We start from the raw sequence: 144,179 nt of genomic DNA, 5'->3' as shown, positions 1-144,179 counted from the left end.
GTGGTTCACTGGACCCTCGCATCTGTGAATCCTGTCTGTAAAAAAGAAAATAAAATAAGGACATTCATTTGCGCCAAGTTCACTGAAAGAATGTTCTGATTGCCTCTGTCCACCCCAGCAGCAGCAAATCTCGCCCATTTCACAACTCTACACTTGAACAGATTTCCAGTAAATTTACATTCAGCATAAAATCTCTCACTGTCTCTCTCTCCCTCTCTGTCTCTCTCTCTCTCTCACACACACACACACACACACACACACACACACACAAATGAATAAGTAAATAAGGAGAATTCTCTGAAAGACAAAGTTTCATCTACACAGAACAATATAATAAGATACTCAGTGGTCCAAACAAATCTATAGTACTTGTAAGTGGAGCTCACATTTAAGCTGGGAAATGACTGAAACAGAGTAAAGCTTTACTAATGGACAGTCAATGTTACCAAAGCTCAGGACTATTGATACACAAATCAATTTTTATGTATTGTGCACGGAAGCAGCATTTTATCAAGATGGTCACATTTATGTACAAAGGGAAATGTTCTGTGATATAGACAAACAAATTATTATCTTCAAATGGACCCTTACTTTTCTGGTGTTCCTCTTCATCTTTTCCTCTTCACTGCTTTGGAAATCACTGCAATAGTTGTGGCTCTTATTTTTTCAAGGCTCTCCGACATCGACTGAATGAACACTGCAGTGTCTGTAAGGTGATGGGTCGGTCTTTAGTGATTTCCATTGGTTATTTTGACACAAAATGTAGACAGACACACAAATGCACCAGTTACACACGGTGAGAGGTTGTCGAACTCTCTTCTCAGCTTCCTATTGGTTGCTATGAGTCACGTAAGATCACCCAAGGATCAGGACAGGGAAGTGGAGAGTGTACAGATTCTGTCAACATTTGAAGCACATTTCTGCACTTTATTACGCCAAAGATATTAATAGAAACATCAAGTAAACACGCTGCAGCGTCCGTCGACTCCAGAGAGTCTGGGGTCTGAAACAGAAACAGAAACACTTTCAACTAGCGCAGGTGTGTTTGCCTCAATTTACTACACCTAGTGCAAATTTGCATATGCTTGCACCAACTCATCTTTTTCAAGTGACTTTGTAATCATGCCACAGCTAAAATGTTTCCTTTGGTGCCTCTAGGGAGAAGGTCAGGGTGCGTGTTTTGACAGGCAGTGAGAAGTTTCTCTTCTTTAGGTATGATGACTTAGACGGATACCAAAGTTTTGGTCTTACAGTATTCATCTTAGACCATTAGACCACGAGCACACCGCAGCATGTCATTGCCCAGTGTGGAAATATGTTCGTTTGTCTCCTCATTGTTTGTGCCCCCCAGCAAGAGCTTTCGCAGTCTGATTGCTTTTACATGAAGAAAATGAAATATGATGCATTATGAGGCAACCCAATAAATACATTCATTAACCTTTACTAATCAAAATATGTCATCTCCTTATTGCTGCTGCTTGCCAAAAATGGTTGGTTTAAACAAAAACACAATTATCCTTTTTCATTGTTAGTGGGCTGTCCAATGTTTATTGAGTCAGTGGACCTGTTGCTTCTCTCTGTTGACTGGAAACAATAGACATGCTCATGTAAAATCTTCTGTTTATCTCCCAATATAAGAAATGAAGGTTGTTGTTTCATTTAAAATGCCACTGACTCTTACATGCAGCACAAAAACTCAAAAAACGCATTCAAGACAAGCCGTATTTTCCTTAAATTTTGCATGTACATGACCTTCTTTGCGCTCATTATTTTATTCAACCTGGAGTCATGTCTGCGGGGCAGATCAAGACAGATCTGACAGGAAAGCAGGAGCTGGGGCTAGTATGTAAAAGGCTGTAAGAAGAGAAAATGGGAAGTAAGAGCAAGGTGAATGATGGCAAGATGATCACGGGAAACGAGGTGAAGACAGCAGCAAAAGATGGGGAAGCATGGGGGGAGGGGAGAGGGGTCTGATTGACAATTTGCATCCTCTTCAGAGGGTATCAGGGGACATGATTGAATCCAGTCAGGCTGAACCCATTAGGGGAGCACTGCTGTCGGAGGCCGAGCAGAAAGCCATTCACTGGCACCCGGTCCCTGCTCTTCACTGGTCTCCATTTATATTCATGCCGTGGCTGAGTTATTGAGGAAGAAGAGTGAGACAGGGAGAGAGAGAGAGAGAGAGAGAGAGAGAGAGAGAGAGAGACTCAAGTGGGCCTCGTCCAGCCATCCATTTGCTATTTGTGAGCCTGCAAAGTTCTTACCTGCTGCCAAGTTCGCTCACTTAACCTGGGCACGACTGATCCCATTTGCATGTGATTTTCATGGGTCAATATGTCCATAAATTGGATTCCCATTGTAGACATGTAACATCTCAAACCACTTAAAACCACCGAGAGAAACCCATTTGAAAGCACTGGTTCAGATGTAGAGGACATTTGCATTTTAAGCAGTTTTAAATGTCTCTTCTCATTAGCCTGCTTTGACAATGTTGCCATAACTGAAACCTATCCGTTGCGTTTTCTTTGGAGACAGCCATGTGACACATCTTGGTTGAACTGAGGTAATCATTTTGCTCAAGGTTTTTCTTTGTACTTCTGAGTAGATCCCTGGGCATGATGAGAGCAGCGGAGATAGAACACACTTGAGGGTGTGATAAGACGCAGTGGCCGAGGGCTGCTGGGAACAGTTCCTGACAGGCATCCCACCCCTCATGTCTCCATTCACCTCAGCCAGACAGCTGATCCAGAGCAGCCTGAGAGTTTGACTAGGTGACAAAGGAGGTGGAGTGTTGTGAAGAGTCTTCCACATGTCGCCATTTATCTCACAAACACAGCACATACGCCCAAAGGTACAATATTGCAGCAGCTTTGGTTTGTACCAGCCTGCTGTCAAAGCGGAGAAGGTGGAACCATGCCGGCAGACTTCTCTTTCTTCTCAGGAGTGAAAATCAGGAGTTTCATCCTTTGTTGTTGAATGCATAGATTGGACCTTTTGTTATATTCTGTTGTGCATGACTCAGATGTAAGTTGCAGAAAAGGAACATGTGGCGTTTGAAAACAGGTGCATTCATTTTTTAGTTTGTACCTTAGGAGTGCACTCAGCAGGACGCCAGATTGCCTATTACCGGTTTCATAGTAGCTGCCATGGCGCCACTAATCCAGTTTTTATACTTTTGCTCATTGCTTTGATGTGATTATCAAAACACAAATTTGATAAGGCCATTTGGAGCATTTTAAGAATCCAGCTGCAGCTCAAGTTATATTTAAAATCATAAACATCAAGGTCATTTGAAGGAGAGTTAATTTGATGGATACTCGTACTCTTGGGACTACTGTGAAGTGGACTGGCTATAGAAGCATCGTCCCTTTTCCTTTTACTGTACACGTAGCAATACATCTGTTCTTAATGTGACTCTCTGTTCTTACCTCTCTTCATCTCTCTCTCTCTCTCAGTCTGTCTCTTGTTCCCTCTCTCGAGCCTCTTCTTCTGTTTCCCTTAGGTTTAAAGCAGTCACAGAGGGATCATGTTCAAGTTATGAATGTCCCAATTAGCAGGAGGTGGAGGGAGAAGGTCTTGAAAGCGGTAAGTGACCGTTGCAAAAACATTGCCAGGCCACAGTTTTTATTTAGGCCGGCTTAATGCAGGCTATTGACTTCTCAATGAGCACCAGGATTAGGTCAAATATACTTCACTCACTAATGCATGCCTAATGGTTCTACTATAGATTAGCCATAAAAGTGGATGATCATAAATATTGCTGGATTTTAAAACATTTATGAGTGAAATCCAATGCCCTGCTTCTAAAATTGTGAGTCACTAAGCAGCAGCGCTGGTTCCAGATATATGTTTCATGTGAAAAAGTGGTGGAAAATATTTGGACTCAGCACAACTACATCCATTCCAGCGCCGCTCAGTATCGCTGTACAAGATGTCTTATTGTTTTGGTTGTGTTGCAGTCTACTGTATGGCCCTTTCTCCAGCTGGCATATCCATACCACAGCAATGACAGAGGAGGAGCAATGTGTGTTCAGGCTTCCAGGGCTGACATGTTCATGCTTTATTGCCATTCTTACTTCTGTTTCTGCGGCACAGCTGCTGACAAGTGCCTGCTTCACCTGTCACAAGCTCATCCGTCACCTTTGACCCCCGACAGAAATTTAAGCAAGGGGCTGCTTTGCTCAATCTTTGAAATCCCACACACTCAAACAACACTGTCAATGCTGTGTGATATGCTTTCAGATTGAAAGCGAGAGTGAAAACCACAGTGTATGGCAGAGTTTCAGTCAGCAGGAATTTCCTACCAGTTGTGGCTTGACAACTGCTCCATGTTTGCTGCTTCAATCCCGCCAGCAGCAACGCTTCAAATCAGTGAGAGTTGGGGTTAGTGAGAGAAAGTCAGTCTGTATAATGAAGTCATGCTAAATGCTGCACAGCTTTCATGGTTTTTGCATTCATTTGAAGAGCCAGGATAATTAATATCTAATAGTTACTGACAACATTTTAGACTAATTACATAGCATTTTACACTACAACAGACAGCAAACTTCAACACCAACATACTGTATGTCAAAGCGGCCACAGCAACTACACAGGCAAGACCACTAACTAATGCATGAGAAGTGCATGGAGAGTGAGGCAGTGTATGGATTTGGGCGAGAGATGTGACTCATACAGATGCTATCATAGTTTATATTAATGCAGGACAGTGAGTATACAGACATTTTATACAGGAGGCAAGAATATACATGGATCTACAGATTCACATTCACCTCACAGGGTTTTTGACTGTTGCTAAGTTATAACAGAGACTCCAGTCATTGATAAACCTGAGCGTTATACAGAGTGACATCAGCATTCATGATCGAATGACGCACTTTTGCTTCAAGTCTGCACTTCTGTCCATAGGCATGCTCTCAACATGATTAAATTAATACTTTTACCCCTAAGTTAAGATACCATATATATATTTTACAATCAAAGGCCATAATCAAATCGCACGTTCTATTGTACAAATGGCCCCTAAGTGTTGCTGTAGAGCGGCAGCAAGTGCAGTCACTTTATGTACTCTAGCTGTGATTGAACTCTGCGTCTGTCTGGCAGGGTGATCATTGCCCTGATGTCTTTGGTTAGTCTGATTCAGCGGGACACTTGAAAAAACACTCCAAACTCTCTTAAACACTTTGATGTGTTTGTGTGTGAGAGAAAAGCTCTGACCTGCCGCAGATGTGCATCACTTTGCAAGAAATATTATCGACTAATGCACGCTGATGAAAAACAAGGTGAAACCTCTTTGCTGCCTCAAATGCTCATACACATGTAAATAACATGACTTTCTTCTTGATATTATGAACTGAGTTGTTATCATGCTACATTTTAGGGAGTGCTGCTGTCTCCTCAGCAGTCCATCAGTTGAAGGAAAAGTTCTGTAAGCACTCTAATGAAGGCTTTCACACCTAACCTGTTTGGTTTGCCCATTTAGAACAGTTCATTTAGGTTGTAGGGGTGTTCGGTATATATGTATGTATAAATCTTTAACAACAAGTCTTTGACCTAAACTGACTCCCCTGAATCACCATTGTCAGTGAACAAATCAGTAGCTTTGGGCAGTGGAGCTCCCCTCACTGGTGACTGAGCAGCAAGTACATACTTTCTCATTAAAAGCTTATTAAAAGACCATGAAAGCCACAGAAGCAATTATAATCTGTTAACTCTGTTGTTGCTCTCTTTCCGTGCCCCATTTTATGCTATCTCTGCTGAGGCACTGAGCTCATGTGCAGTGCTTGTTAAGGCAGGAGTGCACATAACTTTTTTAGTGATGTATTTGCTGTCCTTGGTGTCTTCCTCACTGCTCTCTGATTCAGCCTCCTGTACTGTACTGTAGATGAAGAGGATGTACCTCTCAGTTGAGCCTCAGACTAGCTGTCACCATCCACAGGTCAGCAGCTGACTTTGGGTCAAATACCTCTGTGGTCAACTCTGACACTCTGACAGGTGAATGTGCATCAGGGCTAAGAGATGAGTATGTGACAGACGAGACCTGCACTGCTCAAAGACAGTGTAAGAGACAATTTAACCAGCTTGTTGAATTCAGCAGACTCCAACTTTTCTCCCCTCTGATGGTTTGTGCTTGCTCTTCATTCAACTTGATTCAGCACTTAGCAAGTGGACAACTGGATCTTTCAGCTTGACTAGCATGTTTATTAGCAATACCTTGTGGCGCAATTGTGTGCTCCTTACTGTTTTCGTGCTCATCAAATGAATGATTGAAATTCTTTGAGCCTCTGTGAAAAACACCAGTTTTGTCTGCTACATGGGCATTCAAACGACATATCTTGCACCACACTTCGGTGCACTCATTGTTAGCTTTACAGTCTTGTCTTCTGCTTGGTTCAGTTTGACGTATCCTTGTAGGTTGTGCAACGCTAAATTAGTTGTTTTGTGAGCATCTTCTTCACTAGCTATGCATTTTTGAATTTTGTCTTGCATGCATGTCAGCGTACCAGTTATGTACACTCCTGTGTGTAGGCTAATTTTGTAGTGAACTGAACATTAAAGCTTGAACTAGATGAGCGCACTCGGTGGAGTGCAGATCGTCACCAGGCAGTGAGGTGCAGATCACAGAAATATTCGAGGGCACTGCGGATAATCTGCGGAAATTAACATTTTAATAAATGGCGGATGGGTTGCCGGTGGGTGAATAATCATCATTAATGAGGAAAATACTAATTACGTTAGCTTAAACAATGACAAACATTAAAGAGCAACGCATTTTTGCATAAGGCACAGCAGCATAGCTTTATTGATCTTTTATATCTCCCAGCATAATAACAGGATCTGATAGTGTTCTGTGTTCTTCTGTATGTCTAAAAGGTCAGTTTCATACATGCGTACATTGTTTGAAGTAAAGCAGCTCCATCAGAGCTGTCTACAAAAAATTGGTTTCTTCTGTCCTGTCACGTTTTTATCTACAGTTTTTAGTGTTGCTGCTCACATGTCCTACAGTATCCTCTCTAATCATTAAGGTGAATAATTAAAGAAAAAACTCACATCAATACACAATACACACAATAAAAAAATCAGCTGGATTCCTGGTGCTGCTCACCATAAATTAAAAGGCAACATAATCTACAGGGACCAGCAGAGGTGCAGTGAAATGTCGGTGTTGATCCGGGAGTGACAGGTGAAAATTTTTTTGCATATTTATGTGGATTTGGATAATGTCGGTCAATCACCACCGTGTGTCTTCGGACACACTGAAGCAGATGTTGATCACTAGTGGCCTCTACCAGCCAGTGAAGAGGAGTGAGGCGTCAGCAGTCAATGGCGGCGTTAAACAGAGCAGTCTATAAAACAGTTTTTTCAAAAATTGTCCTTGTGTACACACGTCATAAATGTGTACAAAAAATATCAGGCTGATGGCTCTAGTTGTATGTAAGATTAGCAGTGGACAGATATGCATACAGACACACACGCACACACACACACACACATACCACCAAACTTGAAGACTGAATGTACCACAGTTAGAATCAGCGCTGCACATCAGGCTGTATGAATGGTGGTGTGTTCACTTACTGATGTACATACTGAAGTGCATTTTAGTGGTGATGCGTCCGCTTAGCTTCGGAAAATATTGAACAAACTATACAGTACAGGGTGTGACTGCAAGTGTAGTACAAATATGACTTCAAACTCAAATTTGAATCAGCAACTGATTTGTGATTTCCACCTCTATTAGGCTGGTGTGAGATGCACACTGAACACCTGGCTGAAGACTGCCTGAAAAGGGGGGTCTTGGTCTGCTCACAAGCAGACTCTGGTCTCATCTGTAGTGTGACAGTAAAGGATTTTTATTATAGTTGATATTTAAACCTATATTTAAACAGAATAATTTTGTCACCATGCAAGAATTTTCCCCGTGGTCCGCCCCCAGTTTCAGTCCAGTTTCACTTTTTATTACATGCAAAGTCTAGTTGCAGTCTTGCCCAATTATGCCTTTGCACATAGTTGTTTTTCGCAAGCTCTGTGACCACTGGAGAAGATAATTACACTCTTGAATGCAGTAATGTGCTGCATGACTTGCTGTTTGGAATTTGATTTCCCCATGTGGGTCCATGTGGTGCTGATAATGCAGGATGACAGTCGCTAAAACTGTCCAATGAATGAGTTACCTGACAGCCCAAATTACTTCACGTTTGGTTCATTTATAAAATGCGAGTGTGAACACTAACTGGACCAGAAATAAAAGTCAACAAGGCATCCTCTTTTTGAGGTTTCGTGTTTTATCTGCATGTCCATTGCATTTTGTGCAGCAACTCGTAAGATGAGAAGCTGCTGCTGTATATGTATCATCAGAGAATAAGACGTGTTCATTGCATACTTTCTTTTTTTTATAGAGCTATGAATCAATTGCTGACTTATATTAAGCACATTCTGCTATCTACGCCAATCTTACCTCTCCCTTTTCTGCTGCTGCTCCTCATCTTCCTGGTACTCGTCCTGCACATTATCCCTGCAACAGACAATACATCTCTCTGTCTCTGCTTCTCTTCCCTTTTCCCTATCGCTGTTTTACACACACAAACGAGTACCTGCGCACATGCCCCGGACAAAACAAACCCTCTGTTTAAACAAGCGTTGCTCTTTTGTTCCCTGCCGTAAGCGGGGTCAGGAAGAGGCTGGCAGCAGATAGTGTGTATCCAATGGATCGCTGCTCAGGAGTCAATTAACTGGGGTCTGTGCAAATGAACAGAACAAGGGTGCAATCAGCTCCAATCTCCCGCTAAGTCCTGCCTCCTGCCTCATTTATTAAAGCATGCTGGTAAATTGACTGCTCTGGACTTTAATGGGATGAATCTTAAGTGGTGGAGGTTGGAGACTGTCAAGAATCGTGGTCCGGCATTTTCAGAAGAGGCAGATAATAACAGTAAGAGAGATGTGGAGGAAAGATACACTGGCCTAATGAAGTGATTTCTTGGCATGGTCTGCTCAGATAACCTCCTCCTTCACTACATCGCATCAGCATTGGCATTATGAGACAGAGCAGGATGCGTTACAAGCGTTTTTAATTAATTACCTTCCCGTCGCCACAAACACAGCTTCAGTCACTCCGCACCACTGCCCCCAAACACTAATCCAGGAAATCCATGCTGACAATCCTCTCAAGGCTGTCCTCTTCTCTTAACATTCATTTCCCTGGCCCATTTTACGCATGGAAATCCACTGGTGACATCTTAGGTCGAAGATGATTTCCCAAGTGTGATTTAGCTGCCCCTCCTCTACATACGAGATCAATGAGTTTCGCTACTGCGCCACCATGAGTCGATGAAACTTGTTTACTGCTGGCGACCTGCAGTTTACCAACCAACTCACATCTCTGTCTCCCTATACATTTATGCAATGCTAACCCACTGTACTGTATATATAATGCTGTGCCCCTTGGCAAGGCTGGATGTCGTATGGTGCTTTCAGAATATTTCTTTATATTTACACAACGTGAGGTCTGCATAATCATCTTAATATAAAAAATGTAGCATGTCAGTGAGGATATGCATCATAACTGTGCACTGAATGAGCCCACATGAGGCATTGCTCTATCTCCTGCTGCTAATACAAAGCGTTTTTGTTTTGGGTCCAGTTAATCTGGAGAGGACCTGGGTGAGAGGAAGAGAGAACAAAGCGAAGTGAAAACTTCTTTTCACAACCATCTACAATATATCATTGTCCTTTTAAAATCAGACCGCCCATTTGTAAAAATAGTTAAATATATTTTAACAATCTTAGAAAAAATTAACTTTAAACAGCTAAAACAGCCGATGTCTGACCCCGCACTGTAGCAGCCGTGACATTAGAAGTGAGTAAAACTTTCAAATAAAATATGTCTGCCTTGTACCTCCAATATTTCATTTCAGTGGTGTTCTGTTCAGTGAGCAGTGCAATAAAAGTTTGAATCATTTTTAAAGGCCTGTAAATCGAATCTGTGGATTGGACACAATGGGGAAAAAGGGAAGAAAGGGCAGTCATCAGCAGGCTGCCAGATATTAGAAGCTCCTCTTATAGGAAGGCTCGGGGCTTCCGTCAATGTCAGCTGGCACAAAGGAGCTGGATCCGGGCAGGAGAACTCCACCGTTATTCAATTGTTATTTGGTTCGGGCCATGTTCTTGTTCTTCTGCGGCTAACATCCCCAAAGAAATGGAAGGTGCTGCTGTTTGCGGTGGGCACGTTAGTCATGTGGTGAGCTGCATAAAAATGCAGCATGTGCATGTGCAGTACACGTTTGCAGGTTTGCTTGCAATGCGTGACCATTACATTTCACATTTTTAACTAAGATTTTGCATCGGCGTATTTTTAGTTCAGTCCTTTATTGGTCTTATCTGAAAAAAGAAAAGGTTATATCTTCAAAGCAGCAGTCAGTGTTAAGAATGTACACAGGAGGACCAATCAGGTTCCGCCTCTTTAATCACTGCTCGGTAACTGAGGTTGAAGAAGCTAAAAAACTCATGAAATTGTGCAAAATCTGATGTTTTGAGACCTCTGAACTGATGTGTTTATTAAAACATTAAAAGTTATGGATGCCATGTTGCCTAAAAGTAGATTTTTAACATCAGCTATCAAGTCTGAAAGTGAATTACACTGCCCATGCTAATGTTGAAGAAAATAATAATGTGAATACACTTGATGACACAGGTTATGAGTTTTAATATATAGAAATCTGATATTAAATGTGTTTTACATCAGACAAAGGCAAAATAAAGAGAGAAGACAGAAGCAGATAGAAAAACTTGTTTTACTTTATGAACCTTATTGTCACTTTAAATCTGTCTGCGATAAGTATTTTATTGAATTAAATGTATAAGTATTTAAATTGTGTTGCTGAGTTGCTGTGTGTTCCAATAGCCTCTATCATAACTTGATCTGTGTATCACAACGAGGTAAGACTAAACTGTCTTCTTTTTCCTCCACCAGCAGACAGAACCACAGAACTCCAAGTTCACAGCTTCTTCACATGTAACACGATGTCTCATTTGAGCACTCCAAAAGATCTGACAGGAGGGGAAAAATAAGTTCAGTGTGTGTTCATCACCGTTTTCACGCTGCAAATGGTTGTTAACCAATAAGTAAAGCAACACTGCAGAAACATCCAAACCTATTGAGCTTGTCTGTGTTGGAGTCGTGTTCATGAACCCCATAGGGTCCATCTGTCTGTTAGCCCAGCTCCCCATTGAGCTGTGCATCTCCGACCCAATAAAAAACTCACGGACTTCCGCTGACAGCTCTGTGCTGCAGAGGGCTCTGATCAAAAAGAGCTACAGCCATTCTAATAGCCACATCTCATTGCATTATATTTCACACAGTAAATATGGCATCAACCTGTCAAAGCCCAGTGAAATTTAGGACGCTGAGCCGGCAGCCCATTTTTTAACCTAGCCGGAGCTTTTCCATGTAAAAACAGGACGGGGTGATAGATTTATGCTCACCTTGCAGAGGAAATCTGAAGCACTAAGAAGCAGGTTTATGAGGTCGGCATACTTCGTATGTAAACACACCATAGACACACTTAGAGATATGAAAGATATAAATACAAAAAAATGTGTTGCAAAGTGAAGTCGTAGTTCTAAAATGCTTTTGTCTACACGTGGAATAAATCAAAGCTTTTGTTACTGTGTGATGACAAGGACGTGGCCCTGAAGTGTGCACAGAATATTGTGCTGGTGTTGCGTGTGTGCAATTAACACCAGCTGTTATGAATTATTTCCAGTAGAAGATTTGAAGAATTTCATCTTTATAGACCCCAAAGCAGCCCAGACATCTTTCATCAGATATCAAGGGCAAAAGCAGATAACCAGATAATCCCAATTCAAGCTACATTCCGGTGAGGTAGCGCACAAAGTGTTGAATTGTCTTCGAGAGATTCGGCTCAGAAAGAATCCAGCTGCTCCTCTGACAGCTTGGCTGACACAGCCCCCTCCGCTGAGGTTGGTGTTGTTAGGGTTCATTTATTGGTCGGGACTTAAGACACAAAGACAACGCTGCTTTCAGAAATCTTATGCAGGTCTATGTGGGATCACATTTGATACTACAACGCATCTGACTTTTCCTCCCGAAGAGCACTAACCAGGCATTTCAGAGCTGTTCTTGTGAAGGATTCTCCACTGGAAATATTAGAAACCTGGCAGCGAGGATCTAATGATTTCTAAATTGAGCTGAAATCAGGCGATGTTATCCTTTAATGGAAGCCGTGAGGAAAGCATTTCTCTAATGAGGCAGTTGGGCTGGAAAAGGGGATGATGGAGAACTCAGTCAGGTGTGCTGCACTTTGTGGGAGTTTGGTTAGAAGTAGTGCTTTGAATATCGTCTTTTATGGAAATAAACAAGACTGTAAGCTATGAGACAGATTTCTTTGGTGGAAACACCTCATTGATTAAGCGACTGCTGTATCTCTCATCTGATCATAGCATCGATGATTGCAGTGAAAGGTGTTTGATTCAAAAACAGCAACTTAAATCAAAATTTTAGCTTTTTTTTGTCGTCATCACTATCCCTGCTGCAGTTTTTTTTTTTCTCTAAAACTCAACAATATATGAGACAGTGCTGAGCTAGGAGTGAAGCAGAGAAACTGATTTCATTACTCGCAGAGAGGATATGACAGGCCGAGGAAATGCCACTTTAGGAATCCCGCGGGTGCCCGTGTTCTGCTGCCACGCACCCTGCACACTTAATGGAATCTGTGCGCTCCTGGTTTCCATACCAGTGGAGCTGAAATGTCAGAGGAGTAATATGGACATCCCCTCCTGACACTGCAGACTTAATTAAAGATCCTGGACACATCTCGGAGATTCCAAGAGAAAAAAAGAATGATAATGGGGATGTTAAGTTTCTGTGATGGTGGCATGTTCCTCTGTCGCGTGGCAGTTGTAAAGGTAGCACTGCACGTGAATAATAAGCCGGTGTTCATTGTGTCACCGATGATGTCTGAGGGGCACAAAAGTCTCACCTTGTGCAGCTGTTTGTCATCTCAGGTTGAAAAGAAAAGTTTGACATTTTGGGAGATAATGTTATTTACTTTCCTGCCAAGAGTTAGGTAAGAAGATACTGCTCTCTATATCTGCACCGTAAATATGAAGCTCCAGCAAGCTGCAGCTCGCTAACGTAGTTTGGCTGGAAACACGGTGAAACAGCTCGTCTGGCTTTGTCCAGCGGTAACAGAATCCACCTGCCAGCATCTCTAAAGTTGACTAATTAACACATCCTATCTTGTTTGTTTAATCTGTACAAATCACCATTTTACCAAGGGTTGTGTCCTACTATGTATTGGTCAGGTTTCCACTGGTTGCCAGGCAACTAGTCATTGGCAGATTTTGTTACCTCTGGACACCTCCGTCCAGGCTGTCTCTCCCCATTTCCAGTCATTGTGCTAGGCTAAATAATCAACTACCGGAGGCTCATTCATATTTATCATTATCCTATTTAGAGTGTTACCTTCTCATGTAAATCTCAGGGCAAAAGAGAATAAGCATTTTTCCTCTATTAACAAACTCTTCCTTTCTAATAAATCCAGCGTGCCGTACATTATATTCTGTGTATGCTTTGCAGAACCCACAAATAACAAATAATGGAAAACTGCAGTGTATTCATGAGATGTACCTATAGTTGTAAGATGATGTCCAGAGGTGCTGACTGGTATTGAAAAAATAAAAATGCATGAGCTGCCTCTTCATGCCTTCACTCTGTAGCCCTATACGCTCCAGAATATCATTAATAGACTCATCCGATCTCATCCAATCCAGTCCTTTTTTGTGTGTGCGTGTGTGTTTCAAGGCAGAAGGCTCAGAGAGACGGAGCGGCAGCAGCGCTTTTAGGTTAATGTCAGGTTTAAGCATGAATCGAGTCCAGAGATAAAGTTTAAATCATTTTTCAGATTTCAGAGATTTTAGCAGATATTTCGGATACTTTTCCCCTGATGGATTGATTTGGAATAAGCTCTGGCTCAGCTAGTGCCTTGTTAAATATCAGCTTCAAAGAACAGATAAATCAGCCTGCCTCTGGTACATGCAAGCTGACTATCTTGCTCTCTCTTCTTCGTGACACTGGGTTTTAGCCAGGCCCAGTATTAGGGATCTGGATGGATGGCCAGCTGCTGGACACTGGCTGCACTGCGGTAAACACCCCGAGGTTTGTATACCCATAGCGCCAGCTGATGAATTTGCAGCTACATTGATATTCTTCCACTCACACTCGCCAGTATACTGGAGCACCTTTTAGCATATGGTGGGAGCCCAGGAATAGTTCTGACCTAGTTGGAGCTTCTGTACTTCACCATCAAACTTCTATCTCCCTCTAGATTCTGGGATGCCATGCACTGAGTACTAGAGCCAAGTATCTTCACTAACTTTATCATGAAAGTTTGCATGCACTACTCAGTTTTAAGCTTCTGTAAATGTGTCCAAACAAAGCAGAACATTTTAAGCAATTGCCAAATCAAAACAATGCATTATAGCATAAGAGGCATTGCAAAAAGCCAATGCACCTAATGTTGTATTTATCACTTTCAGAAGTGGACTGCAAGATACCCATGCAGTTCTGACTATTGATTGACAAGCCAGGGGTTCTAAGAGCTTTGACAAACAGATATAAGTGGAAATAATCCATGCTGGCCACACCAAGGCTAGTGTCCATTTATATACATGAAGGTCAGTCAATCAATAGTTGGTATTAAAACAAGAAACTCAAGGTGATGCTTTGTCAGATCAATGAGTGGGCAATCTATCGCTGTAGCTCCACAAAGTTCTGACCTTTTCAGTTAAATTGCAAATCTCCTTGGATCACACACTGTTTTTAGCTTTGAACAAGATCCCTGTAAGCATTCATTTAAAAATTAAACTGAATGCATAAAATATTTGCTAGAAGCATATTTAAAATGCTTAGACATTCACACAGATAACAATCCAGATGAACTTAGGTTACAACAAAGGAGATCAATTATTCATGACTCTTCCATGTAGCTGTTAGAGAGCTGTTTAATGAATATGCTATAAACTAAAGTTCATGCCACAGATAAGGGTTATGGTTTTATTTCTTTATATTTTTGTTGCCAAGGAGAGGATTTCTGTGCATGATCGTATCGTCTCTTGGAGAGCTCTCCACCGCCTGCCACTTCCAACATATGCTTATTCCTTAACTGAACAGGCCGATTACCAATGACTCCCAGAATGACATACATCACTGCTGGAGAGTACCTGCGACAGGTAGATCGTTGTCGTAACAGATCTTCATCGCCGTCTTCACACGGTTAAAGCTGTAAAATCGGCGCAGTTTGGTTAGGTTTAGGTGACACGACCACTTGGTTAGCTTTAAGAAAAGATAATGGGTTAAAATAAGTATGTAACTGTTAAGTACATGACATAAGTACAGCATCAATACGCCTTCTTCTCTTCATTCATAATAACTATGGCCACCACCTCGGAATAAACGTAGCTATGGGCTGTAATAACCTACCCACTCTCTCTCTGGTGACGGCTGGCTGTTTCATGCTGCAGTTTGAGTTCAGCACCACAGACAGCTCCTGTCCAGTTTTGAAACTGCACTTTCTCTTGTCTATGGCGCTCTCATGGCCTTGTGCACAGTCTCTACAGCTGCACCTGAACCCTCTTGAGACAATCTCTGTTAATTTGACAGTTTAACAAATAAAGAACAAGTGTTGTCTTTTGATGCTCAGGTGATTAAAGTCATTTAACCAAGATCAGATCATTCTTTTGCAGATCCTCCAGACTTTGTTGCAATGCACATCATTCTGGATTCAGCATAGTTTGCCAAACTCAGTATCCTCTTTTAAATCTCCTCTAAAAACTCACATTTATCTTCTGGCTTTCTCTTGCTTGATGGTGTTTGGTGTAATTGCTCAAATGATTTCATTTTGTTTTGTAATTGAATACTTTGGGATGGCCCTTACGTTTGTTCTTTGCGTGTATTGTAAAGCACTTTGTAACTTTGTTTTGAAAGCATATTTTAGAGCCCTCAAAGTAAAAGCTTGGACATAATGTTTTCCTTGTGTGCTGTGAATTCCAGTCACCTTCACAGCACTACAGCCTTGTCTGATTCTCATTCACTGTCTTCATAGACACAATGAGTCACACAAACAAGCCCACTGCAGGTGTCTTCACTCACGGGTACCTCAGACGTTCAGTGAAATTTTTAATATTCTTTTTTTTTTGACGTAGCGATGTGCAGGTCTTTGTCTCCCTGTGCTGCATAGCAATGCATCAAATGCATACACTTTTTAAAGCAGATATTAAGCCTCGGCTTCCTTAGGGATGCAACATACTAGTCCAGATATTCAAATTTCCTCGTGGAGTTCTCAATCAAATGCTAATTAAGTTGTTCTAAGAACCCTTAGGCTTGTAGTTGATAGAAGTGCTGCGGATACCTCATGTAAATGGACAGTAAGTAACCTGGAAAGGTGAAAAGAGGTCTTGAAGTTGATGTAAACCCCAGGTGTAATGCCTGCCGGAGCGATAAAGTCCTGTTTGTTTTTCACCTCTACTGCAGTAAGCTAAAAATTGACTGGCACTATCTAAGCCTCTGGCGATTATCTGACATGCCAGAGGGTTCATGCTGCAAAGACTAATTAGTTTCATTAACTTGCACTCAAGATAAAAAACAATTGCTTTCATGTAATTGAAATGCTGATTTTCCTATCCCTCAGCTCTCCTCCCTGCTCGCGGACCCGCCCCTCTGCCTCTGCACTTTTGGTTCATGTCACCATCATCCCTCTTTTAGCTTTTTTGCTAATTAATTTTTGTTATACACTAACACTTCCTCAGTTCTGTGAGCTCTTGTGAAAACCGCTCCGGTGTGAGAGTGCTTATTTTGGGGGTGTCATATTCCATTGGGTGATATTAGCAGCTGCGTGGTGTGCTGATAAACTCAAAATGCAGGTACAAATTCATAAGAAAAAGCCAAGTATTGTAAAGAACCCCTGGTCATGGACAGGCTTGGACAAATCACTCACCAAAAAAAAAAAAAAAAAAAAATTACATTGCTGCCTGGTGGAGGCAGAAAATAAAATCTAGGATGGTCACCTGAGTTATTTTTTATATAGAAAAAGACAGAACACTTTTGATGTGATGTTTCTGCTCTCTACTGAGAAAGCTTGTCACTAGGATCTATATGCTCAGATATGATTTTGCTGATTAGTCAGTAATTAAGTAGCAAACAGACATTTCAAAATGATTGTTGATGGAGCCAACAACCGTGTGATTGTTGCATTATTAGTTCATGTATGATCAAATGCAATTATTGCCAATTTTATTGTCACCCATCACCACCACAGCGAGCAACTCCATTACTAATCAGCATCATCATCATCATGTGAATAATAAGCAACAACAGCAATACAGGTTGGAGTATCCACTGCAGAAGTAAGTGTAACAGAAACCATGTGAACAGCTGGCGTCTGATAATAAAATGTCACTTTTCATTCAAGAGGAAATCCAAACAATGCAGTCAAACAGCGATCCAATAAGACGGCATGAATAGTGTGTCTTGGAACACGTGTGAGAAAGTGCTATCGACAGAGCTGTAAATATCAATGGAGCTGTACTCAAGGCCACTGAAAGCAACACCCTCTTCTCTATTCATGCTGAAAAAGTTTGACTGACTTCACATCACTGCACATTCATTGCCACACTGCTCACTTCTCACCTCCGCTCACCTCTGCTCTTTTACTGTTTCAGTATTCTTCTGTGTTTTCTTACTCCTACAACGATTATTTTTTCATTGGTGGCCTCTCCGGAGGTCTGAAAGATGATGAAGATGACTGCTAGGTCACAATATTACAGTCATTTTGACAGCATTTGAATGACTGTATTTTAGTCCATTGACGGTTGTAGCCACCCATTGAGTCATAGGCAGAGAACTGCGGTTGAAGCAACAATACGTTTAACAGAGCTTACCACATTTATCCCAGTTTAGCCATTTTATTTTCTTCAGGTGGCAATGTCAGTCGGTCACTTGGTCCAACACTTTGGTCCAGACTCAATTTGTAAAATGGATTGCTTTGAAATTTTGTACAGTTGTTCATAGTTTATCCTACCGACTTAAATGACCCTGCAAATCTTCCTCTAATGCCACCAGTTGGTCAAACATTTCACTTATTCTGTGAAATTTCCAAGTGTAAACCCACTGTGAAATCACCCATTGGTTTGTGGACTAGTATTCAGAAAAGTCAAGTCTGACATTAGCCAGAAAGGCAGAGCTGGGGAAGATGTACAGTGTAGTGGTGGACTTGTCAGTCACAAGGTAGTCACGCCCTACAGCCTACCCTATGTCATCATTTATTTTACTCTAAATGGGAAAACAATTTATAAAACATGCATCATGCTCCATTGAAGAAGATTTGTTTACTGAGGTAATAAATCAAGTGAGAAGTGGGATCATTTTCTCATAAGCTTACATATTGTAACACTTCCTTTGCAACCAGTGGAGTCACCCATTGTAAAGAATGCAGGTTTAAGGCACATCCACATTGGCTTCACATTTCACTTTTGGCTTCACAAGCCAAAGTCACAAACCAACGTGTGATGAGACAGTGTCGCCGTCCGCTATCATTTATACAATCTATGTTGCAGACATTTATGGTTGCCAGAGGATGTATCCTTAAGACTTTAGTGATCCCCTGACTTTTTTTCTACAAATCTGAGCCTCTACACAAGTCCCTTAACAATATATCTCGCGGCATCATCAGGTCATAGTTTTTATATTTGTGGGGCACCTCAGTGGTTGAGGGGTTAAGATGCAGACCATGAAACATACAGGTTTGAGTCTAGGTGGAGACTTTTGTTGCATCTCTCCTGTCATCCCTCAACTCGCACCAGCTAATAAAACAAAAATACCAATTCAAAATTAGAATATGTCCAATACTTGTCCAAATATCTGCAATACCAACAGCATTTGTACCTGCCTCAGCTTTACTTGTGTTTAATGCTAATTAACAAATGTTAGCATGCCAATAAACATAACTAAAATGGTGAACACGGCAAACATTCTACCTGCTCAGCATCAGCATGTTAGCGTTGTCCTTGACCACATGTTAGCATCCTGACATTGCCATTTAGCTCAGGTACGGCCATATAGAGCCCATAGCCTGGCTGCTTGTTTCACCTGGATATTACCTGGTGAGAGTGCACTCAGCAGGTAGCTCCACCTCATCTCCTCACTTCACCTCCTCGTTTTGGCCACTACCTCTCCTCAAACAGGAAAACATCTTGTTAACTATGGAAACAAGGTTGCAGCGTACTGAACCCAACTAACCTTACTCCAATCACTTTGCATATAATTTACCCTTTTCCTCTCCTCTTAAGTGCTCGTGGGCCTCTGGTCTTTTATAACAAAATAGATGAGGAATGACGTGTGTGATTTTGTTTGGTATTGTTTGGAAAGTGACACACACCAGGGTTTGACAGAGAGGCACAGCAGGGACTGACTCAAGCCCGTTTGCCCTATAAAGAGATATCGGCATTTTGACCAGAGGGGTCCGTGCCCATCATTAATGACCTTTTCAAACACACAGACTGAATACATTGTATTGAGGCTGCACTGTCAAACCTCTTGCTAGCCTAGGGCTGCTTTGTTCTCTGAAGTGTTCGGGCTGCATAAATCAAAGGTTTAAAGATTTTCATATCTTGCCTTTTAACAACAACACGGGAATGACAGAAGTCGGCATGAATAGGAAAAGTGCTGTTGTGCTGTTCCTGATATTTAAAATGTGTAATTTGCCAGCAGCAATAAACAAACACAGATAGATGTTTAAACTGTTTTTTCTTGAGCAGCTTGAGAGGAGTGTCATTATTTATTAGCAGCTTCCTTCAACTTACAACATATTTACAAGTTTACAGTCTTCGATAAATTATTTAATAGTTTGTTGTAAACATTTACAGGCTTTCCATGAAGAGGGCTAGAGGAAGATTATGATTACTATTTGTATCAAGGAAATCTTTCAAGTTCTATTCTTATTAAACTATTCAAATGAAACTAATTCATTCCACTAACGTGTCACTTTTTCTAATTATGGTAATAATTTCGGCGTTCTTTCAGAGTTTGACAAAGGAAATGAGAACTTCAGCTTCTCTTGATGGGACGTTCTCAAAAATCCGTGGAAAATTCTCTGCAACCATTTACCTCAGAGCTGGCATGTGGATTTTGGAGCTGAAAATACTGAAAGTGATTATGTGCCATGAATGATTATGGGTTAATGCGAACAAAAAGTGACAGTAATAAAGCACCGCAGGATGAACAGACAGACTGACTGGCAGGGAGAGCGAGACACTTCCTCCCTCTGAAGCATTCCTTCCTGAATTTCCATTTCAATCAGCGGCGGCCTCCTGGGAGGCACCCGGCCCGGAGCCTGGGTGGGAGGAGTCAAGCCCCCTCGTTGCCAACAGTGGTTAGCATCGAGCAGCGCAGCCTGACGTCTCCGCATTGTGCTCCTTCTGCTGCTGCTCTCTTTCACACCTGTGAGGAACAATACAGACTTTGCATTGCAGCACGATCCATCTCGCTCTCTCTCCGCTGCTGCCGCCCCTCATCCTTTTGAAAACACTATCTTTAAGCACAATGTGATCACATCAAACTTTTCCCTCCATGCTAAACATGGTTGTGGGAAATTTTGCTAAACTTTGCTTCCACTTTCCCATAGTCATCACTATACTAAGTGGAAAATAACTGAATGCCTCAAACTATAAGGACTCAGTAGATTCTTGTCTGCCCTGCAGGCTCAGTTCCCCTTAGCTCAGTCATGGGTCATTTCAGTTAGTCAGCACACATTGACCTTAGAAATAGAGATTCTATTTAGGGGCGTAATCTAGCCATATAATCTGGGTTAAAAGGTGGCTGCATCTTCCTAAACAATACAGCTGTCTCCCTTATGCATGTGACACGCGTTGCATGCCTGGCTGTGCCGAGGAGTCGAAGCAGCACTTTCTGTCTGTAAGTGGGATGCACTGATGCTCACTGACATAAATAGGTCCTGCATATTTGGTAACACATCGCCTGGATATATTTGGATGCGTTGTGATAAAACCTCTATTTGCTCTCTCTCCCTCTCCTTCTCCCTGCAGTTCATATAAGACTATCACAGCTCAAATGTTTTATCTCCTTGTGCAGTGTTACAACTTCTTAAAATTCCCATTGTTTGTACGGGGCCAGTCACACATAATATAATAATAAACCTTTTGAATACAGATGTGCTTAAGAGGAGTGTGGACCGATTGATCAGGAGAAAAACAGGCGAGAGTAAGTGGTTCTCTGTCCCTCCCTTCTATCTCTCATTCTCTCTCCCTACATGCTGTCAATACTTTAAGTAAGATGAAAGGGCTGTTTAGGTGAAATACAATAAAGGCATTTCTGCCTCCGGACCCACTGACTCAGGATCGATGGCTGCCAGGCATGTTTTCCTGTAACTAACATACATGAACATCATTAGAAGATGGAGCTGTCATTAGCCACAATGATTTTCCTTCCATGATTTGAGACCAGCCATGCATGAGGAGAACATTATTTCAGTGAGCTTTGTTGGGCTCCTCACAGTTAATGCTGGAGGTTAAGGGCATTGGCTGAATGTCAGAGAGATGATTCTTCAGAATCACACCCACATTGCACTGGATTATTTTTGTTTGCTATAAGAGCCCCGGCAACGATATCCACAGCTCAACTCCATGAAAAACATATTGATTTATCTGTAATAGACTCAATATAAGATCATGCACACAATGAGCAGCCGCAGGTGTTCCAGCCAGCTAAATCAGATATTCAGCTTTTTAAACATGGTTACTTTTGCCAATTTTGGATTGTGTATGACTTAAATATATAGGCCCGTCATGTCTATTTGTAAAAACTTTCCCACTCTCTTTCAAAAGTCTTTCAATAGCATCACTTCTGACCACATTACGCTGTCAAACATTAACTTTTTTATAATAATAAAAAAAAAAAAGCAGCATGCTACAAATCAAGCTTTCACACTTCTCTCTAGTCTGTGGCTGAGGAACGTTGTGCCAAAACAATTTTGCCTCAGGAGGGAAATCAATATTAGAGGGGAGAGCAAAGACACATGACTGAAAGATACACAAAGCTTCCAACCACACTGCCTTTGAAATGGACTGCACCATCAAAGATGGGAGGGTTTACAAATCCTAATTGTTTTATAGTCTCTTAAACAAAACAAAAAAGACTAATTCAAACAAATAGATTCATCTGTAAAAATCTACACCCCTGTGCAGTTCATCTCAATTTGCTTAAATTCATAGAAGGGTTCATTAGTAAGACTTTGAATGTTTGTATCTATTAATGTGACATAAAGCACTAATTAATGAACAGAGGTGCCAGGGATAAATGTATAAATGTCCTCAAGCAAAATAAGTACTTAACAAATGTATGTGAAAAGTTGATGTGTTTAATAAGTAACTTAATAACAGATTTAATTTCCCTCCCTGGTCAATGCATTCTCACTACCAAGTCATCACACACAGACGCTTGGTCAGGAGCCCTTGGCATCACTTTTTAAGGCACCGGGTACCCCTGTAGCATCATATTTCACTGTGCGGGGGTGCAAGCTCAAGTTAGCAATAATAAATATACAGCACCGGGTTAGCAACAACCAGATATAGTTTCAAAATAAAGCCTGCTGATAACAATAAACTTGTGGTTAAAGTAACCACACAACCACTTTCACTAGCCTGCTGTTAACAATGTGAAGGGAGTACCCAGTGGCTTAAAAAGTGACACCAAGGGGCCTTGACCAAGCGTCCATATGTGACGAATCGGGAGTGAGAACAGGTTGCCCCGGCTGAAAGTCTGCCACCTCTTTCTAAGTGGAGTGATGTGAACATCAGATTGTTTCAGTTTTTCCCAGTGACGATGTCCTAACCTGCTCAGTGCGTCAGCGAACAGACTGAGCAATGTTTGAGAAATCACCTGGTTCTATTTTTGTGAAGTTTGCTTCACGTTTTCCACCTCCAACCTATTCAAATCAGGCAAAACAGGTCAAAATCAATGCTGGTGTGCTTGACATGTCCTTCCCCCCTCCACTTAGCAGTCAACATGGATGACAAAAGATTAACAAAGCGGAAAAGTGGCACATCATGTAAGATCCTCAGCAACCTTTCAATGAGGATATCCTCAAAATGAACGAGTCAGACAAAAAGTAGCTTAACTTAGAAAACAGCACTTAACTTTATTAACTTGCAGAAAGAGAAATCACAAGCAGCACCAAAAAAAAAAAAAGAAAGAAAGAAACTCATCCCCTCGTCATGCTCAGACATTGCTCATAGTGTATTTGAACAACTCTTTGCACTCCATCTGGCACAGACAAGCGATGTGGTCCTGCTGATTGGGGCTCTGATCAGAAAATGTGTTGTTCAAGAGGGTGATTACAAACAACATCGTGTACTTTGGAGGACTTGCTTAAATGTTTTAATGTAATGACCTGTTCCTCTTCTGCTCATTAAATAAAACTTGACTCTGTTAGAAGATGCATAGTAATTTTAGACATTTCTGTTCCATAATCAAATCAAGAAGGCTGGACAGGTGTGACGACAGAAGATTAACCAGCTTGTTTAGTTTAAAAGGCCCATCCAAAGAACATGTGGTTGGCGAGAACATGATGCATTTACTCATATTAGAGAGCAGAATTAAAGGCTTTCTTAAACACAGCTCTGCTGAAAAACAATGCTGTTTGATTTTGAAATTTATACAACAATAGCAAATTTACAGCAGTTTGCCATATGTGTTAGCAACTGAAGCTCCAGTCTACTGGCATCAGTCTCCAAGCCACCATCAGTTGGCAGATATGAAGCAATGAGATGGAATGACTTTGGTTCAACATTGGTGTGAATATCTGGTATCGAAGCTAAATGTTTGTTAGTCTGTTGCTGTCAAGTCTAGCTCATTGTATGTGTGTGTGCATATTTTACTGTGCATATGGCTGGGCACATTTTGCTCCTGTTTATGTCAATTCTCCATTGTGTTACTATGTTTTTGTGTGCACATTCTGTGTGCAGATATGCTTACAACACACAATTCCTCCCATTATTTCCCTTTCAGCTGGCAACAGAAGACATCTCAGGAAAGCATATGGCTTTTAAGTAAACCGAGCAAGTGTTTGATGTGTAAATGTGTATTCCAGACATGTAAATAGAATGCTATCAGCTTCTCAGCATCTGTCTGTCAGAGTTTTGACTTGTCACCAATGTTCTTCTTCTTCATCTATGCGCACTTCTCTTTTATATGCCTTTCCTTTCTGCCTTGACAAGAAAGCAAACTGGCAAGTGTAGCCTGAGGCAGAGCAAGTGAGCCTTTGTTTAAAAGGTTATACATCTGTGCTCCTGCTGATAGTGAATTCACAAGCCCAGTGGCTTAGCAACTGTTTGAAATTGTTTCATCTAGGACAAAGTGATCACATCTGCAGCTGAATGTGTCAAATAAGGGGTAAAATTATAGGCTAGACATGTTCAGTCTTGTCGGCTATGAAACAGCTCAATACCTAAGATTAATTCCTATAAATACACACACGCACATGCATCTATAGAAAATTTGAATCCTTTACATTATTAATAGTAATAATACCCTGCAGAAATACTACACTACAAGTCAAATCTGTTTTACCGTTATATATGATGTTTTAACTACTTCATATACTATTGGGTCGTTTGATATATCGCATTGCATTCTGTTCTATAAGATCATCATACTTCTGCAGTGTCGTTGTCCTGTAGGAACCACATATCTTTTAACATTTTCAAGCTAATCCAAGAGGCCTTTTAAAATAGTGACAAATTTGGGGATACATGCTTTGATTGAACAGGAAAGTTATGAAAAATTGTGATCTGAAAAGTAACTAGTAACTAAAGTAGAAGCAGAAAGTTGCACAAAATTGAAATATTCAACTAAAGCAGCTCAAATTCATACTTGGTTTGTACTTGAGTAAGTGTACTTTCATCGTTGTAAATAGGATTATTTTTTATCAAAAGAGTCTCAGAAGCATATGTGTCATAAGCACACATATTCATATATACTGTACGCACACATGCAGGAAATCCATTCATGCTATACATGCACAGCACCAACAGCATACGTACTGCACATTAATGTGCCCTGGTGCTCAAACTGACATTTGGCTTTGACATAACTTCCTTAAAGTCCTTTCACAAATGCTCTTCCTCTGCAGGTTGGAAAGGTGGCAGTAAAAAGTTTGCTTCTTCTTCTTCTTGTTCTTCGAGAAGGGAAATAGCCACAGAATACTCATCATAATGCACTTCCACTCTCCATCTGTGCCTTCAGTGTGTGCCAAACAAAAAAGCCACGGCAGAGCAGTTCCCCTGACCAATGAATGAGCATGAGGTTGCTCTAAAATGCACAAACCAACCAACACAATCCTGCTTATCAGATCAACAGAGTAGGAACATGCTGGACTGACAAGGGAGAGGTGGATTATGCTGCACAAGAGATATGAGTGTTCTGTGGATGCCTTGATACTTTTTCTGCAATGAAAACTTTAACTATTGGAATTTACTGTAACTGAGACGACCTCAAGCTGACTGCAGCATCTGTTTTCTATCAAATTGCAAACTTCAAATATTTTACATTCAAGATTCCAGATACACTAATAGATGGAATATCACTTTAAATTACAACCTATGAAATAATGACGTCTGCTGTATAGTTTCCATACACAGTAAAGCTTCAGCATTCAGATGTTCAGAGCTGTGAGAGCGACTGCAGCAGTTGCTCAGCTTTTAGTCAAAGGAAATGTATAAAGCAGAAAAAAACATCATATTAACTACGTCTTTATTGTCCCTACAGGCAGCCAGGCCTAGTTTTCAATATTTTAAATATTTCACACAACCATGTTTCACTTTTAATATTGAGGACACTGTTCCTTGGTCTTACACACACTCACACACACACACACAAACTGCTGACATTTAAAAGAACATGAGTGAAAAGAAATTGTACAGTTCAATTCTGAATTCCTTATTATTCATGGGCATCTTTCTGTACACCTTCCAGCAACGGAACTACAGCACACTGTCAAGCTTTGCACAACCTCAATATGTTTCCTCGTTTCTTTAGCTTCTCTGAATACTTGTCACTGGTTCAAATAATATTTATACTGAAAACAGAAAGAACGCCACTTTAATTCCCTCGGGACCTGCAGTGTATGCTGCGTGTGTTTGTAGTGCTTGAAGAACAAGATTAAAAACATATAAGTATGTCTTGTGTTCCTGCTTTTAAACACTTTCTGTTGTAAAACACAGCCTTTGGAAATAGCCCCACATGAGCAGAACCCCTGCTGGGTGATATGAAAACCATCTAAAGGTCACAGCCAGCCAAACTTCCCTCTCTCCCTCCAGAGGTGCCGCTGCACACTGATGTTGCCACCACCGGTATTTACCCAAAACCCAAAACATTTGTTCATTTCATTTGTGGCTTTTAGAGGAACTAAATATCCCAGAGATGTTTAGCTCTTTCCAATGTCTGATCTTACCATGAGCTCATTAAAAATGCATCATCTGCATTCCAGCTTTGGCTGATGGACAACTGCTTATCTATCTCCCTCTCTCTACCATCTGAAGGAATTAAAAAGTTGCTATTAACATGACTAATTCCGCCCTCAAGGGCATTTGTTTACAGGCCTGCAGTACGACGGCAACTTGTCAGGATACACTCATCAGTGGATACAGAATGTTTACGTACGGTGATGGATCACCAGCAGGGTGTGGTCGTGTGAACTGTACCATGAACTTAAACCAGGACAGTAAAAATGCAATTTTAAGTATTAATTAAGTATTAATGGTATGTGTAGTTACAATAGTCGTCATGAAGTCCTGTGGGGACATAGTTGTATGAAGATGGGCTTTAGATTACATTTCCGAGTGTCAATAGATGACCTGACAGCGAGGGGTAAATTGGGGTCAGCAATAAAGACTAAAAGTCTAAATCCATGCTGGCAGCTGTACTTAGGCACCGCAGTGCTTTGAGATAAATGCTAATGACAGTTTGATTGCATCCTCACTGATGTTTAGCAGGTTTATAGTGTTTATCATCTTAGTTTAGGGTGTTAACGTGCTAATTAACACTAAACACAAAGTACAGATGGGTCTTTGGTGCAGGCATTTGCTCATCCGCTACAGTACTTCACCAATGAATATTTTGACCTCATGATGGCGCTATATGAAATGTTACAGGATGACAAAATAATTCCAATTCACGGACCAAAGTTATTGACAATTCATCCAATAATTGTGGAGATATTTATTCAGAGACAAAAATGTAACCTCAGAGTGGCACTAGAGGAAAAATAAGAGGATCATCAAAATCATTCTGATCGACTGGGAAGCACAAATCTCTGAGCAAAATTCGTTCTAATCCTTCTTTTGAAAGTTTCAATATTTCACTAATTAAGTGAAAAGTTTGACCTGGTGTTGTGCTCGATGTCTGCACTAAATGTCACAACAGTTCATCCAGTAGTTGTTGAGGTAATTCAGTCTGATTCAAAGTGGTGGACCCATCCACTGGCCGACCAGCACACCCATCTATTCAGCCAGGCTTCTCAGTAACCTCTGGATTTTGACTGGGAAATGCTTCTGTTGGAGCAATTAGCTTCAAACTGGTGGTAAGCCTGATAAGTAAACAGTTCAAGTTCAATACAGATCAAGGCCCACCTACATCTGTCAGTGTGCGTGTGTGTACTTGTACGCCCTGCATAGTGAGTTTTTTAACCCACAGTGGGGATATTTTTGGAAAGTGGAGACATTTTGTTGAGTCCTCACAACTTCAAAGGGCTGTCTGAAGGTTAAGACTTGGTTTTAAGTTTTGGGTTAGAATGAGGTTTAGGTTAGGGTTAGGCATTTAGTTGTGATGGTTAAGGTTAAGGCAAGGAAAGGCATCATGTCAATGAGGGTCCTTACGAGGATATAAGTATGTGTGTTTGTGTGTATGTGTGAGTGTGTGTGTGTGTGTGTGTGTGTGTGTGTGAGAGAGAGAGAGAGAGAGAGAGAGAGAGAGAGAGAGAGAGAGAGAGAGAGAGAGAGAGAGAGAGAGAGAGAGACTCCGATTTCAGTATTGATATCACACATTTCACACACCAGGCACCAAACTGTCTGAACACTTTAAAAGAAGCCTCTTGCAGCAATAAAGTCTCTGTCTTATGCCAACAGAGACTCATACTCAACCAATCAATGACCTACTTTCTAATTGTTTGAAAAGCTTTTGTTGCACCGCGCGAGGGATGGAACTATATGCCTCTGACATCAGCTCTGCGCAAATACCTCCTCCTTTATTTGGCATATCTCTGGTTGTTTATTCACCTTCTTCAGGATCATCTCACCAAAGGATCCCAGGTCAAAGGTCTAAGATTGAATGTTGAAGGATTAATAAAACAGTGGAGGGCAGGGAACTCTTCCCACGTCCTCGTGCTGTAGCATCCATAATACATGACCCACTATCAAGAACCATCACAGCTGAGAGCGACAGACTTGGTATGGCATGCTGGTCATTCCAGGTCACAAATCCAGTAATCTATATTTCAGGAGTTCTCTTGTGTTGGCGAAGCCCCTCTGTTGTTTATGATGAGTTATAAAAGATTCCTTTTTGTTTTCTTCTAGACTTTTTTAATCTTGGTTTTAAGTGCCTTATCAATCTTTCATGCGAGCGGTTCTCCTGTCTTTTGTGTGATGGCTTTGATGTTAGCCTGCACTTTCCCTACCTGAATCCCATGTATTTTTGATATCCTCTCTGACAAGGAGTTCTGTATTCAAAATTCCACATTGTATTGTCAAAAGCATTACTTTATGATGATAAAGTCCTGTTGATGCAAAGAATGACAACATCCAAGGAATCCAACACTCACAAGAAGACACTGAATCAGATAAATCACCTAAATCAGGTAAATCGAGGTCAAAAACCCCAATTTCACAGCACTTGCCTTGCCTTTTAAAATAAAAAGCAATTTTCACAGCATGTTAAAGTTTCTAGCCTGAAAGTTTCGATAACTTATTACTACTGAAGGGATGATCATACTGAGACTGATAGGCAAATATTGCAGTCGTAAATTGTAGTTCATTTGTTCGGTTTAAGGATGGATGCACCACGACCATGCAGCGCCAAGGCTGTTCGCTGCTCCAGGCTCACGACGCTCAGGCTGTTGGAGGAACAGCACAGAGTAGCGCAGGGTCAGGTGGGGGTATCATTAATTAAAAGCATGTGCTCCATGGAAGCGCCTCTCTGCAATGCAATAAAACAAGTTTATGGGCCTCCGCTGCCCACATTCTTTTCCCCCACTTTTCATCTCTATGACAAAATGCCCTCTCCCTGGTCAGAGCATAACTCTCTGCCCACTGACAGCTCCAGGATTACGACTGTGAGGAAGAGGGTGAGGGTGAGAGGGAATGGGAGGTAACAACTAGGCTCCTCAAAGTCATCATGGCAGCTGTAGATTACAGAGTATCCTCTCGCTCACTCTTCTTGGCAGGCGGACAGCGTGCAACAGCATGCATGTTGATCAGATGTGGGAGAGATGAGGGAGAAAGGACGGCGGGACAGGATCGTATGGCCTGGGCCCTGGGAGGGAATGCCACCTGATCCCACAGCTGCCGGTGCAGCCCAGGCGCCTCTCACGCTCAGACTCAATAGGTGGAGACAGGAAGGGCTGGCGTGAGGTGAGTGATATGACTGGAGCGTTAGCTGTGTTTCCATCAGCTCTTTGTGTCTGTGGTCACACCTCAGTTGCTCATGTTGTGGTTGTTTCTGGAAAAGCTGCTCACATCAGTTCTATTACCCCTGTCGAAAGTCATCACATTTGTTGTGCTTATCCTACTTTACCAAACAGTCAGTGCACAATCTGCTGCTATATGGCTTTCATTTGCTTACAGCTGTAAATGCTAGAACACGCATTACTGCAGTCATCAAGTCAGTTAACTAACCCAATTATGTCAACTTCACAGCTAGAAAGTTTGCTAACATTAGCCATCATAAGCTACACGCCAAACCAGACTAAAAGCTTAACTACACCTTGAAAGCACCACAGCAGCACTAAATGTATGTATTGTACATGATCAGATATGTGAGTGAAAATCAGAGTGTGAAAATACTCAAATGATTTGCTTTGAAGAAAGCAGTGAGTGACATTAGTGTATCATATAATGTGGCTTTGATTTAATTTATGATTGTGCATGCAGCCACTCCTCTGTCCGCTTCTCTTCAGCTCTCTGTGTCAGTGTTTCTCACACACATACATACACACACACACACACACACACACACACACACACACACACACACACACGGACTCAGAGGCAGCAGCGAAAAGACTTGAATAATAACGTTTTACTCAAGTTGACAACAACTACGCTCTTTACTGTAAGTGCAATAAAAGCTTTGTGAGCAAGAAGTCAATAAGAGTAATTGCCTAAAACACCTATTAAACATGCATAAACGCAATGAGGTGCACTCGTTAGGCTAAGACCAAATTGTTATAGACAAACTACAATAAAAACTGACTGTATGTAGCTTGACGGTTCAGCCTGATTTGCCACCTGTCTTAAAATGTAACAAATTTTTTTTGTAGTCTTTTGTAGACCCCCACCCCCAAAATAGCACACCTCACTGATAAACTGAGTTAACTGAGTTTGCTGTTAGATGTGAATACATTTGAATCATGTTTAGAATTTGCTCCATTTTCAAAACAGTAATTGGAACATGGATTTTTTTAGTAGTAAAAAAGAGCTGGTAGGAGTGTTAATAACACAGGACCGATAATTCAATAAGAGTAGACCTAAATTCCTTGAATAATTTGATGGCAGAGCAAAATTAAAGCTGACGTCAGGTCTGCTCTTTCCTCAGATAGCGTTTCACTTCAGTTTCCCCAAAATAAGTAAGTAGGCTACAGGTATTTTCAGGTGTAAGTAAATACTTAATGAACTACTCATCATCTGCTGCTATATAAAAACACTTCTTTTGGTTGAATTAAGTTCTCACTAAGTCGTATCTCATTTTCAGGTTGTCTAAAACCCTAACCCTAATTTCAAAAGTCTAAAAAGAATATAAGTGATGCATTAATGCAGCACAATGTATTCCTGTCCTGTACATCTCATTCTTCAGGGATCTGGATCTCGGAGTTCAGTCAAGTTTGCCCTGTGTCTCATACATGCTGTGTGTTTAATGTTTTAAAAGGTGATGCATAACGTTATAAATAACTCTGGGGATAGCTCTGACCACGTAACTGCTGTCACATCAGATAACTTCTATTTTGCATATTGTCTCATTACTGAAGAGAAAAGTGCCATCCGCATTCATTCTGTGGTCGCGGTCATCAAAAGACATATCTCTCCAGCTTCTCTCAACTCCTATTGGAAAAGAGAACACACAAGCAGTCCAAGCTAACCAATCACAGTTCTTCTTCCTTCACATGGTATATCAGCAGCAGCCATAGCCCCTTTGTGTAGTTAGATTTCACGTGTGCAGGCTTCATATGCCATAACCCTGTAAACAAAACTATCAATACAGCTTAAAGGTGTAGTCACATCCAAAAGTAGCTCACCAAAATACACGTGTGTCTTTACAAGACATGTGGCCCTGTAGTAGCAAATGTCATCCGTGTATTGAATTCAGTCAGGGTGCGTCCTTCTGCTCAGGAATTCAACTTTTCATTTAAAAGTGATTAGCCTTTCACAAGTTACATAGCTTGCTCCAAAGCTACCTCAGCCAAGCGTTCACGGACAGCAGCGCCATGTCAGCTGTCTCAGGTGAATTATATAGTCGACTTATCGTCATGGCAGCGCTGTCAAGTCCCATGACATTCTCTGGTCCACAAGTTCAGGCCAGGAAAAAAAGAAAAAAAAACAGATGTCAGTCCGCTCTCCGCATCACGTTGACTAGAAAATATCAAATTTGTGTTACACATGACGTGTGACGAAAATCAGGAGAATCAGAATCAGGAGGCTTTTCAGCTGCAGTGTGAATGTGCCCTTGTCTTTCCATCTGTCTATCCTGGCTCTCTGTTCCCTCTGTTGGCTGTGTCTGTCTGCCTGTTTCTGTCTGGGCCTGTCACCTTTCCATCATTTTCTCAATGTCTCTTTCTCCCTCCACTGGTTTCCTTCACTGTCCTGTTTGAACCAATTTCCTTTGCTCGTCCGCTCTCTCTACCTTCTCCTCCCTCTCTCCTTCCCTCTTAACACCATCATTTTGTCCCTTCAGAACCTGGCTCTCCTCCTCCCAATCCCAGATGGATTAACATACATTACACATTTCACAGTGACTCTGTAATAAAAGACTGTATTCAGCTTGTTTCTCAGAGAGCAGAAACCAGTGTGCTCATCTCCCCAAGGTCAGGACAGACCTGAATAGCCCACCTTAATTCATTTTGGGGGTGTGCCAGTACTTTGGCATGCCGTCTTTGCATCGCCTAGTGGCCCAGGTGTTGCTTTTAGATTACACTGTGTGCTCACACAAGCAAAGAGAAGGTATGTAATCAGGTTAGCTGAATAAAGAGACACGGCTCCTCACCCTCTTCATAAAATTACAGCCATTGTCAACACTCGGGGCCATTTGTCCCCAAGGCTCTCTGACGAGCAATGTGAAGCCGTGTTTGACTGCATCTGGCTGTGAGTGAGTGAAGGTGGACATGACGGCGTGGCAGCGGGAGGTGCGCTGAGGTTGGAAGTGACAGGAGAGCAGAGGGACACGACAGCAAAGGTGAGAATAACTAGCCCAATCACCCTCACAACATGCAAAAGACATGCCGTCAGACACCATGTCACAACTCGCCCAGACCTTCTTCTACCCTCCAGGAAAGAGCTCTCTGGAGACATCGCGCAGACAGCAGAGCATCTGCCATTATCGCCAAATTTAGTTAGGATTCCCTCGTTGCCCCATCACTGTCCCGTCTGTCTGGGTTACGCAACGCCGCAGCAACACACGCAGATATATTACAATTCTCATCGCTGTCTGTCTGTCTATTAGGGAAATCACTCAAACAAACTGGAGCGCTGCCATTTCACACCATGACCTCGCCACCCACGATCCAAAAATAATTAATAGTGCTGTAGGAAGAGCAGGCACACATCATTAACTTTCATCACGGTGTTTCTGTGGGTGAAAACGAAACAATCAATGAGAAATGCCTCATAAAATCAGATCTGAGGACAGTAGCACATGGAAACACAGCAGTCTGTCTTTCTCTGCCTTGGGAGATCGGGGAAATGGAATTATTGATATTGGCCCTGAGCTTGTACTTGCCATTCAAAAATATATTGAGGTTGAATTACAAAGTACATTTGTGAATTAGCGCGCGGGCTAGCTTCTGTTCCACTCGCTTCTGTAACTCAATGCAATCTCTCAATCATTTTTTCATCTGTCTTTCTGAACAAATTGAAGCGTGCTCCTGAGATTTGCTTTGCATGCAGACTCTACAGCACTTGGTAGTTAAGCACCAACTTTCACTGCGGGTGTTACGTCATCATAATTTAGTTTTGTCCACATCTGAGGAATTTGCCAAAACTCTCTTCTAAATTTTCTTTCCAGCAGTTCGCTGTAATCTCTGCTGTCTGAAAGCCTTTACGGCGTTCACCGAGCCCTAACTGAGATGATGATTCAAGGCAGGAATCTGGTGTCAGCCCAGGCCAGTCTCCACTCATTCACAGCAAACAGTTCTTTTGATGAAATGTTTTCTTCTGTTTGCTGTTTATGCCAGTATCTTATCTTTTAGTTACCTCACTACACACAAAAAGCTGCTTCAGAAAACATCGAACATAGTTCAAAAGATTTTTTTCTGGTTTCATTTTGCGTTTTTAAAGAGGAACTTCACACTGGTATTTCTTTTATCCAGTTTAATTAATGATTCTATTCATTTCTTGCCCTGTACAAATAATTGGCTCGGGTTCAGTTCCAGCGTGAGCCCTTTGCTGCATGTCATCCTCTTTCTCTTATGCCTTTCCCATGTCTCTCCAGATGTCACCACGTAATAAAGCAGAAATGGAAACAAATTAGTCTGTAAAAAAAAAAAAAAATGTGGTGATGTTAGTGTCTGATATTGTTTTGTGGGTAGAGTTGCACTCATTTCATTTTTTCTCTGGATTTTGCTCAAATTGAGGCTGAAAACCAAGTAAATGCTCTCTGTGATATTTATTTAATTTCTATCCCCATCTTCCTGTTTTACCACACAGGAAAGTGCCAGGTTGTGTGAGGTGGCCATTACTCAGGTAGAGACATGCATCTGCAACATTAAGCCTCATTAAACTTGGGGATGTTCAGTTTAGGCCACAGATGTTCAACAGCGCTTCCCTTTTCCCACTGCACCATGTGATCACATGAGCAGAGACACGCGCTCACAGGGATTTGTTTTGTGTATGGAAATCAGGTGTGGAAAAATCTCCTTTGCATCTATGCATTTTTTTCAATGTTTTAGCATTAATGCTCACTCAATCAACTGTGAAAACACTATTGTTTAAATGTAAAAGAGCGTGATTTCCATTTGGTTATTGCTCTAAACATGTGCTGCATAAGGCATCCCGAATTATGCACATAAGCACAAGATCTGTATGCAAGCACCACACACCCAGAGCAGCACAGTAATTGCTTTTATGTAATAAAACTTTTGCCCCCAAAGTATTTCTTCTCCTTGTGTATACAGTGACCCAAAGTTATCAACTGACAACCAGACCGGATCAGGAATTAGAGATGAATAACACAAATCAGCTTACTCACAAAAACACAAAAGGTCTGGCGAATACAGAGAGGCGCTGTCAGCACTTTGCGAGAGGCGGCGGCAGGAAACGAGCTCCACTGACAGCGTAAATCATAGATCAGTTCATTAGCAAAATGGCACTGATGGATTTACATTGGGGTCAGAACATTATCAAGCGCCTGGAGGATCCTGACTCTCTTCTACAACCTTGTGAAATGTTTCGGCGCTCTATCCTTTTTCACTCAACATTTAAATTCGCTGTTCCACACCTCAGGCACAAGTAGAGGAGATTTACGTCTAAAAAAAAAAAAGGACCAAGAATGAGAGAGTCTCTCTCCCATTCAAAGTATAACATTCAAGCTCATAGCATAACACAAAGAAAAGGAATATTAACATACTTCCATACATAGCAGTCGTATTTGCGTTGTCACAGTGACATCGCCTCTAATGCCGTCACATAAAGGTCCGCATTAAATCTCCATAGAGAGCCTATAAGTGACCAAACAACACTGTACCAGAGCCAAAGCAAGCAACAAACTGCATGTCTGTGAACTGCCAACACTAATACGCCTGTCTGATTTCATAAAAGCAAAGGAAGTTGTGCAGAGGCTGATTGGGCAGCACTGTTCCTCCTTACAAGAATGCTCAGGGCTTGTGAAGTTTGCACGTTATTCCTGCATTTATGTATCAACAGGTGTGAATTTCAATGTGCCTTTTGCCCAAAGCGTGCTGCTAGAGGTCTCTGATGATCCGGAATAGGTGAGTCAGACAGAGGAAAACTGAATGAATGAAACACGATCACACAGTCAATCATAATGTGAGACTCATATGTAACAAGCCAGTTATGATTCAATCATGGAATACAGAATTGTTCATTAATGATTTGTGCCCCAGGAAAAAGCCTGATTTTGTTATGGCAGGCTCTAAGTCACAGAATACTTTCCTGCCTGTGCAAACGTTCCTGTCTTTTCTTCTCTGGCATCAATTACCTATGCCTGGAGACCTCCTTTCTGAAAGTCAGAAAGGGCATTCGTGTGGTGTGCAGAAACTCTTCAACAGGATTCTATTTCTTTTGTAAAGTAAAACATAATGGCCTCTGATCTTTGAGCCATTCTTTGACTGTTTTTTTTTTTTTTGGTGGTGGCAGTTTCCTATAGGTCACGCCTGGCAGTGACTGACACCTTTAATTCCCGTGCTTGAAGTTACATTTGTTCACAGCTGAGTGCTTACACGGCCACTGTATTATAATGATTTTGTTATTTATAATAGACTGTCACCTGTATCTGAACCCAACATGTAATATCATTCAGACGCCCTGAGGGGATGTGTGCGTCATTGGCTGTTTCAGAGCTGTCCAGTGATGACTGTCTGTCTGCTGCTGAGGGGCTGTGAGGTACCTCTCACAGAGTTTTTTTTTTTTTTTTTTTGTCAGAGCAGCAGCAACTGGCCGCTGCCTGCTGAGAGCGACTTAGTCCACAGAAGGTCAAGTAAAGGTGAGGCACTAGTCTCTTTGGCCCTGTCATCTGCTTTACTACTGTGTGAGGAGTGTATTCCAGGCTCTGCTCTCAGTCCACCGGACTAGAATGAGTGTCACTCCCCTGAGAAAAGCTGTCATGGGCAGGAAATGTGTTCTGTGAGGACGAAGGCACAGTTCCCACAACCGCTGACCAACAGCTGACACACAGAACCGTGAAGAAATGAATGGGATCGAGAATTGGAGCAGCAAAATGGTGATCCCTCTTAATTAGACCGATTAAGGTGAGAGGGGTTTTATCAAATCGTGTGGCAGGTGGTTATTAGACATGAAATACATTCTTGAACACTGCCTCCATCAAGACCTGGAAGAGCCACAGAATCACAATTACACACCTGGAGAATTCTGCAAGCAATCACTAAACATGATTAAAAACCATTAAATTTGAGGTGGTCTCCATGAATCTTAATTCATCACTATTGTGGTGCTTTTTATGATCTTTAAGTGGCTTTAAAGGTCCAGGTCCAGTGTGTAGGATTTTGGGTGTTCTATTGGCAGAAATGGAAGGTAATCTTCAAAATTATGTTTTCATTCATGTATAATCACCTGAGAGTAAGAATCTTCATGTTTTTATCTTATTATGAGCTCTTTATTTCTACAGTGGGAGCGAGTCCTCTTCATTGACACACCACACTGGCAATACCTCACAGTGATTCATTTACCTGCATTAACTATGTTAAGTTAATTAACATAGTTAATGCAGTAATAAGCATTAACTGACAGTTAATTAACAGTTAACAAATGTGACTTATACTATCTACTAATGGTGTTCATGTTAACAAAGGTATTAATTATGTATGATTTAACATTTTCTAAATATGCTATTAACATTAATTAATTCAGTAATAAGCATGAACCAATTTATTTCACAGAATAATAAGCATAAAGTAACTATCATAAGTTAATGGAAAGACAATCATCACCCTTAAAACAGAAAAAAAAAAATTCTGTGAATGACATGACTCACCCATGCGCAATTAGTTGGTATCTTTATTAACATGTAAATGTACATACATAATACACAATGTGTGTGTGTGTCTGTGTGTGTGTGTGTGTGTGTGTGTGTGTTATGAGCTGGTTAAAGGGCTGCTCCAGCAATTTAGTATTGCATTTTCCTAAAATTTGGTTTCTGCTAAAAATTTAAAAACCAAGTATGACATCATCAGGGTTTTGAAAGCTCCCTCCATTACTGCAGAAGACATTACAGAACTCTTTTCATTGGCTGAATATGACTCCTCATCCAACATATTTTCATGTGCACTCTGAAGCTAGTATTTTAGTGTACACTGGAAGAGGAATTGTGGTGGCAAAAAACAAGGAAAATTTATAGATTAAACTGGTAATTTCATTTTATTATTAGCAATAACCTGTAATAACAAATATAGTTTGTGTGCATCACACTGGACGGCAGGAAAAGCACTGCACTGAGCACAGTGCTCCGTACAACCAGAATGTGTTAGTCATCAGCTCTTATCAATACAAAGTACTGGCTTCCAGCTTTTTTAGAGGGGTTCATGCTCAATGGTGTGTTTGAACAATATGAGGCCACGGTGAGGCCATGCTTTGCAGGTCATTCCTTTTTCTGCTGGTAAGGATTCATTTTAAAAAAGAGAGATTAAGAGAAATCATGCTGGTGGCAAGCAGGCTTTGGTATTGCAGGGGGTCACCTGAGGCAGTGTGAGGCAGAAAACTTTCCCTCTTGTGTTCTTGGAAGGTTATCATTGAACCACCACCCTGCTGCTGCCGCTGACTGTTAAGACTTGGTCACCAGCTGACAAGGAGGAGCTTTCAGAGGAGACTCAGTGGTAATAAAGTGTTACACCGGAAACAGGCTCTGTCCTCTGTTGACTAGAAACACTGAGTGGCACAAATCCAAACAGGCCACTGAAGCAGATGGAGCTGCGAGCAGGACCTCTCTGTCTCATCTGTAGGGAAGTTGTGTTCAATCATGGCTGTCTTGTACAGACAGTGGTCCCAGCCAAGACACAACCCACGGTTCAGGCCATGTCTTGGGCCAAAATATTCAACTGACACAAGCAATAAGCAATTGTTTTTCCTGCAGAGAGGGAAAACTTACCTGCTAACAGGCACTCCAGCAGAGTCACGTTGCTGCCAACTGACCCTGCTGCATGTCTTGCATCCTGTTGGTGTCTCCTGTTGACCCTTCTAAGGCGATCATGTGATTGGCAGGCACCTGTGCTGACTAGTGGCCTGAGTCTACGCAGGCTGGCCCTTTTGCTCGACTCTCTCTCCCTCCATCCTGCTGCAGCAACGCCTTTGTGGCATTCTGGCATTCATTTATTCCAATAAATTGATATGCAGTAGACTTCTCTTCTCTGTTCTCTATGATGTATATTTTATTCACATATTTCACTATCTATTAATGACATTGCTTCGTGGGAATGGGACGCAGATTAAGATGGATGGTTTCTGACAGCCTGCTGGTCAGAATCAGGAAACATCATCACACTGAAGATCTTTCCCCCACCAGCCAACGGATGGAAGTACCTTGAGGTCAATCAAAGAGGTCCTTATATCTTAAAACCCCAGGTGGACATACTACTATGCATTTGTGCTGCCACATAAATTTGCCTCATATAGCTACACGCTTGTTTAGAAATTTACAGTAATACAATGTTTATATCAAGTGTTCCCACACAGAGTCTGGACAGACGGTTAAAAAACTCAAAACAGACTTTAAGTACACATTGAAAGACATTGATTTCTTGCACTTTCTCGGTAAATCTGAAAGATAAACACCTCACATAATCAATACCATAAACAACATACACATCCATAATTCATGATGAACATAAATCCGAAGCCACTGGGTTTAGAACTTCTGAGATGGTTTTATACACTGGTTTGTTCTGCAGTGCTCATAGCTGTACGTACATTATGTATTTTTGTTTATATGTGGAGCATGGGGATTCATATATTCAAGAATGGGTGGCTGTATATGTATATACACACACACACACACACATATATACAGTATATGTGTGTTTGCTCTGTACTGGAGTTGGAGAAAAGTGCATTGGAAGCAGAGTGGTAGAGGCGAGGGCAACATGACAGCACGCTTGGCTTGTTCAGCTGGTGACCCCACTCATCACCTACCTCCAGGCTCTCCCTCCTCGAAAAACAATAGAATCATTTTCTCTGCTTCTCCACGCAGAGGGCTGTGGATTGGCAGCTGCCCAAAAATATCCAAGTTTAATAAAGTAGCTGTACGTGGGAGACCTGGCGCGTATTGCCAAAATAAAGGCACTGAGTGCCAGATTTAGCACCATGAAAGGTTCGCAAACATTCAGATTTGTGTAAGCTTTGTATTGGTGTGGGGGTGTGTACATGGCATGGGATCATTTCAGTCATACTTGCATTGTAGTGTATATTAACATAGGGATTATGCCGTTTTGCCATTCCTTAATCCATTTCTTTTTTGGAAGAACAATGGCAAAACACTCCTAAAAGGAAGAAGTGAGTATCTGATATTTTGGCCTGTATTTACGTTGATGCTTCATGTATACCAAGGTGTTGGTTCTGTTTTATGGTATTATATGTTGTAATCGTGCCTGAGATGGACTAACTACTATGCTTTTATGAATTATGAATACACAGATACCCTGGAAGTAACACATTAGTTGCATGCAATGAGACAATATGGGCCTATGGAAGCACAATAAAAATAAAACCAGGGAGTTACTTCTTATGTGCTGTTTTTATTACCCCGCAGGCCCTGCTATGTGCTCTAAAAGGTTTTACTCCTATAGCATCCCTTTGGTTGCCTCAGATGCATTTTATGTTGCATATTAATTACAACTGGCTTCATATAGATTAACTGATGAGGTATTGTTTGAAATTGTGTAGCAACTTGCTTCACATATTCACTTTCCATGATAACATATTGCAGGGTAAGAATTATAGACTCACTGGCTCCACAGGAATTCACGGTTAAACTGCAAATCTAATAAAGCAGAAAAAAAAAAAATGTGTCTACATTATCCCACACAATGGGAGAAAATTTGTTCTGTTGTCACATCATCTGAACCGCATGGCACAGTCTTACAATGGCACAGTCTACTGAAATGTCAGCCCTTCGCTAGAACGAGGGCTGAGTTGGCATGAATAGAAAAAGCTGAAAAATGGAGGCAGATAGAGTGAGAGGTGGAGCATGAGTGGGAGGGGTAGGGGCGGGTGCACAAACACAAAACAACATTAAAATGATAGAACCGCACTGGAATCCAATTTAGAGGCCTAATCAGAGCAATGCTAAACGAGAGAGATGAGCAGAGCTGAGGTGGAACGGCGTGTCTGATGAGATTCTGTGAGCACACATCAGCATCCATCTTGCCCTGTGTCATGGATAAGAAATACTGCATGCTTGGCTCTAAAAATCTCAGAAAGGTGGCAAATCTGATGTTGTCAATACAAAGGGTCCATTGATATGAATCAGGGATTTGATTATACACTGTCAGAGAAAACGTGCAGTAGAATTGTGCTTTTGCTGCAGCAACCTTAGACATAAAATAGCCTTTCCTGTAAGTCGGTTTCATGATCCTATTATTTGAACCTTCAAAAGTACAATAATTTCCCCAAAATGTTCCTTTAAACAGCACACGTCACATTAAGCACAACTGAAAAAATAAATGTCTCACCTTTTCCCATTTAGTCCTACTTCTGACAGATTTACAAAAGCCAGTTTCGTCTGCAGTCCCTCAGCTTCGTATCCCTAGAAACTATATTCATATTAAATGCTTCCATGTTTCACTATTTAGGTGCAATGCCAGCACAGGAGACTGTAAATTAAACAGCTTTATCAACCGTAATTACAGTCTTTCCCGAACTTAAATCAAGTGTTATGGTGGTGTAACTCTAACCATACCTTAAACTGAATTAAATGTTTTGGTTGCCTACCTCAAATCATACCTAATCCATAGTTTATTTCCATAACAGCTGTCTTTCTCCAACCTTCACATCCCCATAGCTGCTATACAGAGATACTGCAGAAAGCAACAACTTTAAAAATAATGGCATTGGACTTGAAAATGTAATTCTGGGGTTTGCAGAATCGTTCAATGCCAGTGCCCTTTTCCTTTGGCTGGGCAGGATGAAGACAGAACTCAGTGTGTATAGAGCAATCAGTAGAAGTTGCTACTGCTACAACTATGCTGTAGGTTGTGATCCCTCATTGACTTCCCACCGGCTGATTGGGTTTGATGGGGCCAACTCATAAGCACTGCTGCCTGGGGTTGGACTTCGGGTCTCTGTGGGCGAGTGCTTTGTTCCCCTGCACCGACCAGGCTGCCTGATCAATGTGCTCTCTAACTGACTCCACTAAATGTACCTTTAGTTCATGTTGAAATGTTAGGAAATCTGTGCTTTGAACTATCAAAGCTTCTTTGTACCTGTAGGTCCATTACACATTTGTTATAGTGCCTCTATGACAAATGTACTTTTCAGAACAGAAATGTGCCCCTCATGTGCCTCTATACTTGAGTCTTATTTTACTGTGAGAGCTTTTACGTCTGTGTGGCTACGTTGTATGGTATAGTAGTACCTTCCCTCGTCAGTATTCTCAATAGGCTCACTCTTAGTGCTGAGTCCATCAATCGAATAGTCGATTCGCTTCACACGTAAGGAGCAATTGATCTTAGGTTTATTAGACTGAAGTAGAAATGCAGCTTCTGTAATACATAAAGTCAGTTCACTATATTTTCAAATACTTTAATGGAATTCAGTGTGTTTGAGAGAAAAAAATCTTCCTCATCTTTCTTCGCCAGAGGGTCATAGGAATAAAATGACGCTCGATTCGTTGCGGCACTTTCACGTTACTCGTACCTATTTGAACATGACACTACAGTACTACATCAGAGCTGGTCTCGTACTGTGCCCTAACCTCAGATAACACCTCTTGTTAATGTTCTTGTAAGTGTCTTTCAACTCTCTTGAAGCCAGATCATATTTCATGTTTTTATTGAAAAGCGTGCACATTTGAGTTCATAATCGCCTCTGCATTACGCTAGGGGCCCATTCCTCTCTCGCTTCCCTGATTTATGTTTCACTAATCTCTGCTCGTGGGCTTGTATGGAGTGTGAATGTAGCTAGTGGCTGACCTGGATATCTGAGAGCATTATAAAGCACTACAGGGAATCTCAGACTTTGAGAAATTGTGTGGACGGGGCAGTGCTGTGAGTATACATCCATTGTTAATATGTCCTCTGCCCTGGGGGCCACCTCCGGGGGAACGTTAGGTGCTGAAGCTATCTATTAGCTCCAACTTATTGTCAGCGAAAGACCAAACCACAGAATGTTAAAACCAGACTGTGATGTCTTAAATCCTCTATCTACTGTATACTGCATAAGTACAGGGGAAGGGGAGAAATGTGTCCAGTGGAGTCAGTGAATTGATACTGTAGACAGTGAACCATGACTTTAAAGGATTTTTTTTCCTTTTTTCCATTTTCTGGGGTCCGTCTGGGGTCCATGCAGACTGACTCAGAGGTTGGGATTCTGTGGAGTGACTCCACCTGGGATGTGGCTGTTTTCCTGAGTGTAATTTGCACATCAGGGAGAGCGTTCCAGCTGTGATGAAAGGAAACTGATTAATAATTCATGGAGTTGTAAATGTGGGTGTAAGGGGCTAATGGGCGCTGTGCTGTTATGTAATGAAACACAGCATAATGAAATTCGGGAATATTGTACAACCACTATGATAGGAACTAGGGTTTTCTAATCAATGTTGAAGTTGTGGTTATACATGTCAAGTTAACTTCATTTCAGACCCCCTCTCTGTTCAAGGTAAGGTGCCTATCAAGAACATGTAACTGGCAGCTCTAGAAGAAGTAAGTGGTATTCTAAACAAAACAGCCAAACTTAATTGTGAAATATCCAGGCTTGTCCTATCACTGTCCCTGTCTAAGATGGAAATAATGACATGAATGTCTCGTTTGAAGTGACACTTAAGACTCAGCGAGAGCACAGGTCAGATATTCTTGCAAAATAAATCATTAAAACTGAGAGATAAAAGAAAGGTAGAGGGAGCGATTGGGAGAGAGAGGGCCAGATAAACAGAGAAAGAGTGGGAGAAAGAGACGGCGCTAGCATGCTAAGGAAGTGCAATTCCTTTGTTCTTATGCCACACACAGGAAAAGGCCACATCAATGATGTTGGCTGTTTCCAGTGAATAGTATAAAAGGGAGATGGAGAGAGCAAGGCAAGAAGAGGGAGAAAGTGAGCGTAATCCATTTGAGATTCTGGAAGGGACTCAGTCCTCGCTGTCACTCGTCCATCCTTCCCAGGAAACACAAAGAGCATTATGCATGAAGCCCAGAAGGTCTCTGAGCACGCACCATGCTGCCGGCCGGTTCCGCCGTACAAAGTCATTCCGACACCGTTTCTTTAGGAATTCACAATGCTGCATAACACAATAAAATACGTCCAAATCAATGAGGGGTTAAGAGGTGATAATTCTTACTGCTTTCAGCCTTGACCACCTCCTCAGTGCTCCTATTGAAGTGTGACTAACAGCCTTCAATAGGAGCACACCTTTCAGATATGACATCTCTTTCTCTGTGGGTGGAGGTTGAATAAAAATGGCATGGGGGAGTTATGAAAGATATTCAAATGCATTGTGTCCTCTTCTTTTGAAGTCTCAAAGTGCTGTCTTGGATTTTTCAGATTTCTGTGGATTTTCTCTTGGGTGGAAGTGCAAAACTTCCTTATTCTGCTGTAAAGTTTAGTGAAGGGAGGCAAGATAGCGATGTGGCAACCATCCAAGCATTGTGCAGGTGTGTTTTGCAGATAAAGTTAGGGTAAAACACAGTGTAGAGAGGGGAAATAAAGAAAAAGATAAAGGCTGAATCAGATCATACACAGAACAAGCTGTGTGATGGCATGTCCCGATAAAAAGCTGGTGAGACAGAGCCACATTCACCTTTGTATGCATTTTTTATAACACAGCTGCTGGCACAAATCCCAGCATGTCAAGCAATCTGAGATAAAAACCAGTCAAAGATCTTAACTTTCACCTGCTTGCAGACACGCATGTTTATGCTGACAATTTCCAAATCTTTCAGGGATGTATTTGGTCTCCTGTTCTTGTATTCATCTGCACGACTGTACAAAATACAAAAAGTTTTCTTCTTCATCCACTTTCATGTCCAACACTTTGGACCTGAAACCACACCACTGTAGTTTGGTTTAGATTTGCATCTCTCTCTCTCTCTCTCTCTCTCTCTCTCTCTCTCTCTCTCTCTCTCTCTCTCTGTCACACACACAGATGCACACACACTTTCATTCATGCATCACATGACTGATTACATCCTCCACACTCCATCTTATTTTCTTGTTAATTAAACAAATTAAGTTGACTTTTGGAGTTTTGTGTGTGTGTGTGTGTGTGTGTGTGTGTGTGTGTGTGTGTGTGTGTGTGTGTGTGTAACAAGATATTACTCATGTTGTGGGGACATAAATTTGTTTACACAGTCACATTGTGGGGACTCACCATACTTGTGTGGACAAACTGCAGGTTTCCATAATTTAAATCATTAAATTTAGGTGAAGACGTGGGTTAAGGTCAGGATAAGGGTTAGAGTTAGGCAAGTGGTGATAATGGTTATTCCTCAATTTATCAGTTTGGCTGTGTCAGTGTTCCCACTGGTTTCCTTACACAATCAAGACATGCATTTGAGGAGACTTAATTAATTTAAATCATCTGTAGATGTGAAGGTGAAGGTCTTTTTTCCTTCTGTGTTAGTCTCCTGTTGGACCGTAATCAATTAATGTATTCCCCTGCCTTTCCCAGTAAATGCTAAAGTGAGCTCCATGCACCTGTGACATGATACACCGAATACGAGCCATATTGGTGTCACACTTGTGGCGCAGAGATGCTGCGCAGTCTCTTCTTGACTCAAACTGTGAGATCAGCAGACTCCCCTCTTTTTTCTCCTCTGTGCTCCAGTGTTTCCCCTTCCTTCCTGTCTCTCCCCTGTCTGTCTAGTCTCTGCCTGTGCTGCTGCAGGGCGTGGCCGGCAGGTTGGACCGGCCTCATGCACACACCGATGCCCAATTATCAATCAAGACCTGCTCACTCAGTTTAAAAGCACTCGGATTACAACCAGTGTTGGACGTATTGTCTGCCTTGCTGCGTGGTTCCTAGCCCACACCTGCCTTGTCAGTGTCCTGCCGTTCTGCTCTCAAGGAAGAACTTGGATCAGTCAATTTGCTCTCACAGAGGACTTGGACCTGTCTACCTACTCTCGCCAAGGGACTGGATCTTTCTACCCTTCAGCTCAGTATAAGGACTTGGCTTTGCTTAAACTCAGTCATCACCCTTCATTCCTGAAAATACTTCAACTGTTTTCTTGCCTCCAGCCTCATTTGTCTGAGCCTGGCACCTTGGGTCCTGTAAATTCAGTCAAAACCTAACACAAGCGCTAAGCTGTAAGAACACATTTGGTTGAACAATATTCAAGAAAAATCCATCCTTATAAGCCACCAACGTTCAGCCAAACACCATAACTTCTCATAATGGAGCTGCCAAGAAAAAGGCTGTGTGATGGCTGAGCTTCGGGAGGGGCTGAAACACACGTGTCACTTAGAATTCAGTTGTGTCACACCGCGGACCAAACCAGTGCAGACAAATATTGGTTTTGTGTCAAAAAGCTACTTGAAAGTTGGATGTGTTAATCTTCCTGCTAATGGCCTGGCAAAGGCCTCCTTATTATTCTGGCCCCAGCTTCCCTCTACTGAGGGTGTCTCCACAAGGTTAATTAGTGGAGGGTCCCCTGAGGTTCCCCACGCGATGTGGGCTTAGGATAGTGGAGGTGCCTCTACACAAACAAGGTTAATGGAGCCTCAGATAACTCCCTCCTTCTCTTTCCCTCATCCACATGGAGAGTGTTACTGTGCCTTAGTTATTCATCAGCCTTTAAGGTGGAAGGGCTGGCTGCCTTGGGAGTTTGAACTGTAGGTATTTGCTATTGAGATGACATTCACATCTGCTTACGGTCATTGCATTATTTAAGTAATACTTCAGTTGGCAATGGGAAATGGCAGCACGGTAAACAACCAACTGCTATTTCCAGCTATATTATGTGATGAAAACCAAGAAGTTTAATCATAGTGTGTCACAGTGCAGAAACAACAGCGGCAGAAAACATTTTCGCTACTAAAAAATGCATTTGGATATCATTTCGGCTGGAAAACCATTTTAGGAACTATCATCCATCAATGATCTTGCAGTGTAGCAGCTTTTCTGATGTAGGCAATAATGTCCTATTGAGCTAATCTCGAGCCCATGGGTGTATCTGTCATCATTTCCCATGAGAGAGAGGCAGTAACACGAGGCTTAAATCAAAGAAATAACTCACAGAGAGAACGGGGCCCTGCAAAGGTCACTGTGTCACAAATGACTTTGCATCAAGAGTCACACTCTGAATCACACCCTTGAATAAAGTGTGTCTTCCAGCCATTCCCTAAGGCATACAGTTGAGCAAACTGCACCTTGCCGTGCGGCCCCCTTTTCCCTCCATGCCTTACCCAACCCTCCTCCTCCTCCCACCTCTCTGACCTCCGTTAGGAACAACATGATTTATCACACCGGCATCCCCTTCAGCACCATCCTGATTGCTTTGATTTCACTATTGACATTTCCAACCGTCCCACCTGCATGCATTTTTCATGCCTGACCTGGGATGGCGAGCGTACATCCACAGATGATAGTCAAGAAAAACACTCAAAAAAAGAAACAATGTATCTCATAGCGTACCCGGAGCTTTATGCGCAACAATCATGTTTGCTTTATGTTCCATGAGTTCAGAGGCTGGCCAATACAGCTGTCTGTCTCTGCACATCTCTTTGTCCATGTGAAGATATCGCCTTCAGAGAGAAAGGGATGAGAGGCTTCCCGCTGCCTCATCGAGGTCACAGGCAAGGAGGGCGCTGATATGCTGGAGGTTTGTAAGGGGAATGAAAGGCAGGAGAGGAGCAGCATGACCCAATCCCCCTTTGGTGACGAAGGTGTCACAGCATGTGCTGAGAGGCTTGAGAAGGAATCTGGCTCCTCTTCGTCTCTCATATGCACATCTAAGCATTTTCCCAGCCTCTTCTGGCCTTGCCACTGTGTTTACGACTGTGTCTGTGTGTGTGTGTGAGTTTGTGAGTATCTCTGTGTTTGTGTGTTTAACAGGTTCAATGTTTGGTTTTGCTTGGGCTGTGAATTCCATGCTCCCCGGTGCAGCGAGCCATGCTGTGTGGGATACTGAAGCCTGAAATTTAAAAAAAGGGCCATCTATCGAAGCCAAAGTTTCAGATGTCACCTCTGTCAAGCTGTTGATGTTGAGAGTTTGTCAGCATTAGGTTTCCATAGTGGGAATACAAGAAAGCCTCCGCAGCCCCCTCCCTCTGCAGTGCAGCTAAACTCCTCCATGAATGCGATCTGCATTGTATCGCTGCTGTATAGATGCTCTCAGACGGCTACCAATGGTCCTCCATGCATCCGCTCAGATGCATACATGATTAACAGATCAATCACCTCCATAAGTGCTTCTCTCATGTGATGTCATAATATTATATCTCCCTTGCTTTGATCAGAGCTGGTTATTTCCATCCAGGGAACTGCTGCAAAACCTGCAGGAACATCACACACTCATACACCCAACACTTCACAAGCCCTGTTTGATGCATCTGTCTACAAGCATGGAGACCCACTGACTATGTTATTCCACAGCACATTAATGGAGGGCCTCCAGCTGAGTGTGGCTGACAGACATCTGGGGGAGAGAGATAGCTAAGATGTGGCAGCTCCTGTCGCTGTATTGATTCACTCTCCAGCACTGACATTCCGAGCACACGCAAGCCAAGCTTTGACAATCTTATGTTCTTGGGCTGTTATGGATTTTATGGTAGAAAAGTGAAAGTTATTGCAAGTGATTTTGAGGTATGGCAGTCAACACTGGGAGAAAGTCAGCCTCTTCTTCTGGAGGGAAAAGTGTTTACTGGGTCATAATCTGTCCAAACTCTTTGGGAGTAAATGGGAGGATGAAAGGAAGGACTCACCCTCATAAATATGCATCGCTGTGACATTGTGAACTCTGAGGGTTAGCACTGAAAACGATGACTAATTATGTTTGCCGTCTGTCATATCAAAAGATGTGCTGAGTACAGGGTGCCAATGACCGTCCCCACTTCTGCCCGTCTCTTTCACTTTCTCTCTTTGCCTGTTCCCTCCATCACTCTCAGGTCTTCGTAGCGTCCTTCTTGCCTATTTTAATTTCCCTGTCAGGCACTCTGCTCGCTGTCTGTGTGACTAAGCTGCTCGATTCCTCGCTTGTTGACTCAGCAGTTAAGTGCATTAATTCCCCATCTCTCTCACTCATTTGGTATTCTGCGGGATAGAAAACAAAACTGTTCTCTGGCTTAGCTAATGCCACATAAATCTATATGTAAACATATCATAAGCAGAGTCTAAAACTGTAGCTTTGAGTTGAATCGCAGCACTGTTGCAAAACTGAATCGCTACCTTCAGACTTTGCAAGCATTGCCTGTACTTTCGGTCTCAGTGCATCATATACATTTATTCACAGAGGTCAAACCTAGTAAGCTGGTGCTCGGCCATTATTGAGGCATGCAGTGTGAGTGCAAGCAGAATGAAATGAAACGGCTCTATCTGCATTCAGTCAGAGGAAGATTCATTTAAGTGTCCAGGCTCTGTGGTGTGTGGGAGTGTGAGACAGACAGACAGAGAAGCAAAACCTTTGGATGCTTGTAGATCCTTTTTTCTCTCTCTGGTGATCTGCTGTACAGTCCAGCCAGTCACGCTAATGAGATGGGCAGAAACCTTGCTGTCATAGTGTCATTGACTTTTTGAAGAGGGCCCTGCAGTCAGGAGGACTGTGCTGAATCCTCTTTTGAACCCACATCTGGGAAATGTGGTTAACAGGCAGGTCAGAGAGAAGAAGACGTACAGAGAGGAAGAGGCCAGAAACATAGCGATGCAGGGAGAAGAACAGAGGGCAAGGAAGGAGTCAAAGTAACACAGCGAGTGGAAACAGAGACGGAGAGAGACACCTGAGACAGAGATGAAAACCAGAGGGTAATGGCAGATGAACAGAGATGGACAGTGCGGTCCAGACTCTGGGCAGGCATAGGGTGTCAGCTCCTGACTGGGAGCCCTGTGGGTTGTTAGCTGAGCGCCCTGCTGTTATTTAAGTGCGAGGGAGTGGTCAGAGCTGACCACACATGGTGGTGAGAGCTTTGTCTTTCCATCACGGATTTCTGACATCTCGCAGCTCACTGAGCTGAGACTGATGGTGGATTATTGAGGGAAACCTCAAATTAGTTGCTCTGCCTCCACATTTACGCATTTTCCTGAGGGGAGGGGAGAAGAAAAGATGAGACGTGCAACATTATTATTACCCACGGGGACATTAAAGTAAAGTATGATGAAAGTGTACGCATTCTTCATTTTCACAGTTATGGCACAAGCACGCTGCTTGTCTGTGCAGAAGTCTCTTGTATTACAATGCATTGTTACTAAAGACGTAAATATTGTATTGAGTGTATTGTTTGATTTTCATGTATTAGTTTTTCTTTTACATTGCATAGCAATTGTAAATGAAACGCTTGTTTTTGATGAACACAACCTGAGTCATAATCATCCATGAGAATATATCAAAGGAGGGGGTACTGCATGTTAGCCAAAGAAGAAATGCAACATACACAGTATAAATCTTAATTATTAATCAATTAATCTATTCAATTGTCAAAGTGTTAAAGGAAAAAACACAGTTTTATTACAGCTGATGTTTGAGAATGATTTGATAACTACTCAGACAAAATCTTTAAGATTTCAGTCGGGTGTTTAATGTGTTGGCTTTTACTCTTTGATTTGATTTCTGTTTTAATGAAACCCTTAAAGCAAGTACACGAACCAAATACCCTGCTTTTTCATTGGTGTGTTTTACTAAATATTATGGTCTTTACAATGTTTTTTTCCTTGAGTTTATTAATTCTCTAAATCAGCATTTGTCTGTACAAGCAATTATGAAATTCTGGCGGAGATAATATAAAGATATTGGCAATATAACCGCAGCTCGTTTGTGAAGTGCCAATTGAACTCAGAATTTGAAATTTGTCTCAGATTTGTTTTGTAAAGAAGAAAAAGCAACACTAGCTGTTTTGTATTCGAAGAGGAATAATGACATGATTGCCATCACTCCGGCCAAAAACACAGTTTTTGTTCTGCGAGACAGGACAACATCCCAAATGAGAAAAGCTGAATTGCATTAGTTAGGGCCATTGATATTCTGACTGTCCTGTCTGAATATCAATTCCCTAGAGAGGAGAAAATGTCCCTGGTGAGACAAAGAAAAAAAAGAAACAAAAGCCTGAGAATGTTCAAGTGAATCATTTTTAGTCACTCTGCTTGGCTTTGGCTCTTAGTGAATTCCTAGACTTAAGTAAAGCGTGCCACTCTTCACTGACACAAAGAGACAAGACAGGCGTTTTATGCATTCGGCAGGATTTGTTGACATACTGAAATATGATGCCAGGGCAGCACTTTTCACTTCATTTGTGCTCTTACTGTGGTTAGCTTAAAAAGGCCGGCAACCGTCAAGAGAATATTTCACTGTGTGGAATATGGATCACTGACTATCAGAAGCTCTCACCCGAAAGAAGGGGGTTACGAGCAAAAATATCAAATAAACATGAGATAAAATCCCTCCCTGTTGACATTAAAGTGGTTTACATTTGCACATTTTTAAAGTTTTTCAAGGTTTTACAATGTAGATTCAGTTATTCGACCATAACGGGACTTAAAAGAAGGTCTCTTGGTTGTAGCAGTTCATCATCGTGTCGTCCCCTCTGTCTTGTCCTCTCTAGCCTGCTGACACTGATGGTTTCGAAGTATCTCATCCCTCTCTCTCTCCCTCTGTCATAATCACTGCTCTTTATGATCGGTTTGCCCTCTCTGCCCTTTCAAGATGCGGCATGTAATGAGGGCTCTGGAGGACTGTGTGAGTGGCCTATTTAGCTATTCAGACAAGATCAGCTCACACATCCCACGCTCTTTAACTCGACTCCCTACCAACACCTCTCAACTGAGCTCAGTGATTGTTTGTCCCGCTCCCAAGGTCACACTCTGGAGCAGCTCAGACATTCAAAATCCATGTCTTTTTCGTGTTTACTCTGTTCATGTCGATCACATAATTGAAATGAGCAGCTTAATTGTTTGACTCTATCTCACTAACAAATACAAAGCTTTATTGTGATAGTTTTGCAGAGTCAAATAGCTCCAAAAGCAACTTAAAGGGTCACTTTGCATCAATCAGGGAAAAAAAAGAAATGTTATTTTCAACTACAGACTTAATGAATTAATAATTCACGTTTCTTGTCTGTTCATTTACTGTGTATGACCCATCCTTCATGGGGTTATTTAAACACATTAATCAGCCAAATACCTACATTTCTATGCACATTATTCATGCCCTTGCAGTGCAGCCTGAATTTTAGATTTAGAAATATTCATTGGACAACTACTGTATACTTGAAGTGTGCAGTATACTTCCATGAACATGAATGAATAAATATAAACGTGTGTATAATGCACATAGAACATTACCCGTCTCTTATGTGGTTACTTAATTAATCAGCAACAAACCAAAATGACCATGTGTATAGCCACCAACGTCCCACAGCACAACCACAGCTAAAAAATAAAAAGAACACTGGCCTCATGAATGTTTAAACATACACAGACAATCTATTTACAATGATATCTAAATAAATATACACAAATCCTGACATGAATGCAAACTAACCTAACCAAAACATAAAAAGCAAAGCCTACATTCAGCATTTAATCTCAGTAAGCACATTATAAGCATAATTCATGGCATAATAGGCTACTCTAATCCACTTAATGTTTTAAATCTTTTATTTTCGCTAATTCAATTTCTCTTGCTCCAAGCTTCATCTTATCTTCTCGTTTCGACCTTCAGAGGAAAGAGTTATTATTATTATTATTATTATTATTATTATTATTATTATTGCAATCATGTCTCTCAATTGTCCCGAATAACCAAAACAAATATCCAAACTTTTTTTTTTTTTTTTTTTTTTTTTTTGTAGTAGTTTTTAAAATAAAAGCGAACTTTCCCAGAATAATCACCTAGAATAGTAATCAAGACAGTGAGACATAATTTTCTTTTCTAAGAGAACGGAATAAAGTTTGCAGTTTCAGATTAAAAAATAGGTGTTACTTTGATAGCCCAACACTTCTGAGCGTTTTAGATGTCCGTGCATTGTTTCATTCTTATTTATTTTTGAGTGGTCTAACTTTAACTTCTAAACTCTAGCGCTGTACACGTACCTTTAACTGTGCAGCTGCTAAACATGAACGCACACGCACACTGAACGTGGGACTCGGTGGATGTCTGCCTCTTTTCCAAGCACCGCCCACGTCCGCCAGTTGACCTATGGACGGCTCTGCGTTAACGCGCACATGCTGCCTACGTCATCTCTTTTTAGTCTTCCGTGTCAACATGGCGGCATCCATGGCATCCCAGGCTGCAGCAAGAGGACTGAGGACAGCAACCTCTAAGCACGTACTTCTGGACAAACTCAAGGTACTATTACTGCTACAGTACTGTGAATGCAGGTCTGAGCTCTCGCGGGTTTGTTCTGCTGTCGTATGTCCGCTGTTATCGTCTCAGGGAGCTGTTAGTGTAGCTACGTGGCTAGCAGGTTAGCATGTCCGAGCAGAGAGGATTGGAAGATCAAAGTTGAACAGTGTGACAGCCCGCCGGTGATGTAACGACACTATGTAAGCTATAGTGCTGTAATAACTGTCATCACATAGACCAGGTAATGACTGTTGTTCTTCAAAAACATTAAAGTATTTGGAAAGCTGTTTTTCTGATGAAAACCTCATTGAACTCTGCACTAATGTCTGTAACAAAATGCTAAGTACAGCGTTTGACATTAAACTGTTATGTGTAAACCCGAATGTGTAACATACATAAGCAATTTAAAAGATTAAGTTTTGACCTGGCATATATAAACATTTTTTTAAATTAGTTGTAATCTAAGTCTCGGTATTTCTTTCAGTCATTACCTAATATTTGATTTCTTTAGGTTTTATACTTCTACTCTGGTCTGTTTGAACGTTTGGTTCATTATCAACAGCACATACATGTTCACAGCTTTGCTATGAAGGAGACATACCTGAACCCTGCCACCAGCACATACTGGAGCTCAAAGTTTTCAGATAAGACCACAGTGGAACGGTCCATTCTTGGCCCTTTGATCCTCCAGTGTCTGTGAGCTGTGAACAACAGGTTTGTCTACTTGCACAACGGCAAATGATTGCAGTTATGTTGTCATCCGCTATGCAAACAGAGCATTAGGACTAATGATTAAAAACAGGATGGAACAAAACAGAGAGGAATAAAAATACAGCCCCCTGTCTTGTAATGACTTATAAACAAATACATTTCCAGATGAGAAAGCAGAGTTATGTTTTCATAATAAGTGTCAAATGTCAGCATGTTCTGATAGTTGATGTGTTTCTCCTCGGCGAGCATCAAAGATCTGGTTTTTATCAGAACCGTGTCTGTATACATGTTTATAGTAACGCTTGTACAGATGTCCTGACTGCAAGGACAGAGCAGGAACCTGTTGATACTGGAAACATTGTTCGAATTAAGAAGCCACACTCTGGCATTGTGTTAGCAGTACAGATGGACTTTCGCAATCTCATGTCATATTTACCTTTTCACGCCTGCTTTTGTTGTGCTGCCCTGACAGATTTTTGTATTGATGGAATCTTGACACTTGGAACAGGGAGGGTCTTTGTGATAGCTGGTGTGCCCGGAGCGTAATGGTTTTCATTAAACACAGGACTGGGCAGGGACTGCTCCCATACCATATAATACATTTACAACAGTGGTCACAAGTACAATTTTCAGGCACTTGTACTTTACTTGAGTATTTCCACTTTCTGCTACTTTCTACCTCTACTCCACTACATATCAGAGACAAGTATTGCATTCTTTACTCCACTGCAAGTATATCTTAAGTTACTTTGCAGATTCAGATTAATAATACAAATTGTCATCAACATTACGACAACATTATGTAGTATTATGGATAAAATGATCCCCAGGGTGAAATTCATAAGCTACCCATCAGTGTATATTGTAAAAAAAAATAATTCCACCTTTACCAGCATTCAAGTGATGTATGTGTTAATACATCAGTGAGTATAATTCAATAGAGTAAGAGAAAATTTATGGGTATTGTCAGATGTATCAAAAGAACCCTGATGTATTTATTTCCCTTTGAGAGACAACACAACACAGGAACGATCCATTCTGCATTTTGTGAGTCTGTCACTGGTGAGATTTGCTGTAATTTAGGTGGCAGGTTAGCCCAGTGCTATGAGTGAACACATTCTCAACCACACATCCCAGCGGACAGAGGAATCCTTGACTTGGCACATGCATTCATTGGCCCACTTTATTAGATACACATGTATAATCTAATGTAATCCAGTACACCAGCTAAGCCACAATGTCTGCTTTTATGTTGCCTTTAATGTTGAGGATGTTTTATGCGGCCACACAGGTGTTAATTCAATGATGTGTTTTAGCATTGAGGTTATAGTTGGTGGTGTTGTACTGAGCTGCATTATATTCAGAGGTGTTTCTAATATTCTGCCTCCCTCATGTATGTAAATAGGGAGGACAAAAATTAGAAACATCTCTCAATGTGATGTTGTTCAGTTCAACCCCACCTGTAACTATGACCGCAGTTATAAACATATAATTTAATTTCCACATTTCCGACTATGTCAACAAAAAATGAACATTATGAAATTCCTCAAAGTTGAATTCATGCCAGAGCTGTTATACACTCCTCGATCATCCCCTGAAAGAGAGAGAAAAATGTTATCTTGAGATAATTTCAAATTAAATGTCATCCAAAAACCGCTTAAATAATGTTGGTCCAACAAACACTCAACAAAATCTTTATGTACAAATATAGCTGTTTCATCATTCTTTTCTTCTGTCAAATTAAAATTGGACTACAGTTCCAACTCCCCTGTAGAATTGCTCTATTTACAGAGAGATATTCTAGTTTCAGGTGTTTCTTTATACATAAAGGACTGATGGATGACAAAAAGACCTCATACTGGTGACTTTGAATGTTCAGTGTCCCCTAAACAGCAGCCTCTCTCATTTCTGTAACATTCTCACAAATCTGTAAGGCATGTTTTCTGGGAAATAAAATGACATTTTTCACCGCTATTAGTCACAGAGAGCCATAAATGTGTGTGTTTATGCACAAGCGGCTGGCCTAAGAGTCTGTTTGAGTGTAAGTCAGAGTGAATACAATTCCAAGGGCCTTGGTTGCTTTCAGTAACAGGTCGTCTCTCTCTGCAACTGGTCCCAACACAAGGCCCTGCAGTCTGAGACTGGGACATCGGTCTCTTCCACTGCATTAAGACTGTCCCTTGATACACACACATACAAGGTGAAGACCAGTGACTCAAAGAACGAATGTATAACTGCCTCTGTAGCTCAGAATAATTGTATGTCCCATGTACACTATTTACACATTTGGCAACGTGAGGCAGAGCTTGTCCTGATTATTGTTGGTGGGATATGCTATTTGTACTCCACTATTCTTGAAATATTTTTTTCCGTGAAGCCTATATACAGTTGCCTGTGTATGAGGAAGCCAAGCTAGAACTAATGCAGTCTTGCCATAAATCCTCCCTTCGTGAAGGTTGTAGTGTTTGCTGTTTCGAGACATTGATTCAATTATATGATTACTTTGGAGGATGCAGAAAGTTGTTTCTGACATATAACTTGCTGCTTTTTTCCTTTGTAGATAACGGGCTTGCAAGGTCATCCATGGTTTCACGTCACCTTTTCGACAGAAAAAATATTTTAAGTAATTAACTGTCTGCAGTTAGACTTTCTTTCTGTTGTGATCATCCTGCTGCTGATCTTATCACCTGTCACTGATGCACAGACAATATGTGTAATGACTGAATTAACCAAGAGACAACCTTGATAGGTAAAAACTAGTGGAAATGTTACAGACTGTGTTTTTAAAACCCTGAACGAATGTGTAGCACATCTCCCCATAGATCAAACAACTGAAGAAATTTCTTCTTGAACAATGACCCAATACTGTGTCCTCCAAATCACTGTTCAGAACATATGTGGCAGGGAAAGCTGCTCGGAAGGGTGACCCAGTTAGGTGGCTGAAAGGTATCTTTTGGAATTTATGTGTGTTGCAGTTAGCGGACAAGATAAAAATGTGTATATTTAAGGAGAAATAGTTACAAGGAGTGTGTAGAGGGTCAGGATTATGCTAAATTCAGCCAAATTTATCAAGGTCTTACACACATAAGAAATGAGCTTGATCAGAAATACTTTATTAAATAAATTAAATTATTTAAATGAAATGATTGTCACACTTGAAAGGAAAGAATCTATTACAGCCAAAGTGAATAATAAGTACTTATCTACATACACATATCACATTCCTGTGATATCAGCCATTGGTATCGGCCCCAGTCTTGATATCATAATGTTGTTATTGTTGTATTATCCTCTTGTATGTCCAAGGTGTATTTCTCAACTTTGCGTACTTTCCTGCTCTGTACTGTGTTCAATCATCACCCACATACAGTACCAGTCAAAAGTTTGGACACACCTTCTCATTCAATGGTTTTGCTTTATTTTTTTTTATTTTCTAAATTGTAGATTATTCAAAGTAGCCACCATTTGCTTTGATGACAGCTTTGCCCACTCTTGGTGTGCTCTCAATCAGCTTCATGAGGTAGTCACCAGGAATGGTTTTCCAACAGTCTTGAAGGAGTTCCCAGAGGTGATGAGCACTTGTTGTCTGCTTGCTTTCACTCTGCGTTGCTACTCATTCCAAACCATCTCAATTGGGTTTAGGTCAGGTGATTGTAGAGGCCAGGTCATCTGACGCAGCACTGCATCGCTCATCGCTCCTTCTTGGTCATATACCCCTTACAGAGCCTGGAGGTGTGTTTGGGGTCATTGTCCTGTTGAAAAACCAATGATGGTCTCACTAAGCGCAAACCAGATGGGATGGCATATCGCTGCAGAATGCTGTGGTAGCCATGCTGGTTAAGTGTGCCTTGAATTGTGAATAAATCACCAACAGTGTCACCAGCAAAGCACCCCCACACCATCACACCTCCTCCTCCATGCTTCACAGTGGGAACCACACATGTACAAACCATCCGCTCACCTTTTCTGCGTCTCAGACATGGCGGGTGGAGCCAGAAATCTCAAATTTGGACTCATCAGACCAAGGGACAGATTTCCACTGGTCTAATGTCCATTTTTTGTGTTTCTTGGCCCAAGCAATTCTCTTCTTCTTCTTCTTGTTCTTCCTCAGAAGTGGTTTCTTTGCAGCAATTTGCCCATGAAGGCCTGATTCATGCAGTCTCCTCTGAACACTTGATGTTGAGATGTGTCTGCTACTTGAACTCTGTGAAGCAGAGGAGTGGGAAGTGGGCTCTAATCTGAGGTGCTGTTAATTTGTGGTTTCTGAGGCCAGTAACTCTGATGAACTGATCCTCTGCAACAGAGGTAACTCTGGGTCTTCCTTTCCTGTGGCGGTTCTCATGAGAGCCAGTTTCATCATACAGGTTGATGGTCTTTGCGACTGCACTGCGACTGCATTGCAACTGCAGGATGTTCAAAGTTCTTGAAATTTTCCAGACTGACTGACCTTCATGCCATAAAGTAATGATGGACTGTTGTTTCTCTTTACTCAGTTGAGTGGTTCTTGCCATAATATGGATTAGAACAGTAGTCAAATAGGGCTATTCACTGTACAGACCTTTGTACCAGCCCTACCTCTGCACAACACAACTGATGGTCTCAAACACATTAAGAAGGCCAGAAATTCCAGAAATGAACTCTTGACAAGGCACACCTGTTAATTGAAAACCATTCCAGGTGACTACCTCATGAAGATGATTGAGAGCATGCCAAGCGAGGGCAAAGCTGTCATTAAAGCAAATGGTGGCTACTTAGAGTAATCTAAAATATAAAACATATTCTGGTTTGTTTCACGCTGTTTTGTTTATTACATCATTCCATATGTGTCCCTTCATAGTTTGGATGTCTTCAGTATTAATCTACAATTTAGGGAAAAAAAAAAAAAAAGGAAAACCATTGAATGGGAAGGTCTGTCCAGACTTTTGACTGGTACTGTACATGTCTACCAGTGTTCCCAGAATGTACTGTTTTGCTCAGTGGTGTGCAGTTTGCTTTGGCATGCCCTTAAAAAGTAAACTCTTGCAAAACTTTTAATCTCATCATTGCTGGCTGTTGTACCTGCTTCCCTTCCACTACTTCCACTTCTCTCTCCCTCCCTCTCTCTCCCTCTCCCTCTCTCTCTCGCTCTCTCTCGGGCCAGGTGATAAGAGTAATGATGAGGGATTCTCTCTGGTCTGTAGCACAGTATCAGAGCTTGAACTGATTGACAGCCAGGTATCTCTACAATAGAATCAAATCAGCTTTGACAGTATGTCAGCTAAGTTGAGGAATTCAATTTGCCATGATTTGTCAACAACAATGCAGAGGACATCACAATATATTCAGATGGTTAGGCTCCAGGATGCTCTTAAAGGGGGAGTGGGATGTTGTGTTTTTGTTCCATCTCTCTCTCTCTCTCTCTCTCACCCCCACTCTCTCTGTCTCTCCCTCTCTCTCTCTCTCTCTCTTTCTCACTCTCTCCCATAAATCAAATCTCTTGAATTCTTGTCTGCACAGCGAGATAATCCTCAGGCTGTTTTTCACTGTCGCTGCACAGTGGTGAATTTGTAAACGTTTGCTAAGTTTTTTATTTTTTGTAAGGTGTGCCTGCTTAGTAATAACCCAGCAGTGTTGAAGCCCAGCTCGGTTTGAAGGGAAACACTGGGAAGAGAGGTGGCTCAATGAGACTGGGTGCTGAATATTTTACAGAGGGGGGTGGAGAGTCCTCTGCTTGCAACGACTTCTTTTGCTGGAACTTCAAACAACGGGCGGCTTCCCCATCTGTCTCAGCAAGAACACATTTACATTTCCTCCCCGCAAGGGATACTGGAGGACGAAGTCAGCTCTAACTGGATTTGAATATCGCTTCACCAAGGTTAATAGCCATTTCTGTAGCTGGTGAGGTGCTTAGACTTTTTCAATTATTTAGAAGGGCTGCAGTCATTAGGAAATGTTGGCAGCCTCTGAAATGGGGAATGCAATGAGTGAATGCACTCCTATCAGCTGAACTTTTGCTGTTGTTCTTGTACAGATAATGAGGAAAAAGTGGGAGTGAGGCTGGAAATTAGTTGAGAAAACAATGCCAGTGATTGCTGACAGCTGTAATTCATTCAAAGTGCAATATGTTGAAGATTGTGTTCAGCTGTCACACTAGCTAATTTATCATCTTTGAAATTAGACCTTCAAATATATCTTAAGTGTGAGTTGGATTTCATAATTGAGTTTGCCTTCGGCCACCCCCTTATGAACTTTTTTTTTTTCCAAGGTATTGAGACCTGACTTTGACACCGTCAGTCCGGCAGCCTGATGGTGTGGTTTTTGTCATAAAAACAGCTATGGCAGTGTTACAGTACGCATGGCTGCTGCTGGTGGCAATAAAGACACCAATAAAGAAGCTGCCCTCAAAGTAATAAATTGTCTCCACACTACTGGCAGTTCTTCTGCACTGATACAGCCCCAGATGCTTTTGCTGCATGTCAAAATTTGACCCACTAGTTTACTTGTCCCAGGCACGTTTGCCATGATAATTATTGAGGTGGTGCAAACACTTTGCGTTGAGAACTTCATTTGCAGTTTCAAGAGATCGAACAGGAACAGATCATGACACATGATGACACCATGACTTGTAGCACCAGTGAATTGCCATTGTTAAGTTAGACATTCATGAATATGGCTCCAGGGTATTCGCCTGTGACCAATTTCATACTTGCAGATGTGGATGTATATGGGGGTGAACTGTGACATAGTTGCACACCCTTGTATGGCCTTCTCCTCATTCCTGTGTTATCTTCCCCTTAGACCCGACACCTTTGAACATGACTCTGTATTCCCGCTCTTATTAACTATGCTAATTACTGAAATCCCTATCTGTAGAGACAGAACAGTCAGGTTTTCCTTTCTTAAGCCTGTCTGTGGGAGATTAGACCTGCCCTGCCTAAAGACCTGCCAATGATGCAAATCTCACTGATCTAAATCCTGGAGCCATGCTCTACTGCTCCCGCCTCTGTCTTTGCTCTACTGCTCTATTCCCAGCTCTCTAACAGACAGACGTCATCTCTGTCTCCATACTCTAATGGTCTGGACACGACCTCTAGCTTTTAAGAGACAAGGACAGAAGCTACAAGTGGGTGGTAGCAGTAATGAGATCAGAGCAAAAAGTACATCTTTTGTGCCATACGTGAGACCTTACATGACTTGCCTCTTCTTCTGCTTTGTAGATGAATAGCCATCATGATTTTTGATACCATCAGAAAGCAGTGTGGACATAATGAGGTTTTTATAGAAATATACCAGAGTTAAAGCACTTCTCGATAGCGGCTTAAACGGAAAGCAGAGGGTAATGATTATGAATGCCTAGATGTACTTAACAATGTAAATGCAGTCGATTGACCTGCTGTGTTATGTTTGTGAGGACAGGTCTTTGTGCTTTCGCTAAACCCAATGGCAGTGTCCCTGGGTTTTACCACTATTACATCCCTGTTATCTTTGCCATTGCTCTTTGTCCAAATCTATGCAGGCAGTGCCAAAGTGGAGGACAGAGAGAGGAACTACTGCCATCAATACTCAAGTACTTTATTAATTAAAGGAGAGCAGGCTTTCTGAGTGCTTCATGAGGCATGCTCTTGCTACATGGCTGGCTTTAAGTGGAATTATGCCTGCGTTTCATGCTGGCCTGTTTATGCAGAAAACCCACATCAACTCTGCGTCTTTGGCTCTTCCATTTCCTTTCCTGCGTGTCACCTCTCTCACGGCTTACTACACAGTGCTTGTCTAATTGCAAGACAGCCTGTATTTATGAGTTGCAACTAAGTAGCAAACTGCCACCTCATTAGCAGAAAAACATTCTACTGCACTCAGTATGGCAATGATTTTTATAGTCGCTCTGAGTACTACTCTCTGATTCAGCCTGTGCTCATGGAAGTGGACACTATAAAGTTGCCTTTTAAATTCTTCCCGGATGGTTAGCTAAATGGATGGGGAAAAGAAGACGAGTTCATAACCTGAATTGGAACAAATCAATTACATAGAATTGGTGAACTGGCAATCTGTTAATTTCTTAAACATTTGATAATGCCCCGTAAGGAGCATTCTGGTTAATTAACTCTGCAGTCATTTGTCGTCACTAATAAGCCAGTGTCATTTCAAAGGGGTTAGGGTCTGGCCATGACAAGTAATGAGGATTTTAACCTCACCAGACATGTGGGGATACCACTGTATAGTACGAGATATTCAGTGCCTCTGGAAACTCCAGTTGTTCACACACTGTGGTTTAAAGATATGTGAACGTAATATATGATTATGTAAATACTTAAATTAATTCTTTTACATTCCAGCTCAGCTATCAGATTAAGTGCATTCATTATTGTTCTTTTCGCATAAAAACACAGTTATGACTCTGAGGGTTTAATGTTTTTTGAAAATGTAATAAGTTAGTGCAACACAACACTGAACAGTTTCCTTTTAGAAAAGAAATCCACCAAAAACCACATCAAGTGGTTACAGTGAATACCCAAGTATATTCCACCTCTTAGAAAAACACAATGTTTACTATTTCTTAGTTAAGCCTTTTACTATGCTAACATGTGGTAGTTTTAACCTAATGTAAAGTGCACCTGAGGCTGATGGAAATTACATCAACTAAAGTATTGGACAAACAGTTTGACCTAAGGTGAAAAGTCTGTGGATCACTAAAGTCGTATGGATTCATCGTCTTCGAACTGTGAATGCCTGTACAGAATCTTACTAAATATCATAGCAATCTATCAAATAGTTGAGATCGTTGGAACAAAGTAGTGGACCAACAGATGAATCAACAGACCAGCATTGCCATCCATAAAGCCACGCCACTCTCATGGTTAAAAATAGACTCTATTGTCTTCTCTGGTCTTCACACGGCTTTTCTGTGAAAAGTGCCTCAGTACATCAGGTTTGAAGTTTGCCAAAAGGTCTGCTTTATCTTGTTCTTCCTCTCATTTTTCTGCTGCACTATCTTCCTGCGATGCTTGTGCCTTTTTTTTTTTCTTCCTTCTTTTCTTTCGGGCAATTGAGGAAAAAAAAAACCCACTAAGGCAGGCCATCTCAGATTTTGATGGGAAAGGAATCCCTTGTGGTCATTAGAAGGACAGTCACTTGGAGGACGTTCAGAGTCCTAAAATGATCTCAAAGGCCCCTTTGAACCCCTGCTGATTGGAGTCCAGTAAGCTTCTCTTCCTGTTCTTAAGGTCGTGTCATGTGGGCCACATCAATACAGATTTGCAATTTCCTCATGAATATGCCTGATTAAAATTGTGCTTTAGCCTCAGTAACTACGAAAGCATCAGCTTTCTTTCTTTTTTTTTTTTTTTTGCAAAGACTCTTGGGAATCAATCCTGGATTGGCATATTGAGAGTTTCCGCTGATGGAGCTGTGCTATGTCCAGCCATTGAGACTTAATGATAATAGCCTGTGTGAGTGGGGTAGTGTCTTGTGCTCACGGTGTATTCTGAATACCTGCTGTGTTTTACTACCTTAATGCAGCTCTTCATAGTGCTTCCTCTGTATTCATAATGTATGAACTGTTGGGGAAAAAAAAAAACATAAAGTAATTTGTTACTTTCTTATTGACTTCTGAAGGGTTTTGAGTGATGAAGGCACTTGTTCAGGTGTCCTATAAGGTATCGATTAGATCATGCAACAGCAGCCACTTTGCATGTGTTGTCCACATCATCAATCAGAGCAGTCCTTCCTTCATGTTGCTGTACTCCATCTAGCAGATTACTGGGTACCATAGGTTCTCATGCCAATGTCAGTTAAACAGAGAAAAACACAGCCGAAAAAAGCCCAGTAGAACATGTATTGCATGTAAAACATCAAATATATTGTCTTTGTAATGCTCTCCATTGAGACAGCTTGCTTATTTTTTTCATTTCAAACATGAAGGGTTTTCAGTTGATGCTTAGATTATGATGAAAGGTTTGCTTCTATCTGCATACGACATGGTGAACACAGCTTGAGCAAATAACCCTTATATTTCCATTTTATTGTCGTCATTTTCCAGAAATTTCTGTTAATTCCCATGGAACTTTACCACCTTGTATTTTACCAGAATTTTGAAACCCTACATGTTGGTGGGGCTTTGAATAAATTTCCATTATACATTAACGTACTTGTTATTTTCTTGGAAAATCAAATCATTGTTTGCTCCATGGAATGTCAGCAAATAGTGACGAATGCCCAGAGCCCATGGTGATGTACTCAAGTGGCTCATTTTATCAGTCCAACAGCTCAAATGGCATAAATATTCTGTCTCGAAAGACTAAAAAACCAGCCAATATTCAGAGAGGCTGGAACCAGGGAATTTTTGCCATTTTTGATGAATAATTTATCAAACAATCAATCGATTATTAAGAATTCTTGCCACTCGCTGGATTAATCAACCCTTTGTTTCAGTTCTACATGTAAGTGTTTGCGATGCTGTGTCCAACCGGTTTTTACACTGTGTATTATAAGTGAAATTAAGATCACAGTCATTTAATTCAATATCAGCATACATCACAAAATGACTTTGATATGTACACTCGCATTTCGAGAAAACACATAAATCATTGCATTAACTACTTGTCACCTAATGCGTAATGACTAAATGCATTCATAATTAATCCCTATGGAAATGAACTGTTGCCTGAATGAATACTATGGCATTGCTAAAGACGGTGTTGGCTGCATTGTGAAAACCACAGTGCTGATGTCCTTAGTTGGATAAATAGCCTGTGTTCAGAGATAATGTTCTCTTAGTGTTACCAACTGCCAGGGCAGAATCACATCTTCACTCATGATTGGCTGGGTCCTGGCTGGCTTCACTTTCCCTTCACGAAACAAATGCGTTTTTTGACCTGCGATGTCAACCCTTTGAATTTTTGAGTGACAGATTAACGAGCAGTGCAGCATTGACTGGCTGCTGTTTATGGGCCTGATCAAAGGTGATTGCCTGCTTTGTAACCTTCCCCTGTAAATTAAGGCTTATGACTCTAATAAATTTCCAAGGGAGCCAGAACTACTCTGTCAGATGGTGACTTTTTGACATTGTTCCACTCTCTCATAGTGATAAAGACAACTGCTTTAAATTAGCCTTAGGATATTGACTCCTTAAGTTTAACAGAAGGGCAAACGACAAAGTAGTGGCATGTCTTGAAATGACTTTGGAAAGTGCCAAGATCAGACATCCCCTCACTGTGATGACACTTCTCACAACAAGTGTGGTTTGACAACGTTCATCCTGACCTCAGCCAGACACGAGACTGTACAATCTTGCGCCTCATAGGAGAAGTCCTGATGTTGCATGATGCCGTGCTGAATACCATATGGCCAAGCTAAGGAAGTGTTTTGGGAATATGGCGTTGACTGTATTGAGATTTCGTCCTTCAATGCTACTCGTGGATAAGTACAGCTGCGACAAGGACTTGGCAATCTGATGCAGCTGCTGCCATCGCACTGTCTGTCCTCTCCGCGTCTTTGTGTGAGGGCACAGCCGCTCTCAGAGCTCAGCGAGGAGAGTATGGTGACATACTTCATTCAGCACATCTCAGTGATTCACGGTCCTTTGTTCTTTTCTTATTTATGAATGTCAACACAATTTATTTTTAGTGAATGTCTTTGTGAGTTTTTGTCTTTTGGGTTGGCTTCGATATGTTTCTCCTGTATTCTTTAGATTTATGTCAACATTTGTTCACCACAAATTAGGTGAATATGCTACATCGTTTTGAATGTTGAAGGCACCCTGTAAGCGTCTAAGTTTGACCTTTTCTTTTTTCCGAAACATTTTTATTGTATCAGGAGATCCCCTCAGTAGAATTCTTAATTAATGTAGATCAGCCTGCAAATTTCAGAAGTCGCATGAATTTTCATGAACAAAAAAAGTTTTTGCTGTCCTGTGCCATTTTATCCTGCCAAACCACACGCAAATCTGTAAAATGTTTTAATGATTTAGAAATTTTAATATCCTTTTGAGCCTTTAATCAAATGCAAATCCATCAAAATTCTCTTCTCTAGAACGCCATTCTTTATTTATCAAATGTCTCCTCCTTCATACACAAGCCTGTTTTAATTTTGATGGACTGGTGTTGAAACTCTCACTGGGCTGCACCTCGCTGTGTGACTGTTCTCAAAGTGAGACGCTTTGATCAAAACATCAATCAAAAGCACTCCGATCTGACTGAAAGGAGGATGTTTGCGTGGCTTTAAACATAAAGCCCTTTCGTAAGAAAGAAAACAAAGTTAGTATCCACCTCTGCCACAGTGTACGTGACATTTTGTGATCACTCGCTGAATGTCAAGACTCTTGCTGCAAGCCTGCTGAAAGCAAAATTCTTTCACGGAATAAGTTCTCCCTCAGCAGGACTTCAGCTTCTTTCTCGTCTGATTTGCATTTTGAAGTAAAGGTTTTCTTGTGCTTTTGCATCAAAAGCAAAATGCAGTCGCTGGGGTGTAAAACATAATGGAGACAATGACAGACTAGTATTGGACTGGTGGCACATAAATACTGCATGGCTTCATGGCTTCATGGCTTCAGTTGTGGCGTATTTGTACCTCAGGGTTTCTTGGAAAGTCTTGTGTCCCTGACCTAAAGGGAAAGCCAGGTACATGTTTTGTGGGCCTTCTTGGAACCGGCCTCGACCTTGAGCCAAGTGCTTTGTCAGAATGGCTTATTTGGACAAGAAAGTCACAGAGCATTGCATGTCGAATCATAAGGCCTGGTTACTAATGTGACAGCTTACATTTCCACTTTCTACCACGCAGTTTGTTTCCATTTTCTTTCTATGGCATGCCACTGAGACATTGGTTCTATTTTGATTTGCAGAATAAATGTGACCTGCTCTGTAAATGTCTTTATTGCCTTGTTTCTCCTCATATTAATAGAGAATATTGCTGTTTATCTTTGTCGCCACTCTCTCTTGTCACTGCGCCCCACTTCTCATCACTTGGATGTATTCATGAGAAAGAGCTTGAGTGCTTTTGCGTGTATAGGACTTTGCTGTGAATATTTATGCCATGTCAGAGCGCACAACTTTGTTTTTGCTGTAGTGTGTGTTCACGAGTGTGCACGGCACATCCCATGTGTGTAAATTCTCGTCTTTGTGTCTGTGTGTGTATTAAGGACAAGTAGAGCAGTAGTTAGGTAGAAGATGCAGGAGGATTGTCTCTACAGTGCTGCTGATGATAATTACTGTAGAGAGAGAGTCTCAGAGGACTGCAGGGCAGCTGCCTGCCTGCCTGCCTGCCTTGCTGCCATACTGCCATACTGCCATTTACCACTCATGGCTTTCTACAGAGGCAGACATGTAGCAGGTTATTATTATTATCATGACTTGGCTATCTGATAATGCTAAGCATGACTAGGAGTGACTGAAACCGTAACTGTGGTAATCATTTTTGAAGTATTGTATTCTACACGAGGGACTCAGGAGGGAAGTCTTAATATGATATATCTACTCTTATGGTGGCAAATTGATCTGTTATTCTGTAAGTACAGAGTTGCACAATTGGAGGAGCTGCTGGGTATGGAAGTGTTTTTTAACAGTTTAAGTTTCTGTTTTAAAGTTGTCTTTTAGTGTTACGCTGTTCAAGTATTCATCTTCAACACTGAAATATGGGACTCTTTCGCAATATTTTGTTCATGTGATTTTGCTTGATTTCATCTTCGTTTCTCAGAAGTCCAGTTTTGTCAGTCAGCTGAGTATGGCACATGGCTCTGGGGATAAAGCCAGTCAAATATGCAAATCAGAGCTGCAGCAAATTCATAATGGTTTGTCATTGCAAAACACGACACTGTAACTGATGAACTCCACGGCCACTTACCTACAGTCAGAGATACATACAGATGATTTCACTTCAGCTGCCGCTCACCTTACTTTGGATATATAGAACAGGGCTTTTCCTTCTGAAACGCTGATTACCTGAAGTATCTCCTCATACTGTGTACTAAATCTATAATATTTCAGTACTTTCAATGATGTCTTCAGGAAGATTCATTTTAATTAGAGAAGCAGGGTGTCGCATTGTTTTATTTTAATTAGAGGTGCAGGGCATTGCATTGTTTCATGGATTAAAGATCTATTTTTAAAATGACGACATCATCTCTTACAAGAGGTGTTGCCAGGTAAAGCAACAGGCCTGCTGTTTTCTTACCCAGTGTTTGCCTCTTGATGGTGTCGAGCCAGATGTCCCTGCATACAGCATTGCCATCCCAGATTTCACTAACAGTTGTAGTAATACCAAGCCTCACTTCACCTTTTTAATTATGAATTCCAGTAGTCAAGAATACCTGTGTATGTCTAAAAGTCTTTGTAGCACAACAGGACAGTAGTAAACAATAGATGGAGATGGAATCGTTGTTCCAAGTCACTGCTCATTAATAACTGAGATGCTGGCATCGGGCCGTCATTAGAGCGTAATGAAGAATATAATTTAAAAGTTCAGAAAGTTCATTAATACAGCTAGTCAGGCATGTGTCATCTGTCAGATCATCAATCATTATGGAGCTCAGTTGTCTGCAAAGTGGAAAATTTGTCATCAGCTTCAATACTCTAATATGAACTTAAAGCAGGAAATACGGATATATTATAGATGTAACAATATTAAAAAAGCGCAACATTCAGACACCAATCAGTTAACGATGAATAATAATTACAGTTTATTTCTATGTCATTAATAGAATTTGGCACAGAACCTCACACACATTTTTTGGTGGCTCATCTGAAGTGTGAAGGTTGTGAAGGGCCTCTACACATAGCGTTGCTCTTTGTATTCAGCATGTGTTTCTTCCTTGGCAGCAACTGGCTTCTCCATATCTACGTAGCTAAGTGCTAATGTTAAACTTGTTTCAGGCGATAGATCGGAGGTTAAGTAACAAACAAACATAAGTTATGTGTCTCTATAAGGTAAGTCGCTGGAACTAGGCTGCGCAAACAAAACTGAATAATAGGTTACAGAATGAAGCAGTTATTTGCTAGCAGAAAGGTTCTGAATGACTGTGTTTACAAGAGTGCTCTTTAAAGAAATATATCAATATATTACTGTTGTTATATATGTACACTTAAAGGCAACCTTACAGATAAGGCATTGTGAGCTTACAGGTAAGGAGAAATACATCACTGGATGACTGCATGCAGGCTGTATATGTCTGTAGATATATTGTTATTAGAGTGCCAAGTAAGAGCCCAGCTTTTATACAAATTGTCTGTGGGTCTGGTACATGCTAGAAAATGCCCCAGGTGCCTTTCCATTCTCTGGTGTTTTGCTCTAGGTAACTGTCAGTGCCTGGAGGGACACCTCCAGCCCCACTTGACTTCTCCGGTAAGCAGAAGCTGTTATTTTGGGAAATCTGCTAGCTCTTTTTCCTCCTCACTTCTCCCTTTTTTGGATGACAGAGGAGCCATTTTAATTGGTTTGAGCGTCCTTGTTGGGAAGGCTAACAGCAGATTTACATGATTGTCGCATCCTTCTCTACAAAGGTGTGCCCGCGCTTTGGCTGGAATTGGGATCAAACACTTTTCTTGTCCTTTTGGACTATGGCAGTGGCTTTCAGGTCACATTATTGTCATCCAGCAGTGGTTTTAGGACATTCTCCCACGTTTTTGAGTCTGTGTAACATAACAACAGCCGTCTGTCTAAGAGGCAGTGAATGTTTTCTGTATTCTCAATTGTACTGGGACTTTTCTGTATTAGCCAAATGGTTTCACTCGATTCAAATGTTCCAGAATCACCAAAATTAATTTTAACTCTAAAGTTTAGATCACATTAATATTTCCAGGCAATGTTATAAATAATTATTGGATAAATTTAGAGATGCATGAATTAGTGGTGCTTGAGCCTGCAGCCAGCAGGGGGATTTGTGTTGCTCATTTTATCTTGACTCTCTCAGTTTCTCTAAAAATGAAGCCAAAAGTGACAATAATGTGTCATCACTGACGGATTGCTGTCTCCAACACCAAGTCCCTTTGTGAGATTCACAAGCTTGGAGTTGAAAATGACTGTGGGGTGCGGTATTGCTCATGTAACCAGCAGTGTGTCTGCACTGAGCTTAAACTGTTGTTCTCCACACCTTGCTAACATCTGATTGCAGTGCAAGCTGGACCATATTTAGATGTTTTTTAGATCTCTAAATTTAGATTGGAGTCCCAGTAGCTAGACCTGTCAGTTGATGCGTATCGATGTAATCTGATGATGCTTCCTGTTGAAAAGACGTGTAACTTGGTCCTGTTGTCCTCTCATCTGCCGTTTTCTTCAGTGAAATGTAGACCAAAAGATAGACTGACAGAGGAAGACATGCACCCAGGCAGCAGAGCTAATCCTCCCAAGGCAAACAGTTTGAATGCTGAGGGAGGTGAATGTTTTAAGAGAGGAGGCCCTGCAGGTACCTGACAGCAGTCAAATGAGTTGGCAAAACAGACGAGACTTGCTTTGCAGCTTGGTTTCTTAAGGCCGTGGGATGTGTTCCCACAACAACAGACTGATCCATTTTGTCCAAATCTATTTGAGCTTTTTCTAAATTCTGCTACTTTGGCCTTTGACAAATACAAATTTGTTACAGCATTACAGCACAAAGGCCAAAACCAATGGTGCAATAATAATATGTGATAACTACATATTATAAAGAAGCAGTAAATGGATTCATATTTATTGTTATTGTTATATCTTAATAATAAAATGAAGTCTATAAATTTGTTGAGGGTGATCAAGATTAATCAGAACAAGTTTCAACACTCATGCAGGTGTTAGCATTTGAGCCTCAGTCATAAGAGCATCACAAAAATGACTTAAAACACTTTTTCTACACGTTAAACATTTAACACACTGATGGGAAGCTTCCCAAGGCGAGACTCTAGTCTCTTCTTGTCACTAGATACACTACAGAAACACAGCAGCTGACAGAAAGAGGAGCTAATGCACAGAGAAATAGCAGCTGTTTGTTCATGTTAAAGGGAAGCTTAAAAAGGGGGCAGTGAGAATGCAGAGCTTTCAACTATCATCAGAAGTCATTAATAACATCAAGCATTGTGTTTAGGAAAGTAGATTAAAGATACGTACCCATAGGGAAACCATTTACTGCATACTGCCATTAGAAACTGAGTACAATTAGCTTGTAATTAGCCTGATCTGTGACTGTTCGTAATCAGTACCAATGTGCTTTATTAGACCGTAACCCGATCACGAATCAATAAGGACCCGCAGTCAATGAACATCAGACAAGCTTGTCATACTTTAGCAGTTACCTAGTGTTTCTATCACGGTGACGAAACATTAAAACGTATTCTTACAGTATTCCTACAGTACAGTAAGCTCCCTGCGATCTTCCGGGAAAATATTACACCAAACTTCTCCAAATCCAACATACTAATCCCTTACGTGTCTGCAACAACACAAGATAAGAGGCGTCATAAGTCGACAGTTTTCTTGTCAATTCAGCATCAATATTATATAAACTATTTCTCAACAAAGAAACAGACTTCACTTGCTAGCGGGTTAGCTGTTAATGTTTACAGAGTGGGAGAAATGTGGTGCTATTGTTGATGTCCAGCGTGTTGACGGAGACACCAGGAAATGCGAACTGGCCGCATGGTAGAAGGGGCCTTATGGCCACACCCCCAGCATCCACGGCGCTGGCTGTTTGGCCGCGGTATAATTCCTGCCCTGCATTGCTGTGCAAGTCTCTGCATATCTTCTTGCCCTGCGTTTGAACCCCTCTAGACACCTTCACGAGTGACATCATCAGTCTTGGCTGTTATGCGATGCTATGGGGGACGGAATTAAAAGCATAGCTCCACGAGTACACATACAAACTACAAAAACTGAAACATATGAATAGTATGGTACTGCAGAGGTGACCTGCGGATGCCCCTCATTACTGTATTCAGTTATGCGAGAGAAGAGGCCAGTATAGAGCAACATGCTCTGTTCTCCTAGAAAACAACCTCTTTTGGTTCTAATGAAGTCTCCACACAGGCTCTCGTGAGAGCTGGAATGGTTAAAGCATTCTAATACAGTGTGCTGTTGCACAGAAAGGACTTTGGCATGGGTTATGAATTACTAGTTGAGCGGTTTTGTTTTCAATTGAGGGGGCATTATGGTTGCAAAATTTCAGGAATATTCAAGGTGAAAATTTTCCACGGTAGTTAACAGGTTTTTATGAGAAATAAAATGGATTTATTGGAAATATAGGTGTTATATGCTTAGGCTGTGTTTACCATGTCGCATGCAGATGTAAACAAGCCTTTCACCTTATCATAAGCAGACCTAATTGAAAACCTTTCTAATAGAAATGAAAATCAAGAATTTGACAATAATGAATGGAAATACATTCATTGAAAGTCTTCAATTAACAAGCTCAGCCAAGCTGCATCCCACATGGTAACAGCTAGCCAGCAAACGCTAGCAGAAGATGTTAACAAGTTATTAACAGTGTATTTTGCTTTCGGCTGCTATCTGCCGGTTCTTACTGAAAGCATGTCGTCCTTTGGCTCAGACAGTGCAGTTGTGTGGGCTGCACATGTGATGCGAGAATGTACTGTGCATTCGGAGGGTTGTAATTTTACTGAATTCCTATTTAAAGGGATGCTGACAAATGGTCTGTGCATGTGATGGAGGAGTGCACTGTTGAATGCAGTGCCAGGTTGCATTTTCATTAAATGGTATACTTTTAACAAAACATGCCGTAAGACCTGGCATTGCATTCTATGTGCATCCCCCCTTCCCACAAATATATTCACTCTTACATGGAACAGTTTTTGTGTTGAAATATTGCTAAATTTCCCAAATCCCTGAGCTTCACTTCCCTTACAAGTTTTCTGGAAATTTTCCAGAAATTTACTGACCCTTTGCATCCCTAGGGACCATTGATGAGTGTGCTTAGTTTTAGATTCCAAAAAGGTTTGGCTTAGCTGTTTATTGCTATTATTATAGTGGCCATGCTAAGCTCATTAGCCTTTAATCGCTAATAACCATTACAGGGCTACATCTGACTCCCTCCATCACTTAATGGTTGAAAGATGCTGAACAAATACCCTCCCCCCCGTCCCCCCACCCCTGTGATTTTATTCTTTCCCCAGCTTGAATGATGGAGCGTCTGATGACTTTAAAAGGTGTAGAGTGGCCTTGTCCTCCTCAGTGCACCACTGGATCAAAGTGTAGCCTAAAAACACGGTTGCTTTTTCCTGCTTTTGTCCCCTTAAACCTCAAAATACTGGTTTGATTAGTGCAGGTGTAAGATTTACAGATGACATAATGAAGAGGATTCTTTTAGCCACTTTCAATATCTCTTTCATGTTATTAATGACTTTTGGGCGTACTGCAGAAACATTGCTTTTGGCTTTGGGACCAAAACACCAACTGCTGTCCAATTGTCCAACTTAAGACAATAGGTTTGTGAGTCTGAAACATTATTTTGTCAAACTACCTTTATTTTTTTCACAAGTCCATATTCTTATTAACTACCACAAAGGTTGTCTGAGTTCTCACAGTACCACTATTTTCCTCCTGTAATAGTTGGCCATGTCAGTTGTTCCTCTGTCAGCTCCTTCTAAATAATTTCACTTGACTGCCATAATTTTTGTCAGACAGTTTCGAAGGACGCAGATTCAATTTCAAGGTGTGGTGCGCAGCTTGACGCAATTGCCATATTTTAGCTTTTGTTTCTGTCCCCACAGAAATGTATTTTTCCCGCTGTCAAGCACAGAACCAACCTGGAGACGCTGGCTACTTCTTTTAACTAGTGGTTGTTGTTTAGCACAGAGTATCGACTGTGCAGGCCTAAGCGCAGCTGGTGTGATTGAACATTTGAGTTTGCTGTGTTGACGAAATATTGACAGTATAATAGCAGTATACAATAGGGGTAGTATAAACCAACAACATACTGTACAATAACATGTTGGCAGTATCACAAGCTGGCATCATCATCTGCATTTTAATGTGCCTCTTATGTTCATGCGGGTCTCAGCTAACAAATGTCTTGTGTAGCCCTGACAGTAATGGTTGATAACATTTTAGGTCAGTTTAACTTGACCTAGTCAGCAACATAATGCGGTGCAATGCTGATGTTATTATCATGTTCGTTTAATCTTCACTGGGTGAGGAAATACACACACTGAAGAATCATTTATATGCTGAGCTATAATTTACCTCACAATCCTTGTTTTCCCTTTACTTTAATGGCCTTTCTCTCCTTAACGACTCCCTGAAGATCTTTCCTGTGAAAACATTTGTATGCACGCACACACGTACACACACACCCATGCACATAGTAGTGTGTGCTTGTGTAGAGGGATTCTAACTCTAACACAGCCTGTGTCTCCCCGTCACATTAAAAAGCCAATTTCCTTTTAATAGCAACAACAGCTGGAGCTGACAGGGCCTGCGTCTGCTGATGGAGCAAACAGCTCCAGACCTGTCCTGCAGCTTAGGCCCGGCTGCCTGTCTCATTACTGGAAAAGGGGAGAGAAAGGGAGAGTTGGTGGGGGGGTGACAAGGAGGAGGGAGGAGGAGAAAGGATGTAGCCTGTGCACTCCGAGGCAGGTGTTAGATGTGTTTTGGTGTTGTATAATGTAAAACACCACAGCAGAGAGTGCACGGGCTTGGAGAGACTTTGAGCTGAAGTAGAAAAACTGTTATCATTAGCCACGATGGAACCCTTGAGATGATACCTTTTTATAGTGCTGTGTTACCTGTGTTAACTAGCTTTCACCTGAAAATCACGCACACTCTTTCTTCCCTCCCTCCCCTCCAGTGCACCTGGTTGAGTCCCAGGAGATGGCTGAATCTGCAAGAGTACCAGAGCAAGAAGCTGATGCAAGAGAGCGGCGTGGCTGTCCAGCGCTTCTATGTGGCCGACACGGCAGCTGAGGCCCTGGAGGCTGCAAAGAGACTCAGTGAGTTGAACTTACGCACACACACGCAACGAGCCACGCCGCTCACCTGTGTCCACTCAAACAGAGAATGGAGCAGCCAGCCTCTTTCATATGTTACTTTGATTTCATGTTTTCATTTTCAACACCCAGTGTAGTGTCAGTGCCATGGGCACAAAGTAGTGCGGTTCGATTCTCAGTCATATTCCAGCGGGTTGATTTGAGATTAGCTCAGTGACAAATGAACTGACGAGTCTGCATGCAAGTGATTGTGTCTGTTTTGGGCTCAGTAGCATGACTTTTATTTCAAGCTATTGGAAAATGTCATGCTTGCTGATCTCAGTCTTTTGATGGCAATATGGTCGCGAAGCAGTGGAAGTGTTCTCATCATTTTGTGGTGCACTTTGCTCCAGCAACACATGAATCAGGTTTAAATACACGGGAAATGGTCTGTCCATTGTATGAATTTATGCACAAGATAATTCTTTATTACTTTGATAATAAGTTAGTTTCAGGGCTGTGTTACTGTGTTAAATGTACTGCTGCACACTGTGAAACCATAACAGTCCTATTTGTGCTGCATGGCTCTTTGGCCCTGCGACAGGACGTGCAAATGGCTGTGGCTAATCAGGGGTGAAGTTTTATCAAGTTTAATCGCGTCTTTATGCTGTATGCTTATGTGCGGAAGCCTGTGTTTTTTGAGCTTAGTGGTTGCGCCTGCTCGCTTTTTCATCACGCACTCATCCGGGCTAATCTGTTTCACAACCTCTCGTGTTTAGTTTCTCATGTTTTGCATGTTCTTTTTTTCTTTTTCTTTTTTTCTTTTTAATGTATTTATTCGTGATTATTGGTTACAGTTTGGATTATTGCCCCCACACGCCCACATGAAGCCATGCAAGGAAGTGACTCTAATTTTATTCTTGTATCACAAATCTTCACAAAATACATTGTACTCGCATGAACAAAGATGATTTAGCACACATTTGTATGCACCCACACATAGCCTTCTCTTCCATCCGCTACCTTCCCTGTTCTACTTTCTTCCCACACACCAAAGTGGCCAACGCATGCAGTGTATATTTCCACCCTCAGCTTTATATTTTATTCAGTGTCCTCTCGAACTACAGCAGTGACTTTCTGACAGTGCATCCAGGTTGGTTGTCAGCCAGCGAGGTGCCACTCTTGCTGCTGCATTCGGGCTCCTGAGCCTGGGGTGCTGCCTTCGGTGACCCTGGTTATGATGCAGACAAAGATAAACTGAATAGGAGGAAGAGGATATATATTTTCATGACAGTACTTATATTGCTTGGTAAGGGGAAAAATAGAGAGACAGAAGACTTTGGAAGAGGGAGTTAGAACAGATATCTTAATAAAACCCAGGCTAGACTCAAGGGTTGATTTACTTATGACTCAGGCTTTGTAGTTTTTTTTTGTTTGTTTCGTGTTTGGTTTATTGTAAAATCTATTTTAGGACATTTCAATGTTGAACTGCAAAATACTGTATGTGCAGAGGGAAATTAACTTTCTACAAATGGTGGCTGAAAATGATTTATCATTGCGGATTGTCCACTGCAGTAGAGGTAATTGCAAGACTGCAGTACAGAAATATTTTTATTGGTTTCTTCAAACAAGGCCAGTAGCAGAGACCTCCTTTGCGCTCCGTTGCTTTTCAGAAATGGACAAGACACGTGTTAAATAGCCCAGCATCAGGTCCTAATTACCAGCAGTGCATTCAGATGAACTCGACTGTGGCTGTGACCACTTACATCACGGGTGTTAGTAAATTCCCGGCTAAATTGAAAATATGCGGCAAAGCAAATTCTTGCAGTTCTGACAGTAATTTGCGGTTGGCTTAGTAAATCAACCCCTCTATTCTCACAGCGTACTTCAGAACTGCTTTATCTTCTCATCTCCATTGGCTTTGGTCAGTGTCCGAGTACATTTGTGTGTGTGTTTCTCACACTCTTTGTATCCTGTGACTATTGCTGGCTCGCCATTAAAGCATGCAAGCGAGCATCTCCTGACGCTTAATTTCTTCAGCTACACATCGTGTCTCTTCATGAATGTGTGCGGCTCACACATGAGCCGTGTTAGGTCATACATGAATGTGATAGAGAGCGAGAGAAAGAGGGAGATCAGTAACCTCTTAAGTTATGATCTGTTGGGCTGAAATGCAAACTGAGACTGTCAAGCCCTGACTCCCCGGGGTTGAGGGGGAGGCAGGGAATGAAGCCAGCCTTGGATGGAGCTCCGTTTCATGGCTTTCCACTATAGAGGACACAGCGTATGACTCTGTACAGGGGATACGGATGGCTGGGGTATCTGAGCTGACCAGGAGCGACTCCAATGGATTTCTGTGTGGTGCTGATACCCTGCTGTGAGTCCTTGGTTCCTTGCATACACAATAGAATGAACCAGTCAAGCATGGAGGCACAGACACAGATGAATGACATGCATGGGGTAAGCTTGCCCATATGAACACACGAACTCACACACATGCACACCAACCAGTATTCTCCTCTCTGCTACACTCACTTAACCATGAAGTGGTTAAGTTGACAGTTCAATTGCAGCTATGCTAGAAACTCCTCTCACTCCACTCATGTACTGTAGAGTGATCCAACTCTCCTAAAGTGGACACAGATTGATTTGTTCTATTACCACAGAGGACAAATAGCTTAAAATCTTCCTCCTTCTCTATCAAAACAAACAAAGAAGAAAAAAAAAGAATCGGACATGGACCACTGATTCCCTTTAGCTTGAGTGACAACTCTTAGGGGAGAGTTTACATTGTGGCAGATGGGTGACTCACAACCAGCTAATGGCTTAGGGAAAGTAGGGTTTCATTTCTGTGGCTCCATACTGGGTGAGCTGTGCAGGGAGTTATCAGAGAGTCCAAAGTTTTTGTAATGTGTGCTCCACTGGGACACTGAGAGAATGGCACGCTAACTCCTGCTGTCTGTCCAAAACCAATGACCCAAATCCACCAGTCTCATACCCAAGCTTTTAATCTTTGTGTTGTGTGTGTGTGTGTGTGTGTGACAGCCCATGCGCCAAACTGCAGTTTCGAAAAATAAACTTTTGGACCTTAAAGTTACATAACATACCTCCTATTTCTGAATGTTCTCACCGACAATGTTAAAGATTATTGTCCTATTTTGTGAAGTTTTCTCATTTGCAAACATTTATGCTGTCTTTGACTGGATTTTAGGCATTCAGGTAGTCAGTCCCTTTGACTGCTTATAGAGCTAAGGCAATGCTCATTTATGTCTCCAAAAATATGGTATGCTCTCTGCACAGTAAATGGGCAAAGTACAAGTAAATGTCTCTCTGGCAGAATCAATAATTGATGTGTGTAATGCGATGCTGCTTTGGCATGTTGCAGACAAGTTTCAGTAGCACCTCTATTTCCATGCATCCTAAAATGTGACCCAAAAGAGGTCAGAACAATTGAGCTGCAAATTTTTGTGGCAGTAACCCGACACTGATCCCATTACAAATATATATGATCAAGTATATTTTATTCGCACATTTCACTCAGTGCCTCATCAGGCTCATGAAAAAACCAAGGACTTGAGTAAGAGAGCACTTAAGGAAGAGACTACCGGGATCAGACTACATGATGTATTTGTCTTTGATGATGGTCACGGTGTCAGATCTAATGACCACGGTGCCATAAACTCCAGCCGGTAGATAGGTAGATATGTATGCCCGTCATTGAAGTCACAAAACCATTTCCATTGTGCACTAATTATTATTATTATTATTATTATTATTATTATTATTATTATTATGGCTTCTTTTTTTCTTTTTTTTTTACTGGGAAAATCAGTTGAAATCTGACATATTCATGCTTAAGTCTATCTGGTCATAATGTCGAGTGAAAATAATTCCAGTGCTAGACGTGAAAATATTCTGTCCCCACACACTGTTTCTCCCTGCTGCTTCTGTGATGCTCCTCTCTCCGGCAGTGAAAAAATGAATCAAGAAAGTTCGGGTGAGTTTTATTTTGTTTTTGTCTCATTTGAATGAAGCGTGTTTTCCAATGATAAAATGACTGTTTCTGTGAATGGAGGCTGGTCCCTTTGGTGAGAGTGATATAGCAGCTTACTCTGGTTAAACAAAATGGATCTGACTCCTTAATAAAACTGTATCTCTGCAGGGATCCTTTCCATAATGTTGTCAAACACTTATTTTAACTATCTGATCCTGTCAGTGACAAAAAACAAACACTCTTAGTGGACGTACATTGACGGTGTGCATGCGCCCAGAAGGATTACATTGCAGTCCATTTCACGGCTGCCGGCTGCAGCGCCCTCATTCAAAAAAGTTGTGACCAGATTTGCTCCCATTTGTCTTGGACATTGAAGTCTTCCATGACGCGTGGACCTGCACAACTGCACACACAATGTGAATTTCATTGATTGAAAATGAAATGTAGGTCAAGCTGAAACCAGCACATAATTCAACAATGTGGTATAGGACATTATTTTCTTTATTTGTAATTTGTAATATGTAGGTATGAAGATATTTCAAAGACATGCTTGCGTTGCGATAATGTGCAAGTAGTATGTCTCTCCTTGCAAACCTGTTTTTCCTTTTAGAAGGAATATTCAATACACACACACACACATACATACACACACACGCACGCACACACACACACACACACACACACACACACACACACACACAGTATATATACAGTGTGCATATATATTTGTGTGTATACAGGTTTTTTCACAAAGACCTGGTTGCTATCTGCCAGTTTTGAGATATCACAGAAAGGCCAGTAATGAATATAGATTTCGTCTTTGCCTTCGAAACAAACATGCACGGCCGTGCACATGCACCCAAATATACACACACACATATACAAATACCTGTGCCCTGCTGCAGCCAAAGAGAATGTGATTATGCAGTCCACTTTGTGTGTCGCCACCCGCATGACAGATGCATCTGTTGGGCAAATCTTGATGGATTTTCAGTCTGAATTCTAAATCAAAACCACATTTTCCCTACCCTTCCTTGCTGCGAGAGCCCTTCATGTCTGCCATGGCTCATGCCTCACCCAGCAATCATTCATTGACAAAGCCACGATGGAAGAAAACATTGCTTTGGATTCTTATCTCCACCGCATGTTGAGCCTGTGTGATGAATGGGAGCAACATATACTCGTGTATATGAACATCTCATATCGGATGAGTCAGACTGTGTTGCCCTTTTTTTTACCGTTGACATCGGCCTGGCTTTCCTTTGACAAATCGTGTTGTAATTACATTTTCAGTATCTCCCAGTTTTTGTTCACTGCATCTTGTTTTCAGTTTGTAAAGTTACCTTAATTTCTCTCTCTCTTCGTTCACCTCAGTCTACCTCTGCTGCTCTCTTTCAATTCTTTGGACTTAGCACAGCCTCACTGCCAGAATGACAATTAACAGAGGTAGGAAGCATTTTAATTTATTTCACTGGGTTATGAATATTCAGTGTAAACAGAGCAGTTTTTATGCATGGCTGTCAAATCTCATGTGTGCTTATTAGAGCGATAGTTAATTTGATATGTTGGCTTACTGAATAATAGTTAGCTACCTTGACATTAACTCATTGATGTGGCAGGTGTGTGTGTGTGTATGTATGCATATGCAGGCATGCAGATTTGGTTATACTTGTGCTTTTTGTGATGGTGTATAAGGTAGCCGGAGAGAACGAGATCTATAAGGTCTCCTCATCTTGCAAATGCATCTCCATCAGTTTTAATCTGCTACCCATTGCTGTCTTCAGTCATCATGCTTGAAAGCACTGAAAATGTGGTTGACTGCGGTAAACATCAGCTCTTGCACTGAAAATGTAAACATTTGGTTGGCCATGCTATATATAGTGTTTATTTTTCCCTGAGAGGAGAGTCTGTTTTTTTGGCTACTGGGGATCTTCAGGATCCCTTAAAGTCAAGTCAATGAAGCTCACACTGCGCCTCAGATGGTGTGTAAATAAAAGTAGCTCAAGGCCAAGGACACTGTCATTATGTGTATCTTAAAGTGATTGTTTTCAGTCTGCTCATTTAGTTGTCTACTCTCTGTGGCCCCCTTTATGCCTCGGGCCCGTAATCCACAAATCTTTCCACACGGTACTGGCTTAAAGTGTATTTTGCCATGTGTGCTGTCAGTGCTCATGCCAGTCCTCTCAGGGAGACCTAAGCATTTTGGCTAAGTTTCAGATGCAATTAAATGTAGAGTAAATGCTCATTTAGATGATTTGTCAATTAAAATATCTTGCTTCTAAATTCGGCCAGGCATCCAGTCTCTAACGCCATCAGAGGATCCAGCAGGTTCATCACAACCATCCTCGTGTGTGACGAGTTCTGGTGTTGCCCAGTGTTGAATGTTGTCTAAATCTGTGTATTGTAGTATCAGAATGCATGTTATTAAAAGATTACATTGATCCACGCGTAAAAAGCTGCATGGCGTACACTATCTGCTGGGTGGAAAGCATGAGGAGATCTCCCAACCTTGAACAAAACGGCCGACGAGTGTAGGCATGCACCAGCAAACCCAGGGATGGAAGAGATAATTCGATTTTTCCTCTCATGGAATCCAGTGGTATGGGTCTGCCATTGTGCACTGAGGTGCAGCGGGGACTCCCTACACAGCATCCTCTGCTGGATGCACTCCCAGACACATTCACTGCATTTCCACATCAGTGTGGAAAGACATGGGATATACCAGACACAGAGCCAAGGGCATGCTGGAAGAACCCAGCGGCAAAAAGGGCCAGGGCAACTGTAACTGTGACAACAACAGGGAGGACAGACAGGACGTTCCAGGCCATAAACTCCAGATCCTTTATTCACTATTTGTTGCATGCAATGAACATTCTAAGAAGCACATCCCAGATATCAATTTGGGTGCTCAAATGTTGAATTATCCATAGTGGTGATACATTACAACGGTGTATTAGTAAGGATGTGAAATAAAAGGCTAAGGTCACAGATATAAGATATGCCGTGCTCACACATGCTCACACTAGGTGTTCCTCTCATTATTTTTGCTGGCGATATCAGCAGTTCCGCTTTCTCTGGCAAGGTGCAGAGACGCATTTACACCTCCGACTACGCCTGGCGCTGGCGTATGAGATCATCTAGAGAGTGCCATATGTTTCTTCACTAACCCAACACACTGCCTAGCCTGTACCATCTGTCATAGAAATGCTCCTCCCCACCATGGGCATCACCACCAGCCATTCTGAGGACTTCCTTACCCATGCGTGACTCATGCTCTGCTCTCCCTCATCCTGACTGGCCTATGTGCCAGTGGAGATGCTGTACTATGCTTTCTCAGTTTATTTATTCACAAGCTGTGCTGAACAGATAACCCATCCAAGAAGTCTTATATCTGAAGTCATCTGTTTGGTTGCTTGTCATTCAAATGTGGTAGCGGAGATTATAGCGAACGATTGGAACAATGTCAGCTCTGCAGCGTAGTTTAGGCTTAGGTGGTGCTATGCCTCATTCATGCTATTGGTGCTATACAGTTGATTTCTACCTTGCATGAGCTAAAATGATATGAAATGCCCCTATATATCTATCTCTAATTTCTTTGTTATAAGATGTGCAGTGGAGAAGGACTTCACAAATCAAGCAGAGATTTTGAATCCCAGTCGTGGGTGTTGAGTGGTGATATGCTACTGTGGCACATTAGCATCACTCATGCTTCAGTTCCTCTTTTATGTCATTGTGTCCCAACACTTGCTCAGTGATAAAGCCATTATCTGGATAATACTGGCTCTAAAATGCATGTTTTATTAAGGCTATTCCATGCTTCATTGAGCAGTGAATTTGTAAGAAGCAATGCATTGACTTTCTTTCCCTAGCGCTCTTTCTCTGCGTGCCTTTTCTTTGAATTAACTCCAGTTCGGTTTGAGTTGAACAACAGTGTTCTATGAGCCCTTGGTCATCAAATTGTAATATGCTTTGCTCTCTGTGTGTGATACCAGTCCCGCCTCACCAATGACAAAGAAAATGTATGGACAAACTTAACATTTGTTGAATGATAAAAGGAAAGTCTGGCAGTACACCTGATGCACCCATGGGACCCGCTTCCTTTTCAACTAGGGACAGACAAATATATGTTACTGTCAAACATGTTTAAAACATGGAAAACATGGCCAGACCTCTCCTCACTGCACATCCCCTCCCTTCTCATTCACAGTCCCCACTAGAGCAGCCTCGTGCTCTTCAACACTTCAAGCGCCTTTTAAGACCACTTTCATCTTCCCTCTTCAGAAAATGAAGCGGAGTCTCTGGTGAAAAGCGCTGACAGTAGCAGTTAGTGCTGAGAGTTGGCTCAACCACAGCCCTTTCACTTCTGTCTTTGTCTGAAGTAGTGAGGGATAAGACGACCCTCTTAGAGCTTTGTGCGTTTGTGTGTGTATGTACACCAGCTGGATCCCATGTCGTGTCCTCCTCTTCTCGTTGGTCTACTGGGCAGAGGCCACTGAGGCAGCTGCTCATCTCTTGAGGGAACTGATTTCTACAATAGGTTCTTGAACTTCAAAAGAATATGCAGCCTCAGTCTTAGAGGATATTACACTTCTATTGTTTCCATCTTCATGCTGTTACTGCCAGGCAATCCGTTTCCATCAGCAAGCAGTTACTATCGCCACCTCCGCTGTTTCCACTGTAAACACGATGGTAGCCCTGCTGCACTAGCAACAGTGGCAAGGAGGAAGAGTGTCTGTTTAATGATGTCTGTTTCAAATGGATGAGCTTGTGAACAGAAAAATGAGGCCCAAAGTACCTTCTGTATATGTTACCAACTATGCAAGACCAGATAAGTTAGCTAGCTCTTTTTACAATATGGTTACCTGCAGCAGTCCCAGTCATGCTGTCAGAGTAGATGAGAATGTGTTTGGTGGTTGCAAGTTAGATGGCTTTATAATCAAAGTGTACTTATAAACTGAGAAAACTCAGGTGGCTCTGGTGGCTGATCTTAAGTGCGAAACATCTGTCATAAAGTTACTATCATGGACACAGCTTAATGCAAATTATGCACAGTCAAGTGAGAAAGAAATGAAGAGTTCAACCATAGTGTCAGGAACTTTTAGTGGATATTTGTAAGTCACTCAGATCACTCAGCTGAAGAACCATCTCCCAAGCAATGGCTTGCCAGCCGATATCCTCTTTAATATTATCTTAATAATGCCATGACCAGCAATCATGGAGGTGAGGATATTATTGTAGCTCAACAGTAAGATTCTGTCCAATGCCCATTGACAGGCTGTGACCCTGGAAAATATGACCACAGTGTTGGCACTGTGTATTTTTATGTGTGGGTTTACATGGCAAATATTAGAGGTGGCTGCACTTATGCACTCTGCTTCTGTGTTTACACTTCCACGTCAACAACCTTAAACTAATGTCCTGCACATTTCAGTCTCTTAGCGAGACTTGTGTTTGGATATTGTGCCTTTGGCTTCCACTTACACTGAGGTGACTTTAGTTTTGCACTTGTCACACTTGACCATTTTGTACTCGGTACATACAGTACTCAGTACTGTACTCAGTACTCAACTGCGCACTGCAAATGTGCAGTTTGCCAAGGAATGCAGGTACATATAGAATGATCACATTGCTGTTCCTCTCTCGTTTGTGTGGAATATTTAGGTATCATTCTGCTTACATATACTTATGAGACTAATCTGGTCTGTGCACACTAGTAAAAGAAAATCATTTGACAAACTTTCAAGTATTAACCATGCTGCTGTTCTTTACGTGGCCAGAGTTTAAAACAAGTATTATGTTAATAACTTCTACGTAAATGTGTTTGGTTCCATTTACATCATTTGCATAGCTATTAACTGGTAATGTCAAGTCAAAACAATGTTGCTCTTTCTTCTGGTTTTGTCTGCGCATTCTGACCTTTCCTCCTTTTATTTTGTCCTCTGTTTAGCCCTCTCATCTTTTCTTACTTTTCTGCTCCCTCCGATTTGTTCACTCTCGTTTTCTCTTGCATTCTCACTTCAGTCTGTTGTTGCTCTCTTGCACTAACTGACTGTGTCGCTTCCTCTGTCTTTGTCTGTAGTCCATATCACCCCTTAAATTATGGCTTGCCCTCCTGTAAAAGAAACATAGTACAACTGCAGTTTCTCTCTTTCTTCATTTGCCACTTTGATCACATTGTAGAGGAAATAAACAAGTGCAGGTAGTCAGCTGCAGTGAGCTGCAGGTATCTCTACCTCGCCACCCCCACTCCCTGCAAGGCTTTTGCTGATGGACGGAGTGGCTCTCGTCCCTTCAGAGGGCTGGCCTGTCACACAGGAAGACAGATGTTAGTCTGCAGTTTTCATGTCTGCACTACCTGCCAAGATAACACACACCTGATGAGGAGAGAAGATGGGAAGGGGCTGGATTGAAACTGGAGGTTATTAACAGGGCACAGCAGCCCACTGACATACACTGCACCAGTTTCATTCAGAAACACATTGTAGGCTGTATGATAACTGCAAACACTTGCAATCTGATTCCGGAAAAGTTGGGACGCTATAAAAAATCTAGAAAACAGAATGTGATCATTTGCTAATCCTTTTTGACATAGACTGGATTGATAACAGTAGGCAACATATATAATGTTCTATGTTATCTCCTTTGTTTCACTCATTGGCAACACATTTCAACCAATTCAGGACAGGAGCAACTTAAGACTGGGAAAGTTGTGGCATGTTCCAAAAACACCCTGGTTTAGAACATGCCACAGGTAAATGGTTCAGTGGTTACAGGTGATAGTATCATGATTGGGTATGAAAGGGGCATCCTCGCAAGGCTCAGTGGTTCACAAGCAAGGATGGAGAGAGGTTCACCATTTTGTGAACACATGATTGTATAAAGGATATTACTACATGAGATCGGGAACACTTTTGGTAACCACTGTTGGTAAACGCATTTTGTTTGCAAATGATCGCATTCTGCTTTTATGCCTCTGTGCCAGTGAGAACCGTGGACAGTTTTTGGGGTTGTCCATCTTTCTGTTCCATTCTCAGGTGAATGAACGCAATATCTCAGAAACACCATTAGGAAATTTCTTTACATTTGGTGCAAATGTTCACTTGGACTCAAGGGCAGAAAGAGAGATTGTGACCATATTTCACATTTGGTCAGATGCTGAATTGGTGGCGCTAATCTTGGTTGCCCACCTTGAAACTGTGGTGATTTATAGATCGTCTGTGCTGTCAGGTTGAAGGTGTGTGTGAAACATCCATGTTTTAGAATTTGTAGCTTCTTTAACTTCTGGGAAAGCTATGGCAGCAGTAGAGCAGTCATCTACTTACCAGAAGGTCGGTGGTTTGATCCCTGGCCCCTGCACTCTACTGAACCCCAAATTGCCCCCAATGCCATGCCATGGGTATGTGAGTGTGTGTGTGAATGGTTATTGCTCATGATAAGCAGGTGGCACCTTGCCACCAGTGTATGAATGTGTGTGCGAATCGGTGAAATCTGGCTCAAGTTGTAAAAAAATGCTTTGAGTGGTGCTACATAAATACAGTCCAGTTACCATTTAGCTGCAGCATCCATGTTTGAAGCACCACAAGCTCATTGGTTTTGGTGATATTGAGCTTCAGGTGACTGTCGTTGCACCATGTGAAGGAGCTCTCCATCAGTCCTCTGGACTCCTCTGCAAAAATAGTCTGTAAGTGAAGATAGCATGTTTCTGACCGCAAGTTATTCACTGAAATCATACATGTCAGTGTATTGATAACTTCCATTTTGCCCAAAATACTATTAATACCTTTCATTAAAGTCTTCTTGAGCCTGGACAGACGTGGATGTAAACTGTCACTTGACTGGTTGGTGGAGGCGTCCACCCGCACGATGGTAATTCTAGTTATTTACATCTTACACATCTGAAATTGTTACGCGTGTTTTATGTTAGCAACTGTGTAATTGTTCTGTTGTCTGTCTCTGCCAGAACACTCTTGAAATAGAGATTTTTTATTTCAACGAGACTTACTCTCCTTTAAATAAAGGTTGACGAATGCCCCAATTTTTTTGAAATACACATTGTACAAAGACATTTTAAGAATGTGCACTGAAGCTCATAGACAATAAGAGCTCAGACACACATGCCCAGATACAAATTATGCTGCCCTCTCCAAGGACCTGTTGTCATCCCATACATTAGCTGCCTCTTAGGTCTCTTGTTTGGTTGAAAAAGCCATGCATCTGAAATTGTCTTAACAGCTGTAAATAGGCTTTACAGGGTAAAGCGGCCTGTCTCTCAAAGAGCTGATTTCTGTAAGCAGCTTAGTGTTTCCACCTCCTCATTACGCACCCTAACCTATTCATGTTGTGGGTGAGACATGGAATTATTTCTCACACATCCCCTCAATCGTATTTGGATGATACTAATGTGCCAGTGGAAGTGAACATGTCGTCTAATATTTGTTGTCATGGTACTTTGCATAAATGCAGGCTACCAGGTCGTGTTGGTGTAAGTCAGACCTTAGAGTTAAGTCAGTGTCATAAATAGGAATTGTACTGGTGGAGTACAAACATCATTATGCTTTTTTGCAGGGATCTCCAACCATTAGGTATGCTCCATTACTCATATAGTGGTAATGGCATTGCAAGAAGTCCTCTTGCCCAGCAGCGCATCAGCAGCAGCAGATGTCGGTAGCTTTTAGAATAGTTTCATCTGCTATTGTTCATGCTGAACTGATGAAAAATATGAAGTCAATAATGAGAAATGAGCAGCTCATGTTTGTGTTTTCTGGAATACACTGTTGTCTGCAACCCAGAGGTAATATTTATGTAGTTAACTGTCTCATGGCGTGGCGTGATACCAGTAAATGTCTTTGCAGAGGCATCGTACTCAAACAAATGATTCTCCCTACAGATATATACATAGATACACAGCAGCCATTGTTCCACAACACCATTATCATTACCATCACTGTCACCCCTCTGCTTGTATGGCAATGAAAAACTGTCAGCCAGGGGTTTGAACTGCACCTCTCTGTCACTGAGAGGAGACCAGGGCCATCTCAGGATGTCATTAGAAGTGCTGTCTATGTCTGAAAGCCAGGTGGACTTGTCCTCTAATGAGGACTCGGTCGTCATGCAAGCGCTGACTGGAGGAGGTGTCACACAGAGGTGCCACTGTCGGTCCGGGACACTGATATTCTCCTCCACTGACTAGCACTGAGATGGCATCATTAGAGGCAGAGATGGACAGAGGGATGGTGGGCTTAACCAGACAAGACAGTGAGATGGTAATGAAAACATTTAGTTGTAGCCAACAAAGAGGTCAAATTATTATCTTTGACTTGTTTTGTGTTTAAATCCCCTGTCCCTTGTTATACAAGTCCCAACATTTAGTCTTACAGACATGCTGGTAGCAAGAGGACTTTGTTGAGCGTGGTTGGGATTTTATGCATGTTTGTTGACTTTTCAAACTCAACTGAACAGGGAAACATTTAGCTTCAAGAATTCCAAGGTCATTGCATGTCAAGGTAGATGAAAAACTGAAGGTTTTATTTTCATATCTTTCCTCTTGGTTCACCTGCCATCACTGCATGAATGGACAGCAATTTTCTGTCTGACCTTTTCGCAGTCTGACAGAATTGGAAATGCTAAAAGTTTATGGAAAGCTGAACTTGTCCAAGATAGTACCAGCATTACCTCTGTGGTTGAAGAAAATCATCACGCAAAGAGTCTAAGCATTAAACACCACCTGTTCCATTTACTGGTCCTGCTAGTACCAAAGTGACATTAAAGCATAATGTGCACTGAGTGTTGTGCCAAAATAAGTGTTGGCCACACTTGACCTTTTTAGACACACGGAAGGGACAGCAGCATGCACATATTCAGTTTTCTGCTTATGCTATTAGTAAAGCTTATGGGAAGTCTTTGATATGCTGCATTGCCCATGGTACTTTTTGCTGTAGTAGGTTATGAGTTGTCTGAGGATTGTCATTCATCCAGGTCATGGTGCTTCTAAGTGCTTTACAAAAGTAAGATGACTTCTGCAACTGGACGACTTCTAGAACCTAAAGCAAGTCCAGTCGCCTTTGTAAAGCGCTTAGAAATAGGTTATGAGTTCACTGTTCCCAATATCAGAGAGACATTGATTTTCCACAGAAACAAGCCCTGTGGTGAAGTGAGTCAAAAGCAAGAGCTGCTCCAGAAGCTTTCTGTAGCTATTAATGCGTAATTGACAACACTATTGAAGTTATTTAAAGACACGGCATTTGCGACTGGATTGAAGCAAATGGAAGCATGGTTTGTTCTTTCTACTTACTGTACAGTACTGGCAAAGCCCTCTATTATGAATTATACTTAAGCTGCTTGTATTTAATTCAACAGAATACTAGGGATAAAGTAATTACATGTGTATTATTTGTTTTAATGGTCTTGATGGACTGGCATTTCATTTCAAAGACTTCAGACTGTTTGGTATGAATCAACACCATCTTGCATCACAACAAGTAGGTGTGCTGTCACGAAGAGCGCAGATGTTGAAGGTTAACAGGTCTTCAGTGTTTTTTTTTCTCTTCTTCTTCTCTCTAGCTTAATGGCATTTATCCAGCAAGGCTCGGCCTCTCTGTGGTGTTTGATTGTAGCTGTGTGCGCTGTAGCTGTGTTTGTTTTCTCCTCTCTCCCAAGAGCTTGATTAGTCTTCTCCATTTAGCCGCCACATTACTTTCATTACAGCACACATGCACGCTGGGGAGGGCCATCCTGATCTTTTTCTCCCTCCATGCAGATGGTAGCCACATCTTACTCTCTCTGAGATTTGGCGCACAGCCTACATCTGTCCCTTACCAGCCAGCATTCCCCTCATGGCACAGCCTCGAAGGCTTAATTAAATATCAGACCAAAGCTAACACTGCTGCTGGCCACTCATGGGCGACATGGAACGGGAGAAGGGGGGAGAAGAGAATAGGCCTTTGAAAGGAAAGAAGAGGGTGATTGTCGAAGTAACATCCTCTTTGCCAGCTGCTGTCACTGGCAAGCAGACTGGGAGTTGATTTGCACTCATTACTGGGAAATGAGTAAGGCCTGAGGAAGATGACCGCATTACTCCGATCGCATGTGATGTGATTGGAGATGTTGTGCGATGTTAATCTCCTCCCCCGTGTCCCCAAGATATAGAAAATAAATGGAGATGAAAATCTTTCTCCGCATCTTCACAGTGAGCCATGCATGATACAAATGAAAGCGGAGAACTGATTATGCAACCTACAGCTCCCTCCCCCCAAGAAAAGGGTTTTCAATCAAGTAACAACCAAACCACTTGCTACAGGGAGGATTTCGAATTATTGTGGCTGCAACAAGTTAGGAAATGATTTGTTATGTATCCCGACTATATTCACTGTCCACGCTCTTAGTAATGAAAACATACATTACATACATTAAAATCATCTCAGGAAGAATGTACAATGTATTGCTGTCTGATAGAACATACTCAGAATGGTACGTGTGCCATCCTTCATTTGCGTAACTGCTCGGTTTACAGATTTAATATTGCTTCAGATACGTGCCCTTCTTTCCCCTTATTCATCGCAGTGTCTGGGTTGAACCTAAAAGCACAGCTTTTCTCTGATTTTACATGTTACTACTCCTTTTCCGTCCTCTCCCCACTCTACTTCATACTCATTAGGGGCCAACCCTTGTCTGAGTGTTAGAGGCCATCTCATGTCTGTCATAGTACCCAGATAATGGCCGCCCTGCTCTTTACCATGCACCATGTTCACTGTGATCTTTGAGGACATCATTATCCTCTCAATGTGTCCCTACAGAGACTGGTGTTTCAATGTTAACCAGAGAATTTGGTGCGATTCTGCATTTTTTTTTCGTTTTCTTTGAGTGAATAATATGCTATACAATATATATATAATCTACTTTTTATATGTAGTGATGTAGTGTGAATGCACTCATTATATTTCATTTTCTTTCTTTTTTCAAAGTTTCCTCTTACCATCAGCACATTGTTCTTTCAGCCCCCATTCATAATTGCTGATATTGCTACAATATCTTGTTGTGTGCCGCATAATAAGCAGGTTTGCTATCAATTACTAGTGCAGCAGGAATGAACACCTGCCTTGTTCTCACCCCATTACCTTCCCTGGCACATTACATGCCTTTTAATATATTTAATATATCTTCGCTTTAAAACCGTGGCTTGCTTTTTTAAGGTCCCCATCAATGTGTCAATACTCTTACCTTTCTCCACAACTCAAAACAATGCAATCTTCTTATTGGGCTACATCTTTGCTCTTTCACTTGTTTCTTTTTTTTCTTCTTTAAAGCAAAAGTCATTTCCTCTGTGCCATCCCTCTCCGCTGCACATGCCCGCAGGACACACTATTTCATCTTGCTTTGAACTCTTTTAAATGTTGCGCAGTAGCAGTTTTTTATTAACATATTTATTCATTTATGACTCCTCTCAAAGCCCTGTGCATATGAGCACACCTTTATTTTCTCATTCTCTCCCTCTCCCTTTCTACCCTCTCAGCTCCCAACTCTCCACAGAGAACAGGCCTCACTAATGTAGTGTTAGTTTAATCCCTGCCATGCTGTCAGATGCTATTTTCTCTGGGTCCTTTTCGTACTACAGCAGTAGTTAGCACAGTCAGAATTTTTAGGCTCTCTTGGCTCGACAGTCCCTGTTTGGATGTTCTCCACCCTGCTTGGAGTGTTTCATCAAGGGAGTAGCTTGTCTCCAGCCCTCAAGGTCAAGGTGTCTTTCTAGCCATTGCACGGCGGATCATGCTCTTCCACTCTCCCTTCCACCCACTTCCCACCCTGATGGCAGCCACCTGTCAATGGCTGAACTCCCCCACCTAGATAATAATAACCTAGCCAGAGACTATCTTTCATCAAGTGTCCTCACCCCATTTGAATAGAGAGAATTGTGGGCAGGATGCTGAATAGACAGCTGATGGCCTCCTCCTGATGTGTGAGTTCTTGCAAGGTGGCAGTGACAGCAGAGGGGAGGCAGGGTGGGTGTATAATTGGAGCAAGGTCATGTGAAAGTTTGCAACAGTTATGCAGTCGCTTATTTCGCCTCTTGCACTGAGATTGTAATTGAATACCACTCGGAAGGAAACACACCCATGAAGCAGCTCATGTGGATAATGTATGTGGATGCTGGTCGCATGGTTCTAGGGATAGCAAATGCCTGTCTGTCGGTCGGTTCGCCACTGTGGTCCAGACTGGCTTTTCTCTCCAGCCATTGTATGGATTTTCATGAAATTTGTATCAACATTCATCTTCTCCAGAGGTTGAAGCCAACTGACTGATGTTATCTTTTGACTTTTCCTTTCTTTAGTGCCGCCATGAGGTTGAAATGTTTTAATTTTAGTAAATATCTAAAACAGTATAGAGTCCGAATGATTTTTGCTGTTCCCTTGACTTTTCATCTCGGCTACCAAACAGGTCAAAGTTTTCACTTATCCAGTGAAATTTCTCTACATCTACTCTATGCACTGATGTTTTGTACAGATATTATTGGTTCCCAGTTGAAATATGGTAATAACTTTGTTGATCCCATTACTTTTTCTCTAGTACCACCATTAGATTCATATTTATGGTTTTTGGGTGAAATATCTTAACAACCGTCGGATGAATCAGCCTGAAAAATTGGTACATTCATCCTCTGTACTTTCCCCAGCACCATCATCAGGTCAAGATTTTAATCTGTCTAATACTTAATTTATGCCCAAATACCTTCAAAACAAATGACTTTCCCATTAGCCTCAGCTGTACTTTGTGCTAACAAATGCTTGCATGCTAAAAGTCTGAATTTAGATGGTGAAGACCTGCTTAGCATCTGCATATTAGCATTGTCACTTTGAGCATGTTAGCATGCAAATATTAGCATTTAGCTCAAAGTAAGCACTGCCTTACAGAGCCACTAGCATGACTGAAGCCTCTTACTCTTAATTAAAGGATGTTTTATGTCCATATGCCAATATGGGTGCAGTCTCGTGTGATACATTGTAATCAGCAGTGTGAGGTAATTTTCCCTGTGGATGGGTGCTGATGTGTGTGTGTGGCGTGTAAACTTCCTTTCCTTACGTAATCCCTAATTTTTCACACATATCACACTCACCCCCGCCCTACCCCTCCTTCCTGCAGACAGATAAGTGGCAGACTCAAGGGGGCATCCAAGGTGCTGCATCTGTATCTTAAGTGCTCTGTCTCTCTTTCTCAGTCCTTCTTTCCCTGCTTTTGTCTCTCTCTTAATTTGAATCTGTCTCTGTCTTTCAGATGCCAAGGAGATCGTGCTAAAAGCTCAGATTCTGGCTGGTGGCAGAGGCAAGGGTGTGTTTGACAGTGGCCTTAAAGGTGGAGTGCACTTAACTAAGGAGTAAGTATGCCCCTATGTGCATTTCACACTGAGTTTCAGTAGGAGATAGATTCATGTTATTTCTCCTATGACAGCGACTTTAACAGTGAGGAGGCTCAAAGAACTCTCTGAAGACGCTCCCTAGGCACAAAGACACAGTCAGGATTACTTTGGCTGCAAATAAACAGTTTTCCTCTCTTCTAGTGTCTCGTTTTCAAACAACTACCCTCAATTAAATGTTGAAAAAGTGATTTTAAGGTCAACAGAAGCGTTACGCACCCAATCCTGAGTTTTCCCCTCTCAGGTTAATTGGGTTTTGTGTTGCCACTGAGGTTTTTGGGGCCCAGTTTAGGATTACAAAGTGTGATGGGTGTATTCCTTCAGTGAAGGCTCACTCTGAAATCTTGTGCACTTTTTAAAAGGCCAAACAACAACTTGAAAGAGCTGTTTTTTGCTCAGGCACTGCAGTTTCCGTGTACTAAAACAGTGCTATCTTTTTAGTAAAGGTACCTACCACTTACTGCCGCCTTAAAGGCATAAAGGTGATTTATGACAATTGTCCCAGACATGTATCATCGTCACCCTACTTCAGGGTTCGGAATGGCCAGAAAGTTTCTCAAAGTGAGATATGCTGAAGTTCATCGTCCCCAGACAGTGACAGGAGTGCACAGTTCACCTTCCTCTCATCTATCAAAGGATGAGTACAACCCCTGGCTTCATTTTTATTCACTTACAAAACCAGAGCAGGCTTACAGAAGCAGCCCCTGCATGCGGCCTGCTTTTAAACAGAGAGAATAAGTAGAGGTTCATTCACAACGAAGTGTCGACGCACCAGCGTGCTGTGCTTTGTCAGAATATGTTACATTAATGCCCAGAAAGTGCTGAGGCATATCTCTCTTCGGCTGAACAAAGACATAAAGAAATACGTATTTGTCTGTCTGTTCACCTCCTTTTTTCATCTTTCATTTTTTAAGTGAGTGTTTTTTCTCTGATTACTTTTTTTTTTTAATTAAGACTGCTGTTTAAAAACAGACAGTGTTTGACCTGCTTGCCTCTCTCTTTCAGCCCTGCAGTGGTTGGTGAACTGGCCAATAAGATGCTGGGTTTCAACCTGACTACCAAGCAGACACCGAAAGATGGAGTGAAAGTGAAAACGGTGAGCCACTGTGCAAGCTGAACGAATGAAAGACATACTTCTATTCTTTCGTCTTGTTTTTTTTTTTTTTTTTTGACCTCATTTCAAGGCATTTTGAGTCCAGTAATGCAGTTCTGTAAAATTAATGACTGTGAAGGCAGTCTGGCTCTATGGTTTTTGTTTTCTTTTTTCACTGGGTTTAAACAGTAGCTGTCCACTCTTGTTTACTGTGGGTTTGCGCTGGCTGGTGTTATGGCTCATTGCATAAATTGAACAGGGTCCACTGTGAATTTAAAGTGTTTGGTAAACAACTGTTCCTGTGTGCCACTAACAAGCAGGAATTTCATTTTCTTTACTTGCATGCTGCATGCAGTACCTTCTCAAAACAGACATTTCCAGGTGATGAAGCCCTCTCAGTCTGTGGCTTGTGTGTGGATCCTGCTTTCTTTCTGTGAATCTCCTCCTCTGTTTATCCCTGCTACCCCCGATTCCACCCAACTCCTGCTCCTACTCCTACTGCAGAGTTTAGATGAAATCAAATGAGAGTGACTTTTCACTAAAAGAAAAGAAAAGAAAAGCACCTGCGGACCAGGAAGTTCACAAGCTCAGAAGTAACTCCATGGCTCAGAGGCAGAGGAAAAGGCAAACAAACAACAAAATAAATTGGACAAAACTTGAATTAAATGTGAGCAGGAAGAGACTTGACCTCCAACTGGCCATCTTAATTGTTTCACCAAGAATATCCACGGAAATCAAACCTGGCGAGAGCAGCCATCGACTGACCTGAAGGATCTAGCACCAGTGTCATCACAATCTGGTCTGTCAGATGACAGCCAGACCTTGGCTGTCAACCTGCCAACGGGGTGTGCATCAACCCTCAGCCCATACTGCACCACAGAGCAGAAAACAGCACAGAAATAAGGGGGCAGTACTTCAGCATCCATGAGGATTTGCTGTCATGGTGCTAATAGAGGGATGAGGAGACAAGACTGGGTGAGGTGAGACACGAGGTGTTAAAGATGCTTGTGGAAGAGAACTGTAGGAGACAAAAACAGGAGTTTGACTGAAAACAGAAAGAACAAGACAGTGGGAATCCAATAACTTTAGTTTGAGTGAAGAATCGGGCTGCAAGTCAAACAACAGGGAACTTGAGAGAACCTTTGAGTGACTGGAGAAGACAACATTTGGACAAGGAGATAGGAGCGCTGTCTGTTCCCACGGTGGGAATAGAAAGCTATCCATCCTCATTCGCTGAGCGATAGGCTGGATGCAGAACATAACGGCTGTGCATGTTCAAACAAACACTCCATCCAGAAAACCTGCAGCCCATTAACCACCAAGCAACTGATAGTTCCCTGTCAGCTTTTTTTCCCCTCTCTTTTCCAAATGAGCCTCTTGCTTGCTTCCTCTTTGTGCTTATCTGCCGTACTCAAAACATAAAGTTCCTCTCTATTTGCCTGCCTTTCTCTCATTCGCAGCATAAGAGATTTTCTCAGAGCTATGCTTCATAGATTCTGGCAATCTATGAACACTGCTTATTTGCCTGTGTAATTGTGCTCAATCTCATATTGAGGACCTTTTTAAAGTTGCTCTCTAATGTGCCTAGAAAAGTTTTTTTTTTTTTTTTTTACGTGGGCTAAAGGAGAACCTCCCTTTACGTGATCATGACGTCAAATCAGAATTGTAGCCACATTCCTCGAGCCGCCCCTCTTTCTCCTGCTGTGCCATGTCCAGGTCATGGTTGCAGAGGCCCTGGACATCAGCAGGGAAACCTACTTTGCCATTTTGATGGACCGCTCCTGCAATGGTCCCGTCATGGTCGGAAGCCCCCAGGGGGGTATGGATATTGAGGAGGTAGCCGCCAGCAGCCCCGAGCTCATCTTTAAGGTTTGTGATTTGTGCTTTATACTCCTCACTACAATATCTAATGGGAAGAATAAGAAGTGCAAATCCCGCGCTGTCTTTGCTCAAAGATTTTCCTCCCGTAAATAAGTTTTATTTGGTTTGAATTCAGGCCAGGACTGGATTGCCCATTGGGCCTTACAGATGGAAGCTGTGCTCTGATCGTATTTCCTGCTAATTCAATTAAATTTATTGTCCTGTCTACATGTGCAGTGCACCAGCTGAACACATACAGCAATACTCTGAAGCTTAACATGAACAAACACACACAAACACACCACCTTCTGTGTTTTATTTTGGCTATTAGTTACATAGATTCCATTTGCAGAGCTTATTCCGCTGTCATCACTTGGCTGCTTTGCAACAGGTCCTTGTCAGTGTAAACAGATGTATAATTTAAACATTACAGATGGAGTTCGCCTGCATTTTCTATTGCCGTGTATCTTTCATTTGCTATAGTCTACAAATGTTGGAGCAGATTGTAAAGATCCTGCTGGGATTTATGTCATTCATTATTTCCACTGAAGATTTCAGATTATACGTGCAATACACAGCTGCATGTGTGTGTGTGGTGCTGCTGCTGTCCAACACACACGATAGAGCAGTATACCTTTCACACATCTCATTAAAATCTATTTGGTCCAGACTTAGTTTATACAGAATTGATTGAAACTGCTAACGACAGCTGCAGTTTTACTATGTTTTATTTTCTCCACCACTGTACATCCTGAACTCCTTCATCCATTTTTATACCTAGAAAAGAAAAATGATAAGAGCTTCTCTGTATCCGAAAGTCAAAGATATGATGGTCTAGTGATCATAAATCCATCGTTTCACTCCCAGCTCTCCCTTTTCTCCATGTCTGGCAGCTTGCCACTGCTTAATTATGATGTCAGCAGTTTAATATGAACATCCGCTTTGTGTCAAATTATAGTCCAGCGTTGGAGCTTCTTGTTCTCCCTCACTCCCTTTGTCCATTTTTCCTCTCCCTCTTTCTTTCACTTTCACTGCGAATCTTATAGGAAGTCATAGATATATTTGAAGGTGTGCGAGACGACCAGGCACTTCGCATGGCAGCTAATTTGGGTTTCAAAGGACCTCTGCAGAGACAGGTAATGGCCGCACTCAATGCAAAGCAGAAAGATCTACGACGCACACATGCATGCACGTATACAGAGACAGATATGTCTGCATTCACAAACAGACCAAACTTTGGCTATTATTAGTTTTCCAGAGGCAAGTTGTGAAGTGTCATTAGCAGACTCACATGCCAGGCAGTCTGTTGTCATATCTGGCAGTGACGCACAGCGCTGTGCGAGGCTGCGGGAGGTGACATGATTAATGATACCTTTAATTGACAGATCATGCCATACATTAAATCTGTGAGTGAATCACATCTCAATGAGCAACCTACAATTTTGAGGGCAGTGAAACAAAAGGTTTTTCTTGTCATGTCAAATTCTACAAATGAAAGGAATATTAAGTAAAACGAGGCCAAGGAAGAAGAGCATACAGCTCACAGTCAGAATGGGTATGTGTGCTTGGCTGTAGAGTTCATTTAAAAAACCATTTGTCTCCTGGCATCAGATCACTTATTTGTGTTCTTGCTCACAGGAACCGTGGTATGAGGAATCAGATTAGCACAGAGTCTTTCCACACATATAACACGCAGCGTCTGCGTTGTCGGTATGCTTTTCCATGGCTGCGGCAAGTCAGCTGCCAGGCTGTTTAATTTAGGGATAATTGCAGATATAAAAAAAAAACCTTTACTGCCTTGAATGAGCTATGGGATGACAGGATCTTTGTGTAGGTGCAGGTGTGTGTGCGTGCCTATATTGGTTGTGTGTGTGTGACAGAAAAAAGTAAGTGAGATTTGTGGACTGTCTGGAACTGTGCATTTAGCAGACTTGCACTGGTATGTCAAGCTGTCTTCATTACTGAAGAACACTTGCAGAAATAGAGATATCAATCGAGATCATTTTAAAATGGGGTTTTTGACAGAGATGATTTAAGCTTTGTGGCAAGTTGCTGCATTCATCTTTTACCCATGCACTGTTTGGAAATGTCAATCCTGTATGAAACAGTATTAACCAAAAACAAACAAACAAACATATGTTTGGATCCGACTGAAATGTGACTGAAATGTGCATTGTGATGTCATGTTTGTATGTAACCACATGAGATCAAAGTGTGCTAGTACGTGCTGTATTCCATTTGCCAGTTGTCACACCTTGTGAGAAAAAGTGAAAATCATTTTTCCCTACAGCACAGAGACATACACACTCATGCAAAACAAACTCAGACAGCGTGATGTTTAAGGTTATTTGCCATGTTTTATGTAGCGTGTGTCGGCGGCTGAGTGGCCTTGGTGGGGCCGGCTGCTCAGAGCCGAACCATCAGGTAATTACTGTCCTCTGTGGACCTCGCAGGCAGCAGATCAGATTAAGAGGCTCTATGATCTGTTCCTGAAAGTCGACGCCACTCAAGTCGAAGTCAATCCTCTCGGAGAGACTCCCGAAGGACAAGGTACCTTGTATCATAGAAAATGCTTGTCTTTGTGTCTTTGTGTGTGTGTGTGTGTGAGAGTGTGTGCGCAGGCACTTGGCCTCTCTCTTTGAGTGTGCATTGTGTGTGTCTGTGCATGTCTCTGTCATTAACAGCCTCTGAATCATGTCGAACATCTGGAATGTTTCAACACTTTAAATGGAGAATTCTGCATTTTTGCATGAACAGGCAGCCACCTCCTAATCAGTGACTGTGGGATGCTATCCTCCAGGTCTGAATGCATTTCAGAGTGTGAAGTGTAATTGCAACACATTGACGTCAGTTTCTTGTCAGCATGACTTCGTCTGGATCAAAATCCAACCGGCCTCAGGGAGCACAGCTCTCCAAATTCATAGCATGTTGATGTTTGTTGATGATTCCTAGTTGTTGATGATTAACTGAAGGCGTACAGTCTATCATCAACTATTAATGAGGAATTACAATGAGGAATTACAGCAACAGCTACAGACACATCCCTCATTTAACCACTCAGGGATACTCTACAAATATCTAAGACGTCGAATAAGCTCGGTGTTGAAATTCATTTTCCGTACTGTATACATACTGTGTATCAGGCCTAAGAAGTTGCTGAAATTGCTTCGATATGAATTATGTTTCAGTCTAAACAATTATTAGGATTAGTCAAACTCTTCAGCGTCAAAGTCTGAAGTTCTGTGTGTGGAACCTGAAGCTAGCTTAATGCTTAACCCTAGTAAGCTTATTTTCTACTTATTTGCTAAATATAATTGTTGGAAAATGAGATCGGCGAGATCAACCCAACTTTCTTAGAATATCTCATAATAAATACTAATATACTTAAGATATTTAACGAGCTGGACCAGAACTACTTTCGCACACTGGCCTGCAATACTTCTGTTAGAAGAGAGAAATTTAGTGTTTTGAATAGAAAATGAATTAGAAGGTTAGGAAACCATCCTCAGTTCAATGTCTTTAGAGCAGTGCAGTCTAACCTATTACATGTTCAGTCTATTGAAATGAAGTTTAAGTAGTTCGATTCAGGATAAATCTATTGTGCAGTCAAGCAAAAAATAATATCTCTACTGTCAGTCAACTCTCAGTTCTTCAAATATAAACGGTCACAGTGAGACTGAAGTCCAAATTCAGGCCTTCAGCTCATCGTTATGCTGTAAAGGCCGTGGAAAATAGCAGTCCTGATTTGGCCAAAGCACATAGATTATTATTATTATTATCAATTACTACTTGGTCTTTGAAGAGGTCTTTAAAAGTCTTAAATGGAACTCTAATTGTCTCCCAGAAGAGCTGATCCGAAACAGCGTGTGCTCAGTTTTAAAGGACGATTCTGCCATTAGTAGCTGCAGGCGTCTTTTGTGTCAAATGATAGTTTGCATGCGTCATTGTTTACTGTAGCTGTGGGTCCAGCTTACCTCAGTCCACTTTGAATAGTCTTTGCATGTGTTTACCTCCATCCCTGTCGAAAGTATTCCCTGATAGATGAAAAACATTTAAAACACAAAGAAGCGTAGAGATGTGGTAAGTTTCAGTCCCCCATTGTCACTCCCACAATAAATTCTCTCAACATGACACAAGTGGAGGTTAGCAGATTAGCATTTCAGGTGCTCACCATCCAGATGAGAAAGGCATTATATATAGTCACAATGCATATTCCCGCTATTGTGATGCTGCTTTTGTTGAACTTGCACTGAACTTTGTTTTTTCTGCGGAAGAAATAAGAATCAATGTCTTATCTGCAGCGCTCGCCACAGATTGACTGTGATGTGTCCTATCGAGACGTATTACAACGCGCTGAAGACGCATCGCATCTTTGATGTTATTTAGTCTCCTCAAAAACAGATTCTTGTTCAAAGTACGCTTTATCAAAGATTGACAAGAGAAAGTTGGGTGTTTCATGATTTCTCATGAATATTAATGGATGAAATGACTCCTTTCAAACAATGATTTTTTTTAGTGAGAGGTGTGAGTCTTTCCACCAGCAGGAAGAAGCAGTGGCTTTGATTGAGGCGGGCTTTGCAGACAAGCTTCACGTCGAAAACAATTAATTTGTTGGTTCCATCTCGTCACGTCATAAGGGAGCACAGCCATTTTCCGTCAGGCGTTAGGCAGACATGTATTGGAAAGGAACTTTTTTTTTTTTTTTGTCTCATTTGGTAGTAGCTCAGTTCATTTTGTAGATGGGCTTCAATAATAGAGGTGTCAAAACAAAAACAAAAGGAAATGCATAATGGGGGTACTCCTTTACCTGGAGGACGCGGTATGTCTTCCCTCCAGTCCTGGCAGAGGCTGCACGCTGCATGTACCATGTGTCCACAGTGTGTGTGTGTGTTTTGTTTACGTCTCTTTGTCTGTGTGTGACTCTCAAAGCCTCTTCTCATGTGTCCACATATTGTGACCTTCTCTCGCAATTACATGTGAATTATATGGCTGCAGCCTACCAGGCATAGAAAAGCTGATTCTCAAGGTTTTATGAATATGACCATATTTTCTCTTAGACCCATAATGGTTACATGTAGTGATGGTTGAATTTATTTAAATCTTTATTGTTGCAAGCAGATTACTGATGTCTGAAAGAGAAATGAACAATGAAAATGACCTCGAATTTCATTTAAATGAACAGTTTGACCTTTGAGGAAATATCGTTGCGTGCTTTCTTATCTGAGAGTTAGATGATTTTGATGCCACTCTCTATTTGTTTGGTAAATATGAAGCTACAGCCAGCAGCAGCTTAGCTTAGCACAAAGAGTGGAGATCGGGGGAAACATGCAGGTTTACGTTTGGTGATGTGCCCGGACTTTACATTATTAATACAGTGATTCCTTCAATCCTCACACAGCAACGGCAAGCCAAAACTCACATCCCCAATGAAGAAACAGTCCGCACATAACCTCCTGTGAAACTGCAAAGTGTTGGTTTTACACTAAAGCTTCTGCACGAACTAAACAAGATTTGACGCTTTGAGCTTTAACTGTGCTACTTTTGTTACCTTTAAACGGAGACTGACGTGTTTCTCCCTGTTTCCAGTCGTTATGCTGTGCTATGTACTGTACGCTGTTGAACTGCTCCTATAAGATAAGGGACAATCACTTTAAATATTGTGCGTACAAAAAGCCTTTTGACTAATTTATTACGTTTTTTTCCAGGTAGCTTCATGAGTGAAGCTTCTTTGAAATGCACTCTCTTTGAAGTGTAAAGGAAATGTCCATTTACTATAATGGTCTATCCCTTAGAGGCAATGTCAAAAACCCATTCCTTAGTGAGCCAACCTCTGAAATAATTAAGACCAGTAGGCCGAGGGGACACCACTCAGTTCATTAATTTCAGGTTTTAGAAATGATAATTAGTTGGCTTTTTATGTCTGAAGTCCTCCTTCTCTCCCCTTTTCCCTCGCCCGCTATCTCCCTCTTTCTCGCTTTTAATGCATCCTCTGCTGCTGTCTTTATTCCTAACTCTGCCTTTGTCATCTCTCCAGTGGTTTGCTTTGATGCTAAGATCAACTTTGACGACAATGCTGAATTCCGTCAGAAAGCCGTGTTTGCCATGGACGACATGACAGAGAGCGACCCCACAGAGATGGAGGCGGCCAAGTGGGATCTCAAATATATCGGACTGGACGGAAACATTGCCTGCTTTGGTATGGAGAGAAAACCCTGCTACAGAACTCATTCCTGCACACGCACGGCAAGCATTAAATGAATTGTCCCATAAGCGACCCCCTCCTGGCATAAGGCTTTAACGCGTCTCTTAAGTCACATAAGTGAAAAGCTCGGACACAGTTAAAACTTAGTCAGAGTAAAGGCAGCCTGGGCTTTCCTCCAGTCCACATTACAAGCAGCTTTCTGAGGACTCCAGAAGGAATGTTGCCGTAACCAATGCGTTCTAATTAGCTATAATCCGCCCAGAAAGTCTCCAGTGAGCCAGATTGTTAGCATTCTCATTAAAGGCCCCCTCTCTTGTCATAAATCAAAGCTTTTACAGTGTACAGCAGCACTAACAGGTGCTCTCGCATCTTACCCCGTAGCCTCATAAACACATTAGATGTCTGTTAGCACTACCCCCCACCCCCCCACCCTCCCTACACACACGCACACGCACACACCCATTCTGCATCCCCAGCTCCCAGCCTCTCTTAAAGTAACAACAGCTTTTAAGGCCCTGCAGCTTCCTTGAGAGCTCTGTAAGCCACCAAAGTGACAGCTGTTAAAGTGAATTTCCCTTTTATTGAGACCTCGGTCGGGGAGCTTGCCAGGACGCAAGTTCAGCTTAGCTAAACCAAATGAGGTAAGACATTTTTGTGCACTTGGCACCCGCACAACTCAGCAGGGTAGCCGTGCTGGCAGTTGGCTAAATGATGACACAGGCCGCAGAAAAAAAAAAAAGAGGAGAAGAACCTCTTTTAATCAACGCTCTTTTCTCTGAAGTCGAGAGTGGAGACAAAATCAAATTTTCTGTCTTGCACGACTTGAAGTATTGAATGTTCCTGATTAGAAGATTTCCAACCGATTCACTTTTTAAGTGTGACTTTTTATTTTTTCTGTAGCTGTTTGCTCTTGGTTAATAATTCAGTGCTGGATTCCTTTGTGGGTGTTTCTTACAGTGCATGTCATCTTTCCTTCACCTCCTGCAGTGTTATTTTAATGAACTCATCCAGAATCAAGGTAAATGTGACCATTAGAGGTATACTATTTTCTTGACAAACAATGTATATGTTCATACAAAGTAATCCCTCTCGATCAGTACTTATGACTGACTGGCGGTGTGTGACAGCCTGCCTGCAGAGACCCTGCCCTCTGTCTTTTTTTTCTTCATATTTTGCTGCGGTCGGGGTGTTTCTGGGCTGCAACCTTTGGGCAGTTGGTATTTAGCCCTTCAGCCAATAACAACGTGCAGGTGAGATCAGGACTTTATGAAAGGGTAGCGACCAGGTGCCAGACCATAAGCAGCATGCATCCAAGAGGAGGATGGAAATGGTGGATGCAGGAAAACTCTTTGTTTACAAACACTAACCAACAATCCTGCAGACTCTATTTTTAGGGACAGATTTCCTTCATTACACCTAATAATCAAGTTTGATACATGGTAAATTAAATTATTCATTATTAGTACACTTGATGCCGTTAGTCTCACTAAATACGTGTCTGCCTTTTAGTTATCCTCAGTGCACATTTTGGCACATGAACTGAACTGACGCAGTTCATTTTTACAGTGAATGGAGCCGGTTTGGCCATGGCCACATGTGACATCATTGACCTGCATGGAGGAAAGCCCGCTAACTTCCTGGACCTGGGGGGAGGTGTCAAAGAGAGGCAGGTGTACGAGGCCTTTAAGCTGCTCACTGCTGATCCTAAGGTAGGGACGAAGTGTTCAAGAAATGTTTTTCTTGCAAGGCTTGACTGTAACAACTGAGTACATAAGCCAAATTGGTTGCTCATTTTCAAGCATGTCTTTCGCAAAAAAAAAAAAAGAGCTGTTTTACCACCTGTTGAATTGTCCTCAATATTGCTGTCACGTATTTTGTCATAGCACATTGATAAAGCCCTGACTATCTGGTTAGCGCTTTGTCACTTAGACAACAGTGCTCATTAGACAAGGGACCTTGGCATATGTCCATGTTTCAGTGAGCGAAACAGAGTCTGGGCGTCTGGGTGATTATATGCCATCATTTTCAGTCGCAGTGGTGTGATGAATCTCTGCTCTGCGCTCTGCAATAAGAGTTGGCTTTTAAAGAGTCACACATGCATCCACACATGTGCCTATTAACAACTCAAAATGAATGCTCACATGCAAATTTAACTCACAGCATGCCTCTGGAAGTCTTGCAGCATCGGATGAGTGGCAGTTTGGGGTGTTTTACAAGTGATCCAGCTCTATGTTCAGAAAGCTAATAACTCCAAACTAAACAACATGAGCCTTGTAACGATACCGCAGTGCCGATTGTGTGTTGACAGTCATCACACCGCTAATTCCCCCGCTGCTGTCACTCCCACATTCCTGGACTGATCTCCGGTTGTCTCTGTGTTATCATCCCTGGCAAGCTTGGTTGTATGGAATATAGAGAAGCATTTGATAGCGACTCCATCCTCTGCCCCTTCTTTATTTCTATCTTTATTTACACATGCTGATTTGACTTGACGGGAAATCTTTCGAACGTGTGTTTCATGCTAATTTTTAAAGATATCTAAACATTTGGGATTTGCCACGTTCAACAGCCGCTTCATGGGTTACTTATCTACCAGAGAGGTGGCATCTCACACTCTCACACACTCCCTTAATTTAACATGCCTTAATATGATAATGCTAGCTTACTGAATTTACACGTGCAGACACAATGGAGAAGCTGTGAATACAGACTGATACGCAGTCTGCTCTTAAAATAGATATTCTGTCAATATTACACCTCTAGAAAACTCTATTTCATCTAAACCTAATACTCAGTTGTAGAATTTTTCACTCTGTGTGAGTTGTGAGGGACATTTTTTAAGTTCTGTCTTATATTCATCGCACAGCAGTGCACAGACTGGTGTTTCACACCTTTACAGATGAATGTTAAAAACCAACCAACCTTAACACTCCAGCGTGTGATTCATTGCTTCGCTCAAGTTTCCACTGTGTGTAGATTCTGTTCGGTCTCACGTGAATTCAGCCCAGCGGTCTGTAGCCGAAAATAAAAATGAATATGGTGGATAGAAAAGAAATGCAATCAATAGGGGAGAAAGAAAACTACAAAGACTTGTCGCTCTCTCCTGATACGGGGCCATCGTCTATTACTATTACGTATTACTGAATGCTTTTAAAACGAGGTGGAATTCTGCAGAGGCACAATCAGGTTTTAAAGTCTGCATTCATTGTTGCCCCCACCCAAAAAAAAACGCTCCCGCGTGGACAAGAGGATCCTCCTCTACCCTCCTCCTGTTCCTCCTTCTCTCTGTCTTGGGCTGATTCCCCAGATCCAGATGGGGGAGTAAGCCTGCTGTCTGTTCCTCCTGCTGCTGTATATGGAAATAGAGACCAGGAGCTCCTCCCAACAAGGGAAAAAAGTGGAATAGGATTGACATTAAACTGGGTTGGAAGCACCATTAGCATTTCAACCAGGGGAGCAGAGAAACCTGCTCAGGTCTGTGGAGGGAATGTTAATCATTTCACAATAAAAGCGAGAGAGACAGAGCAGCTCATTTGCATTTAGTAATTTTTTTTTTCTTATCTCCACAAATTACCACTCCCGAACAGCAAAAATGTGTGTGCAGAAATACAAAATTGAAATCAGGCTCTTGCCTAGGTGAATGTGACAACGCAAAGTTATTGATTCCACGTGTCAATAAGTTTTTGGAAAGAGCACTGTTCTGCTTATTTGCCTGAAATATCAAGGCAATCAGTGCCGATGGCCTTCAAATACGCGACCTATAGTTGACAGTTGTTTCGCCGTTTGAAGTCCCAGATGGACTGCTTTGCTTTCATTTCACATCATTATTGTTCTGCCTATTTTTTAAAAAAAACAACAGCATATGTTACAAGACTGCTTATTTCCACCAGCGCTGCCACGAGGAAAATGAGTTCCACAGCAGCTGCAGGGAACGGCACTTCATGTTCTGCTGCATATATGTGTGCGTTTCATAAGAGGCCACGGGGAAGGTTAGAATGGTTTCTCCGCTGTGGAGAAGTCATATCAGACAGGCGGTATAGCAGGAAATATCCTGCTCTAATGACGCCATACATTTCAACAAAAACAGGTATTTCGGTGTCTGTCTTCCACTCTTTCTTCCTCAGTCGCTTTTTTTTTTGCTTTGGTCTCCCTCCCTCCGTCTTTCTCGCTCTCTTCCTCTCAGTCTCCGCTTTGATGTCTCAGGCTCATTGTGCTGAGAGGAGTGGAAGTGATGTGAGTGTACTGCTCGCACTGAATAGCCGAGACGGAGTCTGGGATGACAAAGCCTCCTTTTTCTTGTTTGCTCACTTCTCCAGTGTCTACCCTTACAGCATTCATTACCTTAAACATCTTTATTCTCTGAGAGAACAGGGAAGAGGGAAGAGATGAAATGGGATACTATATGCGAAGTGGGAACAACATGGGGGGAAAAAAAAAATTCAAAATGAAATGATTGAGACAAAAAAAAAAAAATCATAAAGCAGTGTGTAGCCCAGCGTGCCAGTTAAATATGTGAGATGTGATGTAGCTCAGCTGAGTGTACTAGACCATTCAGCTTTGTTTGAATTTCGGCCCCTGGCTTTTTAAGCGGGGACATATTTATTTTTCATGCTAAAATAAATAGCTCCACTTTCTTCATATCCACGTATAGAACAGTTTGTTGACAGAATGGCTGAATTTATTGAGGTTTCCCTCACATCACCTGCAGGCACGAAGCAGGACCAGGCAGCAAATACCGACAGCCAAATAACCTCGTTATTGCCTTGTGCCAGTGCTGTAAAGAAAGTGGCAGATGGATGCTTTGTCCAACTCAACATCCATTTTGTTCTCTGGGCTTAAGGCAGTTTTCTGTAATTTTTATGGACTAGAGTAAATGATGACATTTTTCTAAAACACACCCTTGTTGTTGGTGTGTGTCAGTACAAGGGCCACCACTATATCAAACTATTAATTAACATGGGAAAAGTCTGTACATCACAACAGCATCATTAGAATAATATTTCAAATTAATCACTGTGTGGATCCATCCTCGTTTGTGAACAACCTTACAAGGATGTTCCTTCCAATCATGATACTATCACCAATGAACCTGTTTACCTGTGGAATGATCCGAACAGGTGTTTTTGTTACTTGTGTTCCAACTTGTTTGGAACGAAGAAAAACAACAACAACAACAGAAAAAAAAAAAAAATCTGTTTTGTTCATGTTTTTGCACAGCATCCCAGCTTTTTTTGGAATCACTGTTGTGTAAGCCAATAGCACAACATCTTAATTCTGCCATGTTGCAGAGTAGCGTGGTGACTGTGGAGATCAATTGTGAGGTCAGCTGTGTCAGCTGGTTATCAGCTTTGTGTTTCTATTCACAATCAACACACTCTCAGTCCGTTTTACAGAATGCAAAGTATTTCAGTGAACCGCGGATGGATGAAGTCTTTCCCTCTCAGAGTAACGTTTTGTTCTCCTGACACTGGCAGAGAGCCAGTCACATTCCAGCTCTTGTGTGTTGTGAATGTTCTGCCTGCCGCTCAGTGTTTCTGTGTGCCTGTGAAACAAAAAGTAAATGAAGTGGAAGAACAAAAATATACTGTAAGAAAAAAAAAATATAAAAATAATGCAACTTTTAAAAGTCAAATGGCGACTCTCGGCCCATTTAGCATTTCCTGGTGATATTATTATAGTTAGATGAGCACAAACTGGCGTGTTGTGGCACATCTAGTCTGCGTGCATACATTACGAAACCTACAGTATGTAACTCTGTGTGAAAGCTTGCAGTGTGTGTGTTTGCTGTCTCAGTCGTTACCTAAAGGTCTGGTGCATGATGCTGTAGTTCGTGGCACTGCTGCGGTGGTGAAGGCGGAGCAGGGATGGAAAGTGAGGAGGCCCCGCCCTAAGGTGAAAACACAGATTGGCACATTAGCATTAGTTCAGATGGGTGACCCACCCGCCTCCTGGGCAAGTGTGTGGGTGCGTGTATAGGCACACACGCATGCTTCTGGGGACATTACATAGTCTTATATTCATTTCTTAGAGACTTGCCCTAACCATAACCAAGTCTTCACTCTAAAATTTAATGATTTACATTATGAGAACGTGCATTTTGTCCCCCTTAAGGAAGGCAAGTCTACACAATGTCCTCATAATGAGTAATATATGGCTATGTGTGCGTGCGTGCTTATGTGTGTGCAATGCTTAGTGTTTTGTTTGCGTTTGCACCTCCTCCTGTTTGTGTGGGATTATTGTGCACGTCTCCCAGTGCTTCAGCCCTTATTGCCCTCAAGCAAAACTACATGCTATTTTCCTTCTTTCCAGTTCAGTGACTCTGCTTTAACTCACCTGCGTTCCCTCTTTAACCACTTTACTGCTTGTTGCTGTGACACTCCTGAACCTAACCAGCTCTAAGTCCCATCTCCCCCTCTACAGGGGACACACCACTACTACTACCTTTCCAACACTATCTTCTGTTTTCTGTGAAGGTGCCATTATTGGTTTTACTCAGCACTACTTCCATGGTGATACATACCTGGACTTTTATAGCGGTGCCACAGTGTGTCTTCCTGCCAGTCTCTTGTGGTTCCTTCAGCTCTTTCCGTTTCTATGTGTTCTTTCTCCCAGTCCCTCTCTTCTTTGTATCTCTCTTTTCTTCCCTGTAGCCTTTCATCTAGCTAAATCCTGTTAAAGTCAATGTGAGGAGCTCCCCCTCAGTTTCATGCCCGCTAGCTAAATCCTGCAGGAGCAAAGGCACTGCCATTCTCATCCTCACATGGAGATGTCTGAGGCCATGTCCAATGTGCCTCAAGTCCTCAACATGTATGGAGTCACAGCGAGGCAGTGGCTCTGGTCCAAGCCAGGTGAACCAGAGAAATGCACTGTGAAAGGTGCCCCATCCTGTCTTCAGGCTGGATGGGAAAGGACAGAGCTCTCTTTTACAGGCCTGTGTCCTTGCAGTGCTGCAGCACATGACTGTGATGCAAATCACACAGACCACTCAGTCACAGCGCAGAAACACAAATGGATGCAAAAACATGCTTGTATTGTGGCATCCACATCATACACACATCCACACACACATGCAGCCCTCCAGGGACCCCAGCAACTTTTAATCACAAGAGTCACCTGTGATGTTAGAGCCCCATGGTGTGTTATTTTGGAGGCAAAGAAATCACCTTTTTGCCTGAAGCCGAGGGCCCCGGGGGGGAAATGCTGGTTGCCTGTGCCATAAACACAAGCAATGCAAAGCCGCTGAGAAAAGGAGGGAAAGGAAAAAAACAAGCTACCATGGTAATGGAGTTCATTCCCAGAATGCAGAATACTACACAAGTACTAAACAGGGGGGCCAGCCACGGAGGAGCGAGCACTTAGTCCAGCCATCACACTGGGGCTACCATATTGAGGCCAGGCAGAGCCACAGACAGAGTGAACGTTGCTTATAACAGGCATGGGGCTTTAAGTGCTTTAAGGGAGAAGTGGCTCTCTGGGTGATATATGTCCTTTTCAGTTATATGCTGTACAGGTCATTGTATTGGTTTGCCATTATAAGAGAAAGGCCCTACCTGCATGTAATGGTTTTCCTGCAGATTTGCTAACAGTGCATTAAAATCTTGCTGTAGTGACAGATATAGGGTTGGGTTTTTGTCTATCATGGGACCTCTTCTGCTCTACTACATTTAAAACCATGGCAGCAATGTGTGCAACTTATGTTACAGGCTAAACCCAGAGTGCACTGACCCTGTGTTAGTCCTTGAAATGTGTTCACCATGAGCCAAATGCAGTGTAATTGGACGCCGTGTTCAGCTCTATGTATTAATGTGTACGATTTCTTTTTCTGTTGCATAGCTTGTGCGTGCGTGGGTGTGCGTGTATGCATGCATTAATGTAAGTACACATTCCAAGGCTGTCCATTCAAAGTTTTCAAGATATGGGGCAAAATTTCAAAACTCAGTTGTGCAACCGTAGAGAAGCATACAGGTATAGACTGATGCAGAGTGAGTGAATGGGCTGAGTGAAGGGGAGCCGCCCCTTTGCTTGGTGAACTCACGTGTCAGCTGGACCCTTCAGATAAACAGCTCTCGCCCATTTCTTAGCTAAGTACAGCCTAGCTTTGATAAATCAGAGTTCAGCCTCACCAGCAGTTGTCCTGTTTTTGTTTTCTTTCCAAACATGACATCAGTTGACAGGAAGCAGCAGTGTTAGATTTAGATATATTCTGTTTTTCTTTACCACATTTATTTTCCATATATTCTCTGAACAAGTCTCTAGCAGCCATGAAACTAAGGAAGTTTTTGCATGATTACCACCGACATTCATACCATTGTCAAGTTATACTCCTGCTCCGGATTTACGGGACAGCTCATCCTTTTTTCTTGTCTTTTTTTCTTTTCTCTCTTTATAGTCAATCCGCTTCCACTTTGCTCTGTTTACTTTGTTGCAGTCCAGTTTTGTTTTTTGTAAAAGTAGTAAGAGGTCTTAGTAGAGTTAATGACATTTGCAGTAGAGATAGTTGAAAACCTGCATTGTCCTTAAAGATCAATATAGCTGCACATCCCTCATAATGAAGGTAAGTCAACTCATAAGTGCAACCATAAATCAAGACAGCCAGGTATGAATGCTGCTAAACATTTCCAATCATCATTTAATGTTACATTCTAGTAGCATATGAGACAGACACACAGAGCGCACATGTGGGCGAGCAAGAACGATTCTGCTGCAGAGTCTAACATGTACGTTAGATGAATGGAGACACGCTTAATGGTATGCATTTTAAATTGGTTTATATTTTCAATTTCACAGAACCTCTTGGACATGGGCAGAGTTACAGACTTCTGACTTGAATATTTGTATATTGAGTTTGGCAACAACACACAGCTTCCACACATACGCTGCCCCGATCTCCCACTAATATGTATACGCACATTCTGTGTTGCCTAAACTCTTGAACCCAGTCTCTGAAAATACATCAAAATAACATCCGCACACTGTCATGGACCAAATAACAAATGTATGCACACATCATGAATTTGGGCAAAAATGTACACTTTGCACCTAAGGGGGAAGGTCCAAGACATAAGTGAAGGACAAATGAGGTTGTTAGACTTCATACATTCTCCCTCTCATTCCTCTTGTGAAGGTTAATTTGAGGAAGTGAAGGAATTGTCCAGAGATGCACCGTGCAGCTGATGACTTGTCAGATTGATTTGCCCTTCAGGGATCTCAAGCCTTGTCTGTCGCCTCCATTTGATTCTGGCTTAGGATAGCACAGCATGCTTTTAAAGAATCATGTCATGTTCCTCTGCACCGCCAGTAGACAGCACTATTACTTAACCGTCACATATGCATAAAGACCACGGATTCTTAATTTATTCACCTTATCCCAGCCCCTCGTCTTGGTACCAGTTCATCCCCCGTTGAGTCTCTCACACACAGACCCACCCACGGACACACAGACAGGTCCCATGGGTATGTCTGATTGAGCTTTCTCCTGTCTGCCATTCCTCATCCGTGGGAAATCAATAGAGGATCTGGGATTGGAGCTGGGGCTAATTGAGCTCTGCTCTCTTCGTTCTCTTATTGCTGCCAGGAGTGTTTTGTCATCGCAGCACCTGGTTCACACCATGGGGCCAGGGGGAGCCAGCCAGTGATCAGATAGGGCCTTTGGATGCCACAGGGAGGAGTGCTGTGTGTGATTGAGTGACCTTGTGAAGTCGAGTGCTCAGAGGAAGGGCATAGCAAAGAAGGCCTTCATTTATTCTCATATGCCTCTGCAGGAGCTCTTACTGTGATATCAGAGGAAATAGAAATATATCTTGTGTTGCGCAGTTTAGGAAGTCAGAATCGTTACAGTAGTGATTATCACTCTGGATTTCATGTAACTCAGCTCTCTTAACTTTTTACTTGCTGCAGTGAAGCAGCTTCTTTGTGGAACACTGCATAATCGTTATTGCATCCATTTGCATGTATTTCACATCGTACCACTAACCAGGAGACATCCGAAGAACAGATCAAAATGAACTTAAACCATTGCCTTGGCACTATCACTAACACACCAGTCTCTCCAGCTATAAATATCATGCCATAAGAGCGGTGCTTCCGCTGTGTTTACTCTTCACACATGGTTTCAACATAGCCATGGATCAGTAGCCCGTGATAATGCCTCATATTAAATGTGAGCATGCTGTTGCTCGCCAGTTTTATCCTTACAAACCGCTTTTCTACTCCTCTCAGTATTATAAATGAAGATTCCTTCCATCCAAACCATCTGCTGTCATTGCTCCACCCTTTGCCACCATTCCAGTTCTCCATCTCTCCATCTGTCCATGTTCCAAGGCTTGAGGGAGTGACACCATCACAGGCAGCCATGTCCAGTGCTGAGAGACATTGTGGGACTGTTAGACCTCCCTCATTTCATGCTTCCCGACATTTACGTGGGCACATGTTGGGGGATTATGGGAGGCCATTCAAATACCCGGTTGATGAGATCATTCATGCTCTCTGAGCCATGCACTGACAACACAAACGTTGCGCCCTTTCCTGTCTTCTAGGACTGATATTGAGAGTAATGTTTTTGAAGCCGCTTGTCGAGGTTAAGCCTGCATCATTAAAAGGCAGGTTAATTGCTGTTGAATGTTGCTGTAAATTAATGAGCAGAATAAAAAAAATGATAGCCAGCAATCTTAACAACATGCCATAGCCTTGAAAATGTGTTTTTTCTTAGCTGTTTGACTGGAGATGGTTAAAGTACACCTCACATCATTAACTGCAGTAGAGGTCACTGTGAGATACACAATTCACAGGAGGCGCAGGTAGAAGAGTGCCGCAATATCAACATATATTAGCAGGTACTTTGTGAAATACACCCTGAAATTAACAATCTGTCATGCCGGGAAGTTTTTGCTTCCAGAGGCTCACATGAGATTCTGCGAAGGCTGGGAATTATATGGTATTTCACAAAAGGACTGTCATCCTGAGGGAAACTCAGAAAACAGAACATCGTAGTATTAAACCAGAGCTCAGATATACTTTTGCACCATATGGCTGAGGATTGAAAGGATAATTAATATCTGATGCCGCTGCCAACTTCCTCGTAAAGAGGTGCTCCAGTGAGTTTTGTATTGCACATCCATAAAGTTGGTTAACTCACAAAAAAGAAGAAGCTCCGATAATGCACCTCAGTAGCATCTTTCATTGGACACTGTTGCTTTGGAAAGCCACAGGAGACATTATGCTACTGTTTTCACAGTCTGAGCAAACTGAACTTTATGTGTAAAATCAGTGGAGAGCCCCCTTTATTTTTTTTATTGAACAGTCTGACAAAAGTTAGATTGCCCAGCCTTATTGGTAACAGATGACACTCACAAAAGGGAGATAGAGAACTGAAGCTAAAGGCTGTTATCCTGCTAATAGTCTAATATTGGCAACACCACAGACATAACCTTATTGTGACCACACCCAGACAAACCATGTAAATGCTTTTAATTTTGTTTGGACTAAATAGATGATGAAAAACAGATTGTGTTGTAACAGCTCAAGTCCTCACACTTTTATTACAAGACTGCTGATATGACATTGTGCATCACAGGGTCAGTGGAAGAGAACATTACTGTAGTATCGAAATTAAAGTGAGCATTGATGCTGTTTTCCAAACAGCGCTGAGGATAGACGGGTCATTTTAAGATTAGCCTTGATCATTTTGTGTTGCGTGTTTTTCTGTAGCTGCTATGCGAGCATATTTAATCCAGCACCAGTCAGTATCTGTGTATGCATCCAGTTGTGTGTGGATTATATGCTTGTGCCCAGGCTCTTGATGCTTTGTGTTTGTTCTAACATGGCCCAAGGCTCTTAATGACTTGCATTAACCTTCTGATTTTAGTCAGACCCAACTCTCAAATCCAGCAGCCCTTCTGCCCTCTCTCTTGTTTCAGCCTCCTGGGTTTCGGGCAGGGTCATAGGTTGAGACACCAGCTCCTCTTTGCTGTCTGCCTCCGTAACACCCTCAGTGACACTGTAGTGTTTTGCGTCATCCAAGGTTGTAACATTTTTGTCCGCTCTATGGAATGTTGAAATGAAGATTTTCTCACTTAAATTAGAAGAATCTTACATGATATTCAGCAGACAGCCAGCAAATACCAAAACTCTTAAAGCTTTGTAGCCTAATGAGCAAACATTCGCAAGTGTAGTTCGTCTGTTGAAATGTCCTGTCTCTCCTCAGTGCCCATCCTCCCCACTCGTGGTGTTTCAGGTATTTGTTGCTTTGTATGGCGAGACATGCCGGCAGCAGTACAGCGAGAGATTATTGTCGGTGTAATTGGCTTTTCCAGGCCTGATTTGATACGAGCCTCTTGTCTGATCCACACACTTCTTTATTATCGAGCGTAATGGGAAGACGTTGAGACTCACATGAAACATTCGCTTCATCGCATCTCCGGAGAAATCGCCTCTTTCTTCTTTGTTTCTATGCTCAGGGTCAGGATAGAAGGCAGCGTGTCTGTGTTAAAACGAGATACTCGCAGCATACCCACATACGCAGAAACAGACATATATTAGCATTACACATATACCGCAGAGAAAAGAAGGACAATGGTCTTGAATTCTGAAAGCAAATATACCTTATTTTAATAGTCTGTACATTTAACCAGTCATAGATATGTGAAGATTCCGGGAGAGTTAATACTCCTCATTGATGATCAACTATTATGTACTACCTCACATTATCCATGGTCTTATTGTCCGTGCCTTCCTGGTAATTGACAGCCGGTGGGAAGAGCCAAATTTGGCATCAGATGATATGATCCAGTTCGGTCCCCAGGACGCTGTCCAAGCTGACATGACTGTCTACCATTGCAGCAGTCTGCCTTGTTCGCCGAGCAGCAGAGGCAATGTAGAACACGGCTCTCCTATGCTCTTATCTCAGTCAATATCTGCTACTGCCTGAGGAGGAAACAGATGGACAAGAGAATTGCAATTGGACAACTGAGAAGTACTGTAAAGGAAGGGAGGAGATTGTGATGAGTTTGTCTTTTTGAGGACATTTTACGTATTTACAAAATATCAATTCGTCAACACAATAACAAATGACAGGTGACATTAAATACTAGAAAAATGCAGATAGAAAATGATGCCAATCAAAACACAACACGCTGAAATGATGTCATTCTGTCCATTCTTTCTTTCCTTTATTTTCTAAAATGTATAGGCTTATATTAAGACAACATTCACACTCCCAGAATGTCTATCATGCCAGTTCCTCTTTTTCATTGTCATTCTAGTGTGGTTATGAGTGATAGGACATTTGCTTCAATAGAGGTTTGGTTGCCACGACAACAACCTCTGAGACCTTATACTCTCAGATTTATTCTAAGCACTATAACACACAGTATCAGTACTCAATGCTTTTTCACCTTAATTGACTCTCCATGGATCCTGGTTGATGCTTTCGTTCAAGAAGTTAAAGTTTCCATTGTGATGCCTACTTAAGTCCTATTTGGAACATTCACTGCTCTCTGTCACCTTCTATATGGTTTGATTTTGTCATGAGAGCAGTAAACTGTTATCTGAAGGCACAGCAGCTTCGGTATGAAAACATGGTTATATTGTAACCTTGGTTCTCTGAGAGAAGAACCACGCAGCACTTGTCTCTTTTAGCCGAACTGCAGGATGCAGCCAAGTGAGTCATTGTGTTTGAAAGAAGTATCCATGCACACTGAACATGGGGGAATCATTCCTTGTACTTATGGAATAAATTATGCAAAGGGGCTTGACATTTGACAGAAAACATCAAGTAACTGATAAATGGCAGGGCTACGATATGTTACAACACATGTAATTAACCTATTGGATGATAGTTTCTTCATTAATATCAATAAAATTATTAATATGTATTAGTAATACTGGGGCACCACCCTGAGATCAAGGACCAATAACCAACCCTGGATACAGTTACACAAAAGGTTGTTCACTTAAAATGCCAGTGTTTAAAACACCATTTTACATCAGGTGAACAGTGAAGGGCTGAATCCAAGCACTGACCCTCACAACCAGCTGTTACCACAACACATATGCACAAATAGTCACAAACAGCTACTCTTTAAATGTATTATAGCCTTTGTTTACGGTAGCTGGTCCCCCGAGGCGGCAGAGGACACAGTGGAGCCGTGACTTAATTGAAGTAAAAGTAAATCCCAAACTTCCTTCTACAGGCAAAGTGAGATCATTGGCTACACAAAAAGTTAATCTTTTTGAGATTTTGCATGCAGAGCTGTGCAGATAGGTTGTGTTGTTTACTGGATGAAGGGCTGAACAATTTGAGAAAAAGAATGAAGTCCAATGTTTATTGCCAATCACAATTGCTAATTAAATTGTGATTATTTTTGGTAATCACGTTTTAGATACTGATGAGGCAGCTAGTCGTCTCATTGGTAGCACTCCTCACTGTAGCTGTTTGAGCTAACTTCGTCAGTCCCGAAGGCCCAGGCTCACATCTTTTACGGTGATAAATTGATGATATGATGTGCCTACAGGTTTAAGGGATAAATTTCCTACATCCTTTACACTCGACAACTACCGAGCCATCAGCTAGCTACCTGCCTGAAAATTACTTGAAGCAGCCACGCGGAGTGTTTGTGTTGTGTTGGTCATTTGTGAACAGGAAAAAGACACAGCCCACAGCCCTGCTTTTTTTCTCTTTTCAAAACATGATTAGACAGATTGGTGTTCGTTCAACAATTCCATCTTTTGCCAAGCACAAACAGCACAGACACTGGCCTGCAGAGAGCTTATTAACCAGGCAACAGCAAGATTTCTTTCTTGTGAGTAAGTATTAATGTTGAGGTTCTTGCAATTTGAAAATTTCAGTCTTTCAGTTGATGATTTTGATATGAAAATAATTAATCAGTCACTTTTTGCAACAGCTTGCAGCATTAAGGTGATCATGTGGGCAGTTGCAATGAGTGTTTAAAGATAGCTTAGAAATAACTCAGTAAGATTCAGTCTATAGTCTCTAGACAGCAGCTTGCCCCCTCTGTCTCTCCTCCTTCCTTTTTGCCCATACTTGCTTTTTGTACTGAGTTTGATTGTTTCCTTATTCCTACAACCAGCTGTATGATTTTTAAAAGGCCTCTGACATTCATCTTTTTTCTTTTTTTTCTTTCTTTACTAGTAGCAAGCATGGAAATGGCTGAGCACAGGCAGATGGGGTGAGAGACTTGTGTTGAAAAATAGCGATAAAGGAAGGAAAATGTGAGAGAGTGCAGAAGGTGAGGAGAGAGGGAGGAAACGGGCGTGGAGAGCGGTAAAATGGGTGGAGGAGTGGGGGTCGGAGGGGGTTCTAGCTGTGATTACATTGTCCATCAGGCCACAGGACGGCCTGCATCAGCCCACAGGATTGATGTTTGACAGAATAATTAGAAAACTGTCTCAGGCTGTAATCACTGGAGCTCATCTTGCTGGAGAAGACTTCCATTCGCTTGCTGCCACACATGCACCCACACCCACACACACACACACACACACACACACACACACACACAGGCTAGTCCGAGCCATCCGTGGTTGACTGGTATATGGGACAGTGGGTTGATAGAGTGGTGAGATGGGGGTGTTCCTGTTTATTCTCAAGGAACTGAAAGAGTTTATCTGCAGAGGTGGGGATTGGAGGCGAGTGTGGCACCTCACTCACTGGTTCACTGAAGGCAGGAGTGGAGAACACGCTGGTGATTTTAAAGGTGTTAGAGGTAGGGTTTATGGACTGGAAAAAAATGAATTAAGGGGAGTTTCACTACAGCGGATGGCAGAACGAATGAGATGTGGGACTGAAGATTCCCCTAACCCTACTTTGACTCTTTCAGTGCTATTGTGTGTGATAGAGGAGTGACAGATAGTATAGATGTGGCTGCTTGGAACGCAAAGTCATATTAGCATGTTAAATGGCATAAGATACAGTGTAGCCAGTGTACTGAACTGCAACCCGCTCCCCCGCAGCAGTGAATAAACCCTAATGTCCGTCACACATATTTCATAATTCAGTTTTGACACAGTTATAATGTCCAGTGGAAACCTTTACAGTTCTCAACTTTTTTGGCAATTTTTCAAGTTTTTCTTGCCATAAATTTGCTGTTGTGGATGGTAGTTGAAAACTAATGCATCAGTCTAGTGCTTTTATACCAACAATACATCCTTATAGTGTCAAGCAGACTCACTGCACCTTTGTTTAATAGACACACTAGTGTCAGAGAATAATTGCATACAGTGAACCAAACTGAGGGGACTCAGGAATAAGTCTTGAACATTGAAACTCAAACTTGATTCTTGACTTTGTGGAAGCTTCAGTTGACTTAACAGTCTCACCACGAAGTACATTGCTCTGGAACTTTCAATCATATCAAATCATTTCCTAAGTAGATGGAATTATCCAGTCGTCATGGAATTGAAAATGTTAAAATGTCCATTTTTCTTGTCCTTAAAGATTGAGATTAAAAGTTCATTCTTGACCTTGGAACCAGTAGTTGACAAAACAATCTTACCACAGCATCTAGGTTTCTGAATCGATAAAGTGCATAAGTCTCAAACAATTATTCTCCAGCATGTTAGAATGTTCCTGGTGTACTCCAATTTGACGTATTTCTCATGATCATTAATTTGTTAGTGATTACTGTGTAATATTTCCTTCCCATGATTTTCCTGTGCTATAATCCTATAAGTATATGTATATAACTATAGAAAATATGTACTGTCTGCACACACCATTATGATATCTAACTGTTTGTTAATCTAATACAAGTCAAAAAGGTTTGTTCTATGCTTCGGTGATGTGAACAGATCTGGAAAAAACAGAACGCAGACATGAAGACATCGAAGCTGTGAAAAAAGATGTTAGTGAACTCAATGATACTGAAATATAGTAAAATGCTTAATGGAACATGTCCAAACTGTGTTTGATAGCCATTACGTTATTACGTTTAACAGGACTTGTCGGAAAATGGTCACATTCCCGTTTCCAGAGCTGAAAAACCTCATGTCTTCTCCTACATTTTTGAAACTTTTAAGCTTCTTGTGGTGGACTCAGCAAACAAATCTTTGTATGAATTCTATTAATATATAGTTGATATATTTATGGTGTGGTCAAGTGTTCTGAAACACAGATGCCAGGACTCTGATTTATTCTGCTATTGGAGAATTGTTGTTTGTGTTTTTTTCAGGTTGCATGTGTTGGTTGAAAGCATAGCCAGATCATTAGTCATGACATGTTTCAGAGTCCAGTTTTATTCGCCGTTCACCAGTAAGGGCAAAAATCTTTGCATTTTGGATAGGTTCCAACCGATAAATGAGTTGGTTGTGTATTGATTTTTGGCAGTCTAAGAATTTGTACACATGATTTTACTGTGTTTTTTACCCTGGCTGGATTATTTTCCTCACTGGCCTAGCCTGGTTTGTATCAAGTCCATTGTTACCAGCTCAAACGTAAAACCCGAAAACATCCACAACAGCAAGAAGAGTTACATTACTGAAGGTCCAAGGTCTTCATTAGGGTAATACCTTCAGCCTGTAGTTCAAAGGTCTCATTATTTGTCCACTTTATATGTCCCTCCTGACGTGGAGCAAGCCCCTAGATGAGACCTCAATCGATCTTGAGTCTACGCAGCCTCTTCTTTTTCCTCTTGAGGCTTTTATTGGTTTCTCTGATCCCTCTAATACCTGAGCAAACCCTTAATGGCTAATTGATATGCTGCTCTGTTCTCCAGAGCTCCATCAAAAGTCTGCAGGGCAAAATGTCAGCCTTGGAGCCATTGGTCGCCCCCCTCCCCGGAAAGGCAACTAAAACTCCTTCGCATTTGCATTTGAGAGCGGACCACTTCTCCATTTGATGAGAGTTGAGGACATGGGAAAATTTTATGTTACAGCTCCCACTGCAGCAAGAACGTATGGGGTAAGCACACTAACATGCCCAATCAGTGTATGTATCCATGTCTGGCTTTTTGAAAAATTAATCCCTGATTGTGCCCATCTGTTTCGACCAGGTTTGGGTGTTTCTGGCAATTTAGCACATGCTTATCCAGACCTCGCAGGACCGCAGGGGGTGAACATGAGGGAAGGAGAAAAAAGCTGGAGAGGAGAGGGAAATATGTCTATTCTATCAATTTTTAAATTACTCATTTTGCCAGAGCTGAGTGGCATTGAAAAACAGTCATCGGCTTTCAATAACTGCCATGAGTCGGCCTTTGACGAGGATGAAAAACAAATCAGTGTGCTTGTAGAAAGGGGCGCTATATATAGAGGCCATATGAAGATAGTCTCATCTATAATCTTCAGAGAGCTGCTTTCTCAAACCTTTTCAATGCAATGGTTCTTAAAGCCACACCGTTTCAATGATTAGATCATTTATTTAGCACAGTTCACTGAATTATGTACATTGCAGAATACCAAAAGGCTGAGGGATGTGTACATCAGCAATGTCTTTATTGTAGAGTGTGCATGAGGGAGGAAGATGGTGTGTGAGCGTCGCAAAATGCATAAAAGTAAAAAAAAAGGGGAACCGAGGAGAAACGAATGCCACCACGTAAACAAAGGGATGCCTGCAGAGAGAGAGCGTGAGTGACAGAGCATAGATTTTATAGGATGAGCACGTCGAGCTCAGGTGTTACCAGAAGGCACCGGTGACCAACCAAAAAAGGGAAGCAGCAAGGGGTCGCCACAGTTGTGTTGCTGTGAGACTCGACTAAGTAAGAAGTAAGACTGGAAAACTTCTCTGAACCCACATAGCGTGTCCCTGACAGCTTTACAAAGGGCGTTTTGTGTGCTTTCACAAAGATGCCTGCGTTGTGGATATGGGGAGCATCATCTAATTGGATATTATTACTGTGAAATTAGGCGTTAGATCAGATGTAACCTGAGGCAACGATATTAACAACTTTCAATATATTTCTCATAATCATTTTTCTCCATTTGACTTTAATCTAGCATTAAAAGAATGAGATGGCTTTGTTCTGGCCTTAATAGAATCACAAGGAAATCGTTGTTACCTTTTGAACACTTTTGGTCAAACTAGCTGCAGGTGGCTACTGTCTTTTTTGTAGCAATCGACCATCACTATGCCTACTGTATTCAGGATATTGCTCTGTGGCCTAACTCCCCCTACACAAGTTAAATGCTAAGATGTTCTTCCATTAGTGAAATGCATTTCTCTAAAGGTGAGCGGATGGTCCGCACATTTAGACATGCAAATGTTGGGAAGGTGGCAAAAAAAAAATGGGGCTGGAGCGATGATTTGCCTTGCAAAGCACACCAATCTGCCCTTTCGATGGCTCATTGGCTCCCAAGATCAGGTGCAATCTGAACTGGAATCATTTGGATAATTGACCTTCTGTGTGCATACATTAGAATAAATTAATTTTGATTGGCCATGCAGCATTAGGAACAAAGTGGGAAATGTTGGCTCTTTTATATTCAGCTGCTGGTTTGTTGTACCCAGTCTCCGAGGTGATTATGTATGCCATTCCCCAACTATTATGCATTTCTTCAGTTTAATAAAATAATTCTTGCACAACACAGCGAGACACAGAACCGTACTCAACTTTTTAGGTAAAGCTTCAATCTGAGTTAGCAAGAAAAGTATCTCCAAAAGTACACATCTGTGTGGGTGCACTCAAATGTAAATTTCTATGGAGATTTCAAGTGTGTGGGTGGGATTTTGTATACATATATATATATGTGTGTGTGTGTGTGTGTAATGTGTATATGTATATGTGTAGATATAGATATATATAGATATAGAGATATAGAGATATAGATATATATCTGTGCCTATGTAAACCTACTCAAGTAGAGTCTTCATGCCTGCCTCATGTGGCTTCTTGTCCTCCCCGGTTTTTCCCATTTCCATAAGTGACCTTGCTATTCCAATGAAAGTGCCCATACTGTGTGTGTCTACACCAGGCCCATGCCGTCCTGTATGTCTCATTGCTGCCTGATGGACAGCCATTAACCCTTGGTGAAGAGGTTGAGGAATATTTATGTCTGCCTGTCAGCAGTGACACGACACCCTCTGGGGATGAATAATATGCCTGCCCTACACTGGCTCCAATTGTTGAGTCCAATTCACAGCAAAGTGGTTGGTGTGTGCATGTTGGTGTGTGTGCCTGCTGATAGGTTTATTGTGTGTGCATGTGTGTGTGTGTTGGTGCGTGCACAGTGGAAAGTTGTGTGTGGGTTCAGGGGCATTCTGATACCCTGAGGCGAGCAGCAGGAGACGAATCCTACATCCCTCACTGACATCTGACAAACCTCCCGCTCACCACAGAGGTCGGTGTCTCTCCTCCTCACTTTGTGTCATGCATGGCATCTTTCTGGTGTTCTGAATCAGCTCTCTGTCCCTTTCTACCTGTGCTTTAATTTTAAAATCTCAAAGTCTTCTGTCATATAAGCTTAATTGCTGGGCAGGTGGCCTAAAATTAAGCAACTATAATAACTACTGTAGTAACTGTGGAATGGGATTTTAATTGAATATGCTTTAAAATGAAAATAGAATAAAACAAACCCAGAAAAAATTGTGTCCACAGAAAAGTTGAGATTTGAAAACAGCATAGTTGTTGTTGTGGGCTGCTTTCAGAATTCATCAGTCATTTCACATCAGTTACAGTCATTGCTCGATTAGCCGACATGGGGAGCTAATCCTAATCAAGAAGCAGCCACTGAGATTCATCTGGGTCATCACTTGAAAATGGTCACCACGCACTCACAGCAACGAGCTTTAAGAGCAGCAGTCAGTGCGCTGCAGGCTCTCAGGCTACATGCAGACTGCCCTAACCTCTGATTGGTGGCTGATGTTGGAACCTGCAAGGAAGATTTGTAGATATCAGTCAGGACTGGAAAAGATTAAATTATTAAGATAATCTCATTTATATTTTCTTTCACAGCTAACTTTATTGTAAGGGACTGACCATCAATCAGAGATAAGCAGTGAAGGCCAATGTTACTTTTACTGAAGTTGCAAATACGATCTTATCTACCAATGACACTAAATGGGGTTATTGACTATTAGTTATTGTTAATTGTTAATTAAGGATATTTTGGGGGCACCATTGTTACCAAAAGCACAATAGTCAATTTAATCATAATGTAGCCCAACAACTTCTAAAATCAAACTTACACCCTTGAATTGATGTGATATTAGGATTTTTACTGCTGTACAACATTAGCGGGCCAGGCAGGTACTGAAGCAATACAGTGTGTGTCTATACTGTACAGCAGTCTTTATTTCTTCAGAACTATCCTTAAGGTACTCTGGAAATTCATCAGCGCCACTCCTAGCTCTCCCAATTTATTAAAAGCTATTACTTGGGCAGGTAGCACATTCAAAGCATGCGCACTATTACAAATTTACTTGTTTACTTACAAGACAAAATAATACAGGCATACAAACAAGGGCACAATAAGGGAGGAGGTGAGGTACATACAGAAGATAGAATTGATAGAATAAAATACAGGCAAAGTTAAGTTCCTAAGCACCAGTAGCGACCCAGACCTTTATCAGAATCTTCAGAAAAACTGCTTCTCTCTCCACATTAAACAGATCAAGGTTGCCCTCCAACTGATGACATATTGCAAAGCAGGATGCTTTGTGCACTTTCCAGTTGATCAAGATTACTCTTTTTGCCGAGAGACATCCGAGCACGAAAAGGAAATAGAAGAAGAGCGAAACACTTCTGGTCCAGCAGACATACTACAGCATAAACTGGGAAATTGACTTAGGATTTCATTCATTCGCTGATCTTGGCTTCACACAATAGATCACAGCAGAATAGAACCTCTGCGCCCACAACCGTGCCAACATTGGTCGGGATAATTGTCCTCAGCTTTTGAAAGATTAATGTAAGTAATATAAGCTCTGCACCAAGATTTATATTGAATTACCTTATGTCTTCCACATTTTGAGGACTTAACTGTCAATTTCCCTTATTTTCCCAGTATTTACATGTTAAGGAGGTGTTCAAATGGGTGTGAGCAGTCGACACTGGGTGCAGCACAGGTTAAGGAATGTCAGTTTACATTAATAGCAATTACCGTGAGGATTTTTCACAACCGCCATGACTCTATCTGACCAAAATATTATAATAAAATGCTAAAAATTAAATTGTAAGGCAGCAGTAGAGGCAAGATGAACTGCATTACCAACCACATCTTCCCAAACAGATATAGTTTGGCTTGAGGCAACAAACAGTTGGTCTTAAATTTAAACTGTGTCAAGATGAAAGCTTCTTTTTTATACGTGAATCATAATAATGTCGGATGACTTGATGTCTGCACAATATGTTGTTAGAAATTTGTTCATGGAGATTGCACTTTTTTTTTTGAACTCATCATGTCATGTCGTCTCTGATTAGCTGCTCAACTCTCACTTGAATTTGGCATTTTATGCTGCATGAGAGATACCAAAAAGTCCCCACAAATGAACTGTCACATCAAAAATCTGAGGGCAGGTGAAAGCAATGTATAAACTCTGTGGAGGCATACAGAAAGGGTTGAGAGCACACAACAAAGCTGCGTGATGAAGATGATGAAGATGATGATGATGATGATGATGATGATGATGATGATGATGATGATGATGATGATGAAAGAGTGGAAATGCCATTTGGACATTTCCTGGTTTGCTGACATGTTGATGTCAGGTTGAACAGCATGAATCCACTGAAGCATCATGTTTGGTGTCAGCGGTGTGCAGTGGTGGTGTTGTCACATGGCCGATGTTTCTTTTATTTTAACACAGCAGCGTACTTAAACATTGACTCAACCAACAAAAACCTTTTCCAGGGAGATAATGATGCAGGTTATAAAGCACAGCTTGACTCAACACTCAAAGTCAAACTCAGTTGACTTCCGATAACTATTGCCGTTTTTCCAAACAATAAGAATACCCATGCAGAGCCATGCATGCCGTGAGCGCCCGCAATTAGAGCTCATGATGCACTCACAGCATGAGTTTTCCATGTGACGGGATGAAGGTGTTGTTTACCTTGATGATGTGTTGAAGGTTTCCTGGTTCACACAACCTGCAAAGTGGTTGTCACCTGCAGCACCTCGACATTCATTGTTTTCACTAAAGTGGTAGAAGCCATTCCACTTACTGTAACTGCTTCACAATCAAAGCGTGCCTGTGCTTCTTCTCCCTAACAGTGAGGGTGCCATTTGTTCGCTGAAAATAAGTACAGGATCGTGTAAGTGGAACAAAGCTCCAAACCACAAAAAGAGTTAGTTACGCAGAGGCTACAAATGTACTGCAATCTTAAACATAGCAGTGGCTCTTTCTCTAGCCTCCATCACATGGTGATGGAGGCAAAGGTTTGGCCCTGTTCCTGTAGTCAAAATGCGCATCTTTGTGGCTTGGCAACCCATGGCCTTAGTAGAAAATGTAATGCTATGCCTGGGAAAAGAGCCTTATTTTGGGTTTTCAGCCTCCAAATATCAATCTGCCGTGGCAGTTTTGGAATATGAAACGTTTAAAATGACAGGCCTTCCATCACAGACACGAGTAGTCAATGATTAATATGTGTTACTAGGCAACCCCCAAATCCCATGAAAACAAAAGTTATTACATGACTGCAGCAGAAGTATATGTAGATCCATCAAAAACAGCTTCCCTTGCTCATTTGTGCTGCGTTTTCACAGGAAAATCTAACTAAAAATTCAAAATGGGCTCATTTGGGTGAAATGAGGCAGGAATTATAGAATAAGACTCCCAGCCATGACACACTGCACTATTTTTGTTTTTGCTCACCATTTTAGACAGTTTTTGTGTAATTAGTGTTATTTGTGCTGCTCACACCTGTCAAACATGTTTAAAATAATCTTAATGGGAATGTCTGGCAGTGACTGGATCAGAAGGCAAACGATTACAATCATTAAACACCACATGCTCTATCATTTTATCCCCCAGCTGTCAACACCAACTGGCCCAGACTGGAAAGGAATCGATTCCATTTGGACCGATCAGTCATTACTCTCAAATCATAAACGTTAGTTGCCCAAAATTCTAATGCCTGTTCACTCCCCCACCCCTACCCCTTTGTGTTTTGTGCAGCTAGATATTTAGCTTGGAAGTGACGAACTCTCTGACTGCAAACACAGCCCTGGAAATCCTCTCACTGGGGCTGTGTTATAAGAAACCCAGCCCCAAGTCCAACAAAATCAACAAACTGACCTCATCCATGCCATCACATATCCTCGAAGCTGCCTCGCCAAACATTTCTTCCACACAACTTCCTGCCCACCTGACAGATTGGACTTAAAGAACTGTCGCTTTTCTAAGCCTGTACCAGCCCATTGAGTCTTTGCATGTGATCGATCTTGGGCTATACAAATACAATAAACGTCACTTGTACACAACCCCAGAGTGCAATGCAAAAACACTGCTTCACTTGTAGGACAGAACGACAGGTTACACACAGTCGTCAGGCAGCTGTCACAGCCCATGACCCCGCTGCTCGCTCACAAGAGATGGCAAACTTTAAGGCTATAATGGCTGTCTCCGGAATCCATTCTCTGGTCACGTGGGTTCTGCCAGATCTCACCTTTGCTCATTTCCCTCACACTTTCTTCACCCACCCATACCTTTTCAGAAAGCTCTTTCAGCTTGAAGGAAAGCCATGCCTGCCTTGATTGGTTTCTCTACTTTGGCCTGTAGAGAAAAATGGAGTCAGAGGTAGCTTGAGGTGGCAGAGTGCTCATAAAGTACTCTTGGCCAGGGCAGATGTGAGAAGACTCAGTGATGTGGATAAATGTGAGAGAGAAATATCAATGCAGAGTGAGGTTCATGCGGTAAAATGGTACAGCAGGACATGAGGACTCAGGGAGCGTAATGTGTCTCCGTGGCTGATTGTGTTTTCAAAAGGAATCATTGAGGTGATATGTTAATATGTTTTCTGAAAAGGGAGTTGGAATTGCTTGCCCACAGCAAATACTGTAAATTCTGTGCATACTATGTATATAAATTGCATTTTGAGTGAGCTGGGCTACATATTTCAGTCCTTTTCATAATATAAAATCAATCCAATGGCTGGGAAATGTCAATGGTACACCTAAAGAGGAACTAACATAAGCTAATTTAGATGGTAGACTGAGTGTAGTGATTGCATCTTTATGCCCCCCAGATGAAACCTTGTCTCCACCGGGCATCGATCAGGCAGGTATCTGGCTGCCTGTTGTGGTGGGTTTTTTACCATCAAGTGAAACTTCAGATGCCACTGTCTGTCAAGAGGTGTCTCCACCGGTGACATGGCCAATCTTTGACATAACGCTCAGTCTGTCTCTCCGCAGTCCCAAGAAGGGGCTGTCATGCTTCAGCAGGCCGGATAATTATTTCCCTCTTATCCCTCCTTGCCAGAGCCAATCCTAGCCTTCAATAGAAGCCAGGGACCGCACCACTTCCCATCACCTCTCTCCGTCTCTTTTCTTCTCCATCTCTCTTCCTCCATCTGTTTCACTTCGCCTCACTCTCTGACTTCAAGACCCTCTCTTCCCTCAGTCTGTCTTTGTGTCATTCTCTCTTTCTTGTTCTGTATCCTCTCTAAGAATAGATTTGCACAGGCAAAATAGCTTTTCAGTTCCACAGAATTGACGCTCAGTAGTAAACATAGCATAAAAGATTGCCATATGAACATCTTTATTATATGGCTTACCTTGGCTACCTTGCTTGATACTCCCCACACATATGACAAAGAACACATGAAATCATGCTCCTCCTTTCATCCACTCAGCCTTTTCATTCTGCTGTGACATGAAGCTCAATTACACAGTGTGGGCAATTTCAAGGAATGAAATGATTCTAAGAGACTGTTGGCTGTGTTTAAAGTCTCAACACGTGTCATGACAGATAGTGTTTATCTTTTGTAACTTGGCCAGATGTTGATAATCTGTAAAGACTATGTAGACAAGACTTTATTTTTTAAGGTTGTGTGTTTAGTCATTCCATCTGGATCCAGATGTATCTAAAGTAAATGGCGGGCAGCTGAGTTCAATACCTTCTGGTTCAAATGCAGCATGACAGGTAGACACTGTGACAAGTGCAGACAAAACACATGTTAAGAAATCCTGAACAAGACTTTAACCATGAAAGGCAGTTTGCTCCTAGCTCACTTCAAATGTGGACAGAAACAGAATAATCGTTTCTCACCAACAGCTATCCCGTCATTCCAAGATGTGTGATTAGAGCCAGCCGGTCTGCCTTGATTCGGAAGCCGTGCATGTTAACCTGTGGCCCCAGGGCCGAGCGCGGGGCCCCGAGCAGATCGAAAACAAATAAACAAGGCTTGCCAGAGCAGGCGGTGACAGTACAGGCTGTCTCCAGCAGATAAGACAGAACAATAGCCCTTAATAGGCCACAGAGAGACACACACCCATCTCCAGCCCTGCCTTTTTCTACTCCTATCTGCTTGCTGGTAACAAAGGAGACAAGATGCTTTCCCTTTTCTTTCTTTCCTGCAGAGAGATTAGGACCGCTTAACAGGGGTGTGAGCATGAAAATGTGTATTTGAGTGATAATTCAGCAACGCATGCAAAACTTGTGACAAGGAGCCTCGCAGAATGAGAAGGAATACAATGCTTTTATTCCCCCCTGGGTTGAAATTTGGAGGAGAAAAGTACATCGTGTTTGTTTGCTGTTTTTCAGGCTGTGGAAGGAATACGAAGACACTCTGAACATGTGATTTTGCTTTCCAGTGTCGTCTTCATTGTTCAGTCCAAACACATGAAAACTTGACTGTATGATTTGTTAGTTTACTAATTAAAGACATGCATGTGTCTGTAATAACAACACACGGATATTTTGTCAAGCATGCATTCAAGACACATTTCATGAAGACACACAGACCGCAGGAGTACAATACTCGACCACGTGAGCGTGTTAAATTGTCTGGGCAACATTTCTTACTTGCCCTAAATGCAGTTAGTGAGGCGTATAATAGCAGGCAGAAAAGCCTGTTTCTCCTGTGAAGGCCCTTTTTTTGACTTTGACGCAAAAAAGCCTTGGCAGGGTATCGGAATGCCAGCAGCAATGATCCTATTTTGTAAAATCTGAATCGTTTCACCAGCACCCAGGTAGAAGGCAGCGGCTCATGGCGTAACACTGTCTGAAAGAACACACAAAGATCCTCTAAAAAGAGCGAGCTGGCACATTACACCTGATGCCTTTATGCTGAGCTCTGATGAAAGAAATCCTCCCTGCTGCCAAGTTAGCTCACCTGAAATGAATGCCTTTAAGGAAAGAGGCTGTACTTGGTTCTGTGACAGGAGGTAAAATGCTACAGAGTGTGATGCTGGAGAATCTAGAGGGATTGGAGTGTGCAGTGTGCAATGCTATTTCATACCTTAAGGCCGGGTTTCTGAGACGCTGTGAGTGGAATGGAGCAGAGCAGTGTTGGACTTCTGATTGAAGAGGGCATCAAGCCAAGGAGATTGACCCTAAATTTGGCTGCCATTCTTCTTCTTCAGTTCATCTTTGTGGCATTTTAACTCCAGTACAGACCAGTAGCTTGCTAAAAAGAAGCAATGTATTTTGAACCTAATGTCCACAGCACAGTCTGCCAAAGAACGGCCAATATGCTTGACCAAAGTATGTGTTGCTTTTAAGAAGTGAGTGAGCCGTCCCAGGAGAGAACATGATTAGAACGATGAATGAGATGCACACAGTTTTGCTTTTTCTGCTCCTTTACCTCCAGTGTCTGCATATTTTCAATTTAAGGCTGCATTCCCTCTGGGTACACAGTATCGCATTATCTCTCTTCAAATTAAAGGGAGGTGGTTGTGTGTGTGTGTGTGTGTGTGTGTGTGTGTGTGTGTGTGTGTGTGTGTGTGTGTGTGTGTATATGTGTGTGTGTGTGTGTGTGTGTGTGTGTGTGTGTGTGTGTGTGTGTCTGTGGGTGTTGTAGCTCTGGATCTGTGATCTTTACTTGGAATTGGCAGAAGTGGTAGAACTTCTACATCAAATGTCTGCTTATTTTTGGTTGTGGGTTAGTACGGGGAAAATAGTCTTCCTCAGGCTGTACACTTGCTCATAAACCAAAACCAGAGAAATAAGGAGCAAAAAAAAAACTTGCAGCAAAGTGCAACTCAGTCCTCACCACATCCATATTTCTATAGACTGCATTTACTTCTGTGCCAGGCTACATAAATCATGTCTTATGTATCATTAATATACATGGGTGTCAATAGTAGACGCATGAATGGAAGAAATATGGTTCTTCCCAATAGAGACAGAGTTGAAAAATGGGCTGCGGATAGGGTGAGAATAGAGCCTTCTCTAGTGAGGCCGCAAAAAGGCATCTAAATCTCTGCTGCCCCCCAGTGGGAGCCAGATAATGCTATGTGTGTGTACACAAAGCATTAACACTAACCTGTCTCACGATGGTGTAAACCCAGCACACGTTCCTTATTAGCCACCCGCCCAAAACCCTGTGCTGCACAGTCACCATTATGTCAAGACATTGATATCATAAAGTGGCATCCCATACACACATACCTAATGTGTGGAGGAGTCTTAACACCACTGTCACATTAAAAGCATTCCACTGTTACTGCTACTGCTGCTACTAATGCAGCTGCAACCACTTTTTACTTCAAGTCATTTCATCTTTGTGTAAACCTTTGCATTGTACAGCAGACTCAAGCCCAGGGGATTTGTCCAATGATATTCAAGCTCCAGATATGCTTCTCTCCTTCCATAAATTGTACAAATTCATAGTGGCAGTGGCAGTGTTGACCTTGCACCCCTGCTGTGGACCACACCTGCACGGGGCAGTGGGGAGACACACATTCACACACGTGCCCTAAGGCAGTAAAGCATAGACACGCATACTGTATACACACACACACACTGTGAACTGCAGATCGCTCCTAACAGGCTGTCAGAGGAGCTGTTCGATACTCGGCTGAGGTTTGAGAGCCAACAAGCTGGTATCATTTCACACCTCTTTCTGTCCGCCTGCCTTTCTCCCACTGCTGAACTCTTAAGCAGTCTTTTCACTGTCTGCCACTCTTCACACGTTTACATTCACTCCGGTCATTGAATAGACCATGTCACGAATATAGCAGTTTGCTTTAAAAAGTGTGTAAATATCTTTTAGTTTTTTTTTTTTTTCTTTTGGCTACAGATTTATCTGTAGTAGAACTCTAGTAGAAAGCTGTGATCACCCACATTCATGCCCATCAACACACACACACACACACATCAGTGTATGTTGAGTGTGTGTTGGACATGGAGGTTGGATCCAGTGTTTCCAGGTTTGGCCCACACAAGGGGCCTGAAGTCAGGAGGATATCTTGACCCCTGCTGCTTTGACCATTTGACCGTTCGTTTATTAATCTGTCTCTTCGTGAAAAGTGCAGTGTGAAATCACTGGAGGGCCTCTTTTGCAGGGATAAACTACGAGAGACATTGTTATGTACGAATACAAGATGTTCTTTTTCGACAAATAACGAGTCCCATGTTAGCAAAAATGGTGTTTGTTAAAATCTTGCTTCAGGACTCTAGTTATTAGTCTGAATGAGCGTCTGAATGATACGTGAAAGTGCAAGTAACCGTATTGACAGCATGAAATCACTGATGAAATGACTCTGACCTTGTTCAAATTGATTACAACATACAGCAAAATCTCACAAAATGGATAGTAATTTAAAAACCCTACTCTCCCCTTTTCTCTGTTTTTTTTTTTTTTTGGTAATTGGCCATCGTATAAGTGAGAAAATGATGAGTCCTGCTGTGGAAAAAAAAGAATTGACTGTCATCATTTTCCTCTTCATCATCCATTATTTTAATATACCAGAACAGCTCATTGTGTGTTATCACATATGTAATCTGGAGGTCACGATTCGTGGTCATTTGCAGTTTGGGGCTCATGTTTGCCTTTTCCCCTTGTGGGTTTTTCTTTTTTTTTTTTTTTTTTTTTGTGCATTCCTGGTCACTTCCCTGTGTAACTTAATCAGCATGAAACAGCACAGTTGACCTAACAAGCTTGCTCAATTTCTTTGCATGGCGTCTGAGTCCTTACGCCGCAGCCTACGTCTGTGTTTGTTTGGGAGCTCTCTCCTGGTCTTGTGTCATTCTCTGCTGTTTATAAGGAGATGCTCATTTGGATAGCGCATAGAGGACAATGCCATGGCTGTCGCTCTGATAGCTATCCAAGTCCTTGATCTTCTCTCCCTATAAACATCATTACCACACACTGAAAACATACACATTCACAACAGGCACACACACACACACACACACACACACACACACACACACACCCACAAGCTGCTCATCCAAATCGGCGCTAACAGATTAGCAGTGATTATAAACAAACATGGAGGATTAATCCTGTGTGCTCTCAGTCTACTTTTCCACTGAGCTAGCCAGGGTAATTACCAAGTGCTAGATTGTTAGTGTAATCACACACACACACACGCACACACACACACACACACACACACACACACACACACACACGCACACGAGCTGTCTTGCTTCACGACTTAGTGATATCAGTTTCGTGCTGATTTTGTGAGAAAGTTGGAGACGTCTTGCAGTTTCTTTGCAAAGATATCTGAAGCGAACATGGCACAGACAGATTGTCTGGCACAACCGAACGTGTTCAAAACTCAAAGGTGTGTTCTTCATAGCCTTTAGGGAATCATGGAAGCAAAGGATGCAAGTGCAAGTGATAGCAATTGTATCTGAATTATAAGGTCACAAGCGGGATCCGACTGACTGCTGGATCTGTGGCCACCGTGCACCTTTACTTTGATTCTATTTCATCCTCACCGTGATTTTTTTTTTTTACCACACGCAGTATGCCAATTAGTTTTAAAGGCTCAATATGATTCATGTTGCAGCCACATTAGAAGTTTTGAAAGCCAGCCGTGTGTGTAGCTTATTTTATGTGTCATGTCACTACTTCCCATTGAAATATCGCTTTATTATTTGGCTCCAGTGTTTCGGCGATATTTCGCTTTATTCTGCCTCCAGTGTGACAGTGTTGTATAGCCTCTGGGTGCACCACCGACTGTACATTTGGTTGGTAGTGAGGCTGCTTTATTTAATGTGGTATGTCTTTGTAGTGACATTTCAAGCTTGAAACAATTAGCCTTGCACTGATGTGGTGAAGCATGTTTCCAGCTGTATATTGAACATATATGAGTGTCCTTTGACAACAAAGGAATTGTCAGTGTTCGACTGCTTTGTGCTTCAGTTTGGACAAACTTTGTTCAGCCATCGTAATGAATGTACCAATTCCACTATCCACATGCATTTTAGGGCTCGGTGCTGCTACCCTGCTCCTGTATGACAGGTGGATGGAGGCTTTGTGTTCACAGGTGTGTCTCCACCGCTGGATTTAATCATTTGTTCGCTCTCTTCTTTCACAGGTTGAGGCCATCCTGGTCAACATCTTTGGTGGGATTGTCAACTGTGCCATCATTGCCAACGGCATCACCAAGGCCTGTCGAGAGCTGGAGCTGAAGGTGCCACTGGTGGTCAGGCTAGAAGGTGGGAATGCGCACACATGCGTACACACATACAAGGAAATCTAGGTTTGGCCTGTCTGACCCTTTAAGCAAGCTAGTCCCAACGGACACTCTCACAATACACAATATGTGTCACCCCCTCAGAAAAACATGACCCATTGATCTCTGTCGACCCTGGATTGAAAGCACTTGGCCTTAATAAGGATTTCATGATGCTTGTTAATGACACTGGCCTTAAAGATACAAGTTCACACCTCCAGCGCTTGTCACTCATCTTGATTTGCCTCAACATGGCGTACGTCTTGAGGCTGAGGTAACCAGCATCTCAGCAGACTATTATCATTATCATTATTATTATTATCTTTTATTCACCGTGTCTTAAAATAGGGCTTTTCCTATACTGTAGCTATCGGTAGCACTATAACCTTCCCGCAGTATGACTGCTAGCCCCATAGCCCCATATGGCTGCTAGCCTCAATTTCCATGAAATGAAGCACACAAACACAAGCTATTAATGTAGTTAGATATCTAATTTTAAATGTATTTTTTACCATTTCAAATGACAAATGTGTGTATAACCACTGCAGTGTAATTGCAGCACAATTTAGAGCACCTTGCTTTAAACTTTGGAGCCATTGTATTATTGCTGCTTTACTCTCTGGAGCCTATCCATCTTCATTTGTAGCTCAGTGTCCCAGTGAGAACAGCAGTGCATTTCTCATACGTGTCACATTTCGCCGCACCCGTCATTAGCGCCAGCCAGAATAACAGTAGAGACGGCACTGATTGGCTCACCTTTCACCTGTATACGCTAATGAAACCTGTTCAGTTGTGTGTGTGTGTGTGTGTGTGTGTGTGTGTGTGTGTGTGTGTTTGTGTGTGTGTGGGCTGGCAGTGGTGACTCCCAGAGGCACAAGGCCAGTTGGTGGTTAGCTTAATTGTCAAGATCCTGCTGAGTGGTGTGTCCAGAGCAGAGAGCAGGGGAATATATGTATGTGTGCGTGTGCGTGTGTGTGTGAATGTTCAACGCTTCATACTGTATGTCCTCACACACTCAGCTAATATGGTTTGTCAGTCAGACTGTGTAAGCGGTTTCTAGAACCCAACTGTGCACAGAGGCACTACAGTGCAGTATGGACATGGCTCCTCAGAGCACAGTAGAGCATGGAATGTTTAGCTGTTATATTAACACCTAAAGGTTTACTACTCAGTCCGATGAGGCCAAACAAACACAGATAGATAAATGTAGCAAAGGTCAGACTCTAGATAAGGATACTGACCACCATCCCTGAACAATCTATGACATTGTTTCACTGTGGAAGTCTAAACTCAGGTGTGCAGGTGTGTAATATTTGGGCCTTTTTTGTCTGAAATTACTTTGCACCTGAAGCACAACTGCTGCCATGACCAAGACAGATGTGTGGCTCACACCCAAATCCCTCAGATTACCACTGCACTCAAAGGGAAACACCGGAGCCAGTTCAACACTCAAGATGCAAAATATGCATCTGGGAAATTTCCGTCCACTCTCTGTCCCCATGTTGCTAATTGACCATGTGGCTGAAGAATGAGTACACAACTGTGTCCCAACTGGATTGGCAATCAAAACAGACTCTTAATTAGTCACCACGCATTCCTTATATGAAGCCATGTAATTCAACCTGACTCACAAACAGGCTGAGTCCAGAAGGTCACTGCTGGTGGTTGGTCCAACTACGCTTTCCTGGCCGGGGCCTAATCCAAGCTTTAGCTGTGGGTCATTACGTCCTGGGCTGCAGTCTTGTGGAGAAGATTGGTTCTGAATCAATCAGCTCAGCTTGCTAGGCTGACCGCAGGCCAGTGAGAACGGCCCAGCACTCTTCAACAGGATCAGAATGGATTAACTGGCACACTTTTAATTGGGAAGGCTCTTTTAAAAGGCCTTAGTTGATTTCATTGTGGAGAGTTATATATTCCCATATGTGGAGGAAAAAGGCCATGTGGCCTAGACGCTGATAGAATGGAATTAGTTGATACTGTTGCATGAAGTGTTTATTTTGTGCTGATAGAGTCTAACTACATCACACCCAATCTGTGGGCTGCAGTGTAAGCAGTCGTGTTCATACATTGCAAATTCATGCAACAGATTCAGCACAGAACGCACATACAGACACACTGTACACACATTAAGGTATAGAAAGAGATACCTGAGGAAGTACTGTACTGCCCCCTTTGGCCACAGCATGAACATAGACATATTGCTCTGTGAGGATGCTGCCTGCCACTATGGAATAAAGTCCCCTTAAACAGCCCTCAGAGTCCTGGGAAAAAGGTGACTGCATTCGCTTAACTCTGTTCCTTGACCTATTGATTTACAGAGCCTTTTTCCCAAATGTCTGTCAAACAGTGGAGGCTGTTTTCTCCTCAAACGGAGATCTGGCCATTTTTCTCCCATTTAATTAAGAAAAGATGTGAGGTCTTATAGTACAGTTGAGATGGCCTTTTCAGTCCTGACAGTGTCATTATAGTTTAAACAGCCATCTGCTGCAGCTATGCACACAAACAGATATGCATGAACACACGTACACACACATAGATACATATATGTGCATACATGGCTTATTTTAATACTGATCTGACCTGTTTTTTAAGCCTTTTAAATCCACACATAAGCAAAATGTTTAGTTCTAAATATCAAACAATGACCAGTGATTTATTCCTTTCTTGCATTTGCTTCTAAAAAGCCCCCAACGTGAGCAGATAATGAGAACGAATGCCGTGCACACGAACAAAAACTGAACACAGTGATGCTATGTGCAAACACGATGAGACTCTTTACCAGAGTCAACATGGATGACAGCCTAAATGACTGGATGCATTTTCTGAACTGTCACTGTCAGATGTGCTCTTCAAATCTAGGATACTTAGCTATAGTGTGTGTTTTTTTCTTAAATAAGAGTCTAGACAACATGAAAACTTTCAGCACAGACTGGCTAGCACATCAAAGGAAAGGCGTCTGCGCCGTTCAGGAGCCTCTCGCTTCGCGTTCCAATGAGAGGCATTTGATGTTTGACACGGGATGAAGGGGGGAGGAGCAGGGCTCATCCATTTTTTGACAGGAAGGCAAAACTCACACTGTTTGGTACTGATTATTATGAGGATTAACAATCAAAGGCAGAACAAGTATGATGACACCCAGTGATGAAAGAACATGTTTTTTACACCAGTTATTCAAGGTAACTGGTGTAGCAAGACACCAAGACGCTGGTATTTCTTGTTGTACGTGCTGTGACAAAATCTCTGTAAAAGCTGTAATATCTCTGTTATTAAATAGTCAATAATATTATTAACTGGCGTGTTTTAGTTTTTCATACACAGATGTCCATAGTTTCCCAAACTGGTGTCAAACATGGTGTAAAACAGCAAGGTATCTATCCAAAAGAGCTGGATCTTATAATGAGATTAATAACTTAGTTCTTGTGCATGTTGGCTCACTGTCGCATCGCTGTGGCTGACTGAGACACTTGAATAAAAAAGTCATTGTTAATGTTATTATATAATGTGCTTTTTCTACTATGACACATCAAAATGTTTGCCGTTAGAAAGGCTCACGGTGAATGCTAAGATGTAGCGCAACAATAGCCGAAGTTGAAATGAGTCATGGGATCAGCAAACTGACTCAGTGGTGTCTGTTACACTGCAACACTCAGCAAGTTCATTTCTAAAAGAAAGATGCTGTTATTTCTTCTACAAGTTACACAGTTTCACTTTAATTGGAAACAAAGTTCAGAGCAAACGTACCAAGCAAATGACCTCAGAAGCACATTTAGATAAACTATCAAGCTCCACTTTGATTCTTTTCTTACCTTACACAGAAGCCACTCTTTGTCTTGCCCGTGACACACAGAGAACCATCAGAACGACAGAGTCACTCTGTGGGTCTCAGCCTATGACAGAGTCTCCTCTCAGGAGATCTCAGCTTCTCTAATCTCAGCTTGTTAAAACAGAATTAGTCACAAATTTAGGAATGGCAGCATCAACAGAACTCCTCTGGCGCAAGTCTTTGGCACAGCCCCAAGCCTTATTATCTCGTTGAAATATGGTGGCCTGTAATTGACTCACACATTAAAGTGACATTTTCACAATAATCGCAAGCAAGCTGGCTAATTAGAGCGCAGATCCAACAGAAATGTGTTGTGAAGTGGCAATACATCACATGGCCAAATACCTGACGCCTCCTGGTCTTTTGTTGTTTTGGCTTGTAGCTGAGCTGTGTCGTTAGGCTGATCAGCTGATCCATCCTTCAGCAGTTTGGTGCAGCCTTCGGAGTTGTGGGAGGCGGTGGTGCTGCTGTGGATTCAGATTGAATTTAACTTCTAATACACGCTGGTTAAGATGCAAAAGTTCAGAGCAGCAGGTGAGCCAGACACATCGCTTGCTCTAGTAATTAACAGTTATTGCTGCTGATGAATGAGCCCATAAAACCCTGGATATGTACTGTGATCATTTTCTGCTACGGGATGTAAAAACCTTTCGTTTTGCTCATTTTTAAGGTCATTCTTTACAGTTAATCACACAGAATTTCATTTTAAAGTTTTCAAAACGAACGTGCCTTGGTGTGTGTATACTGTATGTCTCTGGGTCCAGGCTGTGAGTAGGTCTCTGGCAGCACCTAGTGGCTGCAGGTGAACACACACATTCAAATACTTGGCACACTCTACACACACACACACACACACACACACACACACACACACCTACGCAGTGATGCTGTATCCAGCTGGGCACTGTCCTTGCCTCTGCTGCTGTGAGCTATCAGTGCTCCCTACTGCTAACAGTGGAACTGCAGTCATCTCACACACTCTCTTTGTCTCTCTCACACACACACACTTACACACACACTTACACACACCCACACATGCGTACAGAAAAAGCTTCACGTAAATGCATGTCTCTTCTCTCTCACTCCCAAAAATGTGTGATCCCCCCCTCACACATTACATGGATAACACAGGTACTGTCAGAACAATGCTTCACACATACACACACACACACACACACACACACACACACACACACTACTGCTTCTCATGAATATTTATGAAATGAAAAAATGTCAAAAATACACATGCTGTTTACTTTATTTCACTGCTATATACACTTTCCATAGGCATATTTGTCTTTTCAGAGCATCTCCTGCATTATGTATTCTCTGTGTGCACATATGGTGCTTTTCAGTTTTATCCCCGGTTGTTTCAAGTTTGTTGTGCTGCAACTTCGCTTTAATCATCTGATAGATAAGCCTGTCAGTGTGATAATATGGATCTGTCAATCCCAATGAAGTGCGCAGGTCGACGCTGCCCTCCCCCCCATCCCACACACACACACACACACTATGAGCGACAGCATGGCCTGTGGACACACAGAGAGAATATTCTATGCTATTTGATCACAAGATGACTTGGGACACCCGATCCCCTGTTTGTGTGCCAGAGCAAGGTCTCTTCCTGCTCTTATTCTAATTAATTATATCGTAGAATTGATTGTTTGGAGTGTGAGCCTGCAGAAATGTGTTTGGAATGACTTATTATCTGGCTGGACAAAAGAGATGAAATATTAGGCGTTAAGTGGCGCTGGTAATAGAATTCCTCATGAGAGGTCTATTGATCAGGGTGGCCGGGCCTCCGGAGAATTCACATATCATGCAGTCTTAATTACATGCCAGCCAGGAGAGCTAAGGTCAACCTGGAAGTGTCTGAGCACGCACACACACACACACACACACACACACACACACACAGCTGCATCCATTTAACATCACAGATTTGGTCCAGAGTGAATGCAGACAGGCAGCTTTGCACACAAGTAGCAAATATTGTCACGTCAAACGTTTTTGATCACACACACACACACACACACACACACACACACACACACACAGTAAATACTGTAAAACACAAGGTTGCACCTAATGATTTTTTTTCCCAGAATTCATGGGAAGTTTTCCCGATGTCTTGTTTTGTCCGACCGACGTCAAAGTAACTAAAGATAAAAAGGTCTGAAAACCAAAGTAAAATAAAATGAAATGATAATAATAAAAAAAAGTGAGAACAGGAATAGAAAATGAAAAATAATGGGAAGTTCTACTTTTTTTTCCAAGACAAGAGTGGAGAACAGTTGAAACCAGATGGGACAGACTCACAGACAGTAAATGGCCTTTTCTTTGCCGTCATGTCTTCATGTGTGAAATCAGTAAATGCTACACAAACAGCTGGCTTTTGTTGTTTCAGCAGCGTGGGCAATTCTGCTTCATTTGACCTTTTACTCCATTGCCCTTTCTCCCCTTCACGCTCACTCCCTCTCTCGACTGTCCTCGTCTCCCTCTCCCCGTCCTTCCGTCCGCTGCGGCGCCCCCTGCCCTGTGTTGTGACAGGCGTGTCAGGCTGGCGTTTGGCTGCGGCATGTGCGGCGCCGGGAGGCAGCCGGCTCAGTGTGTGGAGCCTCAGTGCTGTGCAGAGTGTCTCTGGGTGTCTCTCTCTCCCTCTCTAATTGGTTGCGGGTCTAACGGGGCATGGGCACCACTGTATTACCCAGCACCTGCTACCCCTGACCTCGCTGCAGCCAGGGGACCACACACACACACACACACACGCACACACACACACACACGCACACACACAAATTGCCCTCTTGCCTCACTGACATTGTTCACAGACAAAGCGGCTTTCGGATCAGCAGTTGAGTTTGCCACCGTTCACCCACAACTCCATCCATCTGTCATCCTGCGCACTGATTCCTCCAAAGGAAGTCTTCGTCTTTCACACAGTGTGGTTTTTACATCGGTGCAGATGGCAGGTTGGGTTCAGCCTTGTTAAGCCAGTTTCTTGTTGTTGTCGTCTGTTTTAACGGTGCTTTCCTGCATCTTGCTAGGGACCAACGTCCAGGAGGCCAAGAGGATTCTGACCGAGAGCGGCCTGCCCATCACAGCCGCAGAGAACCTGGATGACGCCGCCAAGAAAGCAGTGGCCGCCATCAAGAAATAGAAACTCTGAGTGTAACCCAACTACAGTCAGTCTGCCAACATCCACAGCCGTCACAGCTCAGCACCGTCAGCCTTTTTTTGCACACGCAGACCCCCGGGACTTCAAGCCTTTGCCCTCATAGGCCCTCGCTTTAGCACCAGATTCCAAATAACACTTTTCGTTACAGGTCATCACAGGCTTTGAGGTGCTGCATCACGACACAACTTCTGCTCTCACCAGTCCAAATTGGCTTTCACATTTTTTTTTTTTTTTTCATTAAATGCACATTAATTGGGATAATTGCTCTCAGGTTTGTTGTTATTTTACATAATGAAAGTCAACATAATCTTGTCATGGAATATCACAATGCTTTAGAGAAATTAGATTGAGACCCAACACTTTGTGCATTCCTTTTTCCACATTGTGGCATTTGTATGAAATGTTAGTTAAGAGAGACGTTCTCCTTTTACACTTCCAGCCTCGACTTTAGGTACTTTAAAGGCACAATATGACTGAAAAACAGCCCATTCATGCATTGTGGAATCGTTTGATGGCACCTAGCCACAAAACAAAAAGAGAGCAGTTAACTTTAGATCAATCAGCCTGTTTTCTTCGTGTCTTCTTTGTGCAAAATGGTCCACGTCCATAAATCCATCCAATGCCTTATGTGTGTCTCAAATGAGGCAGATGAAGTACCTATGCTGTGAATTTTGTACATCATGTCTTATTTGTGAAGTGCTCCATGGGAAACAGTGTGCCGCCTGCTAAAATCTGGGCCTGATTCATGCAGGCTAAAGGTTCTGTAAACTATCCCAGCAGTAGTTTCATACAGGGAAGTGTTGAGAAAACAAAATCAAAACTACAATTCTACTTCGATTTTTTTATAATCATGAATGTATATTGACAGGATGTCTTGAATACAGTGTGAAAACTGTGTATATAATTTGAGATTAAAATCGAATATTTCAAGATTACTGTCTTGTTTATGTGTTCACTTCACATTAGAGGAAAAAGACAGAGGCGGTTTGCAAGGAAGGAAAGCTTCTTTGCACCGGCACTGCTGGCTTTTTCTGGAGAGAGTACATCTGCAGGATGAATGTAAGGTCAGCTGGGCGAAGCAAACCTTCAGCAGTTTGTACACTTTGCTGCCTTTGAGCCTTCGAGCCCAGTATTGACTACCTGAGCAAAGAAACACACAGTCCAGAGATAACCTTTGAATATACTGTTGGTCTTATTCCAAATAATCACTGCTGATGTTTGACAAGTTGATCCTTTAGATCAACTTACTGTATGTTTAGTCTGAAGGTCACAAGGTTACATTTTTTTAGATTCAAACTACAACGTGCAACATGTGGAGATACAACAACACATGTTTGAGGCTGCTCTTATTATCTGCTGTTCATCTGATTAATTTTTGAGGCTACGAATCATCAGAAAACAGTGAAACGAAATGTCCAAGGTGATATCTTCAAATGTCCAACAGACAGTCAGTTTGGTCAAACGTTCTTGCACCTGGTGACAATATATCCACAGCCTGTGCTGTCTTAAAATACTTTTAAGACACTTTCCTTGCTTTTCACTGGTGGATTGGTACACACACACACAATAAACACACAGTGAATCTCTTCAAATCACACACCTTCAGTCCTCTAATGAAACTCAAGTGTATGCCGTCCCAAGAGAGACTTGAGAGGAGCGACTGTCCTTCATGGGGCCTGTGTGAGCAGCGCCGAGAGACGGAGAGTTGACTGAGACCTCTTCCTGTCAGACACACTGACTGTGTGATGGATTATCTGTCAGGCAATCTGAGAGGACGCCCAGACACCCAGGATCGACTGCCACCTCAATGAAAGACACACACACAAAGCAGTTTTTTTTTTTTTTTCTTTTCCTCCGGTATGCATCAGGAGGTTTTCTCTGAGAGGAAAACTGAGGCTCAAACTGGAGCTCGTCTCTCTTTTTTTTTGTGTTTTCTATCAGGCAAAGTCAAGAGGACTCCAGACGGGGCCCTCTGGTAATTGCTGCGGTTGCTGCACATCTTTGTTTTCCATATAGTTAAGAGTGACATGCTGTGTGTAACTGCCAACCTTGACACAAAGCAGAGAGAGATATGAAGTGAAGTTGTTGCCTAACTACTGTAATTTATTTGTGATTTATTCACTTTAAGTGTCCCTATCACCAAGAGTCATCTGAAGACACAAACTCACAGGTCTGCGACTCGGCGCTGCACCGTGCCAGCCGAGCCGAGCCGTAGAAATGGGCTGAAGGGTTCAATAATTGCCTTATTTCATGCTCTTCCCTCTGTGTGTCAGAAATATCCCCGCTGATGGATTGGACGGAGGAATTTAAGGCTTGTTAAAGCGGGCTTCTCGGGCCCTGATATTGTTTAATTCAGTGTCAAGCTGGAGGTCACAACGAAATGTGCACACTGATTTACTGGGCAAAATTAGTGCCGCTCCTTCATATAAATATAGATGAGGGGGGAAGAAGCTTTGGAGGTCAGCCTGAAGACTTCCATCATGTAGCCCGCTGCTTTTAACTCGGCTAATACCTCTGGAGGTGAACGAAGGGGGTGTTATTTTAAAACGACCCTTTAGGCGGGCTCCTCCTCTAATTAAGCTGAATTATTATGCGGTGGGAGTTTTATTTTCCACCCTCAGTGGCTCACTTTATTTGTCTCTGTAATTGTCCATTTTGCTTTCTCGAAACGCAGCTGCTTTTTTTTTTTTTTTTATGTGGTTTTGAATTGATGTCAAAACAGTAATTGCCACTTTGCGAAGCTGCCTTCAGTGTTTAAGGGTGTTGGAGATCCGGGGCTCGGGAAAAGATTTCTTTCAGACAACGGGGTCAAGGCCGTCTCTCAGGAAGTATTGGATATTTATTGAGTCATTTGGAAACAACAACTATGAACATATTAGTTCATAATAAAGCAATGGCAGTGTGAATTGCCTGCGGCTATTGTACTTCATCTTTCAGGGACATGGGGTTGCTCAATATTTACAATTTTCTGCCTGTGCATCTGTCAGTCAGGTGGTGGACAGATAAGCTGCTGTGTGCGTGTGCGTGTGTGTGTGGGGGGGGGGGGGGCATATTAGTGTATTCATCCTTGGGAGAAGTGTGAACATGTGTTTATGTGCAAATTCTTGAGCGCTTTGCATAAAGACGGCAAACACTTTCTCCCCCGTGGGATCATCCGAGCAGGGAAGTGCTGCTTGCTTTGTTTGTTTTCCTCGTCTCATTCACCGAAATCTAAAATACTCGAGCAGGTCCGGCCTCACCTCTCCACTGTCGTTATTGTCTTACCACCAGCCAGAAATCATAAAAAAGACCTGTTGACAGGTTTTATGAAGGAAAAGCAACACAGTGTGGGAGAGAGTAAAAGCGTCAGGAGTGAAGGGGCAGCCGAGGCTGTCGGCGCTGCATTTTGCCGTCGAGGTCCTCAGATTTGGCCTTGGCTCACAGATGAGCAGAAAAATCCATTTCCCTCTCTACAAACTGTTGTCAGTGTGTCCGTAATTGAAGGACTTAGAATCGATTTAAATTACCTTGGCTGTCTTGAGAAATTGAGCGAAGAAGAGGAGGCAGATTTAAAAAGTTGCACTAAGCAGCACACCTCCTGAATCTTCCTTTTTCCATGACAATGTCTTGGTTTCAGCTTGTCTCCGAGCTGCTCTCACAATCAATC

The 144,179-nt window shown here is 42.0% G+C and overlaps 1 protein-coding gene across 1 annotated transcript; it reads left to right on the top strand.

Annotated features, from left to right (window-relative positions):
- The first annotated feature begins 52,798 nt into the window (after positions 1 to 52,798).
- suclg2 (succinate-CoA ligase GDP-forming subunit beta) lies at positions 52,799 to 141,465 on the top strand. The gene is made up of 11 exons (XM_076751367.1): positions 52,799 to 52,898; positions 74,341 to 74,482; positions 92,718 to 92,817; positions 93,862 to 93,952; positions 95,666 to 95,818; positions 96,856 to 96,945; positions 98,263 to 98,359; positions 101,844 to 102,005; positions 103,578 to 103,720; positions 133,395 to 133,515; positions 140,403 to 141,465. Exons 1-11 carry the CDS (start codon positions 52,815 to 52,817, stop codon positions 140,513 to 140,515), a joined length of 1,296 nt encoding a protein of 431 aa, XP_076607482.1. The 5' UTR covers positions 52,799 to 52,814; the 3' UTR covers positions 140,516 to 141,465.
- The last annotated feature ends 2,714 nt before the right edge of the window (positions 141,466 to 144,179 follow it).

The sequence above is a fragment of the Chaetodon auriga genome, chromosome 2 (genome assembly GCF_051107435.1).
Source record: "Chaetodon auriga isolate fChaAug3 chromosome 2, fChaAug3.hap1, whole genome shotgun sequence".
In the NCBI taxonomy this organism is placed as follows: domain Eukaryota; kingdom Metazoa; phylum Chordata; class Actinopteri; order Chaetodontiformes; family Chaetodontidae; genus Chaetodon; species Chaetodon auriga.
Note: the sequence above shows the minus strand (reverse complement) of the source record. Positions and strands in the feature narration are given on the sequence as shown.

Coding starts and splice junctions, on each gene's coding strand:
- suclg2 (XM_076751367.1), top strand. CDS start 52,815: ATGGCGGCATCCATGGCATCCCAGGCTGCAGCAAGAGGACTGAGGACA. Junction 98,360..101,843: donor AGAGACTCCCGAAGGACAAG/GTACCTTGTATC, acceptor TCATCTCTCCAG/TGGTTTGCTTTGATGCTAAG. Junction 103,721..133,394: donor TGCTCACTGCTGATCCTAAG/GTAGGGACGAAG, acceptor CTTCTTTCACAG/GTTGAGGCCATCCTGGTCAA.